The following is a 144179-nucleotide window of genomic DNA, read 5'->3' on the forward strand; positions in this document are numbered from 1 at the left end:
AATATGACCCATAGACTATCACATACCACTTAGTATTATAAAAGAGAATAGAACGGTGCGATGAAGGCAAATTTTTATTGTCAGATATGTTTATTGTTATCATAATCATTTATCCCATCGAGGAAAAGAATAAAGCCAATTTTCCAGGTGTAAAAGAGCCAAGAAAATATTGACAAGTGTGAAGATGCCTCCAAACCTCATTGGGAGGGCTATTAGGATTTGTCCAGGCTTTGGAAAAATTTCAGACTCAATCTAAGTCCATTGAATCTTCTGGTAAAGACCAAATTCAGTGTTGAATGGCTTTTGCTATTTTTAGAATCCACCAGACATCTTCCATCCCAATTTTGGGAATGAAAATAAATGTTTGGGTGTTTTCATCAACTTCCTGCTTCTAAGGAAGAAGAACCTATAAAAAGTCTCATGTAAAATGTTCCAGAAGCTTTTGGGACATCAAAGAATTCAGAAGGAACAAGGGAATTAGTTCATGGTAAAGGAATCTGAAGGACACTAGATAATTCCATTTAATAAACACACAGAATGACTTTCTCAAAGACAATTCCAGGGATTTAATCAATTGGGGGTTTAATGACCCCAGAGCTGTGTCTAAGTTGGATATGTAAACACACTGTGAGAAGACTGGATGCTTACGGAAAGATGGGAAATTCTCACGTGAAACTGCACAGCTTGGTCTCACTGCTATTTTAAATTAATTTTAACAGCTAGGAAGCATGAGGAAAAGAGGTTATTTTCAAACGAGAAGGAGGTATCTCTGTGATTTGATTCTTGGGTCCCAGGCCAGCTTTCTCAGGTGACAGATTTGCCACTGGAGAGCTAGCACCCTGAGATGAATTTTGTTCAAAGAATAGCCATATTTAAACTTAGAATAAGGCCCCTTTAGGCTTTAAAAGAATCACTAGCAAAAGGGGCTGCCTAACATTGGAAGGGCTCAGTCCTGAGTAAGAACTGTCTTGAGTGGCATGTTGCTCCTAACTCAGAGGCCTAGAATGGAGGGGGGTGCCCCCTTTTTGTTGTAGGAGCCAGTTCTCTAGGGAAACACCCAACAGTCATTGCTGGTTAGCATCCCAATCCAAAATGTTCCAAAATCTGAAATGTTCCAAAATGCAAACTTTTTGAGCACTGAAGTGAGCCCCGAGTGGAAATTTCTACACCCAACCTAGTGTGACAACTTACAGTGTTACAGACACAGCAAACAATGTATTCAGGATTCCTAAGGGGGGTGGGGAAAGAGGGCTGTGGTTGTGGCTCAGCGGTAGAGCACTTGCCTAGCAAGTGCAAGGCCCTGGGTTCGATCCTCAGCACCACATAAAAATAAATAAAATAAGGTATTGTGTTCAACTAAAACTGAAAAATAAATATTTAAAAAAATAGACTATCCTAGACCTTCCAACTTTGTTACACAAACTGTTTCTCATGCACAGGATTACTAAAAAATATTGCATTCAATTACATTCAAGTTCTGTGTATATGGTGTAAATGGAACAAGTGAATTTTGTGTTTAAACTTAGGTCCAATCTCTGAGATATCTTTTTAAAAATATTTTTTAAATATATGACAGCAGAATGCATAGCAATTCTTATTACATATATAGAGCACAATTTTTTATATCTCTGGTTTTATACATAGTATATTCAATTTGTGTCTTCATTACTTTGGATAGTAATGATCATCACATTCTACCATCATTAATAACCCCATGTCCCCTCCCTTCCCCTCCCACCCCTCTGCCCTATCTAGTGTTCCTCTATTCCTCCTGTGCTCCCCCTCCCCTACCCCACTATGAGTCAGCCTCCTTATATCAAAGAAAACATTTGGCATTTGGCTTTTTGAGATTGGCTAACTTCACTTAGCGTTACCTTCTCTAACTCCGTCCATTTACCTGCAAATGCCATGATTTTATTCTCTTTTATTGTGGAGTAATATTCCATTGTGTATATATGCCACATTTTTTTTATCCATTTATCTATTGATGGGCATCTAGGTTCCACAGTTTAGCTATTGTGAATTGTGCTGCTATAAACATTGATGTGGCTGTGTCCCTGTAGTATGCTGTTTTTAAGTCCTTTGGGTATAGACTGAGGAGAGGGATAGCTGGGTCAAATGGTGGCTCCATTCCCAATTTTCCAAGAAATCTCCATACTGCTTTCCGTATTGGCTGTACCAATTTGCAGTCCCACCAGCAGTGTATGAGTGTACCTTTTTCCCACACCCTCGCCAACACTTATTGTTGTAAAAAAATGTTCATCATCGCTAGCAATTAGAGAAATGCAAATCAAAACCACTCTTAAGATTTCATCTCACTCCTGAGATATCTTACTATATTTATGCAAATATTCCAAAATCAAAAAACAAAACAAAACAAAAAATCCTAAGACTGAAATATTTCTGGTCCCAAGCATTTGGAATAAAGGATACTCAACCCATGTTTACCTTATATTATAAAAGAGTTGAAAGCAATGGACATTTAGATTTAGCCAAATTTAGCAGTAACATAACAAGTATGACTTTGAATTGTGTTTCTGGGGAACAGATCAGAAAAGAATATTTCTGGGCAGAAGTCTCCTTCTTGAACATTCACTTTAGAGAGGTGAACCCGAAGGCTGGCGTCACAAGGGCATACCAACGGTGGCTTTGGGGTTGTGAAAGAGAAACGCTTTGAAAGGAGGGCAGACGCCAGGACATTTGAGGATAGCTGTTGATTATGGAAGATTCATTTAGCTCCACCTATTAGGTTGAAAAAGTTGTTCACTCCCAGGTTGGGAGGAGAGCTATTTGTGATTTTTTTTTTATTTCGCTTTGCCATATTTTCTGCAATGAAAAATCCCAAACATGCAAAATCACCACTTTTTTCTGCCTATAAATTATTCTCATTGATGCATCCAAATTCCCATTCGATTTGTCATCACCGCTCTTTTGAAACTGCTTCTTAAAATAATGGCAAAAGGAAAATTCCAAGAATTACTCTGGCTGCAGGTTTTGGTCAGACTGATCGATGTTCTCTGTCCACACAGCCACGGAGAGCTCAAAGGATTAGATGTTCCAATCGCGCACAGGTGTGGACAGGTTGCCATGCTTGGTTTGATTGAAAGAGACAGTTGGAATTGTTCTTGGAACTGTTCTGTCCCTGTTTGGAGACAGTCCTTTTGTACGACTCCCCTCATTCTTACACTAAAACACCACAAATACAATCTTATCTCCTTTATTGGATTGTGGAGGAAGAGAAGGAGGGATTTTGTCTTCCTGTTTCAATGCTAGTAGAGAAGGAGCAAATGAATAGGGACCCCAGGACATGGCATCCATGAGAGGGACTTCCTTGAGACCTGGATAGGAAAGGAGAGGAGTGTTTTTACCGATGTACTAAATAGATACACATATTCAAAAATATATTTTAAATACCATCTTTACTCCAATTCATGTCTCATGGGAGACCATGCAGATGCCACATAGGGTGCCTCTTAACTCAACTGTAGGTAAACATTTGGAGATTATCTAACTTTCAGATCATAGGCATGTACCGTTTTGCACACTTTCTCTGACTTCAAAACCTACACTTAATATTGTTACCAAAAACATAGGCCTCTTGGGTCAGTATCCATGTCTGGAAGAGGATAGGAATATTTTACTATCACTGCAAGTTGATGGGCTGGCTTCACTTTTGAGAGCTACAATAAGGGTCTAATTACCAAACGAGACCTCCCACTTAGCCCTTGCTTACATCTCAGGACAATGACAGCACACGGTGCTGTTATAGATTACGGGAGGGCAGGGGGTGGGTGCCCCCCAGGCCTGGGGCAATCGGTTGTTGGTATCACCGATTCAGGCTGAAAGGAGGCTAAAAGCTACACAATATCAGAATAATCCTGATCTCTCCTTTTGGATATTTATACATTGTGATAATGTTATTATTGTCTCAGTGGTTCCAGTTTCAAATCTTCCACCAGGAAGACTTGTTCAGGAATGAGGGTTCCTGTCCTGTCCAGAGCAACAAGAATCCTCACCAATGCATTCCTAACCCCACACCTCCTGGGCCCCTATGGACTGAGACATGTCACCTCTCTTTGATGGAATGCACTCTTGTATCCATTTCCAAGTCCTTGAAAGTAAAGCGTATATGAGGGGGACCACTGGGGTTTCCTCAGAGACTGGGTCCATTTGAATTCCATCTCATGCCTCTGTTCAAATCTGGGTTTTGCCTATTTGGAGTCTTGCATCCTGCAAGGAAATCATGACTTTGATAAGCTGCTGGGGTCATCCAAGGGCTGGAACAGATAAGCTCTGTTGTAATCAAGACAGTTTTGGAGAATCCAACCATGTGTTTCAGCCTGGCACCCTTGGGGTGGCTCTATGTTGGCAGGATCACCATGTTCAAGCCCTCAGCTTTGCAAGGTCAGATACTTGGTTTTATTGGATCCCCCAGAGAATCAGCTGTTGATTCTTAGTAGTTAAACTCAGAGAAGACTGATGGACAAACCTACCTCCTAATGTTAGTGAGGGTTCAACGAGAGAGTGGATATACAGCTTATTTACCTCTGCCTGGCACATATGGTAAGTGCCCTGTAAATGCTGACTTTTATTTGACACAGTGACTTGTCAAACAGCATTTGCAGCACAGAATAAATACTAATAACTCTTTACTCTTAATGGCACCTTCCTCTACATTCTGGTATCCATACAGAGCACGGTCTACCAGGCAGTCACCATGTGATAAAATAGGTCACTTCAACAAACTGTTGAAGAATGAAATTTAAGGATGCAATCCTAAGGATGCAGTTGTCCCACACTGTGGAGGCACTCTGGTCACTTTGTCAGCTCTAGATGTGCTCTTGTCTGCTGACTATGTTTGGACCATGTTTATGAGGATGCTTGAAGTGCTTGGCTGCAGCAGATGGCCAATAGTAGGCATTTTATGTTGATTCTTGTCACCTTTCCCCTGTGATATTGACTGAGTAGGTGAGTTTCCCGCTTGTGTGACATCAACCAGCTGTGGTGGCAGAAGCCCAGTATGTACTAGTAAATGCTCACTACCTGGATTCTAGAAATCGTCATGGTGCTGGGTTCACATGTGGGACCAGAGATCTTGGTGGTATTCGCTCTCGTACTCATGAGTCTGGAGAAACTCTCCACTCCCAATTTCTGTAGCGCATCAAACTTCAGCACCTTCCTTTGCCTTCTGTCTGCTGAGATAACAAACAAGCCCTTGGGAAACTGAGCCCTGATAAACTGAGATATGAGACTGGTTATCCTTCAGGAGAATATGCAGTAAAGGGCAGGTTGGGAGCACAAAGCTCTGTCCGGGAAGACAACACCTGCCTACAAGGCTGGGGTGGGGATCAGGATGCCAGGGTAGCTGGGGGCCAGCAGGAAAGTTCATCATACCCCTCGGTTGACTGAAGGGAAATGGGCCCGTTAGAAAGAGGTAGAAATTAGGGAGGTAGCTGAAGTGGACACTGTTCTTTACCAGGGCCCCAGGGTAGATTCTGTCTATGGAAGAGGTTTAATCATGCTCCCTGTCCTGGAATAAGACAGCTGCAATGCATTTGGAAGGAAACACCAAACAAGACTAGCACGGCTTCACTCCACCCCTCCTTGCTTTCTTTTGGGGAAATCAGAGCTGAGTGTCTGCAAATGGTTAGCCTCTGTGGGTGGGAGGAATTTATCCTGCTCTCCTGAGCCACATGGCAATTTTTCATCTAGCTGTCTGCAGTAACCGGATAGATGGATGGGTTATAACTCTTCCACATCGTCTCGAGAGACACTCAAGAAATAACAACTTCACTTAGATTCTGACTTGAAAAGAAAGACACAAATTTTCTTAAGTTTGAGCCAGGAAATCCATTTGCCATGTTACCAGGGAAGTCCTTTTATGGTCTGGGTGGAATTGATGTTGCCTTTGGAGAAGGGGGTGTGGAAAGGGATATACTGTTGCCAAAGGTGCCCTATTTCTCTGTCATCAAACCCACAGAGGCCATGTGGGTGTCTGTCCCAGGGAGCCAGGTCTAATCCCCGGTCAGAATGTGCTGGAGGGGCTGGAGATGTACCTCCGTGGTAAAGGGCTTGCCTAGCAATGTGCAGGGCCCTGGGTTCAATTCCCAGTCTCAATCCATAGACAGCTGGCTCCATTCCTTGGGGCTCCAGGTGAGGCAGAACAGCATGGCGGAAGAGTGAGGCAGAGGGAAGCAGCTCACAAGAGATCAGAAAGCACAGAGAGGGGGGGGAGGGGAGAGAGAGAAAGGGGTCTTCATATATAAAAATACATACCCCAAAGCCACACCTCCAATGCCCACCTCCTCCAGCCACACCCTAACACTCAGTTACCACTCGGTTAATCCCTATCAGGGGATTAACTCACTGATTGGGTTAAGACTCTTATATCCCAGTCATTTCTCTTGCACTATCTCACACATGAGGTTTGGGGGGACACCTCACATCCAAACCATAACAGGCAGTTACAAGCATGACCCGTGGGCGAGGATGATGTGGAAGGGTCCGGCTATACTCTGGATGAGGGTGGTATCAGCCTGGGTGGGGCTCTGGTTACCTAAGACCCTTGGGACTCAAGTGTTGTCCTCCGATCACTCAAAAAGAAGCCCACGGAAGTGCAGCCCTTGATCTTCACCCACAGGCAAAGTCCCTTCCATCAGTCAACTCTAATGCGGTTTCTAAGCAGTTGTTTCTCAGCTCAAACCCTCCCCACCTGACACACACGGCCAGGGTGCTGAGGCCGGAAGTCTGCTCTGTGCTGCAGTCCCCCTTATCCAAGGCTTCTTCCCTTTCCATGGCTTTAGTTACCTGAGGTCAACTGGGGTTCAAAAATCCAGTCTAGGGCAATAAGAAATTTTGAGTGAGAGGAGTGCAAACACTGTCACATAACTTTTATTCCAGCATATTGTAACTGTTCCAGCTTATTATAATCTCTTTCTGTGCCCCTAACTTATAAACTAAACTTTATCATAGAGGTATGGATGTCTCCAACGCAGGTGTTCACAGGGGGTCTTGTGACGTCACCCCCTGGAGGGGATCTACTGTATTTTCCCCTTTACCAGCGGGTTCCCTGCTGGCTGTGTCTATAGTGGGAGCTCCAGGGAGACTGGAGGGGAAGTGGGACTGGCCCTTTCCCACATGGTTGGCTGGGCTGTCATTGTCCTCACAGCAGTGATTCTTCACCTTGGCAACAACAGTTGACTTCAGTAGCTGGAAGTTCCTGCTTCCAGTTTCTGCACAATGGCTGACCTCAGAGATGCCCGTCTCAGCGGGGCGCCCCTCCAGCTCCAAATCCCAGTGGCTGCAGCCTCCTCCTGCTCCCCCAGCCCCAGGGTGGCAGCTGCTCCTCAGTTACTCTTTTTTCTGAATTACTTCATGCTTTCCCCTCCCATTTGCAGTGTTCCGAAACCCAATTATAAATGATTTCTGTTAATATAACTAATAGAAGTGGGTCTTTTAAAGAATTAAGATCTGGTCTAGGTTCTGGGCTGGATGCTGTGGTTCCTAAACAACGTGTTCTTTCTCTTTGAGGAAATTCACATGGAATGATTAGCAAACATTGTATAGAACTCTAGCTTGCAAATCATTCTTTTTTTAAAATAAATTTAGTTGTAGACACACACACACAATAGCTTTATTTTATTTATTTATTTTTATGTAGTGCTGAGGATCAAATCCAGTGCCTCGCATGTGCTTGGCAAAGGCAAATGCTCTACCACTGAGTACAACCCCAGCCTCACAAATCAATCTTTTTTCTTTTATTTAAAGAGGGGGGGGAGAGAGAGAGAGAGAGAATTTTTTAACGTTTATTTTTTAGTTTTCAGTGAATACATCTTTATTTTTGCTGAGGATCGAACCCAGTGCCCCGTGCATGCCAGGTGAGCGCGTTACCCCTTGAGCCACATCCCCAGCCCCACAAATCATTCTTTTACATAAAATTTCACTTAATCTTTACATCAACCGTATAATGTATTATTTCCACTTACCGATGAAGGAATGCAGCTAATTCATGCTAACTAACTTTTGCAAAATTGCAGAACTAACTAGTAAGTAGAGACTTCCCTGGACTTGACCCCACACTTTTCCTAGTTAGCAGAAATAATCAGTGGTTAGGTTAATTGGAATCTGATGTCTCTTTCATGTTTCACTTTGAATTATTCTTCACCATTTAAAGTGAAAGACACTTTGAGGTACCTCAGACAGTTCACTGATTGTTCTGTCTGGCAGCATAAGAGAGATGGGGAAAGGAGACAATTTGCAAGTCATCAACAGATAGTTTATTGTTTTAGTCAGCTTTTCCCCCATCTGTTACTAGAAGACCTGACAGGAACAATTGTAGAGGGGAAAAGTTTACTTGAGGGCTCACAGTTTCAGAGGTCTCAGTCCATCCACAGCAGGCTCCATTCCTTGGGGCTCGAGGTGAGGCAGAACATGGTGGTGGAAGAGTGTGGCAGAGGAAAGCAGCTCACATGATGATTAGAAAGCAGAGAGACTCCACTCTCCAGAGACAAAATATATATCCAAAGGCACACCCCCAGGGACCCACTTTCTCCAGCCACAACCTACCTGCCTTTGGTCACCACTCAAGTAATCCCATCAGGGGATCAATTCACTGATATGTTAAGACTCTCATAATCCAATCATTTCTCCTCTGAACCTTCTTGCATCATCTCACACATGAGCTTCTGGGGGGACACCTCACATCCAAACTATAACATTTACATATAAGATTCTCTTATTTTTCAGTTTCAGTTTGGGTTCTTAAGCACCTCGGGTCCAGGAGCCAAAGAACCAGTGCATCTGCGCCCACTCTCTCACTGCTGGGGTCTCCCAGTAGATTGGAAGTTGGAGGATGTGGGACGGTACAGAAATCTGTCCCCATAGCCTCAGAAGAGGCAGCAAGAAGAGGCGGGGCTGGGCCCAAGGAGTGAGCATTACAGACACATCTCCTCCTCTCCCTGCTGCAGCCCATAGCTGCAGAGTCTGAGTAGAGGGCTAGGAGGGCCTCCCCTTCTTCCAGACCTGGAACGTAATCTTATGACATCTTAAAATGAGGTTAGGTAGTGCTGTAGTTGGATCTGCAAAGGTGTTCTGCAAAGGTCCATGTGTTAAAGTCTTGGTTGCCAGCCTGGCACTGGTGGAAGGTGATGGAACCTTTAAGAATGGGGGTCTACAGCTATTGCCCTTCTCAGACTATTCCCTGAAGACCTCAAAAGAGCGTACTACAGGGATACTGCCACATCGATGTTCATAGCAGCACAATTCACAATAGCTAGACTGTGGAACCAACCCCGATGCCCCTCAATAGATGAATGGATTAAAAAAATGTGGCATTTATATACAATAGAGTACTACGCAGCACTAAGAAATGACAAAATCATGGAATTTGCAGGGAAATGGATGGCATTAGAGCAGATTATGCTAAGTGAAGCTAGCCAATCCCTAAAAAACAAATGCCAAATGTCTTCTTTGATATAATGAGAGCAACTAAGAACAGAGCAGGGAGGAAGAGCAGGAGGAAAAGATTAACATTAAGCAGAGTCATGAAGTGGGAGGGAAAGGGAGAGAAAAGGGAAATTGCATGGAAATGGAAGGAGACCCTCATTGTTATACAAAATTACATATAAGAGTTTGTGAGGGGAATGGGAAAAAATAAGGAGAGAAATGAATTACAGTAGATGGGGTAGAGAGAGAAGATGGGAGGGGAGGGGAGGGGGGATAGTAGAGGATAGGAAAGGTAGCAGAATACAACAGTTACTATTATGGTATTATGTAAAAATGTGGATGTGTAACCGATGTGATTCTGCAATCTATGTAATGTTTTGAATAACCAAAAAAAAAAAAAAAAGAATGGGGGTCTAGTTGGAGTAAATTAGGCCACTGGGGGACGTTCCCTCAAAGGGGATGTTGTAACCCTGGCTGCTTTTATTCTCTTTTTTTCTTCCTGATGACTCTGAGCAGTTTCCCCAGCCATATGTTCCTGCCATGGGCCCAGAGGCCATGGGGCCAAGCAACCATGCGCTGAAGCCTCTATAGCTCTAAGCCAAAATAAATTTTTTTTCTCCTTGTAAGTTGATCATCTCTGGTATTTTGTTACAGTGATGGAAAACTGACTAGCACAGGCACCTAGTTGCATTTAATGAGTGCATGTGCTGAAGCCATTACATTATTAAATGTGAACAAAATGTATTGGTAATAACCCTGTCTTAGGGATTCTCCTCCTTCCCTGCTTCTCTTTCTCCTTTTCCCAATTCCCCATCACTAACCTTTTGAGGCAACCTTTGTTTTAAGTTCATGTCAGTTTGATAGGAGTTTCTTTGTGGAGCCTCTATTGGCGATATGGTTGCTATTTCAAGTCATTAAAAATAAGCTGTATGTGAGCGGTGGATAATATTTTGAGATATTGAGGTCCCCCCCCCCAGGCTTTCTGTCTCCATTAATCTCCCACCACTAGGGATATAGAGATAGGTCTCCAAATACACTGTCCTCAGGAGAGTATTGACAAAAGGGACAAATTCTTGGCTCTGAGTTCTAAAAAAGGGTCTTTCAATGTGCAGCAAGGAGAAAAGTCCCGAAAGGGAAGGCTGTCCATTGTAAGTCCTGGGTTTTCAAAGAGATGAGAAGGATTTTATATTCTAAAAATCTGGCCTTGGTGATAGCCAGGGGTGTGTCTGAGCTGGATACAGTGAACTTCTTCCAAACTCCCTGATCAGTGACATCACACTGGGGGTTTGCCATCGAAACCACTGGAATCGTTTACACGGTGAACACTGGCCAAGGAGAAGCAGTTTTTAAACATTTACTAATACATCACAGCTTTTGTCTATAAATTGATTCAAAACAATAAATAATGATGTAAGAGCCATTTCTACCCTTGTGTAGAGAAATAGTCTCTATTAGAAGAGCACAGGAGAGTTGCTGGACCAGATGCTTTCTGGGCTGAACTCATGGGGACCCCAGATTAGGCTGAAGACATGGGGACAGAGGGGCTTGTGTGCCCCTTTCCACCTGCAGCCCTGTGAGAAGATGCAGCTAGCTCTACCGGAGCGCTTTGTGTGAAATGAGCAGAAAGAACAGCAGGGCGGATAGGGGCTTAGAGATGCCTGGGAGATTTGGCTTCCCCACCACCCCTTGCTCAAGGCCTGTCTCTCTCCACCCAGTGAAGCCAATGAGTTTGCAGACTTCCTGGGCACCACCAAGACTGGCAGAGACTGACTCAGGCACCCGGAGTGCACAGGCCAGTGGGACTGCTGACCTCTAGTCAGGAATGCAGGGCAAGTGCTACCTGTGAAGACCCCTGGGACCAGCATATTACAGAACAGGACAACAGACAGGAAGCCAACGAGTGTAGAACAGGATTCTCTTAAGACCTGGGCCCCCTGCAACTTAGCCAGCTTCTGGGAGAAGATTGACATTTCCCATTGCTGGGTAGAAAGGGCAGCTCAAGAGAGAAGGTCAATTAAAGGAAGATTAATTTTTTTCCCCAGGAAACGTTTTTTTTTTTTGGGGGGGGGGCAGTATTAGGAATTGAACCCACTTCTTCACACATGCTATGCAAGTGCACTACCACTGAGCTCTACCCCAGGAAATGTAACACTGCAAAATTAAATAGTAAAACCACTTATGAACTCTCCTGTGAGTGTGATTTTGTTGTTTTTCTTTTGTTGTTGTTGTTGTTTATCTATTCACAGTGGCACACATGGGAGAACAGAGCAGAGAAGAAATACTTCCTAATTTAACTCCTTGACAATCGAGTGGCAGAGAAGAGCCTGTGAAGGCTGGGGACCGCAGCAGTGCTATAATTTTCCATCTATTGTCTCAATGATGAGATTTATTCACTCACTGATGAACCAAATATTGTTTTCAACAAGCCAGCTATCTCACCCAACAGTGACAACTTGCTTCCAAGAACAATATTCATCGTATGAAATTAATGCTCCTCATTAAAACATGATTGATTTCTGTGGTTTTTATATTCCAATGCATTTGTTTTTATGTTTATGTGAGGGTTATAAACATTCAGGCTTTATGTCTACTTTATGTTTGGACTCTTTAAGTACATAATAAAAATAATTTAAAGCAACACTCAAGGTTCATGAAAATGAATTTTTCTTTAAGAAGGGTTTAATAGCCATCTCTTTTCTTTAAAAAGGTACATGAATTAATTAATGTTTGATGACTAGCTATTGAGGTTTGTAAAAAAGACATTTTCTTAATCAGCCCTCTAGAAATTTGCAGTTTTTATTGTCTCGTTTTATTATAGGGCTTGATGGCTTTCCCTCACGACTTCCTTGCTCTGCTTTTCTCATTAATGAAAACCCGTGTATTGGGTGAGCATTACAAGGATATAACTTAAGATGCATCCTGGGTGGCTCAGGGTAGAGCACTTGCAACGTGCCCTGTGTTTGGTCTGCAGCCTTGGAAAAATGATCCTGTGAAACTTTCCCCTCTCCTCTGGTTGTTGAGATCCTTAAGCGGTGGCACTTAATATCAAAGAAACCAAAAGAATGGCCCCGAAAGGCTGAGCCTGCAACAGATTTCCTTTGAGTCCTCTGGTCCCATTTTAAAATTATGCTCTTCTGAGCCAGAAAAAGGAAGAGAAGAAGAACTGGATTACCCATATTTTATTTATTCATTCATCCATTGATGGACATTGGAGAAAACCAATGGAAAATGGTAAGGGAAAAATTGTGCGCTGCCAGATTTTGTGGCACATACCTGTCATCCCAGTGATTAGGGAGGTTGAGTCAGGAGGATTCCAAGTTGGAGACCAGCCTCAGCAACTTAGTGAGACCCTGTCTCAAAGCAAAATTAAAAAAGTTTGGAATGTATCTCAGTGGTAGAGCAACCCTGGGTTCAATCCCCAGTACCAAACACACACACACACACACACACACACACACACACACACACTGAAAAAGAAAAAAAAAATGCGGATTGAGCCTATAGCTCTTACATTATGAAAAACATAAGAAATTTGGGAAATATTCTTCCAGTATTTAAAAATTACTATCCAATGTATCAAAAAATTGCTTATATCATTGACGGAGAGTGACATTTCAGCATGTCTTTGTCATTTCTATCTTCCTTATTAAGTGAAAATACCAAGCCAACATTCATGTGAGGGCTACCCTTGTATATACCTTGCATCCATTATTGGCTGCAGATGCAAAAGAATTTCACAAGAATCCATAAAATCATTCCCTGAAAATCTATTGGTTGTGTGGAATTTAAAATAAAGAATGCTGTATATATTTTCTATGACATGTCAACTATGTAGCTCACTTCCTTTTTATTAGTAAAATTTATAACAGACTTGTAAACAGATATTTTAATTCATCTATGTTTTGTTCTTATGGTGGAGTCAGTTGTTGAACGGGGACCCGCATGCCCTGGGCAGCCTGATCACCGTCCATACTTACCCATGAGGACACCCACAAGTCTTCTTTAGCAAAGGCCTCAGGGTCAGTGAAAAGCACAGCGTGTTTTCCTGCCTTTTAAAAAATTGTTGTAAAATACACTTAACATAAAATTTACCATTTTAAGTAGACATTAGATGTTGTACATAGCACAATGACATTAGATATTCACATTTTTGTGCAGCCCTTATCACCATCCATCTCCAAACTTTTTCATCTGTATCCATTAAATGATAATCCCCTACCCCCTATTTTGCAGCCTTTCCCTTTGCCCCTGGTAACCTCTGTTCTTTTTTTTTTTTTTGTCTCATGAATTTGCCTATTCTAGGTACCTCATATAAGTGGAATTATAGGAATCATGTGTGTGTGTATGTGTGTGTGTGTGTGTGTGTGTGTGTGAGTGTGCCTGGCCTATTTCTCTTAGCATAATGCCTTTGAGGTTTATCCATGTTGTTGCATGCAAGAATTCCCACACTTTTAAAGACTGAATAGGGGCTGGGGCTGTGGCTCAAGCGGTAGCGCGCTTGCCTGGCATGCGTGCGGCCCAGGTTTCGATCCTCAGCACCACACACAAACGAAGATGTTGTGTATGCCGAAAACTGAAAAATAAATGTTGAAATTCTCTCTCTCTCTCTCTCTCTCTCTCTCTCCCGTAAAAATAAAATAAAATATACCTTTAAAAAATTTTTAAAAAGACTGAATAAAATATACCCATATTTTATTTATTCATTCATCCATTGATGGACATTTGGGTTTCTTCCACCTCTGGCTTTGGTGAATAATGCTCTTATGAATGAATGAGTGCAAATATTTGTTCTTTCCTTCCTTCTTACCAATACTTTTAACTGCAGATCTCCTATAGGACCTATGAGAGCTGGATAGGACAAAATGGAGCCCTGGGACAAGTCTAACTTTTGTTCTCTCTCATGTTCCCTGTCTGTGTTAGCTCCTTATTCTCAAATGAGAGGATGTGTGCTATGGGAACAGTACACAGAGATGCCGAGTTCAGCTGCAGATATATGATACTGCTGATGCTTTTGCCAATGGCGAGGGTGAAGTGCAGTGTGAACTACTACCACCCTGCAACCACAACAGTCCCCAGGAACTGGGTGACAGATGCCCCGGGGAGGTGTCTGGTGAGCAAGCGGTCTTTGATATTGTGAGATGTTGACCTTAAGGGATGAGGGAAACAGCCAAGGAATTAGCCCCTCTCGGGGTCAGGAAATGCCACTGACCCTGAGCAACTAGTTACGTGGATCTGGATCTAAATAAACTTTTTTTTTTTTTTAAAAAAATGCTGGAAATAATTTATCCTGATGTGCGCCTCATTGCCGAAAATGTTGATCAGCCTTTCCCGGATGGAATGAATTATTTGCCACTAAAAATTCACTTAAAAAATAACATGCCAATCATCATGTTTCATTGTCAGCTTATCTTCTTCTCAAAAGAGCTGAAAATAAAATGGAACATGGAAAAAAGTTTCCTTTTTTTTCCCCCTGAGGGAGAAAAATAGACGTTTTTGACTCCTCTAAGCAAATGTTTAGTAGGGCAAGGTCACTATGACAAATGTTTTTAGGTGACATCAAAGCTTGGAATGGAATCAAAAACACTGAGATGAAGAGCACTTCCAGATATATTTTAAAAATCTTTTGTAAGGCTTAGAAAAGCTCCTTAAGTTGTAGCCTGCTGGCCCTTGTTGATATGCTAAGAACCTTGATAAGGTGTGGGCAGAGCACTGGAAGGTTAGGATTGCTGACCAGGGTTGAGTACTTACACAGCAGCCACCTCTATACCCTCTCCCTCTGAATTCCCATCCACCAAGACCCCCAGTTAGAGGTATTTGCACTTCTTCTCCTTAACTCTTGCCCACAACTCCTGGTTATGGGACTTGTCTGGAAGATCCCAAATCTGAGCACATGCTGGGCACAGTTACTACAGGGGAAGTCAATAATAATCCCAGAACTACTCTCTCAGTTGTGCCCACGTGACTGTCACTGTAGAACAGGGATAGTGCTCTGGACTGAAACTAGTTGCTTCAATCTATGTCTTCACCTGAAGTAGCTCCTATCCCAGCCAACACCCTTGCTAACACCCCAGCTAACACCTCCAGGAGCCCAGCTCAATTCACAATAGCTAAACTATGGAACCAACCTAGATGCCCTTCAGCAGATGAATGGATAAAGAAAATGTGGTACATATACACAATGGAATATTACTCAGCCTTAAAGAAGAATGAGCTGCTGTAAACACTGATGTGGCTGTGTCACTGTAGTATGCTGATTTTAAGTCCTTTGGGTAAAAACCAAAGAGTGGGATAATTGGGTCAAATGGTGGATCCATTACAAGTTTTCTGAGGTATCTCCATGTTGCTTTCCAAGTGGTTGTCTCAATTTGCAGTCCCACCAGCAATGTATGAGTGTACCTTTCCCCTACATCCTTGCCAACACTTATTATTGCTTGTGTTCTTGATAATTGCCATTCGGACTGGAGTGAGATGAAATCTTAGTTTTGATTTTTCATTTCTCTAATTGCTAGAGATGTTGAACATTTTTCATATGTTTGTTGATTGATTGTATTTCTTCTTCTGTGAAGTGTCTGGTCAGTTCCTTAGCCCATTTATTGATTGGGTTATTTGGTTTTTTGATATTAAGTTTTTTGACTTCTTTTTATATTCTGGAGATTAGTGCTCCATCTGAGGTGTGTGTGATAAAGATTTTTTCCCATTTTGTAGGCTTTCTCATAACATTATTGATTGTTTCCTTTGCTGAGAAGAAGCTTTTTAGTTTGAATTTATACCACTATTGATTCTTGATTTTACTTCTTGTGCTTTAGGAGTCTTGTTCAGGAAGTCAGGTCCTAAGCCAACATGATGAAGATTTGGGCCTATTTTTTTCTTCTATAAGGCACAGGGTCTCTGTTCTAGTGTCTAAGTCTTTGATCCACTTTGAGTTGACTTTTGTGCAGGGTGAGAGATAGAGGTTTAGTTTCATTTTGCTACATATGGATTTCCAGTTTTCTTAGCACTATTTTGGTGAAGAGGCTATCTTTTCTCCAATGTATGTTTTTGGCACCTTTATCTAGTATGAGATAACTGTATTTTTGTGGGTTTGTCTCTGTCATCTACTTTTTAAAAAAATATTTATTTTTTAGTTGTAGTTGGAAACAATACCTTTATTTCACTTATTTATTCTTATGTGATGCTGAGGATCCAACCCAGGGTTTCGCACATGGGAGGCGAGTGCTCTACGGCTGAGCCACAACCCCAGCCACTCTGTCATCTATTTTGCACCATTGGTCTACGTGTCTTTTGGAACCAATACCATGCTGTTTTTGTTACTATTGCTCTGTAGTATAGTTTAAGGTTTGGTATTACGATGCCTCCAGGTTCACTCTTCTTGCTGAAGATTGTTTTGGCTATTATGAGTCTTTTATTTTTCCAAATAAGTTTCATGATTGATTTTTCTTGTTCTATGAAGAATGTCATTGGGGTTTTAATAGGAATTGCATTAAACCTGTATAACGGTTTTGGTAGTATGGCCATTTTGGCGATATTAATTTTGCCTATCCAAGAGCATGAGAGCCCTTTCCATCTTCTAAGATCCTCTTCAATTTCTTTCTCTTGTGCTCTGTAGTTTTCATGACAGAGTTCTTTCACCTCTTTTGTTAGATTGATTCCCAATTATTTTATTTATTTTTTTTTTTGAGGCTATTGTAAATGGGGTGGTTTTCCTAATTTCTTTTGTATGGATTCATCGCTTATGTATAGAAATGCATTTGGTTTATGGGTATTTATTTTATATCCTGCTACTTTGCTGAAATCACTGGGTATTGATGATCAATCCAATCTCTAGCTTCTCTCCTAAGAATTGGGGTTGAGGTAGGAAATAGGACTGAAGGTCCAACTTCCAATTATGCTTTGTTCTTTCTAGTTAGCAGCCCCCATCCTGAAACTACCTAAATACCAGCTATCTCATTAGTATACAGAAAATATTATCACTTTGGAAATCCTATGGTCTTAGAAGCTCTAGTGTCGGGAACTAGAGACTAAGGGTAAATATTATGACTAAATAAACAACCCTTCTTTTCCTCCTAACACCAAGGAAATAACAAGGATTTTAAGAGCTTTGTGTGAGGAACTGAAGATGAAGATATGCCTTCTAGTACCACAATATCACAGGTAGAAATTCTAAGGATTTATGGAATTAACTTTATTTTTTTCTGACCCTGTTTTAAAAACCAGCACTCACCAGGTGTATATAAACAACCCTTAGTACCTCTGAAAGTGCTGTGGGATAAAGGCTGACTTCCACTTAAAATAAAATTTGCTAGAATACAGATGGACTTCCTATTGGCAAAAGTGAATGAATTTCCACTTAAGTATAAACCAATACACAAAGATGAGGAAAGTTTTAAAGGTCAGTTAAAATGTGGAATCTGAAACCACAGCAATGATTTTTTGGGTACCCCATTTTATTAAAAATCATATATCTCTCTTGCAACTTGAATCTTTTACCCATGCATGATTATTTGACATCTTGCTTTGGTCATCTGGAAAATATTGGTTTACTGAGGTATTCAGATCTCCTAAATATTGACATATTTATTATATAATAAAACATCACCTTCATTAAAACCATCAATAAGCTCATCAGAAAAGTATTGGGGAGCTGTCAAGTTCATAGTATCAGATACAAGTTTGTGAAAGTTCCAATTTTTACTTGAAAGCTTGAATTTTATCATTGTCAACTAATATTGTGAGCTGTTTTCTTTCAAGTAACAGGCATATCTCATTCATTTTTGAGAAAAATGTATGCCAAATAACCAGGTGTAAGTAATAATATGTAAATCCTTTCAAAATGGCATTCTATGCAGAGTGACTAGTTTAGCTTACAATTTAACTCAAGGGCTTTTGATCAAGACAACCATTCCTAAACTACTAAAAAGATGCTGAAAGTTTCAATAATTTTTTGCAGGTTCAGCAAGGACTGTTTTTTTCTTTTAAATTTATTATTTTATTTTTACAGGAAAGTTGCAGATATAATATAGAGAATCCTCATATGCCTGACACCTAGTTTCTTCTAATGTTAAGATCTTATGTACTGTAGGACCTTCAGCAAAATCAAGATCTTAGCATTGCAAAACACTATTAGCAAAACTATAAATAGTAAATTCTCTCCAACTTTCTATTTATGATTTTTTTTCCCTAATCCAGGATCCACCTAGGATCCCATGTTGCATGGAACTGCTACATCTTCTTAGCACCCTTTAATCCATGACAATTTCAGCAAGGATGTTTTTCAGTAAAAATGGCTTTATCCCCTTACCAACACATGGTAATGAAAAATACAATGACTACTATCTTTTTTTTTTTTTTTTGAGAGAGAGAGAGAAAATCTTTTTTTTTTTTTTTTTTTTTGTAGATGGACACAACACAATGCCTTTATTTTTATGTGGTGCTGAGAATCGAACCTGGGTCCTGCCCGTGCTAAGTGAGCACTTTACCGCTGAGCCACAATCCCAGCCTGACTACTATCTTTTTAAGGCACACATTTTACCTACCATTACTGCTATAACTACCAGTGAAAATTCCAGCACAATGTAAAAAGTAATAATGTTTTAGTATAAGATGATCTCAGGGACTTCAGAATGAGCTCAGGGACACTCATGGAGCTAGGAGCATATCATACCAACTCCTGTGAGGTAGAGCTACTCAGATTTTGTTTTTCAGCATCAGACCTGCTACAGCAACACTAGAATCTGACTACCTTTATTCAAATCTTCCCAAATAGCCGGGCACGGTGGCGCACACTTGTAATCCCAGGAGGATGGGAGGCTGAGGCAGCAGGATCGCAAGTTCAAAGCTAGCCTCAGCAAGAGCAAGGCACTAAGCAACTCAGTGCGACCCTGTCTCTAAATAAAATACAAAATAGGGCTGGGGGTGTGGCTCAGTGGTCGAGTGCCCCTGAGTTCAATCTCTGGTACCCTCCAAACCAAACAAAACTAACAATCAAAAAAACTCCCCATAGATGAGTAGTTTTCATCCAGATGGAACAACCAAACTAGGAGCTGACAAGAAGAGCCATGGCACCTTCCAAGAAACTTCTCTTCAGTGCCTTCTTATCCGCATGCCTGGCCAGGACTTCATGATGCCAGGGCCCCACAAGAGGGTCCCCTGTTGTACAGAACAGCTTCACAAAACTCAGAAGAGCCATCCTGTCACCATCATGGCCTGTGCTCACTCACAGGTACAACTACAGGAACCCAAAGAAGAAACTTTGGTGTGCTCCGTAAGTGCTCTCTGTGCCTGTCCTTGGCGATGCCTGGTGTCTGTTCTACAAGGAGTGATTTTTGCCTCAAATACTTCTGTCTTTTCTGCAGTATTTCACTATCCAGAAAACCCTTTCCTGAGACTTTTCAGTAGATTACCTGAGAAATGAATCACTGCCAACGTAAGGATCACCGCTAAAATGCTCAGCAAGTTAGATGGGAGTGTTCATGCTTCAAACAGGAGATCTTGGAGGTAGAATACTTTAACAGAAAGAAGTGATTCTGTACCAACAAGCATTCAGGTGAGGGTCAGAAGCAAATAGGGGTGATTCTGGAGCCCCTGAAATTACATCAAGGGCCTCCTTGGCCCAGTCAGTCAGAGGAACTGAATAATTAAATGACTGAAGGAGGGAGAGAAAACACATTAAGTGGTTTGTTTATCTTATCTTTTAAATTTTTAAAAAAAATTTATATATGACAGTGGAATGCATTACAATTCTTATTACACATATAGAGCACAATTTTTCATATCTCTTGTTGTATACAAAGCATATTCACACCAATTTGTGTCTTCATACATGTACTTGGATAATAATGATCATCACATTCCACCATCATTAATAACCCCATGCCCCCTCCCTTCCCCTCCAACCCCTCTGCCCTATGGAGAGCTCATCTATTCCTCCCATGCTCCCTCTCCCTACCCCACTATGAATCATACAGCACTAATCTTTAGGGTATATTAAGAACTCAAAAAGTTAAAACACCAAAAAAATCAAATAACCCAATCAATAAATGGGCCAAGGACCTGAAGAGACACTTCTCAGAAGATCATATACAATCAATCAACAAATATATAAAAAAATGTTCATCATTGCTAGAAATTAGAGAAATGCAAATCAAAACCACTCTAAGATTTCATCTCGCTCCAATCAGAATGGCAGCTATTATGCATACAAACAACAATAAGTGTTGCTAAGGATGTGGGGGAAAAGGCACACTCATACACTGCTGGTGGGACTGAAAATTGGTGCAGCCAATATGGAAAGCAGTATGGAGATTCCTTGGAAAATTGGGAAGAGAACCACCAGCTATCCCTCTCCTCAGTCTATAACCCAAAGGACTTAAAAACAGCATACTACAGGGACACAGCCATGTCAATATTTACAGCAGCACAATTCACAATAGCTAAACTGTGGAACCAACCTAGATGCCCTTCAGTAGAGGAATGGAGAAAAAAAAATGGCATAGATACACAATGTAATATTACTCAGCAATAAAAGAGAATAAAATCATGGCATTTGCAGGTAAATGGGTGAAGTTAGAGAAGATAATGCTAAGTGAAGTGAAGAGAGCCAATCCCAAATAACCAAATGCCGAATGTTTTTCTTTGATATAGGGATTATCTCCTCTTGAGATGAAAGTTGTATTTTTTTAATATTAGTTTCTAATGAATGAAAAATATACAATATTTTTTCAAAGGCAAAGAACAGAGGTTCATTTGGGAAAGTAGATACATATTCAAGGCATAATGGAGGCACTCTCAAGACAGACAGCTTTGGGGTAAAGCAAGGGAGCATGTGGGCTATCTTCTGGAGAGAGACCGCCACAATACACAAATTTTACATTGTCCAACTACAAACAGAACCACGACCTGTCTCAGTTTACATAGATGATTTTGTGTTGATCATTTCCGTTGTTCCCCCTTGTTTGCAGGTGTTTGGACAAGTAGGCCATGTTTTTTAATATTTAGGGTGCAAGTGCCCTCCCCACTCTCCTGCTTTCCTGATTAAGGAGGCTTTCCCCTGGTTTTGATGCAGAGTCAGACGGCGGGGTGCAACAGGGAACATCTCTGGATATTTAAATTCAGCAGCTCTGTCAGTTAACCTGGCTCCTTCTCCACACCACGTGGAACAAATGAGGTGCACAGGAAGGTACACTGGGGGACAGCTAGTGCTGCTGAGTGGACACCTTGTACCTGAAATGCATACCTCTTTTATAGTAGAGATATCAGTGCTCTGGGCACTGCATCTGCAGAAGGCCAAACTGGCTTTTCTTTCAAGCCCTGAATTATGAAACAGTGTTGAGCACGTTTTGGAAAATTCCTCTGTTTTTTCCTAGATGTGCTCACTTGGTCTTTCACTTGTCATCTGGTCCCAGGAAAACTTTTCAACATCTGCCTCTCATCCTTGCTGACTTCGTTCTGAGCAAATAAGAGTGGCCAACTGAAATTTAGGAAATAAAATCCAATCTTCAAAAATGACAGCGTTTTAAATGACTGTCATTAAAAGGAGTGACCGTGTTCTGTATCCCTCCTCCAGGGTTTTAACCTTTAGAAAGCAGGGAGGAGCCAGGGGCTTAGAATGATGGGTTTTGGAGTTCACATGGTACAACTTCAGGGCTCCCCACTTACCAGTGGACGTAGTCCCTGATGGGTTGCGTCTGTCCTACTGGACTGTCCTGCGAAGGCCAGTTATTGTACCACCCCCCACAACCTGCAACATCCCTCCTGTTCTTCTGCCTCCAGACTTTTGGTCATGTGACTCTTTTTCCTGTCTGAAATCACCCTCTTGTGCCTTGCTCCCCCAGAATACCTAAATCTTACTGTTTTTCAAGGTCCAGCTCTGAGTCTGACTTCTCTGAGAGGTGTTCTTTCTGATTCATCATCACCTCTGCAATACAGATAATGCTGACGAGGACTACCTGTTGCTGAATAGCCTCTGTGTACCAGACACTGTAGTAAGCCCCTATATCATCTCATTTAATCTCCATAATAACCTTGTTACTTGTGGGTATGAAAAGCTCAGAGAATATGAATGCACTACTCATATCATACCCTGAAGTGACAGAACTGGAACTCTAGCCTGGTTTGTCTGGCTCTAAAGAGCAGGCTGCTAACTGCTTTTGAGTCTGCCCTCCTGAAAGGTGCTAATTATCTAAGTGTAGGAAGCCGATGAAGCTAGATGGGACCTCAAGATCATATCATCCCATCTCTCATTTTACAGATGAGAAACTTAAAGCCCCAAAAGGAAAAATACTTGACCTGGGTAAAATGGTGAACTTGTTTCTCTTTTGGAGTAGTTTAATAGATTGTTTTACAATGCAAGATGCAAGATAGATGTTAAGAATATTTCCCACTGGCAACAGTTTATTTTTGTGACTCAACTTAATTTTGATGTTGAATTACCAGATTATTGAAAATAATTTTATTACTAAATTTGGTATAACACTGTGGCTGTCATTTATAATTCCAAATTTCAAATTTACCTGTTAATCTAAACCTCCAGGCTCAAACTTGAAAAAAAAAAAAAGAGAAACAGAACTAGATTATTTCTGGCAAAAATTTTGAATTTTTTTTTTTTTTTTTTTGGTAGTGGGGATTGAGCCCAGGGGTGCTTAACCACTGAGCCACATCCCCAGCCCTTTGTTTTTTTGAGACAGGATCTAAATTGCTCAGAGCCTAGCTAAGTCGATGAGGCTAGCTTTGAACTTAGTATCTTTCTGCCTCAGTTTCCCCAGCAGCTGGGATTATAGGTGTGTGCCATAGCACCTGGCAAATTTTGAATCTTTGATACTGTGACTCTGTCAAGCAAATGCATGATCAGCTGGACATTTTTATAAAGCTTGTTCTGTGATTTTTCTTGAGCTTAATGCTAACTTCTTATAAAATCTATTAGTAAAATATCTGATAATATGTACATTTAAAATACATTTCCATTGTTCTTCATTTTTTTCCTTAAAATTCCATGTTTTTGTTTGGAACCATTTTCCTTTAATCTTAAGAATTTAGGATAGTATTTTAGGGCAAGACTGCTGGTGATGAATTGTCTCAGCTTTTCTTTGAACATGTCTTTATTAAAATTTTGAAAGCTACCTAGAGTATAAAATTGTAGGATGTCAGTTATTTTCTTTCAGCAATTTAAAGATGTGATTCCATCATCACCTGGGTTTCAGTTTAAGAAATCGGCCATCTGGTTAATTATTTGAAGGTAATGCGTTTTTTCCCCCTCTTCTGGCTGTTTTTTAAGATTTGCTCTTTATGATTTTCAGCACCTTACTCCTATGTGTCTAGGAATGGTCTGTTTGCATTTCTGCTGCTGGGGTTTTGAAGAAATTCTTGAATTTGTGGGTTGTTGTCTTTTGTTGTTTCAAGTCTCAACGTTGTTTTTCACTATTGCTTCTGCCCATCCTCTCCCTCCCATTATTCATATTAGAAGTTTCCAGGGTGTTCCATGTATTTCCTATGCTCATTTCTCTTTTTCAATCTCTTTAGTTTGCATGTTTTCTTTTGACCTGCATCCCAGCTTACCTATCTTCTATTGTATGTAATCAACTGTTAAAGTTATCAATTGAGAACCTAAGTTTGGATTCTGTTTCACTTTTAGCATTTCCTTTTTATTTATTTATTTTTTTATTAGTTGCTCATGACAATACAATGATCTTGACATATCATACATTTGATTTAAATGGGGTATGAATTCTCATTTTTCCACATGTACAGGTTGCAGGATAGCTTTTCCTTTTAATTTTAAAAAGATTTCAATTCTCTAGTGCAATTCTCCATTTTAAAGTCTATCCTCATATTTTTATTTTCTTGAGTATATTAATCAGTTAAAGTTCTTCTCTACTAACTCCAATGTCTAGATCACGTGTACAACCTGCTATCTGATCTGCCCCCCAACTGCTGGTTACATGATTATCTTCTGGTGCGTCTAACACTTTTTTATCAAATGCTGGACATCGTGAGGTTTCAGACAGGTTTATATTCCTCCAGAGATGACTCACTTTCTTCTGCTAAGCAGAGGGGGCTGATTGTTTTTTTTTTTTTAAATATTTATTTATTTATTTTTTAGTTTTTGGCAGACACAACATCTTTGTATGTGGTGCTGAGGATCGAACCTGGGCCGCACATATGCCAGGTGAGCGTGCTACCGCTTGAGCCACATCCCCAGCCCTGGCTGATTGTTTTAATCCAGTTATGGGCAGAGGCTGGGTTGCAGTGTTGGTAAGGTATGTATGTAGTCTGTTTAGCCCCGTTGCTGAGTCATAGCCCTCTATATCTTTCAACAAGTCTGGTGTGTTTCCCAGCGCATCTCCCCATGGTAAGTCCTGAACTTTATTATTGGTCTCCTCAGCACAGTGAAAGCAATTTTTGTAGAACTTTATTGTGATAAAAATGAACATAACACCATTTACTAATTTTTTTTCACAATACCTTTACTTACTTATTTTTTATGTGGTGCTGAGGATCAAATCCAGTGTCTCACAAGTGCTAGGCAAGCCTCTAGCACTGAGCTACAACCCCAGCCCCCATTTACCTTTTAAAAAGTTTTTTTTTTTTTTTTTTTTTTTATCAAGGTTTCTTAGCCTCCTTTCCTGTATAACTTCAAAATCCGACAAACATTTTGAGGGTAAAATTGTGAATAAGGCTTCCTAGGTCTCTAGTTTTGTCACTCAAGCATGAGTTGACCAGTTCTTTTGGGTCTTCTGTCTCCTAGTGGCCAACCTCAGTTCTCAGCGTCCTGTCCCCAAGGAAAAATAAAATTCAGCTCACCTCTTGGAAGCTTCTTCTCTCTCCCTAAACTTAGGACTGCAAGCCATTGTTGCTTGGCAGCTCTCTAGTTCATTTAAAGAGATGATTTTTGTAATTTATCTGTATTTGCTAGTTGTTCTTGATGGAATATTCATTTGCAACAATCTATCCTACGGGACACCTGAATATCCTGACTTAAATCCAGAGGCTTTCTCTAGCTTACCTACCATTTTATTTCAAGAATTATTGATTTAGGTTGTGAAAACACTTGCCTGGATCAGTGGAAATACATCTCCCTCAAATTCTAAGTCCATTTTCCACTTTTTTCTGTCAAATATCTTATCAAGATACATCGATGGCCTAAATTTCATCTTTTATCTGTTCTGTCAACATTTGGAGGAATGTTGACAGTGAAAAAGGTCCAAATATATGAGTAAACAAATGGTTAGAGGGAAAATAAACAGGTTTAAGAAAAAGCAAATCTTTAAGTGGATAATAGAAACACTTGAATGAAAAGAATAACATGTTGGGTAAATACATATTCACTAAGTAATTGCTATTAAATCCTTTACTATTGCTTCCCCCCCACCTTAACTTCACTTTAGAGTTATAGATTAATTCATTCCTATTTTTTCAAGTTTTGCAATTATAAGTGACATGATGAACAAGGATCTCTCCTCACTTCCAGTGGGGGAATATAGTCCATTGATTCTTACTTTGTAATGTATCTTGTAACCACTGAGTTGATTGTAGTCTCATTTAGAAATTGTGTTATATTCATCTTTGTATTATTAGCTGCTAGTTCTGGTATGAAACACATAATCATGAAGTGGCTATAGTTTCATTTCATGCATCCTAATTTTATTTCTTCTTTTCCATCCCATTGCCACCATCTTGGCTCTGGTGCTTTCTGTACTTGGAATACAATAGATTACTAAATTTTTCTCTTGCATACCCATCCTCCTTGCTCCACCTGCCAAATACATTTTATATATCTCTCTGATGATTTTATCTAAACTAATTCATTATTACCTAGCTTAAAAATTTTTCTGTCAGAGGATGCTTGAAGCTTTTAATGATTGCTAGTTTTCCCTGTAGTTATAGAAATATTTAATTTGCTTCACACTAATAATTTGGGAACTTGTTAAAAATACAAAAACTCTGGATTACACCTAGATCAAAATTCCCAAAGGGGATTGAGAATCTTTACCTATCAAGCATCCAGGTAATTTTTACTATATTGAATATAGATTCTAACTCCAGCCCTTTGAGACCACGGCAGTCACTAAATTTTTGTCCTTCTATTTATTTATTATAAATTGAGAGGCTAAGTTAAATTATCACTAAGGCTCCTTCTGACAGCATTGTAGCATTTCCAAACTTGGTTTAATTTCCTGATTTATATTGTCCCTCCCCTCACCCCCCACTTCTCTAGGTTAACTTATCCAAATGATGTTTGGGTTCTAATCATCTTTAAGATTTCATTGGCACTCAGCTTAAGCTTCTTTGACCTCTTAGGCATTTTTATATGTGACATCTGCTCTCCCACTGGGTAATAGGATCTCACCAGTCTCCCTGTATTCCTAAATGCCCAGCATAAGGTGGATATACAATGTTTATTGATTTTTATTTTCTGCTCAAGACCATGAACTCTTGCTTTTGTCATTTGCTTTATTCCAATAAAAGCTATGCTGAAAATGTTTTTAGCCCAATGAGCTTTCTTTATTGAACTGAAGATATCCAACTCATATTCTATTTACCCTATAAATTTTCTTTTGTGATTGCTCATCCTCTAGTTTCCCACTGATTATTTCTCCAAAAGTAGCTCTCTTCTGGCCTCTGCTGGTGTGAAAGCAGACAAATAATTCATGAATTCTTTGCTTGACTGTGTGCTAGAGAACCCAAAGTGTAAATTCACTACCCAACCATTCTAACATCATCAAGTTCAAGAGAAAGACTCTGAGATGTCTCTGAAACTGCTACATATGTTGAAAATAGACAAATTAATGGTAGAATTTGAGACACAATTCAAATGTTTATTTTTGAATGAAAGTTTTCAAAATTAAATTCATGCTTATTATGTTAATGTGCCAGAGACAATGGAGTAAGACCCTTAGAGTGTTTCATTAATTTTGGTAAATAAATGAGTTTGTGCTATTTAAGTAACACTTCTTTTTTTGGAACAAAATTGTGACTTAAAGACAATCTTCAATTTTGTCGTCTTTCAAAGTTATTATTTTAGAGCATCTGAGAATACCCTGCCTTCATCTTAAAATACACACCTCAGAAGCAGTTTACTTTGAGTTACTAATATACTGGGTGTAGTAGCAGCAGACTTTTCAGATGGACTGTGGGAAAATATTTCACTGCATGAAAGGTTTTTAGGGTGTGTATGTGTTTCATTTGGCTTTTCTCTCAAGGTAACATATTATGTCTTCTACATACATTTGGATACCCACGATAAACATCTTCAATCTATCTCCTTCGGCAACCTTAGATTTCAAATGATTTAATCTAAGTACCTGTTAATCAAAGGCATGAAGTTTAAATCAGAGCTTTTCAACATCAAAAAGCTTACAACCTGGGCTGGGGTTGTGGCTCAGCGGTAGAGTGCTCTCCTCGCACGTGCGAGACCCTGGTTTTGATCCTCAGCACCACATAAAAATAAATAAGTGAAATAAAGGTATTGTGTCCAACTACAACTAAAAAATAAAATTTTTTTAAAAGAGTTTACAACCTGAAATTATATATAAGTATATATCATCAGCAAAAATATGTATTTGAATGAATATACAAATACTTTAAAATGTACAAAGCTTCTTTATATACACTATTTTTAAAAGAAAAGTTTGAGAGTGCACTATGTCATAAACTGCCACTTGTATTTAAATGTACCCTTCTGATTCAAGTGGTCTAAAAAATGTCTGTTTTGGACTGGGCGAATAGCTTGGTGGATACAGTGCTTGCCTAACCTGTGTAAGAGCATGGGTTTTTGATCTCTGAAACTTAATTAAAAAAAAAAAAAAGAGCCTATTTCATTACTCCATTTAAGGGTAGAAGTGGTCAACAACAGATAAAAAGAGAGAACTCAGTTCCAAACACACAGGGTGACTGAAGATAAAGTGAAAAATACTAGTTACAAATGGGTTAGAGGTTTGAAGTTACAATCAGGTAGACAATCTATTCCTCTCTCTGCTTAGGCTGCCTTCTAAAAAGCAAAATCTACTGTAGGTATAAGTGGAAACCTACATTCTGTGGTGCCCTGTTCAAATCTAGGCATCTCTCCAACTCCTGGCATGGGCACTATGCTATTGGGGATGTGAGCTCTGACTCTGGAAGTAGGCAATTAGGATCTAATTCTAACTTTCCAGTTATCAGAGGTAACCATGTGACAATTCTGGCCATTGAGATTTTTAGGAACCCTGAGAAGTAAAGACTGTTTATAAGGTTATTTAGGCTCAGTGAAGCATTCCATTCAGTGTCTCTTCTTATTTCTGCTTACATAAGACTGCCAACATATGGATTAAAGGAACATGCAAAACAGACTCTGGTTAAAAAAATCCCATGAAAAGGTGACCCACATGTGATCAGTTACCTTAATGACTGAGTTACTACCACTGGGAGGATCAGAAAGTTTCTAAATTGGTGTCTATTCGGAGGCCAAATGGAAAGTTCATAACATTAGTCAAACCAGAGAAATAAAATAAATGAACCTGAACACATGGGCAGAAAAGAACTCAATAAAATCAGCTTGAAAAATGCACCAGAAACAAAACAAAATAAACCATGATTAAAAGAAAATTTGTGAAGGCTAGAATATTATGAGCAGATTAAAGGATCATGTTAATTTATAGTTTTCTGGTATCTGTGAAATACACTGAAAAGAATTTATTAAAGAGTAATATGTCATTTCTATTCAAAAGAAGCTAAAGAGTTAAATGGGGGGCTGGGATTGTGGCTCAGTGCCAGAGCACTTGCCTAGCGTGTTTGAGGCACTGGGTTTGATTCTCAGCACTGTATGTATCAATACATAAAAAAATAAAGGTCCATTGACAACTAAAAAAAATAAAAAAAAAAAAAGTTAAGTGGGTTACTAAAATTTAGCCTTTTTAAAAAATGTCAGTGGTATGAACTACCAAAGAGCAAATGATTAACAGAATGAAAATTTGCAATGATTAACATGAAGTCATGCTGAATGTAAATATAAGGATGATGGAGTAAAAAGAAAACATCTGTGAGGAACAAATCATGGACAACAATCATCATATTTTCAAAACTATAATTACCAAATAAAGTAAATAACAACTCTTAAGTTACAGTGCAAAATGCACCTTATTATTTTAAAGATGCAAAAGCAAGAAATATAAACACATCCACCTTTTAAATAGAAAAATGATTTATAAATCAATTTACAAAAGATCAAAAAATCAATGTTTAATACCAACTTAACTATAAATAACTAATAGGGGAAAAACTGTTCTCTGTCCTTCTGTTTTCGCTTCAAAATCTATGTCTTCTGCTCCTTGCCTTTTGGAGAAAACATTGCGTTGTAAGGTTGCCGTCTTTTTGGACGAGGACAAAGATCAAGATCTTCCTTAATGTAACCTTAAAAACAAATTATAAATTTAGAAGAGTATATTTGCAAAATTTATTTCTGTACACATCCAGTAACTATTTGTCTTTATATAATGCCTTTTAAGTTTGTGTGGTTCTTGTGATTTTTTTTTTTTTAGCTGTGCAACACAATGACTGTATTACTTAGCACCAGTCTGCTCATTTATAGTAACAGTAAAAGCTGCTAACATTTATCAAAGCTTTGATATGTTAACTCAGACAACCCTCACACTCCTGTGAAGCAGCTTCCACTATACCTATTTTATTCATGAGGTAATGGAGATCCAGGGAGGTTGAATCAATTGATCAAGTTCACAAAGCTAGGAAGTGGAAGAGCTGGAACCTTGCCTAACCTCTAATTCCAGAACCAAAGTTCTTAGGTATGTTCCTATTCTGCCTCCCAGAGGTTGTAAATGGGAACAAAACATGAACTCTATTATGGTAAATTCTAGGTTCTTATTAAAAAGATTTTTTTGAATTAGTTGTTTATTAGATGACATGCATTTATACTCTTCAGACCATTAAGATTCTCCCACGGTGTTTCCACTCATGTAATTTTCAGGGAAGGACTGTGCTCTGCCACACTTCTGGACCTTACCAGGGGTACAAACACAGGTTCTAGCCTGACTGTATGATCCAATGTAGCGACCGGGCAGAGAGAGATTATATCAAGGAGACTTATTCCAATTTGTTAATGAGGAAAAGTGAAAATATGATTAATAGCTGCCCAAGACTTTGCATCTTTTGGAAAAACTATCTCACAGTAAAATATATAAAAACCTTCCTAAAAGTGAGTAAGTTTCTTCCATTTTGCTAGTCATACATCTAGACCTACAACTCCTAACTGAGGCTAGCATAAGATAGCAAGGTTGAACTGAAATTCTAGATGATAATCTTTATTATCTAATGCTTATTCAATGCTACTCTATCTTCTTGTGGGTAAAACTTTTAGATATTTGGCGTAAGACCTGAGAGCTACTAAATGTCATAAATTTGAATTTCAAGTTATATATACTCTGAACTTACTATATTTTCAGTCGCATCTCAGAAAACATATTACAATTTTCATAAAACTCATAGTAAGACTTTCATAAAACCACAAGACTTGGCCTATAACCAGGGTGTCTTCAGATCATGGTGAAAACAGCAAAATATACTAAGAATTCAGATTAATCCCTGCTTAGCTAATATATTCTGTCCTATTGGCTTTTTTTCTAAACAGTTTCTTCATTGAGGTGCACTGGGAACATAGCAAACTGCACAAATTTAACATGAACATTTATCCATCCCTTATGTTTTAGAATGATTGTGAACTAAAAAGTTTCATAAGGCATAAAAGTGCATTCTTTTATTAAAAGAATATATAATTAAATGTCTGTACAAATCAGATTTATACAGACAAAAAAGTACCTAAGCATGCAGTAAACACAGGGAGTAAAATCTTGAATTAAAGAGGTCCTACCACAAAGACTAGCTATTAGATGCTCTTATAAGTTCCCCTAGAATATTTTCACAGTGATGGGTTTGTGCAATGGATGCTGCTTAACTGAATGACTCTTTTAAAGGCAAGGACTCTAGATCATTTTATTTTATTTGGAACAATGGTCACAATGTGAAGTTCCAAAATGGAACAACGATTACAAGTGATTATGAATGATTATATTGCCCAAGTACAGTCATGTGCGGCTTAATGATGGGTGCATGCCCTGAGAAATATGTCATTAGACAACTGTATTGTGAGGACTCCACAGAGTGTATGAACACAAACTAAGATGGGAACATCATTGCTGGGCAATATAATCCTATGGAACCACTGTTGTATATGTGACCCATTGTTGACTGAAAGGTCATTATGTACTACATGGCTGTACTGAGAATGATTAGATTGATAGTCCCAGCCTGAGCACAGAAATGGGAGTATGCCGACCCAGAGACAGTATAACATGAGGACTTCAGAGCACTACAACTAAATTTGAGAGAAAATTAATATAAACCAAGAAAGTTCAAGCATGAATTTTTTAAACACTGCACTTCTAGTGAGTGATAATGCTGACAAGATAGCAGCAAAAATCATTACTCATGATCTTTTACTGGCAGTTTTAAAGATGTGTACATTCTTAAATTAAATGTAAGTGCCATATTTGAAGGAGCCAGCAGCATGTCCATAATCTAACAAGCATCTTTTTTTTTTTTTTTTTTTTAAACTCAGATACTCAGATACAGTTTTTAAACACCTGGCATTCTGGATTAAGTGAGGTTTCAAAATATAAACTTTGTAACAGATTCTTTTATTAAAAAGTCTCTCATTCAAGTAATCATAAATTATGTCTGATCTCAATTAAACTATCAGAGGAGTTGAAGGCAAGTCTTTAATCTTTATGAATTTATTATTATGTTACAGAACTAGTACTTAATTTGTAGCAGAAAGAGGTTTATGTCCAGACTTAGGTATATACAATATTAAAACAACTAATTCCAAAAGTTTTACAATCTATACTCTCACCTCTTTCCATACAAGTCTGTGTGGAAGGAAAACCAACTTCCCAGAAATTCTCTGGTGTGTTGGGTGGAATGTAGCGAAATCGGTGTCTTGAGCAGGCAGCTAACTTCTTCTCTCGTTCTTCTGCTGGCATATCTGCATAATACTAATAACAAAAATTGGAAAGTGTTTTCAATTAGGAATTAAAAAAAAGAGTGTCATGCTAATTTATCATAAACTAGAAGCCAAACATGTCACTGTTTGAAATATTAAGTATTCTAAGGAAACTTAATACTCACTGATAATAATATCAGTAATTAAAATTTGTAGTATTAATTATTTACAGCAATTAGTGCTGGTAATGGTCTGTAAAATGTTCGCTTCACAAGTCAGAAAAGGAGCTTGCATTGCAATATAAATTAATATACTACCTATTTCATCAATAACAACTTGCAATAAAAAACAAAAAAATGTATCTGGCTCAATAATCCAACTCATTCTCATGAAAACGGCCTCTTATTGTCCTTATACAAAATTTTTATGGACTTGAGGTACTACATTGACTTGTTTACAGGTGTCCTACCCTGTATTTTCCTTTAATGCAAAAAAAAAAAAAAAAGCCATTTGAACTTTACCATGTGCTTCACGGCATGTTAATTTGTGTACAAACTCTTCATTCTGCCAGACCAGTAAAAATTAGGTCTACAGTTTTCTCAACTGTTATTTAGATACAACATGTGTTTAAAAGAAATTTATTTTTATCTCTATAGAGATTTTTTTTTTTAAATAACAAATCTTCAACTTATGTGAAGCAATTCTGTTTCAAAAACTTTTAAGTTATAGCAGTCACAGGAAAAACAGGGAATAGTCAGAAACAATCAAAGAATGATCATGAGTACTGCTTTTTGATTTGTTTTTAACACTGTCATGGCTTTATTAAAAAACACAGTTGCACAGAAGTATTAACCTCAAAGTTTAAGGAGAGATTCTTAAAGAACTTAACACACTATATACACACTAGAATTCAAAGAAAATAGGACCTCAAACTTCTACAAAATATAACCCCCCCTTACTTATTTGCATGAAAATACCACCCACAAAGCTAAATAAGTTCTTAAAAGTTATTTTAGAGGTTCACTATGTGTTGTTTTCAAACCAAAGAACTCTAATTTTGATTGGATAATAAGATGATTGATAAGAAAGTCAATACATAGATTTCATTTTAAAAATACGTATTTTGTAATCTGGCATAGTATTGTAATAACAATTCTTAGAGACTAAAGCAGGGCATATCAATTGTTAACAATTAGGAGAAAAATGTTAATCTTTTGTACTTTCTGATCCCCCTACTAAATTTATTCCAAGTGTTTTATTTCAGTCAGTTGTGCAACTTTTTAGTTTCTCCACAAATAACCTTTAAAATGCCAAGTCATACATTTTAAACTAAAAAAAAAAAAAAAAAGACAAAACAAAAACAAGCAGCAGCAGTACTACATTCAGTAACTTAAATGTGTCCCAGTAGAGAAGAATAGCTTCAATTAGTTTACTGACACTTTTAAAAACCTGCATTACAAATATTTAAAACAAAGAAAAAATTTTTAGATAGTCAAGCTAAACAAAGAAATAACCTTGAAAATGGAGCCTCCATGACAAAAACAGAGATGTACTTGTCTATTCATTATATTTTATTCAGTAACCATGTAACTAAGCACACACTCGTACTTATTCCAAATATTCTTCTATTTTAATGGACAGTCACTTGAAAATAAGTCTGAATTTTAATATTTAATCCCAAATATTTTTCCAACTGCCTACAATATTCCAATTAAATGCCACATCTGGTAATGTTTTAAAACTATAGGAACAACTAAAGGTTCTACTCAGAAAAATTATAAATACTGCATAGGGTTGGTACCCAAATAATTTGGGATGCAAACTTAAAAATTAACTTAAATGTCTCATTAATTATCAACAGGCAATGACACTGAAGCAAATTCAAAAATCCTCCCCTGCTTCTTTACTTTCTTCATCCTACTTATATGGTCTTGTGTGTTGTCAGTCAAGAAAGATTTACAATAAGCAGAGCTTGCTGCCTAAAATTGAATCAATAACATTATTTGTATCTCAGAAAATTCTCAGTTTCTTCTACTCTGTTTAAAACCCAGAGAGATCTGAAAAAGTGGTTGAGGTATAAAACTAAAGGTTTTCTGGGTATCCAGAAGTTCCCAGCTTTCTTTTGGGATAGAGAGAGAGGAGTCAACAAGAAGGGAAGATGATCATAAAGAAATTGATGAGAGGAGAAAAAAATGCATACCTAAAACAAAAGAAAGTAAACAACCACTGGCATGTCATGATCTGCAACCTACAGAAAGGGCTCAGCTGCGTGTCTCACTTAGTATAGGCAATTTTTCCTTCAAAAATAAAATCCTATCAATCACCACAAAATCCATGAGTTATATTACTGACTAGAACCTCCCCCAAATCCATAAACTATCTTGCTGAATAGAACCTTTATTATTCTGCTTCTACTTTCCAACTTAATTCATGTGACAAAAAAAACCCACCCAAATATCCTTAGCTATTTAAAAAAAAAGTCAATGCCTTCAAAATAAAGATCCCTGGATCATCTCTAAAAAAAAAAATCAAAAAACAAACAAATAAAAAACCCCAACTTATTCAAGACACTGTCATTTCATATTACAGATGACTGTAATTTCAGTTAATTTATAAATAACTTTAAAATCTTATGTATGAAATGCACCAAACTTCACTTGTAAAAGCAATCATGTTTTCAGACTAAAAATTACTAATACAATGAACCTGAACTAGAAAAATTAAGCTTCTAAATATAATTGCTAGAGAATATCTTAATGGGGGGAGTGTTAATGAAATTTTTTCTCTACATACAACATGATAATTAACAGACTAGTAAATCTTAACTGGAATGATAAGACAAAAATAGTAAAACCACACTTTTCTATAAGATGTCACAGTATCTTCTTTAGGGATAGCTATCGTACATGAAAAAACAAAGATGTGATCACTCTACTGCAAACCCAGGAATGCTGAGGAATCTGGTCTTAGAATGACCTAGTTATCTTCTTCCTTTCCATCATCTTCAGCATCTCATTTCCTCTTCTCCCCCCCTGGAGATTTTCTTCTTCCTTTTCCTCCTCCTCTTCCCCTTCTTCCACATAATCATCTTCTTCATCCTGAATTTCTCCTCTGTCAAGTAAGAAAAGCCCACTTCTTCTTCTTCTTCCTCTCCCAATTCTGATCCTGCTTCATCATCTTCATCCTTCTCTTCCTCATATCCTTCAGATGGACCAGCTTCCTCTTCCTCCTCATCTCCATTCTCCTCCTCCTCTTCAGAGTCAGGTGCTTCATTATCCTCCTGATTAAATCCATCTAAGAATGTGATTTGTTGCAGCAATTCAAAAATACTTTTTTCTGTAATCTTCCAGATTTGTGATCTCACAGTTAAACAAGTCAAGACTTTTCAAATTTTTAAGATTTTGCAAAGCTTGTACCGTACTGAGATCTTTGATTTTGTTTCCACTCAGATTGAGGTAGGTAATATTTGGACATTTTTCTGCCAGAACTTCCAAGCCTCTGAAAATTATATTGTCACTAAGTTCCAACTTTCGAAGTTTGTTTAAGCTGGGAAGTTGGGCCAATAAACTTAATTCCACAATATCCATACTCAGAAACTCTAGTTCTTTAAAAGTGTCATTTAGGTCTTTAATTTCCCCATTGACACACAGGCAATTATCAAGAACTAACTCTGTCACCTCCCCCGGGGCTGGGTTCCTTAACTCCATGTTAATCCTCTTCTTCATCTCCATGTCCTCCTCCTGCTCTTCTGCTCCTCCTTTCCCCTTTCCTGCTTTTCCCACTACCCCCAACCCTAAAATTTTAAAAGATTTGAAAATGAATGAAAAGAAATGCAAATTTAAATGCCCACTACCACCAGACAGATGTGGGGGAGAAAGAAAAGAACAGCAAATGAAGAAGTCCAAGGAGTTGGAACTCTAACTCGGCTGCCCCCACCTCCTTGTCCACACACCTGCATGCGTCTACACACGCATGCACGCACACACATATATATATACACACACGAGCAGTTCTTTCCCCTTCAATGGCTGCTCAGAGCATCTCTAGAGTTTTTTAAAATAAAGATTGACACTTAAATGCTGTAGGATTCATGAATTCCCCCTTTATATTGTATTTTCAATTAGGATTAAAGGCACACTATTTTTTGCAACTATGATCATAAAGAATTTGAACTTCACACAGACCTGGATGAAACTTGTATGTTAAACTATACAGGTCTTCAAGCTCTAGACCTCAAGAAAACAAAGCAGTAGTTTACAGCTTAACAAAACACAGGTGGTAGTTATACACTCTAGTCAAATACTTGAGGAGACGAAAATCTACGTGATAATTTACCAAAGGTATCTACTGAAAGTGACAGACTTAGGGGTAGAAGTTAAGTTGAAAGTTCTTTTTTTTTTTTTTTTTTTTTACACATTTTAATTTTACACAGATTAAAGGCTTTAAGAAAGTCTCTGTAACACTTTTTTTAAAAATAATTATTTATTTATTTTTAGTTGGACAGCATACCTTTATTTGTTTATTTTTATGTGGTGCTGAGGATTGAACCCAGTGTCTCACACGTGCAAGGCAAGCACTCTGCCACTGAGCTACAGCCCCAGCCATGGAACACTTTTTTTTTGAGCATGTTTTTCATCATTCTCATTGCTGTACAGCTTTTATTACCTGAGTCTAGGCTCTGGGATGAGATGACCTTACATAATTAAAGCTTATTCAAAATAGTGATTTCACTATCTTGAACTATGATCATAAAGAATTTGAACTTCATGCAAACATGGATAAAATTTGTATGTCAAACTATAGGGTTGGGGATGTGGCTCATCATGAAACCAAAACGTATCTGAGAAACAACAGTATGCTTGTGCAGCTGTATCACAATAATCCCAAGAGAGTAGTAGAATCCAGAGAGAGGAGATGGCATGTTAGTTTGCTGTCCCTTGATAAGGACTTCAGATTCTATTTCTCAGTGAGCTGAGAAGACACTGAAGGGTTTTGGGCAAAGGGGTTACATGAATTAACTTTTATTCTAAAATAATTACTAGGGGAGAAAAGACTATTTGCTGTTGTGTTTGAAGAATGTTGTAAAGAGATTAGACTTCTGAAAAAAAATGGAGATGGGTGTATATGGGAACTCTGTACTTTGTGCTCATTTCTGTTGTGAATCTAAAACTGCTCTAACAAGCAAATCTTATTAAAACAATAAATAAATAGAGGAGAGTAGTTGGTCCAGGACATTGGCTGTAGAGCTAATGAGAGCATGAACATGGGATATATTTTCAAAGTAGAATCAATGGAAGGAGACTCAGTGGTGACGTTTGAGAACTGCATGTATATTACATATTCTACATGGAATAGGCAATGGGATAAATTTAGTAACTATAAGTATATGGATAGTATTTTAAGTACACGAGACAGGATGTGTCACTTCTGGTCATGATGGAATAATGAAATGATTCACCCTCGTATCTTAACTTAAAAAAATTATATAAAATGTATGAAACAATGGTTTTCAGAGACTGGACAACAGCATAGAAAATGACTATCAGAAGAAAAGCAAATTGACATTGTTTCTAGCAATGATTTCTAATTAGTATGATTAGTTTTAGATCATATATGTTTTCTAATTAGTAGGATTAGTTCTAGATCATAAAGAATTCTGCTTATAACTAAAAGTTGGGAGATTTACTTAGGGAGAATATGTTCTTTAGTTAAATTATCAATTAAAGTTGTTATGAAAACTCATGATATAGGTGGTTTTGCTTACATTTCCAAACTGCTTTTCAAAATAGTGATTTCACTATTTTGAACTATGATCATAAAGAATTTGAACTTCATGCAAACATGGATAAAATTTTTGTGTCAAAACTATTTTTGTGTTGGGGTTGTGGCTCAGTGGAACAGCACTTGCCTGGCATGGGTGAGGCACTAGGTTTGTTTCCCACCTAAATTAAACAAAGGTTCATCAACAACTAAATATGTTAAAAAAAAGAAAAACAAAAACAAAATAAAACTATAATATTCCCACTATGATTGCATATTTTCATCAAGTGCTTACCTGCATGGCAATATATTTATACTTTCACATGTAATTTTAATGTGCTTGATCATAAATTTTTTAACTTGTTTTGGTTTGGATCACGTTTTTTATTTTTTGAGATAGGGTCTACTAAGTTGAGGGAGTGGATCACAAACTCCTAAATTCAAGTGATCCTCTTGATTGGTACTAAAAGGTGTGTGGTACAGCTCCTGGCTGTGGTTTTGATCTTAAATGAACCCCAAAAGCTCATGTGAAAGCTTGGTCCCCATATGACATTGATACTAGGAGGTGGTGGAACTTTTAGGAAGGTAGGAGCAAGCTGGGGGATGAAGGTCACTGGGGATGCATGCTCTTTAAGGATGTAATAGGCCCCTAGTCCTTTCCTCTCTCTCTTTGCTTCCTGCCTTGTTATAGCTCAAAACAAAAGGGCCAAGTGACCATGGATTAAAACTATGAGCCAAAATAAACCTTTTCTCCTCCTAAGTTGTTTACCTCAGGCAATTTGTCTCACTGATGAAGAGTTGACACATAGTCATTAAAAAGGAAATTTAAATGGGGAAGTAAATTGCTGGAGGCAGTCATCTGACAGCTACTACATAGTGAGAAAAGAAATAGAAAACAGTATATTTTAATAAAACTACAATCTGCTTGGGAATATTATTTAATTAACATTAACTACTTAAACATCCTTCTAAGAATGAAGCAAAGCTTATTCATCACATTTTGTACAGCTAAAAAAGCTTATACTGGTAAGTATAACTAATCTTCTGCAAGTGCTGGTGAAAGGAATAATGTTATAGTAAAAATTTCCTATTGAAATATCAAAAATTTCCCTGAATAGTACATGTATATGAACCTTTCAAAATAAATACAGAAAAAAAAATGGTACCAATGTTTTAAACTGGTCATAAGAACTAAGGCTTACGCCTCGAATTTGTTTAAGAGAAATTGAGATTCAAGGTCCGGTTCGCCTGCTTCTCGCAGCCAAACTGCTGTGACTCAGCACTAACGATCCCGCTGAAACAACTGCTCGGCCCTTTTGAACTTACGGAGGTAAAAGCCAACCAAGCATTCATAGGCAGTGGCCACAGGATTGAAACGGGGCTTGGGAGAGACAGTCAGGACCCACCCATTGCATTGGTCACCTGGCAAAGGGAACGAACTGTCACCATTTGCATGGGATACCACCATGGCAGAGAACTGACGCCACCAAAATGTGGCGGAGGAGATAACTTCATTGAAACCAGCTGCGACAGCATCAAATAAATTTATACGAGGAAACAGTAACTCAGCAGTCAAACAGAACAAGAAGTAACAAGAGCAGCATGAAAAAGCAAGGAAGAAAAGGAGTACAAACAATGTAGGACAGCCTAAATATTCAGGAGGACCTAGAGTCATCAGAAAAATGGTCAAATAAAGAACTCAAGGAATACCTTAGACAAATGGAATGGAACGTTAAAGAGGATACGAGACAGCAAATTCAAACAGTGAAAGAACTCATTGAAAATGAATTACATAAACAGATAAAAGAAGAAGTTAAGCATCTTTATCAGGAGATAGAGATTATTAAAAAAATCAAACAATAATTCTAGAAATGAAGGAAACTATAAACCAAATTAAAAACTCAAATGAGAGTATCACTAACAGAGTGGAGCAAGTAGAAGCCAGATCGTCAGATAATGAAGACAAAATATATCATCTTGAAAAGAGTCTAGCCAACTCAGAAAGGCTGGTAAAAAAATCACGAGAAAAACATCCAAGAGATATGGGATAACATAAAAAAACCAAACTTACGAGTCATAGGGATAGAGGAAGATATAGAGATTCAAACCAAGGGAATGAGTAACCTGCTGAATGAAATAATTACAGAAAACTTTCCAGAAATAAAAAAGGAAACAGATATACAAATTGTAGATGCATACAGGACACCAAGCACACAAAATCACAGTAGAAAAATGCCAAGACACATTGTTATGAAGATATCCAATATACAGAACAAAGAGAAAATATTAAAAGCTACAAGAGAAAGGAGGCAAATTACATTCAGGGGTAAACCAATAATGTTAACAACGGATTTTTCATCACAGACGCTGAAATCGAGAAGATCCTGGAACAATGTATTTCAAACACTGAAAGACAATGGATGCCAACCAAGAATTCTGTATCCAGCAAAAATAAGCTTCAGGTACGACAACGAAATAAAAATCTTTCATGATAAACAAAAGCTAAAAGAATTTGCAGCCAGAAAACCAGCATTGCAAAGTGTCTTGAGCAAAACACTACACGAGGAAGAAATGAAAAACAATAACCAAAACCATCAGTGGGAAGTGCCTCGGTAAAGACAGAGAGCGGGGGGAAAGCTAATCATGGAGAAACAAACTAAATTAAAAAAAAAAAAGATAAATAATCAAATATGGCTGGAAGTACAAAATATATATCAATAGTAACTCTAAACGTTAATGGCTTAAACTCTCCAATAAAGCGACATAGGCTGGTAACATGGATTAAAAAAAACAAATCCAACAATATGCTGCCTCCAGGAGACACATGTGACACACAAGCTGAAGGTGAAAGGTTGAGAAAAAATATACCACGCACACGGTCCTTGTAAGCAAGCAGGGGTGGCCATCCTCATATCGAATAAAATGGACTTCAAGACTAAGTTAATAAAAAGGGATAAGGAAGGACATTATATACTGTTAAAAGGAACCATTCACCAACAAGACATAACAATTATCAATATTTATGCACGAAATAATGGTGCTGCGACGTTCATAAAACAAATTCTCCTCAAGTTCAAGAATCAAATAGACCACAAGACAATAATTATGGGTGACTTCAACACACCTCTCTCACCATTGGACAGATCCTCCAAACAAAAGTTGAATAAAGAAACTATAGAACTCAATATCACAATCAATAACCTAGACTTAACTGACATATATAGAATATATCAACCATCATCAAGTGGATATGCTGAGAGCCATTAGCCAAGTAGATATGACAATTTCCTTGCCAGCGTACCCCATGTTGCTTAGAGGAAGGACTCGTGGTAAAATGGACTTGCCTTGGACATTTTGCAGTGACATTGCATGTAAGGTGACCTTGCTCAAGGACCAGGGCGGATCCGGGTTTAGGGCGGATCCGGGTTTAGGGCTCTCCTTGGGTTTAGGGCAGTTCCAGGTTTAAGGTGTACCCTGCTGGGAATAGGGCGTATCCTGCTGCCTCAGGCATGCCCGCTCCTGGAGTTTCCATTGAGTTCTTGCGGGATTCAGAGAGTTTTTGGGATCCAGAATGTGGAACTTGGCAGAGAACGTGGATTTCCCCACAACATGATTGTAGAGTGTCGGTGTGAGTTTGGATCTGATGGACCTTTTAGAATATCAAATAAAGGTCCCAACTCTCCTGTTGGTATGCCTACATAAGGCCTTATCCAATTTATGTCTTCCAATAACTTTTGAAAGTCATTAAGTGATTTGAGTTGATCTACTCGTATTTGAATTTTTGGTGGATGGACCATGGTTGAGGATAATAGAACTCCTAAATAATTAATTGGAAAATTTAATTGTATTTTATCTATTGCTATCTCTAGATTATAATTTTTTAATAAGTTTGTAAGTGTGGCATAACATTCCAGCAATATGTTTTTATCTTTATGTGCTAATAATACATCATCCATATAGTGAAATAATTGTATTTCAGGATTTTGATTTCTAAGTGGCTGGATTGCTTTGTTAACATATACTTGACACATAGTTGGACTGTTAGCCATCCCTTGAGGGAGTACTTTCCATTCATATCTCTGATCAGGACCTTCATGATTTAATGCAGGGATAGTAAATGCAAAACGTGGACTATCCTCGGGATGAACTGGAATTGAAAAAAAAAAATCTTTAATATCTATAGCTAAAACATGCCAGGTTTTTGGCAAAGCAGACAATTGAGGAATCCCTGATTGAGCAGGTCCCATAATAACCATCTCATTATTAATGGCTCTTAAATCTTGCAATAATCTCCATTTAACAGATTTCTTTTTGATGACAAAAATTGGAGTATTATGGGGAGATACGGAAGGTTGTATATGTCCTTCCGCTAATTGTTGTTTGACCAGATCATGGGCTGCTTGTATATTTTCTTTAGTCAGGGGCCACTGAGGAACCCACACTGGTCTTTCTGATTTCCAAGTAATTTTTATTGTCTCAGTGGCCCTTTCTGAAAATCCAACCCATGTCTGTCTGTTCCTTGATCTATTTGAATTGGTGCTGCTATACCTTGTCCTTGATCTCCTAATCTTTTTTCTTTCCTAAAACCTTGTCTAGCCCTAGTACTGGGCGCATTTGGATTGATGTTATTTGTTAACGTCAAACCTAATTGATCTAGGACATCTCATCCCCATAAATTTATAGGAAGATGATCTAATACATACGGCTGTATAGTTCCTTCACATCCTTCAAGATCCTTCCAGTCTAATATCATTGCACTTCTATGGGGATTAGTTGCCACTCCTAGGCCTCGAAGCATTTGAGTGGCTTGTTGTAATGGCCAATGTTTTGGCCATTCTTGACGAGATATGATGCTAAGGTCAGCACCTGTGTCCAGTAGCCCATTAAACTCATGTCCTTGAATATTTAGTTTTAGCATTGGACGAGAATCTAAATTTAAAGACAGCATAGCCCAATCTACACCTGTGGAGCCTAATCCCCTGGAACCTCTTTCTACACTATGACTAGAGAATTTATTATGTAGGCTGGGTATTATTAACAACTGTGCTATTCTATCTCCAGGTGAAATTACTGATATACCTCTTGGAGAACTAGCTATAATTTTTATTTCACCTACATAATCGGGATCAATTACCCCAGGACTTATCATAAGTCCTTTTAATGTAGATGAACTACGTCCCAATAATAAGCCTACTGTTCCTTGGGGAAGAGGTCCTTTTACTCCTGGGGGAATGATTTGAACTCCCATCTCTGGCGTTAGTACTGCTCTGGCAGAGGCGCAGATGTCCAACCCTGCGCTCCCTCGGGTTTGTCTGATGAGGGATTTAATGGACAATGTGTCCTGGGCACTACCCTGATGGTGTTGCTGGGTTCCTCCACTGCCCCGTATATTTGTGGTTGTGGGCCCCAGAGCATTGGACCCCCCCAGTCCGTTTTTTGGCAATGGAGCCTGATGCCTTTCTCCACGATACCGTGGGTAAATACCTGGTCCTTATCTGTTTTTCGATAAGGGAGTAGCCTCTATGGTGGTTTGAGAACGGTATTCATTAGCCCAATGTCTCCCTCTACGGCATCGTGGGCAAATACCCGGTATTCTAGTCCTTTGATACCTAGTTTTGTTAAACCCCCCTCCTATGGGGCAACTCCTTTTAAAATGTCCTGTTTGTTCCCAATTATAGCATGTTTTTGGCCTGGCATCTAAAGCCTGTTGTACTACAGCTGCCAAGACTTGCCCTTGTTCATTAATGTCTCTACATAATTTAATATATGTGTTTAAATCTTCAAGTCTCCATGGTCTAATGACCTCTCTGCAGCAATGATTTGCTTGGTCATAAGCCAGTTGTTTTATTAACGGCATTGCCTGTTCTGTATCCCCAAAAATTCTGGAAGCTGTTTGAATAAGCCTATCTACAAATTCAGTGTAAGGTTCATTAGTTCTCTGCATCACCTTAGAGAGCTGACCTTGTAAATCTCCATGTCCTTGTAAAGTCTTCCATGCCCTAACTGCGTCTGCAGCAATTTGTGCATATATACCAGGATCATATTCAGTTTGTTGCCGTTGACCCTCATAAGGTCCCTTTCCTAACAACATATCTAGATTTCTTTGAGGGTAACTGGCTGCTGCATTTCGCCTAGCTGTCTCCGTGCAAAATTCTTCATTGGCAACCTTCCATAACAAATATTGTCCTCCATTTAGCACAGATTTACACATGCTAGCCCAATCTGCTGGCGTCATGTCCAAGTTAGTAATGGACTCGACCATGCTTACCGTGAAGGGAGCTTGGGGACCATAGGTTGTTACAGCCTCCTTTAACTGCTTCACTGTTTTAAAATCTAAAGCACAGTGAATTCGCTGCCCTCCTACCTGTTCAAGTACAGGGCATGATAATCTTTGAGGTCCTGTCTCAGGATCCCATTTATCAACTACGGGGTTTGAGGGCCACTCAGCTGTCTCCATCGATGGGGCTGTTGGTTGAACTACGCCCTCTGGTGATAAAACGGAGTTAGTAACAGCCTCCTGTTGTGGTCTTTTTCCTAATAACCCCTTTTCCTTTAAATTTTCTTCCTCTGTCTGACTAGCTCGAGAGACCTTCTCTTTTGCTTGATCTAAAATGTCTTTCTCCATGGTCTGAACCTCTAACAATTTACTTAACACATTTTCGGGTTGTTTTTTACTACTTTCTAATCTACTATAAAGATAACGCAACCCAAAAAGATAACACAAAACAAAAACGAAACTGAATGAAACAAAAACGGAACAAAAAATCGTTGTATCAATTTTCTCTTCCTCAGGGCTGACAAACTTCAAACCTTTAGCCAACCATTTTTCCCAGTTTGCCTGAGAAATTTCTAGGGATAGGCAGCTTGAAACAAAAACAAAATAAATCAAAACAAGAATGCACTGTTTTTTGAAATGGTCACCCATTCTTTCGCTCTTCCTCAGGGGCGAACAATTTCACTTACCTTCTCTTCAGATGTTCCGCATACAGGCCACCAAATGCCGCAGTCTGGCTGGGCAAAAAATCACGAGCCACTCACAGTCTTGTAGATTCAAGCAGCAATTCTTTATTCCCGAACTCACACTCTACAATCACGTTCTGGGGAAATCCACGTTCTCTGCCAAGTTCCATGTTCTGGATCCTAAAAACTCTCTGAATCCCCCAAGAACTCAACGGGAACTCCTGGAGCAGGCATGCCTGAGGCAGCAGGATACGCCCTATTCCCAGCAGGGTACACCATAAACCTGGAACCGCCCTAAACCCAAGGAGAGCCCTAAACCCGGATCCGCCCTGGTCCTTGAGCAAGGTCACCTTACATGCAATGTCACTGTAAAATGTCCAAGGCAAGTCCATTTTACCACGAGTCCTTCCTCTAAGCAACATGGGGTACACTGGAAAGGAAATTGTCATACCTACTTGGCTAATGGCTCTCAGCATGGATATACTTTTTTCTCAGCAGCACATGGATCCTTCTCAAAAATAGACCATATATTATGCCATATGCGATAGGGCAACCCTCAGTAAATATAAAGGGGTGGAGATAATACCATGCATTTTATCTGATCATAATGGAATGAAACTGGAAATCAATGATAAAAGAAGAAAGGAAAAATCCTACATCACATGGAAAATGAACAATATGTTACTGAATGATCAATGGGTTACAGAAGACATAAAGGAGAAAATCAAAAAATTCTTAGAGATAAATGAAAATACAGACACAACATATCAGAATCTATGGGACACAATGAAAGCAGTTTTAAGAGGGAAATTCATCGCCTGGAGGTCATTCCTCAAAAAAAGGAAAAACCAACAAATAAATGAGCTCACACTTCACCTCAAAGCCCTAGAAAAGGAAGAGCAAAACAACAGCAAATGTAGCAGAAAGCAAGAAATAATTAAAATCAGAGCGGAAATCAACGAAATTGAAACAAAAGAAACTATTGAGAAAATTGACAAAACTAAAAGTTGGTTCTTAGAAAAAATAAACAAGATTGACAGACCCTTAGCCATGCTAACGAAGGGAAGAAGAGAGAGAACTCAAATTACTAACATATGGGATGAAAAAGGCAATATCACAACAGATGCTACAGAAATACAGAAGACAACTAGAAATTATTTTGAAAACCTATATTACAATAAAATAGAAGATAGTGAAGACATCGATAAATTTCTTAAGTCATATGATCTGCCCAGACTGAGTCAGGAGGATACACACAATTTGAACAGAACAATATCAATGGATGAAATAGAAGAAGAAATTAAAAGACTACCAACCAAGAAAAGCCCAGGACCGCATGGGTATACAGCGGAGTTTTACAAAACCTTTAAAGAAGAATTAATACCCATACTTTTCAAGTTATTTCAGGAAATAGAAAAAGAGGGAGCTCTTCCAAATTCATTCTATGAGGCCAACATCACCCTGATTCTGAAACCAGACAAAGACACCTCAAAGAAAGAAAACTATAGACCAATATCTCTGATGAACCTAGATGCAAAAATCCTCAATAAAATTCTGGTGAATCGGATACAAAGGCACATCAAAAAAATTGTGCACCATGATCAAGTAGGATTCATCCCTGGGATGCAAGGATGGTTCAATATACGGAAATCAATAAATGTTGTTCACCACATCAATAGACTTAAAGATAAGAACCATATGATCAACTCTATAGATGCAGAAAAAGCATTCAACAAAGTACAGCATCCCTTTATGTTCAAAACATTAGAAAAACTAGGGATAACAGGAACTTACCTTGACATTGTAAAAGATATCTATGCTAAGCCTCAGGCTAGCATCATTCTGAATGGAGAAAAATTGAAGGCATTCCCTCTAAAATCTGGAACAAGACAGGGATGCCCTCTATCACCACTTCTATTCAATATAGTTCTCTAAACACTGGCCAGAGCAATTAGACAGATGAAAGAAACTAAAGGCATAAAAATAGGAAAAGAAGAACTTAAATTATCACTATTTGAGGATGACATGATTCTATACCTAAAAGACCCAAAAGGGTCTACAAAAAAACTACTGGAACTAATAAATGAATTCAGCAAAGTGGCAGGATATAAAATCAACATGCATAAATCAAAGGCATTTCTGTATATCAGCGACAAAACTTCTGAAACAGAAAAACACTCCATTCACAATATCCTCAAAAAAAAAAAAAAAAAAAAAATACTTGGGAATCAACCTAACAAAAGAGGTGAAAGATTTATACAATGAAAACTACAGAACCCTAAAAAGAGAAGTAGAAGAAGATCTTAGAAGATGGAAAAATATACCCTGTTCATGGATAGGCAGAACGAACATCATCAAAATGGTGATATTACCAAAAGTTCTCTATAGGTTTAAGGCAATGCAAATCAAAATCCCAATGGCATTTCTTGTAGAAATAGATAAAGCAATCATGAAATTCATATGGAAAAATAAAAGACCCAGAATAGCAAAAGCAATTCTAAGCAGGAAGTATGAATCAGGTGGTATAGCGATACCAGATTTCAAACTACATTACAGAGCAATAGTAACAAAAACAGCATGGTACTGGTACCAAAACAGGCGGGTGGACCAATGGTACAGAATAGAGGACACAGAGACTAATCCACAAAGTCACAACTAACTTATATTTGATAAAGGGGCTAAAAGCATTCAATGGAGGAAGGATAGCATCTTCAACAAATGGTGTTGGGAAAACTGGAAATACATACACAACAAAATGAAACTGAATCCCCTCCTCTCGCCATGCACAAAAGTTAACTCAAAGTGGATCAAGGAGCCTGATATCAAATCAGAGACTCTGCATCTGATAGAAGAAAAAGTTGGCTCCGATCTACATATTGTGGGGTCGGGCTCCAAATTCCTTAACAGGACACCCATAGCACAAGAGTTAATAACAAGACTCAACAAATGGGACTTACTTAAACTGAAAAGTTTCTTCTCAGCAAGAGAAACAATAAGAGAGGTAAATAGGGAGCCCACATATGGGAACAAATTTTTACTCCCCACACTTCAGATAGAGCCCTAATATCCAGAGTATACAAAGAACTCAAAAAATTAGACAATAAGATAACAAATAACCCAATCAACAAATGGGCCAAGGACCTGAACAGACACTTCTCAGAGGAGGACATACAATTAATCAACAAGTACATGAAAAAATGCTCACCATCTCTAGCAGTCAGAGAAATGCAAATCAAAACCACCCTAAGATACCATCTCACTCCAGTAAGACTGGCAGCCATTAGGAAGTCAAACAACAACAAGTGCTGGCAAGGATGTGGGGAAAAGGGTACTCTTGTACATTGCCGGTGGGACTGCAAATTGGTGCGGCCAATTTGGAAAGCAGTATGGAGATTCCTGGGAAAGCTTGGAATGGAACCACCATTTGACCCAGCTATTGCCCTTCTGGGACTTTTCCCTGAAGACCTTAAAAGAGTGTACTACAGGGATACTGCCATATCGATGTTCATAGCAGCACAATTCACAATAGCTAGACTGTGGAACCAACCCAGATGCCCTTCAATAGATGAATGGATAAAAAAAATGTGGCATTTATACACCATGGAGTATTACGCAGCACTAAAAAATGACAAAATCATGGAATTTGCAGGGAAATGGATGGCACTAGAGCAGATTATGCTTAGTGAAGCTAGCCAATCCCTAAAAAACAAATGCCAAATGTCTTCTTTGATATAATGAGAGCAACTAAGAACAGAGCAGGGAGGAAGAGCAGGAAGAAAAGATTAACGTTAAACAGAGACATGAGGTGGGAGGGAAAGGGAGAGAAAACGGAAATTGCATGGAAATGGAGGGAGACCCTCATTGTTATACAAAATTACATATAAGAGGTTGTGAGGGGAATGGGAAAATAAACAAGGAGAGAAATGAATTACAGTAGATGGGGTAGAGAGAGAAGATGGGAGGGGAGGGGAGGGGATAGTAGAGGATAGGAAAGGTAGCAGAATACAACAGTTACTAATAGGGCATTATGTAAAAATGTGGATGTGTAACCGATGTGATTCTGCAACCTGTATTTGGGGTAAAAATGGGAGTTCATAACCCACTTGAATCTAATGTATGAAATATGATTTGTCAAGAGCTTTGTAATGTTTTGAACAACCAATAAAAAAAATAAAATAAAATAAATTAAAAAAAAAGAAATTGAGGGCTTTCATTTTCATTCATTCTCTCAGGTCATAGCTCACATATATATATTTATTTCTTCTATTATTCCTGGCTCAAACATGGTTTCTGGATATAAATATAATTTGTATCTGTGATTTTTAAATCATGCATTTAAAACCTATAAAAGAGTGGTTATATTAGTACTTACAATTTCACATTCTTTACATGTGTGTCCAAGCAACTTTCTTCTCTCTTCTTTCTTCCGAACTACCTCAATATGAGGGAAATTTTGTAAGCTAGTCTCTCTGGGGGAACAAAATAAACTGAATTTAATATTAACTCATTTGCTACTGCAAAAATCTTTGGCTTAAGATTTAAATTAACAAAGGTTTAAGTACAGAGGAGAAATAATCCCCAAACACTAATTCATTATATTTGAGATGCGCATTCAGTATATTAGAAAAACAATGACATATATGCCTATTATATATGAAGTCCATTTGTGGATATTTCTTTGTAAGTGAAGGAGAACTATTACTTCTTATTTGTCTCTGATAGAAAATAGTAAGCTAAAGCTAGAAGGTAAAATATAACTAATTAAAAAGCTAATAACTATATTGTTAAACTCAAATTTCAGGGCTAACCTATTTCTCCCTGAAGAACAGATTTATCCATTTGTACGCCATTTGCAATTGTGTACAAAAGAAATATAACCTTTTGCTGCCTCTACTTATCCTGAGTTCTTCAAAATATTGGGCACAATTAAAATTTGTACTTCTCTTTAATGGCCAGGATCCTATTGTGAACCACTAAAAACTTAGGAAGGGTCCAAGCCAGTGAGGTTTAGGTATAGGTATAGGTATGCAGAAAAATTAACACTTAAAAGACAGTAAATGAAGAGTTGGTAATTGCACATATATTAAATTTTAGCTGCTGTTTTTATAAGTAAATGAAGTTACAGGTCCTTTTTGTTTTTGTTTGGCAGTACTAAGGATTGACCCCAGGGGTGTTCTACACCATCTCTTTTTATATTTTATTTTTAGAGTGTCTAAGTTGCCGTGGATGATCTTGAACTTGCAATCCTCCTGTCTCAGTCTCCCCAGTTGCTGGGATGACAGAGTGTGACACGCACCTGGTGTGACGCGCACCTGGCTTCCTGTTGTGTTTTAACCTAAAAACTCTCAACTCTGAAGCAATCCGACAATTTAAAAAGAAAGATCAAGAAAGGATGATTAAAAAATATTGCCACAAATATATATATTTTTTCAAAGAGTTTCACGAAATTGTAAACTTATACAGAACATATCTTGGCTCTATCCTTTCATTTGAATATTAGCTATTCTATTTTTGAAGTAATTGCAATGTACTAGGGAATTTACTATTAAACTGCCATCAGGAGCAAGACCTTACATAAAGCATCATTTAGAAGGCTACTAAGTTTTTTGTCTCTGACACAACACAATGCATTTTCCCGGGTTTGCTAGAATTCTCAGTGGGGAAAGTAACCAAGTTAAATTGATACCTTTATCATCTTTTCTTTATGTATATCTTATGTATCTGGCTATTTAGTAGCTTCAGAATAAATAAAAATACATTTTTTTTTAAATTAGTGCACCTCTAAAATGACAATCATTACTCTATAGTTCTACTTTCAGATATCTATCCCAAAGATACATAAGCAAAAATACAAAAAGGGGGAGTGCAAAGCTATTCATAGCAGCAATTATGTGTGCTAGCATGACTGTAAACATTCAAAGTGTCCATTGCTAGGGACAAAACATAAAGTTACTGCACAGCAAAACAAAAACAAAAACAAAACAAAAACTGTAACTACCTTCTTTTTAACAATGAGTGATAGCCGGGCATGGTGACACATACCTGTAATCCCAGCACCTAGGGAGGCTGGAGGCAGGAGGATTGTGAGTTCAAAGCCAACCTCAGTAATTTAGCGAGGTGCTAAGCAACTCAGTGGATGACACTATCTCTAAACAAAATACAAAAAGGTCTGGGGATATGGCTCAGTGGTCAAGTGCTCCCAAGTTCAATCCCCAGTATCAAAAAACAAACAAAAAAAGTGTGGTGCTAGTAAAAATTCCTATATTTGTAAAGTTTGTCATTTTTATTCTTGAGTCCTTTTTGGTTATGATAATTAAGTAAATGATTGTATTTTAATTAAAATGACAATTTAAGAGCTTAGAGATATTCCAACAAAGAGCTCTGTTGTACTTCTAATCTCCTTGCTTGTAGTAGTAAAGACTCACTTACCTCTGGTCATCTTTAAAATATGGCTCCACAAATGCTCTCTGCTTGACCTTATCTTGTTTATCAACATGTGCTATAAACAAAACAAGCATGTAACAAAATGAGTGTAGAATTTAATGAGAAACAATTAGCTTGTTCAGAAAGAAATATGACATGTATCAAAGCTTCCCTTTTTACTGAGTTTCATACTCTAGACCCCTGGGTAACTCATTTAAATTTTCTATCACTACTTTTTCTTTTTCATTCACATAATGAAAATGGTGCTGATTGAACCACATCTCAGTTACTAAACACCTACATCTCAGAAGGTATTTTAAAAGAACTACTCAGATATTCATTATTATCATCTAGCAAGAAAGAATACAGAAGGTTGCTTTTAGTACATCTCGCTTACTTGTCCTGTTTATTTTTCATAATGTGTCTTTAAAGTAGGTTGTAACTATAAAATAGAGCATTTGATCAGAAAATGGGGACAAAATTTAAGAACTAGAACTCAGAACATGGGATCTGAATTTCAAGATGTCTAGACTCAAATTAGTACAACTGTTATCTAATCTGAATCAGAATTTACTCAGCATTGTGTTAAGTTCTGGACACAGAGGTACAACAAGAAAGACCTCATCTCTTGTCCTTATGGAGTCTACATTACAGTGAGAGAAACAGAACTTAAGAAAGAAAGTGGACAGTTAACATTAAGCAGGTGAATGAACAGTTAAGGCTTACCTGAGAAAGAACACAGAGGTAGTAACTGATAAATGAAAAGTCAGCCATGAAAAGAGGTGGGGGTGGGGATGTTACAGGTAATGGTCTGGAAATAGGGAAAAGTATGGTATGTTATGGTACTATGAGAAGGCTAGTATGGTTGAGATTTAGTGAAGAAAGGGAAGGACTGGGAAAAATGAGGCTGGAGAGGTGGGCAGATATCAGAACACGATGGGCCTCAAAGTCTAAGAGAAGGAGTTTCAATTTCCCACAGTGATTTTTCTCTCATTAAATAACTCAGTTATGCCTGTTTTAAAACTACATTATTATATGGTATGTTTGTTTATCATTTGTATTTTTCTAAAGCTCAACAAAATGGAGATTTATCCATGTTGTTGGCTCTAGTAGTTTCTTTCCTACTAGATAAGTAATATTCCATTCATGTGTTGATAATTGGGTTGTTTCCAGTTTTGAGCTATTTTAAATAGTATGGTTAAAAACATTTTAAACACATTATTTTGTATATTTTATATTTTCTTGGGTAATCCATCTAGGATTCAAATTGCTGGGTGATGGATAGATATATAAAATGAACAAACCTCTATGAAGCTATTAAAAAAAATTGCTTTCCAAACCATTTTCAAAAGTAGTCTTAACAATTTTATATTTCTATCCTCTGTATGTGGAAGTTTCAGCTGCTCTTCAACCTTTCCAATATTAGGTATTACTAGTCTTTTTAATAATCTCAGTGGGTGTGAAGCGGTATTTGTTCCCTGATGTCTGATAATGCTGAACATCTCTTCCTGTGCTTAATGGCTATTCAAATATCTTCTAATCACTGATGAATTTTAAAGTAAAAAGAATACAATCCAGTCTACATTTAAAGTAAATCCTTCTTGATATTCTGTAGAGGAGAAACAACTGATACAAAAGACAAGTTAGAAGGTCTATGATAAAATAGGCGAGACAGCAGTGGTTTGCTGCCTAGGGGGAGAGAAGTGAAGTGACATAAAATATATTTTAGAGCTAGTAGTACTACTATATTAGACAAGGTGAGGTTAAATATGAGATGCCTCCACTTCTATCTTTAGCAATGAGGTAGAGAGGTACTATGGTTAATGAGATCTGGAGAAGCAAATGAAGATCAAATTCGGGTAGAAAAATAAAGATTTCTAATTTGACTATATTAAGTTAAAGATGCTTATCAGATGTCAAATAGTCAGCTGGATTCAATAAGGATTTCAGAAGAGAGAGGACTTGGACAAGTATAATGAAGATACAGAAACATGTGCACTTGGCTTCCAGAACAGTACATCTGTCCTTCCCTCTTACCACACAATCTAAAGCTTTTTCTCACTTTCCTTTGTTGGTTCTTTGTTTCTCTGAGAAAACAAAACATGTTGCCATGTTGTAGAGGTCAGAACCCTAAATGTTTCTTTTTTATATTTGTTTTTTAATACCAAAGTGATTTCACTTGTATTTCATGGCTTTAAACTCCATCTACTTGCTGAAGACCTTCTGCCCTCAGATTGTTTATTCTGGATTTCTTGTCCATACTCTAAATACATGCCAACTGCCTTCTAGATACTTTCACTTGCATGCCTAATTAAGTATTCAGCTATTACCTCAAAAAATGGTCTTTCTTATGAAGGAAGACCAAATAGGACTTTGTAATATAGGGTTGAGAAAATTAAATAAATGGACAATAATGCATTATCAAGCCTTGGTTAATTAGCTTTATGAGTTGCTTACTGATCTCAGTTTAACGGAGAAGCCATAATTTAAAGAGAAAACAGCCTTACTATTTGGTTTCTTTGTGGCAGCAGACAATTCCTCCTCTTCATCTTCCATCTGGGAGAAATTATCTGTCAAACAAGATTTGTATTCTTCATGTGTTGTCTGATCAAACATATCTTCCAAGCTATCATTCATTTTATTTTCTCCATCTACGTAAAAAAAAAAAAAAAAGCACTGGCTTAGAACAAAACTAGCTTTCTGCTTTCCATGTAGACCAAGGAGAAACCTATAATAACTGCCACAAAATAATGTAATGAGGTCTTTAGGGACTCTTGTTACATGTGGATTACAGGCTTTACTTTGAAGAGTGTTCTTTTTATGAAGAGATGTATGAAGAACTTATAGATTCAAGTGTATAAGATGGTTCTAAGAATGTTACCTGTAAACTTTATTTAAAGTGAATATAAATGGGTTAAAAACTGTAATGTATATAATGACATGCTTAAAAACAATTCTTTAAAACATAACTATTAAAATATAGGTTCTAAGCAGAGTTGTGAAGTGTTCTTTAAGTGAACAGACATAAATAAGTGATGTTTGTGAACATGTGTTAAAAATGTGATCCTAAAAATAATAGTTACAAGCAGTGATATTAAGGGTTAACTCAGTGACTGTAAGTGGTTAACAAACTATAATGTATACATTGAGATATTTAAAGGCACTTCTTAAATCATGATTCTTATGGTGAGGCTTAAATTATACTTGGTGCATGAGGCAAAAATAAACTCTCATGTCCTGGTAGTTAACTGAGTATTTACAATGCTTTTTAACATCCTTTACTCATATGAAGAAAATGCTAGTTTTTGTTACTGACATAACCAGCTTATAAACATCAAAGTCTCTTCCCCGTATCCGTTCATATACAATTCATATAAACCAAAAGGAGTCTTACCAAAGAAGCTGTGAGGAATAAAAAATACAACAAAATAAATGACAAAAAGCACCAAGTTTAAACAAAAATTGTATAAACAGTGGACATTAAAACCTATCGAATTCTTACTTGTTTTTCTAATGAAGTAGGAAAAACAGTATTTTCTTGTATCATCATTAGCACTTGATAGTTTAAATTTATAGAAATAATAATCCAATGCCCAATTTGATATATAGAAGTGTTAAGTTCATCTTTTGAGTTCTAACTACATTTCCCATTACATAATTACATTTTATTTATTTATTTAGGTACCCTGTATTGAACTCAGGGGCACTTAACCACTAAGCCACATCCTAGCCCTATTTTGTATTTTATTTAGAGACAGGGTCTCACTGTGTTGCTTAGTTCCTCACTTTTGCTGAGGTTTGTTTTGAACTCTGGATCCTCCTATCTCTTCATCTTGGAGCTGCTGGGATTACAGGTATGCACCACAGCACCTTGCTCATAATTACATTTTAAAATACATTAGAATTTAAGAAAAACCAGAAACAGATTTAGTTGGCTAACAAATGTGACAAAACAAATCAGGCATGGTGATGCACACCTGTGATCGCTTTCAGAGGCTGAGGCAGAAAGATCTGAAGTTTGAGGCCACCCTTAGCAACTTAGAGCCTCAGTGAAAAAATGCCCATGCTCAATCCCTAGTACCAAAACCCCAAAACAAAACAAAACAAAACAAAAGCAAAAACAAAACTGACAGAATACTGGTCAGATGAGATTACTCTACTACCTCTCCGAATCATACTGTGCTATCACTCTCACCTTGCCTTTTCTCCTTGACTTACCATCATCTATCATACCATGTATTTCATCTACCATACTATATATCTGCTTGTTTCTTTCCCATTAGAATATAAGTTCCATGAGATAGGTATTTTTTTCTTTTTTTTTTTTTTATTTTCAGTTCCTAAAATACTTCCTGGTATGGAATTTTTGCTTGTTATTATTGAGTGATTAAATATTTATTTTAATGCTAAGGGGTGTATCTATTAATTAAAATATTATTTCCATGGGTCAGGTGCTATAATAATACACATCCCTAAAGCATTCTGTATATGCTGTTAGTAAATCACAATGTTAAATTGCTGACTTATTTTGTTGTTGTTGTTGGTCTGACTTCTGACTGCAAAATACTTAAGAAAGCATAACTTTACTGATCTATCACAGCACCTAGTAAATCTAACACAGAACAGAGATATAGAAAACATTTTTCTGAATTAAAATATTAGCAGTAATTTAAGAAGTTATTTCAATAATAACAATTCTAAGTGTTAAAAAGGTTTTACATATTATGGGCAGATTCCCCCCCACCAAAATAGGGTTTCAATAATGTCTCCTATTTCACATACTATTCTTACAACAAGCCATCTGCTTAATCATATCTAAAGACTGAAGATTAAAAAAAAAAAGTGATGATGATCCCATATATAATTCAAATTTTAAAAAATAACAATAAATTCTATGTTTTAAAAAAATAAAGAACAAAGATTCAAGGCAAGGAATACTGAAATATCACTCACTGCATTTGGGGCAGCAAATAAAAAGTCGATTTAAGAGAAGCTAAGCAAGACTAGCTTTTTTTTTTTAAAAGGCCCTAAGAAGGTAGACTATAGAAAGTCCAGCAGAAGGAATGTATCACCTGACTGAATGTCTAACAGGTGATCACTGAAAAATGCCTCCACTTTTAGTATCATATCCCCAGGTGTCAAGCTCTTAACTCTTCAATACATAAGGATGATAAATGACAACTGTCAGCAGTCTGTGTGTTCTCACATCATATGCTAAAGTAGTGCTAACCAGAACCATTCCATTGTTCTTTCTCTCCTCTTGTGGAAAATCATACTTCTTGGGGAAGGATTAACAGTTTCTTACTACAAAGGTAGGTAGACCCTGATTTGACTAAATCCGTTGTCTATAAAAGCTAATATGCTAGATTAACTCAGCATATATACTCTTTCTCTTGCCATTTAGCGATTCTACACTAATGTTTTACTAGATTTTTCCTTTTTTATTAAATTGATGGAGAAAATCATAAAACACAGTACTCTTAGGATCCTCTTTGAACTTTTTATGAAAAACTATCTAATGATCAGATTTTCTTTTCTTAAAAGATCAAACAATAAATATTTTAGTCTTGTGGAGCCAAATGGGCTCTGCACCAAGTACTTAATTCTTTCCTTGAATAGAGTAAGCAATCACAAGCAACACACAAATGAGGCTGTACTCCAACTAAATTTCATGTACAAAACTGGCAGTTGAATTTTTTCTGAAACAAAATTATTTTAATTAAAGATTTTTTCCCCTAAATTACTGAAGCTAAGTTTTTACTAAAGAGAAACATAAAATTAAAAGAGCAGGAAAAAACCCTAGTTTATGATAAAGAGGGCACAGCACTAAACCAGTACAATGATATGACTAAACTTCATTCCACATTTTATTACAATTAAAAAAAAAAACTTACTTGGATTTTTTTCTCCTTTTTGTTCTTGCTTCTTCATTTTTAAAAGCACGGTTTCACTGACCAATGTACAGTCCATGTCTACTGTCTCTCCTCCTAATCTTGACTGACTGCCATCCTGAATAAATATTTTAAAAATCCAGGATTTTAATGATTATTCCTTTATGGTTTTATATTTACTTTTTATCAAAAAATTTTGGCAAAACATATGTCATATAAATGTTTACTATTCCTGAGAACTGTTATATTTATTTTTATTCTTTAGGAACAGAGATCTAGATTTTATTGCCTGTAAAATATTTTAGCTTCAATATATAACCATCTTCTCTCGAACACAGGAAAAGAGGGCTGCTGCTATGGGAAAGGAGGCTTATTTACCAGTAAACTCTTTGGAGTTTTTCCTGTCTTCTTCCCCAGTCAGCCTCACTATAATAAACATCATTGTATGCCAAGAATGACAATTTCAATAATCAAATTTGATTTATTAATGTGTACATATTATCTTAGCAACTGTTAAAATTTTTGTTATTACTATACTACCAAGTGAAAAAATTCTCAATCTATGCAGAACCTAAATATAAGGCAAAACAATTTAAAAAAAAGTAGTCAATGGGAAAAACAAACTTTTTCTTATTGGTATGTTACTCTAAAGCTAGTCAAGACATATAATGAATTCTTTGATAAAAATAAATTATTTTAGTTGGGTATGGTGGCACATGCCAGTAATCCCAGCAACCTGAGAGGCTGAGGCAGGATGATCTCAAAGCCAGCCTCAGCAACTTAGCAAGACACTATCTCAAAATAAAAAATAAAAAGGGTTCTGGATTTAATTCCTGGTACAGGGAATGGGGGGCATTTAAAATATTTAACTTATATATTTAAAATATATAACTAAGAGGAAGAGGGGAGGGAAAAGGGAAATACATGGGAAAGATCTGACCAAATTGCATTATTTTACTGTGAGCATATATGAATATGTAACAGCAAATCCCATCATTATGTACAGCTCTAATATACCAATAAAAATATGCAAAAAGATATAAGTAGAATTTTGCATTATTTTTTAAAAGTATATTAATGATTTTCAGAAAAGGCCTTTAAAGTCAGAAAGTATTATTACCCTTTCAAAAATAATATAAAGTTGGAAGAATAAACATCTTTATTTGTTTTCTGAATAAATAAATAAAGGTTTTAAGAATTAGCTATCTCAGGTCACAGGAGAGGAGGTTTATAACTCATTAGAATATGAACCAAATGGGCTTTGGTTTTATTTTTTAACTTACCTTTGTATCTATTACAGTAACATCCATTTTATACTGAGAAAGGTCTGCTCCTGGATCTATACTCCACTGGATATTTTCAAAGGATGCATCTTAGATATGGAGAAAAGATATGCTATTAGTGAGAACATGGAGAAACTGGAACCCATAATATTGATGGGAATGTGAAATGGTTTAGCTGCTTTGGAAAATAGGCAGTCCCTGCAAACTGGTGCAGCCAATATAAAAAGCAGTATGGAGATTCCTTGAAAAACTTGGAATGGAACCACCATTTGACCCAACTATCATTCTTCTCTATACCCAAAGAACTTAAAAACAGCATATTACTGGGACACAGCCACATCAATGTTTATAGCAGCACAATTCACAATAGCTAAACTGTGGAACCAATCTAGATGCCCTTCAATAGATGAATGGATTTAAAAAATGTGGCATAGATACACAATGGAATATTACTCAGCAATAAAAGAGAATAAAATCATGGCATTTGCAGGTAAATGGATGGAGTTAGAGAAGATAATGCTAAGTGAAGTTAGCCAATCCCCAAAAAACAAATGGCGAATGTTTTCTCTGATATAGGAGGCTGACTCATAGTGGGGTAGGGAGAGGGAGCATGGGAGGAATAGATGAACTCTAGATAGGGCAGAGAGGTGGGAGGGGAAGGGAGAAGGCAGGGGGTTACGAATGATGGAGGAATGTGATGGACATCATTATCCAAAGTACATGCATGAAGACACGAATTGGTGTGAACATACTTTATATACAGAGATATGAAAAATTGTGTTCCAAAAGTGTAATAAGAATTGTAATGCATTCCACTATCATGTATTTAAAAAATAAAAGCAATTAAAAAAAGAAAGAAAATAGGCAGTCCCTCAAAAGTTTAAATATGGATTTGGTATATAGTTCAATAATTTCATTCCTAGTAATAACCCAAGGAAAAAATAAAAACATCTACACTAAATCTTGTACATAAATGTTCACAGTATATTATATTCATAATAGCAAAAAAGAAACAAATTTCTATAAATTGATACATAAATAAAACACAGTATACAATGAAGTATTATTCAGAAATAAAAAGAAAACACTGGTAAATACTATGATATGGATGAAAATTGAAAATAGTATGCCATGTGAAAAAAGTCAGACACAAAAGATTATATACTGACTGGTTTCACTTATAGGAAACCTCTAGAACAGTTAAATCTATGGAGACTAAAAGTATATCAGTGGTGCCTACGATTGGGAGCAGAAAGAGAGATGGTGATTTATGTGTCCTAAACCTAGGTGACAGTGATAGACGTACAACTCTGAGAATATGCTAAAACCAATGAAGTGAACATTTTCATGGGTGATTTTTATGGTATGTGATATATATTTCAATAATCTTTTAAAAAGTAGGAGCCATGTTAATGTTATCTGTATTATTCCAAGTTTAGTATTTGCTTAGCAAGCAAATCAATAAAAATTTTTTAAAAGTTAAAATGATAACATTGTCTGGAGAGGTTTTCAACATATTGTATGTAGACACAAGACATGACAACTACATAACTGCAGCTGCAGAGTGTGAAGTAGTTTCCAAGTAGAATAAGAGAACTTAACTAGGTCCATTATAAATTCCCCACAGCTAAAATAATAAATGTAAAAGAAAAGTTTTCATACAGAGTATGAAACTCTTGCTGGAAGAGCAAGTAAAGAATGTGCTTCAGGAGAAAATAAAAGTAAGTCCAGAATGAAGGAAGAAGTTGTCACTGAAGGATAATAGTTAATAAAAAAATACTGCATGTGAACTACAGAAATGTTTGCTACCTCAATAACAAATCCTCAGACCCTCAAGAGGACTCCTTTAACAAGTAGAATTATGGAAAGATTTATCTATATATTAGGGCAAATAACATTTTCAAACAGGAAGTCTTCAAACCTATATAAATGTAAACATTCACATATTTACATGTAAATGCAAAGAAAAAGGACAGATTATCAGGGTAAGGAACAAGGTTTGGATGATAAAAATTCTAATTTATATTTTTTAGAATTCTGTATAGTTTAGATTCTTAAAGCTTTTATAAAGGAAATAAGAAATAACTATGTAAAATAATCCACAAGATCACTTAGAAAAGCAGATATTTAACTCGCGATTCATTTTTTTCAAAAAGCACAACAGCAGAAAAATCAAAGGTAAAATTAAACCAATGAGAATCATCCTGTAAGCAAAAACATGCAAGAAGAAAAAAGACTATTTTTCTTAAAACAATTTAATTTATTCAAATAATTCAAATGATATTCTTGCCATTTAAAAAAGACTAGACATCCTATTTATAACATCCATACCTTGGTTGTTTTGCAGAGACTTTGTCTTAGCAATTCTACAGGGATTTAACTGAAGGACTGATGCAAGTTCACATGCTCCTTGGACTGGCTGGGTTTTAATTTTTATTGGCTCATGAGAACCAGCACCCTAAACAGAAATAACCATTAACATCTAAATGAAATCAAACAACCATTTTTATAAAAATCCTTACACATTTAATACAAACCTTCATGTCATCAAAAAGATTTTCTGTCTCCAAACTTTCACGTGGACACAGAGGGATTTTGAATACAAGATTTTCTTCTTTTATCTGTAATGGTGTTTTGTTGTCTGGTGAGGATTTATTCAAGGACTGGAGGATGCACTCCTGTAAACAGGGCTCCTCTGAAGAATCTTTGGGTAATATTCGGCTCCCATCCAAGGCCTTATGGCCTGAGGAAGAGCCTTTCGGAATGGGCTTAAAAGCCTCATAGAGAGTCACTTGCTTAAATCTGTTTTTAAAGGTCTCCTTTGCTTGGCTTTTCTCTTGACGCTGAATAGCTGAAAACCGATCAGAGAGATCCAGAGGTTTATCCATCATATTGTCTCCATGCACTGAAAACTGACTATCCATTGGAAATGGAAAAGCATTTTCTTTATCAAAAGAGGCTTGTGGGCAGCTTACTTCATGCTCATTTTCTTCCTCAGTTTTCTTCCTTTTGGATGTTCTGCCTTCCAAAGATTTCAAGGGCACCAAATGTTTATCAGTAATATCTTTAGTGTGATCAGTGTCATCCATTTTACCTATGGATTCACTTATATTTTTATTTATAAGTATCTGTCTATTAGAAGATGACTGGCAAATGACCTTGTTTACTTCAGACCCAAGATTATGTGTAAAAAGGGCACTATCTTCAGATTTTGATCTAGGTTTCTCTGATCTAGAAATAGAAGTGTTACTAAAAGGGACTGTTTTCAGATGATTTTTTTTCCCAGTGTCTAAAAGAGAAGGGGATAAACCTGTATTCAAACACAAACTACTTTTCACGTTAGAAGTAGCTCCAAATACAGGAGATGACACCCGAGTAGTTAATTCTTCTTGAGGAGTCTTTGAAGTAGAATCTGAAAATCTAAATAAATAAAGAATGATAAAACTTGATTCTTATTAAAAAAAAAATAGGGTAAAAAATGAAAAGACAGGCATAAGAGAACACCTTTGCTAATACAGAAGAGATAGTAAAATATTTTCTACATATCAGAAGCAGATAATGATTAACCAAAATTTAAGACACAGTACCACTGTTGCTTTATTTCCATTTGGCAGACAAAAGTAGAGGAAAATGATACAGAAAACATGTTTCAATACCCTAATATTCTTGCCCATAAGTTTTTTTAAGTAATTTAAGTAACTTCATTATATAAAATATTTAACAAATTAAAAAAAGAATTTTTATTTTTGTAGTGCTGGAGATTGAACCCAATGACTCCTGCTTGCTAAGCAAAAGCACTCTGCTGATAAGCTACACCTCTAGCTCCCAAATCCTTATACTATAGAATTAGACATATATTAAGACCCACCCTTTCTCTAGCAAAGCAGATATAGTTGTAGAAAGGTCATTAGATTTAGTTTTGAAAATGTAAGATAGACATCTTGGGTTTAGTACTTAATAATTAAGTGACCTTAAATAAGACATTTAATGAACAATCTCTTGGAGCTACATTTTTGTCATCTGCCCCACATTCCCCCCCCAAAAGGGGTGGGTGAGTATATAATAAAACTTTCCTTAATGACTTACTTTGTTAACGGACTAAATATAATAAGTCTATCTAAAAACTGAACAAAAAAATTGCTATGGTCATTACAGTTATTGTTAGAATGGATATAAAAATGAGATGCAACACAATCTTGGAAAGTTCATCCAAACTTACAGATACATTCTGTATAGCATTCAGTGCTTGGAAATATAAACACAGAAGGGATAACTGAGTCTTTTAAAAGGGTAGAATAACAAGGTTGGGAGCTCTTAAACACTATTTGATGATGTACAAAAAGGATCTAAAAGTAATATCCACCTCTCTGTTGTAATGCACAAAAGCTCTCAACAGGTCATTAAGTGGAGAGACATTTTAAAAAATGAAAATAGAGGCAGAATAACAAACTAAATGCTGATGGAGAGAGAGGGTTTAATTAACTGGTTTAATTATAAAGGAACTTCACCAAAGTGCCCCAAGTTACCTTAAACTATCTTCATTATTTCTTGCAGATTCCTCAAAAGGCTGTTTCTTATGATCTCCTTCCAAACAGTGGTAGAGCTCATCACCAAGAGGGCTCAGGGGAGCTTGAGATTCCTTCAATGGTAAAATAAGCAGCATACTCACACAATGGAATATTACACATCCTTAATGAGGGATAGAGTACTGAGTAAATGCTATGATTTGGATGAACCTCAAAACTATGCTATAGGAAAGAAGCCAGATTCAAAAGACATATAGTATATAATTTCATATTTACACAAAAATATCCAGAATAGGTAAATCCATAGGGACAGAGAGTAAATTGGTGACTGCCACAGGGTATAAGGTGGGGTAATTGAAGACTGAATGTTTCAGAGGTATGGGGTTTTCTTCTGGAGGAAAAAATGGTTTGGAACTAGACAGAGGTGGCAGTTGTATAATATAGTGTATATTTATAATATAAATGTCCCTGAATTATATCCTGTAACATGATTAATTTTATATTATGTGAATTTCATCACAATAAAAATGAAGCATATTAAGTTTAAAGAGAAAGAGCATTAAGATGTTAAAATTTTATAAAAGTACATTGTATTACTGGTATATAAAACTCCAATTCCAAAAAAACACACTAAGATGGGAAGAGAATACAGATGAATTTAAAAGGATCCTTTAGAGAACAGTGCTTCTTATTCTTTAACATGCATACAAGTCGACTAGGGATCTTATTAAAATGCAAGGTCAGTAGGTCTAAGGTTCTGTATCTCTAACAAACTTCAAAAGTGATGCAGATGTTGTTGGGCTGTATGTCATATTCTGAGCAAGTTTTTTTTTTTTTTAAATTTTCATACGAGGGATTGAACCCAGAGAGACTTAACCACCAAGCCACATCGCCCACACTTTTATATATTTTATTAGTGACAGGGTCTTGCAGAGTTGCTTAGGCTGGGTTTGAACTCATGATCCTCCTGCCTCAGCATCATGAGTCACATGATTACAGGCATACACCACCACAGCTGCAGCAAATTGTTCGATGTCAGCTCCCTTAACATATTTGGTGTCTAAGCTACTGACTTGCTAGATTTATGGATAGGAGGAAATTAAAAACCATTAAGACACATTTAATTTTCAAAGAGTTTTAAAAAATCCACTATCATTTGAGAATACATCTAAAAAAGAGCAAAAACTCGAATGTAATGAAAAATCAATTCAATTTTCAGAAATTCAACAGTAAGACAACTTTATGAGTATGTACACATTTACTAACTAAAGCAGAGAAAATTAATTTAAAGTTGTGTCAAAACAGAACTTCTTATGACTGAAGAATTCAAGTTTTCTATTTTCTAGGGATCAATTAAGAAAAGAAAAAAGATGTAAACCTGCCTGATGTAAGGAAGTATTCAAATAATGAAAACAACAGGGGCCAATCCCTGACCAATCCCTAAGAATTGGATTGGCAGTTCTTTTTTTCTTTTTTTTTTTTTTAAAGAGAGAGTGAGAGAGGGGGAGAGAGAGAGAGAGAGAATTTTAATATTTATTTTTTTAGTTATCGGTGGACACAACATCTTTGTTTGTATGTGGTGCTGAGAATCGAACCCGGGCTGCACGCATGCCAGGCGAGCGTGCTACCGCTTGAGCCACATCCCCAGCCCGGATTGGCGGTTCTTAGTAGTCCTGAGAATTCAATCTTTTTCCAAACCAAGACGCAGTTTAAAAGATGCCAAAAAGACCCAACAAATTCTGAAACCAACCTAAAGGTTTAGGTCTTCTCTTGGATACAGTGAGGGTGGGAAGAAAGCATAAAAGAGGGGACTAGAGAGAGGACTGACAAAATAAGTCCTTTAAGCCATTATCATTCCCCTATAATTTTGATTTGACCCATATCCTAAGAATTCTGAAGACTCAGGACTCTCTGGGGGAGATAATATAAAAGGACCTTTCTAACATTAGTTTTGTTCTAGGCCTTTATTCAATAATCTTTGGATAAAGTAATTTTCCTCTGGCTCATTTCTTTAAGAGTAGATCTAAACAGACATATCAAATAACACATATTATTAACAAACTAAACCATTACTTACAGATTCTTCTTGAACACTAAGTCCAAGTGTTTCAGCAACAACTGTAGCCAAATTAAAAGATGATTTATCAGTGGAATAACTGCCTATTCCACGTGTTTCTAAATAAGAGAAAAACAAACCAATTACTCAGTTTCAGAAATTACATGTAAAAAATTATAAAAAAGTAGGAAAAAATCTCAAAGAACCTATTTATAAGATGGCACTGGAGCCAGACACACCTATAATCCCAGGAGGCTGAGGAAGGAGGACTGCAAGTTTGAGGCTACCCTCCATAACTAAGTGAGGCTCTATGCAACTTAATGAGACCCTGACTCAAAATAAAAACTAAAAAGAGCTGGGGATGTGGTTCAGTGGTAAAGCACCTCTGGGTTCAATCCTCAGTACTTGGAGGTGCAGGGGGGAAACAGTGGACAAATTTTAAAATACTGTTCAAGAAAGCTCAAAGGTATCTACTATAAATAACAATAAGTTGCTGGCATTTTGCATCCACACTTGCTAAACCTTTCCAGTTTTCCATTTTTCCTAAATGTACTAAATGGAGTACATAGATTGCTTTTATTGACATTGTAAAAAAAAAAATCATAAAATGGATTTGTAATTAAACCATGTTTATAGTATGTTTTGTGAATATAGTGGAGGTTGTAAGCACTGCATGTTTTTCAAGTTTTAAGCTAATGCATATTTATATAGGACTCATCTACATTCAATCATTTTATAAAGTTTTGTATATTTAGAGTTTCTGTACATAGTAAGTATTTATGGAGTACCTATTATGTGCTGGGTATGTTTAAGCACTAGATAAAAAGAAAAAGCTCTTGTTCTCAAGAATCATATGGACTACAGTTGAAAGGTAAAAAGAGAACTGCAGGAGATGTGGTAAACATAATAAAGGTACACATAAACGGTGACTCAAACATAGGACTCATGTATCATCCTTGGGGAAATCAAGGCAAACTACATAAAGTAATGTCTACTGACCATTAGGAGAAAGAGGAGTGTGGCAGGTTAACTAGATGTGGGTCAGAAAGTAGGATTCTAGGTATGCTTGAGGTCCCAGATATTTGAAACAAAATTGCTTGTTCAGGGAACTACATGTGGTTTAATTGCTAGAAGTGAATCACACAAGATGAAAGTAGTAGGATAGGAGCCTACCTAGGATAGTTAGGGATCAGATTATGCTAAGTAGTTTAGAATTTCTCCTATAAACAATGAAGAGACATCCAAGAATTTTAAAGGGAGGACAGAAGCAATACCAGGGTTAAAAATATAATGAACAAGAAGTAATCACTAATAGGCAGAAAGACTCATTAGATTACTAAAACAGTCTTGGTGTGAGATACTGATGGTCTAAAACAGTACCATGGTGGTACAGAAGACTATGTAAAACAGATATGCAGGAGCCGGAATCAGTAAGACTTAGAAGCTACATAGAACATAAGATGAAGAAGCAGGAATATAAAATGACTTAGAACTCTTCAACTTAGGTAACTCAAAAGAAATGTGTATAGTATTGTTCACTGAGGTTGTAAATAAAAGGATGAAAAGTAGGTATGATAGGAAAGCTTCCATTTTGGACATGCTGAAGATGAAAGATATTCAGAGAGAGATGCTCAGCAGCAGGGGTATATAGTGGTTTGGAATCCAGAAGAAGAATATTGGACAGAGACATAAATTTGGGATTTATTAGCATATAGGTTAGTAGTAGAATATTGATTGTATTATTAGAGAGCCTTCTAGAAAGATTAAAAAAAAAAAAAAAGACATGAGCAGGTCTAGGACTACCTTTATTGGGAAATAGAAAACACAACTTTTGCCTCTCTCCAGTTGGCCTAAAGGATCTCACTTTTGGTCCTATCTTATGGGCAGCTCCTTCTCTGGCTACTTTGTTCGCTCCTTCTCATTTTCATAATCTCTAAATCAAAACAGCTGCAATACTGCCTGAAAGGAGTGAAAAATGGCTTTCACGGGACAAAAAAGTCTTATATTTTTTATGTATAAAGTACAAATGAAATGTAAAGAGTACATAAATGGAATATATAGCATTTTTGCAATATTAAAATTGTGTGGAGGTGAGGTGGGGGTGTAGCTCAGTGGTACAGCATTTTCTAGCATGCATAAGACCCTGGGTTCAAACCCCACAACCCCTACCCCCCCAAAAAAAAAGTCATAGGGGGAGTGATTTGGGGAATTAAAAAGGCTCACTGGACAGGTGGAATGGATATGTGAAGAGTTAAAAATCATTTATTTACATAATGGAATTCCTCTAGGCTCAGTACTCACCTTCTCTCCTCTATCTATATTGACTTGCTTGGAAATCTCATCAAGTCTCATGGTTTTAAAAATTATGCTGAAAACTTCCATACATACCTTCACCCTAAATTTCCCTAAATGCAAATTTACATCCACTCCCCATCCAAAATCTTTATCTGAATATCTATTCTATATTTCAAACAGAATATTACAAAAAACCAAAATCCTGAATTTTAACCTTTCCTATCCCTTACCCTGCAAACCTGCTGCTCTCAGTCACTTCTACCCCAGTAGCAACTCTATTCCTCCTGTTGTTCAAAGGATTTTCCCCTGTTCTTTCAACTATACAGGTTTCCTTAAAGTTTCTCAAGCAAACCAAATGGTACTTTCTTTGCCTGGGATGTTGTTCTCTCAGGTATCCACATGCCTCCCTCAGTCTCCCCTGAAGTGTCACTTAATGAGTGAGGCTTTCTAATATCCCTTTTACCTGCTTCATTTCTCTTCAGCACACTTGACTACGCCTGACATGTATTTATTCTTTTTCTTTCCCAACTAAATTATAAATTCCACAAGGACAAGGGCTTGTTTTGTTCAGTGCTTGACATATAGTAGATACTTATACATTTTTTTAATAAATGAGTAATCCATAATAAAGCCTTCCTTATATCATTAGCAATTTATACTAATATGGATAAGAATATTAATATAAATTAATACTAGGATAACATTATTTTCTAATATGAAAAGACTTCTAGGCAACTAATAACATAAACATAAATTGTATAAAAATATTCTTGAAATAGTCTAATTCTAACTTTTGGTGACTCTTGTCTACCAGTAATCACAAATTTTAAACTTATAAAGTAATCTCAGTATCTTACTAGTCACTGGAGCTTGACTTTGATCACAAGTGTCAGCTACTAGAATTTCACTTTCATTAGGCTTATGTGGAGGGTGAGTTGAAGTCTTGGAGATTTTTCTTAATTCTAAGGGGGGAAAAATAGGAACAATTATGTAACAAACAAAATTATTATCAAAATATTACTCTGATAAGCTAATATTACCCTGTAGTTAAATGTATACAAACACTATTTTATTGACATAATTCTCATATTTTAAGAAAAAGTAAGTTTCTTTAGTTTTATTAAGAACAAAGGAAAGGCAGTGGTGGGAACAAGGACTTGAAGAGACAAGTTTCTTCTGACCTAAGATGCCTAAGGCATAACATTTTAATGTTTCTTTTTTTCCTGTATCTGTTACAAATCAGCAGATTAACTTAAAATGTATATTACATTTTACACTACTTTAATTTTCTAGAGGGAAACCCTGGAACATATCAGAAATATTTCAACTGATTTACTTCAAAGAAAACCAAAAGGATAAAAGTAAAGAAAAACATAGTCTAAATGTAACTTGAAAATCATTTTAAAAAGCACTGTGTATCTAAGATAAACAAGCAAACATGATCAGAACAAGACTAATTAGTCATTAAATCACTTAAAACTTATTTTTTAAAAATTTTGCATGGCTCAAAAGCTACTATATTGGGGCTGGGGTTGTGGCTCAGGGGTAGAGCACTCGCCTAGCACATGCAATGCCCTGGGTTCAATCCTCAGCACCACATAAAAATAAATAAATAAAATAAAGGTATCCTGTCTTTAAAAAAAAAAAAAGCTACTATATCTTTAAAACCAAAATTTCAGATTCCAAAGAAAAAATGATCAGAATAAGGATACAGCAAAAAATTTTAAATAGTTATATGTTGCTCTCATACAATGAAGAAATAAACTAGAAACAATAATGTGAGATACAAAAGATGTTCTAGTAAAGAAATTTTTGTGGTTTGGTTTCTGGATATTCATATAGAAGAACCTAAACATGATCTAAATTATATAGATGATTATCTGTCTGTAATGATTCATGTTCTAATAGCAGACAAAAAGGCCAATGACTACTCCTTCTAAAATATAATATCTAGATCCTGTTTTAATTTAGCTGCTAATTGTAGGTAGAATTTTTAACAGTTCTTTGGCTTTCCACTAGATGGTGATGCAAACACATATAAAATACAGAAAAGCTGTCAATTTTCCAATTTCAAAGAATAAATATCTACTTATTCTTTCAAAAGCATAGCTACCATCAATAATGTATTTGCACTATACAAATATCTCCAGAACTTCATATATTACCTTCCTCCAATGCTTTCCTTGTTACCAGCAGTTTAGGTAAAAACTTAAAATCTTTACCATTTTTTTAAAATTAAATGGTAATCATTGTATCATGTCATATGACAAATTTAATGGCTATATAAAAAGGTAGTTTCAAAGAATTTTACAGAAATGGTAAACTGGGCTGGAATTAAAATCTGTCACTGATAATTCACAAAACATATACATTATAAAGTCATTTAATTACCCCCAACTGCTACAGATTACAACAAAAATAACGAGTTAAAAATAGCTCCAAATGGTAGCAGTACCTGTGGGCAATTCTTGGAAAGTATGGAAGTTTAGAGCAAGGAAGACCTGTATGTTAATTGTGACTTATCTACTTATATAACAATTGACTTTGAGTGTATTTTTAACTTCTCTAACATCTCTTTCTCATCAATAAAAGGAGTTAACAGCTATCCCATAAGCTATTGTGATAATTAACATATAGTAATAATGTATGCAAATCAATCAGCATATTAATATATTCAAAACAGGAGATGGAAATTAATATTCTTTTCCTCTTTCCTTCCATCCCAGATATGTGCACATTCAAATATTTTTAAAATAAAAAGAAACTTTCCTATATTTATAAAATGCTGAGTATTTACATATTCAGACAAGGAACACATCTACTCATAATACATGCAGAAAATGCCCCGTCACTTTATTAGTGGAAGTTAAACTCAACAAGTGTACCATGGGTTACTGAACAATGACTATCTTCCTTCATTAGACTGAATAATGTAAAAACAACAGACAAATACTCTTTTTTTTTTTTTACAAAACCAGGTAACTAAGAAACAACTCTAACCTTTACCATCTGTACAAACAGAATACTCCTGTTTATTCTGTGCTTTTTCCATGTATCGGACATGGAGATTCTCCTTTCTTCGTAGCCGGTTAATGCCAGAAAATGAGAAGGCTGTTATTGGTGAACCTGGAATAACATTTTCCTCAGATGCAAGTTCAGCTGCTTTATGTTGTTGATCCTTCCTAGAGGAAGATGACAATTGAAAGAAAACAAATTCAACAAATATTTATTAAAACGTCTATAATATAGTATGGAGCTATAGAAGAACACAAGTGGAAGACAAAAGAGATGTGTGTAATGCCTTGCATCTAATATTCCAAATCCAAGGATTCAAGAAGCATGCAAATAACTATAATACCAAGTGGGGAATATTATCGTGAGAAGTGGAACAGAAAGTGTAGTCATTGGCACCTGAGATGAAATTAGAAGTATTTCAAAAGGCAAAGAAGTTCAGTAGAGGATCCATGCTGTTTTGAGTAAAGGCACACAGTACTGTATATGTGTTGGATAAGAGCAAGCAAGAATTATAGGAAAGGAAACTGTGAGTAAATGTGCATGTAATTGAGAAAGCAAGAGGAAAAGAACTAAGGTTTTAGAGTATAAAAGTAATATGACAAGTTTATAGCAGTATACCAGAATGACTGGTATAGAAGGAAGCAAGGCACTCAATTAGACAGTAAATTTAACAGTCCAAGCAAGGGCTTCTGTGGTTTGAATCAGAATACTGGAAATACATATAGAAAGGAAAGAACCAATTTTAAACACTGTGGTGGTAGAATCAACACTACTTGGCAAACTACAGATGGGATAACAATACTGACACTGATAACTGCCAACCTTTGTTGTGTACTTAAATCACCAGAAACTACTCTAAGTGCTGCATGCCATCACTTTAATTATCACAATTGTGTCTCATGAGATATTATTATTACTCATTTTACCATGGGAATGAAGAAAAAGAAGTTAAGTCACTTAAGTCAAATAGTAAGTAACAGAGACAAGATTTAAATTTTGGCAGACTCTAGAGGCCCTTATTGTCAAGTATTCAAGTGTTGTTATTCACTATCAAATAGTTAACCTTTTTAAAGTATTCTACACCAGAAGTCTAATGACCAATTACGGTAGGCTGCAAAATTTGAGTTTCTATCTCAGTTTCTGATTTACATCAGTCACAACAGTCCTATTAAAGTTTAAGGCAGGGCTGGGGTTGTGGCTCAGTGGTAGAGTGCTTACATGGCATGGGTAAGGCACTGGGTTGGATTCTCAGCAGCACATAAAAATAAATAAATAAAGGTATCATGTTCATCTATAACTAAAAAAAATTTAAAAAAATTTAAGTCATGTCAATTAAGTCAGATTAAAACCGTGCCACATGTCCCATTTCACTAAAAACACAAACCAAAGCCTTTGATTAATCCCTAAGACCCTATAGGATCTGTTTATCTAGCCCATATTAACTCCTACTACATAATCTTCCTTGAGTTTCCTCAAACACACTAAGTATAATCCTACTTTGGGCTCTTTGTTCTAGCTGTTCTTTGCTCTACTCTTCTCCAAGTATACACATGGCTAATTATCTCATCTTTCTATCTTTGCTGGAATTTTAATAATTAAAAGTGCACCTCTCTTCCCACACAACCTTTTCCTATTTCTTGTTTTTCTGCTTTATTTACCTTATCTATAGTAAATATGCTTTCTAACAAAGTATGTAATTTAATATGTCTCTGCTCACTTGTTAGAATATAAGCTTTAAGAGGGTGAGGCTCTCTGGTTTATTGATGAATTACAAATACCTACAATGGTAGTCAAGTAGTATGTACTGCACAAAGATTTGTTGAAGACTTTCCCAGATGCTACTCAAGAAATAAATTTATGCTGATGTGTATGTTCTTGTCAACTCAATTCAGGACCAATGGTACTTAAAAGACTGAGTTTGCATTGAATTGTGGTTTCTGAGTAAAATTAAGTCAACTGACTTTCCAATGTCAGACCACTACTGACCTTACTGGCCATTCTTATCAGTTTGTCAGTCATTTAATCTTTGCATGACCAAAGTAGCCTGTTGTATTAATTTGTGATATTGTTGCAAACAAAACACATGAGAGTTTGGAAGACAAAGATTAATGTTTTCTAACAAAGATTTATATTTTAATTCCCTGGAAAATATAAATATTACTTGTGGTCTATAATCCTATATATAGTCTACGCTAAAAAACAATTTTTAGAGATAATATCTAATTTAAAAAATTTTACTTTTAATTGATAAATAATGACTATAAAGTATTTTTTTTTGGGGGGGGGGCAGGGCTAGGGATTGAACCCAGGGCCTTGTGTATGTGAGGCAAGCACTCTACCAACTGAGCTATATCTCCAGCCCCCATGACTATAAGTATTCATGGAGTATAATGTGATGTTTTGTAATGCTTACATCGTGAAATGATTAAATCAAGCTAATCAAATTTATCACTTCACAGATTTATGTAACGATATTTAAATTGTACTTTTCTAGGAATTTCAAAATATACAATATTTTATTATTTATTACAGTCATCTTATAATACATTAATAATTAATTTTTAATCTCTTCCTGCAATTCTATCCTTATTCTGGAAAAACAGAGTACACTAGTCATATGAGAAAGCATTACAAATTAATGGAGTGTGAAATCTGTCTGGCCTACCTTTAACTAATCACGTCATAGTGTACTTTCCTATTAGTCATAAAAATTCAACCTGAAACACAAATGAGTCATGAGAAGAAACTGATTTCCTGGCAATGTCAATCTACAAGTAGCTGGGACCACAAAAGGAGAAAACAAACAAACAAACACCTAAAAGACAAAAACCGAAACTAGCTCCAACTAGAAGTGCCCAAACTAAATAAATAAATGCTGGTTTTATCCTCCTTTGTCATAGTAAAGGGGAGAAAAAAAGAAAAAAACCCAAAAACTTCTATGTCTTAACTAAATATTATTCTTTAAAATATTAAGTCTCTGATTTTCTGAGAAAAGTTAGGAGTTTCTGTCATAGCTTTTGGATAAACTAATTATGCACAGTTGTTATCATTCTTTCACTTTATTTCTGAGGGCTTGAGAATAATGTTTTCGGTTGTTTTATTTGTAGGCCTCCTCTTAAATTCTATCAAATCTGTTTTAGTTGTTCTTTTCCCCAAAGATCTATAAAGGATCCAAGGTTTCTCTTCATGGGGAGTCCCGCAATTTTTAACATTCAATTTTTCTTTCTCCACTCTGAAGAACTTATAATTCCAGTTAAAACATAATTTAAATATAAGGAAGCAAGGTTAAAACTATCACCTTCATTTAAATGTTCTAATTTTCCAAAAGGGAAGAGGATTCCCTGAAACTAGTGAGCCTTATACAGATCCCTGAGAACCTTATAATTTTATATCTTATGAATAATTAAAGTAAAATTAATTTTTAGAAGTAGTGCTATTAGATCAGTTGTCTATGGAATGTTTTATCATATAATTAAGGTCTCAAGAATGTATCAGACAATGATTTCCTTGATATTCTTTCAATGCAAACAAAAAGAAGAAATATAAACACAGTATCAATAAAGACAGATTCCTAACTGACACAAATTATTATTTGCAGTACTGAGGATTGGATCCAGGGACTCTTAACCATTGAGCCACATCCCCAGCACTTGTTATTTTTTATTTTATTTTAAGACAAAGCCTCACTAAATTGATGAGGATAGTCTCCAACTTGAAATCCTCTTGCCTCAGCCTACCAAGTTGCTGGAATTACGGATGTGTACCACTATGCCTGGCTATACAAATTATTATTATTGAAGAAAATCCTCATAGCTTCATGTTCAGGTGTTTTGTTCAACATCAATGACCTTGATGAAAGGCATTAATGGAATATTCACAAATTTGTGGAATATACAAGCTTAGCATAAAAACTAACCTTAGAACAGCAGCAAAAGTCAGCAAATGAAAGACCCCCTCTCACATACTCCAAGGCTAGAATTATGGGCCAAATCTAATAAAATACAACAGAGCAGGACTAAATGCTAGGTATCAGTCTTATTGAATCGATTAAGAAGAGAGATAATCTGGGCTTTGTCATCTACAAGTCAACACTCTGTAGGTAACCTTCTGAAGCAGTTTTAACAACACTGTAGAAAGGGTATATAAAGCCTGAAGGTAGACGTGGGTTCACTTACTAATTAAGCTGAATGTTATTTAATCTTCCTGAACCTTGGCTTCCTTGTCTATAAAATGGGTATTTTCCTGTTTTCTTTTTAAATGAAGGTATAAAAAGCAAATAATATACACAAAGATATAACCCAGTGCCCAGAAAATTAGTAGGTATTTAATAAATAGTGCTAGTACTTAAAAATGAAGGAGCAGATTAAATGACATGAGGTGTCTTTTACAAATTATTAAGTCCTGTGTTTAAAACTAAAACAGCAAATTCACAAGTAGAGGACAATAAGATACTAACTTAAAGGTATGAGTTAACTGAAAACTCCATAAGCAACCATGAGCAATATGTTATGTTTGGGTAATATCAATATAGGTTAAAAAAAAGTGTGTGGTGGGTATATTGGCCAATACTGGTGTATTGGTCAGATTTATATATCTATATCATCAAATTCTTAAATAAGATACTGATAACTAAAACATTAAAAAAAAATAGCAGTTTGAAAAGTCCTGAAATAGTGCCACATGAAGAACAGTTAATGAAGAGCAGATATTTACTTTAGAGAAGACAAGACTCGGAAGAACCACGATCAGTGTCTTCATGTATCAAAAGTGTAGTAAAGTAGAAGAGAGTAAAATCAGAATCAATAAATATAATTTATAAATAAGGTGATTCTACGCAAGCATGGAAAAACAATCATCTTGCTAGAATTAAACAGACTCAGGAAATGGTGAACTTGTACTAAAGGTATTTCAACAATGGTTACCTGTTAAAGAAGTTATAACAGGAATTTTATTATAGAGATGAGGGTTAAATGAAATGAATTCTACAGTCCTTTGAAATCTTGTGTAGATTCCTTAACTTTCACTAATGCATCACATTTATTTTCCAATACAAAGAATCATGACCTCAATACATAGCTTAATTATTTGTTTCCTGTGACTGGAAAAGCTCACTCTTTGTCTTTATTTTTCAACTTTATAACAGCAAATTTTTATTGAATAATTTCTTACTGTAGTGTCACTTAACTGTGTCACTCTACCATATAGATGACATAGAAGACACTGAAACCAGCTCAGGAAGGGCTGGGGATGTAGCTTAGTTGTAAAGCATTTGCCTACACATGTGAGGTCCTGGGTTTGATCCCCACCACTAGAGCTTGGGAAGGAAGTCAAGCAGGTTAGAATTACTGCACTTAATAAGAAGTCAATATTTTTTTCTAAAGTTCAGTGAAATTTCAAGCACTAGTAGCATAACATTATAGTGGTTTAGATAGTCAGAGGAAGTGAGGTTGTCTTTACAAGATTATCCTTACTATTTTAAAAAAACTGCTAACCATAAGGAAATCTGAGGCAAGTCAGTGGTAAAATTGGCTCAGGAGAATCACAACTATCTTAAATTTCATGAAAGATCTGAAAGATACATTACTTCCTACACTGTTCTGCTAAGCATATTAAATAAAATATATGTGCTTTGAACTTGTCTATATAATTAGTTTTTATTGTAGCCTTTACTGAAGTCTACTTCTTTTGTAAAAAATCAATTCACTTCAACAGGAAAATTTGTGCATTTAAGAACAATAAAAATAAATTATAAATAATTAAAATTCATATTTCTATCAAGCAAATGACAATCCAGTTTCAATACAATTTATACACTTTGGTTTTGGAGGCATTTCTGTATTAACCTTTATATACGTAGTATCTTATCTCTGCTATCATAAATATCAAGGTTGAGAAGTTCAAAATACCACAAGCTACATGTACTAAATCACTTCACATAGATTAATGTAGGTCACCAATCACTTATCTGAAATCCTTGGAACCAGACAGGATTCAGAATTTAGATTTTTTAAAATAAAATATAACACAGAACATATATAGGTTATTATACGACACTTCCAGTGCAATTTGAGGCACTGTCCAGTAATCAATACACTGGTATTTTCATAGCAAAACATACAAATACTCACAAAGTGAGATAAATAAAAACTACAAATAGCATTCTAGTACTTGAGATAAACTTAAGTCGTGAATAACATTCAAAAAAAAAAAAAAAGACCCTTTTGGGTTTTGGAATCATTGAAAAACTGTGGGTCTGTCCTAGTCTTTTTTCATCACAGAGCATCAGTAAAATTAGAAAGTGTTGACATTTTCATACACACATTTCATAGCTTTAGTCTGATTCCATAGCCTTCCTTCATCATCTATCATCCCCCTCAAAATTCCCTTTGGCTACCAGTGTTCAGTGGACTAATATGAAAGAAACAGCAAAATTCTATTGGACATCTAATACCTAAAAGCATACTGATAAGAATGTTATTTCCTCCTGTGAAACATGTTTATATACAGATAATAACTATTCCAAGTTAAAAAAAAATATCTTACATCTTCATAGTTTGGGGTATCGAAGTGTTTGTGTTTATTTGAAAGTAATAGAATCTTTAAGAACCCTATAGTACCATCGGTACTATCCCAGATTCTAAGTTTTAAAAAATACTGTAAGAGTTTGGTGCTATGGTGTCCCATTAGTTCTAGCAATTTGGGGGGAATGAGGCAGGAGGATGGCTTGAGACCAGAAGTTCAAGGAGAGCATGGGCACCACAGAGAAACCCTGACTCACCCTCCCCCCCAAAAGTAAGTAAAATAAATAAAAATACTACATAATCTTCATATAAATGGGAACTAAGAATTAGCCCTATCTCTACCCTGAATTAGTTAGATCACATCAGGGGAAAAAAAAAAATTTAAGACAAGGTAGCACAGAAATGAAAAAAAAGGTGTTTAAATCAGAAGACATGGGTATAAGTGATGGTCTTATTACATAGTAGTTAAGAAATCACAGGCAAGTTATTTGACATTGCATTTTAGTTTCCCCATTTGTAAAGTAAGGATAATAAAACTATTCTGCAGAATCAGAAAAAAGATTAGAAATAATAAACATAAAATACAGAAGAGCAACTGGAATATGAGAGATAAATTATTTTTATTTTTAAAGAGAAATGGGTGAAAATAAAAGAAGACAGAAGTTCTAACAGGCCAAAGAACTCAGTAAGAGGAAATACTTACTCAGTCTGCTTTATGAAGCTCTGAGATACAGTTGGAAGAGGGTAACAAAATATTTGATATTTATAAATTATAAAATGTTTTAATTAAAATGTTGATACTTGTTCACTGTACACTCACACACTAACCAAAGAAACACATTTTTTATACATATCCCCCAAACATAAAAATGTAGCGATATCTTTATTTTTTAAATTGTAGAGGACCAAGTTTTAAGAATGAAATCTGCAACTCTTAAGATACTTTCACAGTTTCTAGAGCTAAGTAAAATAAAGAAAATTGGAGGAAAATATTTTCTGTTAAAATTTAGGAAAAATACTTACTCAATCTTTTGCTGCAGTTGTTCAGAAAGCTTTTTATTTTCTTCCTGAAGAGAATTCTTTTCATTCACTTAAAAACAATGTGAAAAAAGCATATAATACAGTTATATTAATATTCATGTCAGGATTTTTATTATTATTTTTTAGTTGTAGTTGGACACAATTCCTTTATTTTATGTATTTTTTATATGGTGCTGAGGATTGAACCCAGGGCCTCGCATGTGCTAGGCAAGCACTCTACCGCTGAGCCACAGGCTTTTAAAATAAGATCCACAATTATGAAGAAATGAGAATTTCTAATTTTAAATCATATTATTCTAGTTTGATGCTACTGTGCAAAAGTAATTTGTTACCAGGTAGATATTACTACCTTTCATATTGTGCCATTTCCATGTGATTAATAAATTTATGTAACACTTGTTACAAAAGAGAATACTTTGTACATGTACTAGAGATAGAGTCTAATACAATAAAGATAAGAAAAAAATCCATGTGGTCACTCAGTCCTACTAATTTCAAATACCAATTTAGGAAGAGTCACTTATCTTAAAATAAATTTGATCATAAAAACAACAAAAACTGCCAGAATGGTGATATATGCCTACAAGTCCAGCTACTTGGTAGGTTAAGGAAGGAGTATCACAAGTTCAAGGCCAGCCTGAACAATGTCTTGAGACCCTGGCTCAAAACATAAATATAAAGGACTGGAGGTGTAGCTCACTGGTACAGTGCTTGCCTAGTACATTCAGGTCTGGAGTTTGATTCTTAGTACAAAATAAAATTAAAAAAAAATCCTCCAAAAGAACTTCTCAAGTATGCATCTCAGAAAGGATATCACACCAGACAAAGGTGCCAAAAACATACAATGGAGAAAAGCTGGCCCCTTCAACAAATGGTGCTGAGAAAACTAGCAATCTATATTTAACAAAATGAAATTAGACGTCTATCTCTCACCCTGCACAAAATTCAAAGTTGGTCAAGGCCCTATGCATTAAACCAGAGACCCCAAGCCTTCTAGAAGAAAAAGTAGACCCAAATCTTTATCACGTTGGCATAGGATTGAACTCCTCAACAAGACTCCTAAGGTACCAGAAACAAAATCAAGAATCAATAAATGAAATGGTATCAAACTAATAAGCTTCTTCACAGCAAAGGAAACAATCAAGAACGTGAACAGAGAGCCTACAGAATGGAAGAAAATCTTTGCTACCTACAGATAGAGGATTAATCTCCAGTATATAGAGATATAGAGAGAACTAAAAAACTTAACACTCCCCCTCAAAAAAAAACCCAACCAAATAACCCAATCAATAAATGGGGAAGGAACTGAACAGACACGTCACAGAAGAAATATGAATGGTTGACAAATATATGAAAAAATGTTCAACATCTCTAGCAATAAGAGAAATGCAAATTAAAACTACATTGAGATTCTATCTCACTCAAATCAGAATGGCAATTACCAAGAATACAAGTAACAATAAATGTTGGTGAGGATGCTGGTGGGACTGCAAATTAGTGCAATTGCTCTGGAAGCCAGAATGAAGATTCCTCAGAAAACCTGGAATGGAACCACCATTTGACTCAGTTATCTTACCCCTTGGCATATACCCAAAGGACTAAAATCAGCATACTATAGTGACACTGACACATCAATGTTTATAGTAGTTCAATTCACAATAGCTAAGCTACAGAACCGACCCAGTTGTCCTTCAAGAGATGAATGGATAAAGAAAATATGGTATATATACACAATGGAATATTATTCAGCTATAAAGAAGAATGAAATTATGGCATTTGTGGGTAAATGGATGGAAATGGAGGCTGTCATGCTAAGTAAAATAAGTCAATCCCAAAAAACCAAAGGCCGAATGTTCTCTCTGACATGTGGATGCTTATTCACAATGGGCAGGAGGGGTGGGAGTATGTGGAGTTGAGGTTCACCAGATTGAATAGGGTGAGTAGAGGGAAGGGAAGTGGGGATGGGAATAGGAAAGGCAGTAGAATGAATCAAACATAACTTTCCTATGTTCATATATGAATACATGACCCGTGTAAATCTACATCCTGTACAACCACAAGAATGGGAAGTTATATTCCATGTATGTATAATATATCAAAATACATTCCACTGTGTATATAACTAAAAAGAAAACAATAAAAACCTGGGTTGCAACCTTTTAATCAAGAAATTAGACAAATGAAGGAAAAAAGGAGGAAAATATTAAAAATAAGAAAAAAATGTATGGATACAATTCATTTGATTACAATCAATTTACTAATAGGTTTTTAACAAGAATACATTATACTTTAAATTATAATAAATAAAAGAAACTCACTGAGTTCTGTAATAAGTTTAAGATTCTGCTGTCGGATATTTTCAAATTCTTGCTGCTTTTTCCGCATATGTTCTTCAGTTACTGCACATCGATCACATAACCCTGCTCTTAACCTATGAAGCAAAAACAAAATATTTTTCATCTACTGAAAGTTATTTCCCTGTATAGGTTAAATTACCCTATTTGAGATGTTTGGGACCCTTTAGATTTGCTTCTTGTTTTAGTTTCTTGGTTTGGGGAGTATTTGCAGACTTTAACAGTTACAGGTCCCTAATCTGAAAAACTAACATTTGAAATGTCTCCCAAATTGAACCCTTTTGGTATGCTGACATGACATTGAAAAAGTTTGGGGTTTCAGAGCATTCTGAATTCTTGGATTATATTATTTGCATTTCAAGATTGTTTTATTTTGTGAAGAGTTAAAGAAATTATTTGGCAAATATAGTGAAAATCAACTATTTTAATGAAGTATTAGACTTTTAACATATCCTTACAAATGCTAAAAATCTGCTACAGCATGATTTTCTACAACTGTATTTCTGAGTGAAATTTTGCAAAATTGCTAATTTTAAGCCCTACCCAAGAGAACTTTTAATTGAAGAAACCAACCTTGTTTTTATTACAGTCAAAATATGAACCATATCAAGCACTAACAGGCCAAATTATAGCTTAAGCAACTTTGCATGTTTTTCTCACTACAGTATATGGCACACAGGCAGTGCTCAACAATATTTTTTTTGTTGTTGAATAAATATTAAAGGTCAAGGAATATAAAGGAAAAATAGTCACCTTCGAATATCCCTTTCAACATTCAAAGAAACCAGTATCTGCAAAAATCCATAATATACAAAAAAGATTATAAAATAGCTTTTACTAATTATTTGAGTGCTAAAGAGGGAAATACATATATCACATAGGTGTGGAGGGTATAGAAAAAATTGTATTTCTAAAGTTAATAATAATTATCCTGTAGGTAACAATGGGATTTTCTTCTTAGTGTTTTTCTATAGAGTTCTAATTTTTTCAATTTCATTATTTATATAATAAAAAGTGGTTAAAAAGAAGCACACACCCTACATTAGAAATTCAGAATATATACTTAGCATAATTTCAACTCAATAACCTAAGTCAATAGCATAATAAGTATTCAGCTATCTATGGAAGTCACCACATGGTGGTGTATATCATAAATTTTAAAAAGTTAATATACAACTAAAACAAAGAAAAAACTTGGACATTTTATATAAAAGTAAAGCTCATATCAACATTGAATGTAAAAAAATAAGACATTATAGGATGCATTAATAGAATTACAACTTTTAAAACAAGAGAAAAAAGAGGCAGACAGCTTACTTAATGGGAGTAATTCTGAAGGTAGGGATTTGAATATCAGGACCACCCTGTGTGAACATCAAACTAAAGATGAAAGAGAGCCAGGTTTGGTGGCCTGTAATCCCAGTAGTTAGGGCTGAGGCAGGAGGATCACAAATTCAAAGCCAGCCTCAGCAAGAGACATTAAGCAACTCAGTGAGACCCTGTCTCTAAATAAAATACAAAAAAGGCCTGGGAATGTGGCTCAGTGGTTGAGTGCCTTGGAGTTCAATCCACGATATCCCTCCGGCACCAGAAAAATAGAGAATACCTATATCTACTTTTGTTCCTCCCCAGAGTCTCACAAAAATACAGAGTGCTTTTTTCAGGTTTCTTTTTTCTATTTCTCCTGAGTATGTGTTTCCATATAATTTGTTATTTAAAATATAAAGATATAATAAATGTATTTTTCTGGGTGGTAAAAAAATATACATATATGTTTTGTATTTCCTTTTTATGGCAATCGTGTTTTCACTTCATACGTGTGTGTTTGTGCAGAGAAACTAAACTGAGAACACTGACTTCTAAGCAAATGGTAAGAAAAGTCTAGAGTTGTACTGTCTCATAAGGTAGTCATAGCCACATATTGCTATTTCAATCACAGTAAGTCATATTCATCTTATAAATTGAGTCCTTACACTCAAGTGCTCAACAGTCACATGTATCTAGTTGCTATCATACTGGCAAAAGCAAATATAGAACATTTCCATTATTACAGAAAATAGGATGGCACTGATTTATACTCAGTGTGGTTTACATTGTAAAATTCCCAAAAGGTGTAAAAATTGGTACCCAGACTGATTGATTTAAAGCATGTTTTAAGAAATTATCACACCAACACATTCTTTCCCATAATCTGATAGATTATTTCCTCTCCATGCCGGTAGCAGAATGGAGGTTGAATCTTTAGAGTCTAAAACAGTTTCTGGCCTGAGAGACATGACGTACACTTAAAGACAGGAGTACAGTAATGAATACAGAAATAGCCAAATTCTCACACTCCTACTTAGGCCTTTGTCATCTACTTGACATCTAAAATACTGGTAACAATGTGTAACAGCCATGTTATACATTCTAGGAAGTAGAGTAAGGAGTCTTTGCTAGATAATCTGACGACGCAAACAATACTTAAAAGATATTGACAACAGTAGGGTATCATCAATGAAACAGACTGGCCAGATGACCCATCACTCTATGGACTTAGAGCTTTCAATTAACTTGTATCCTCTTCTCTTTAATATCAACAAACAGTATCAAGAGACATCTGAGGACAAAAACAATCAGAACATTAAGAAAAAGGAAATTTAGAAAAGACACAAGCTATGCCAAGAAACAGAAAACCACCACCATCATGTCCACTAAACTATAAAGAATACTCTACAAAGATTAAAAAAAAAAAAATCTCAAAACAATGAAATGAAAACAGGATTGCCACAAAAAAGAAATACTCTGAAAACAAAATATATCTTTTTTTACCTCCCAGAAAAATACATTTATTACATCTTTATATTTTAAATAACAGGTATGATTACAAAATTATATGGAAACACATACTCGTGACAACAGGGGAAATAGCAAAAAGAACACCTGAAAAAACCACTCTGCAATTGATCTCTTCAAATCATTTCTGAGATCTCTTTGCATCTATCTCTCTGCATATATTTTGTGAATTACTCAAATGCCAAGTTGCTGAGTGACAACCAGTATTATAAACAAGTTAGTTGTGTGCTTTTTAAAAAAGACATTAGGATTTAAGAATATTAGAAAAAGCAAACTCTATAAATAGAATGTAGGAGATTATCCTAGAAGGTCAAATAAATAGGAATTCCAGAAAAAGCAAAAGGGTTGGGGCAGAAATTAAAGAATATTGACTTGTTTTCAGAAGGAAAACAAATTAAAAAGAAAAAAGATTTTATACAAGGGTTAGAAATTTGAAAAGTATAGGATTGAATACCAACATTAGAAGAAGTAGCAATTCAGAATTCTGAAAGAAAATTAACCTAAATTAACTTCATATTTTTCAACTATCAATTCAGCAAAAAATTTAAGACACAAAAAAAATCTCAAATAATTTGCCTGTCATTAATATTTTTAATATAAGTTATGGCATTATTAATGTATATGTGTAGTAAAGAATCTCAATCTTTTAGAGATATATTTTGATATATTTACATAAAAGGATCTAATGTCTGGATTATGCTTCAAAATAATGACTAATAAGGGATTAGTGGGAATATAGATGAACTAAGAATGATTACAGCTGGACATGGTTGTGCACACGTATAATCCCAGTGACTCTGGAGGCCGAAGCAGGAGGACTGCAAGTTTGAGGCCAGCCTCATCAACTTAGTAAGGCTCTATCTCAAAATAAAAAAGGGCTAAAAATGTGGCTCAGTGGTAGATTGCCCCTGGGTTCAAAACCTAATCCCACTGAAGAAAAATAAAAACAAAAAGAAAAGAATAACCCCAGTTAATAACTGTTGAAGCTGGATGATGATACAGTGGAGCTGGCTATCTTATTATGTCCTATGTTTAATTTTCTAAAATAACCTTTTAATTTTCCACACATCTGCCTCAGAAATCTATTGGAGGAGGTTCTCCTTCAAAATACAGAAAAATAAATCAGGAAAGAGGAAGTTATAGGACTCCTGATCTGAAGCCATAAAGAAGTAAGAGAAACCTCTGATGACTACAATGTGCCAAGTAAAGAAGAGTCCATGTTGGAACAGATCAGAGGGTCCAGGGAAGATTTGTTCAGAAAGGTAAAATGACAAACATCTGATCCATCTGCACAACCTGATAAATTTAGATAACTGATGGAACACTGCAGTTGAATTAGTGGTTGGTAGGCAAAAACCTAAGCATGTGAAAAAAAGATTCATTATAAACATGGACAGTAAAAATGTTTATGGGAAGGAAAAATTAATCACAATTTACAATACTTCTGAACTTCATTTACACAGTCATAATAAAAGTGAATAGTGTTCTAACCAAAATCATTATAAACTATATTAGGAAGTGAGAAATGGAAATGTTATCCAGAGTAGAGAAAAAAGAAAAAAAATCTAAGTAAGAAAAAATTTTAAATGACAATACAAGTCTTTTTAAAAAGAGATCTTGAGGTAAAGAGCAAAATAAAACATAGAGTTCAAAATGATTGCTTTTGAAGAAAGGGAAAAACAGTTGTGTTTTCTTTTCTCTTAACCTTGAAAAAACTATTTAAATCTTTAAACTATGAGCTTATATGACTTTAAACAAATAAAAATGATTGAAGGAAATAAAGACAGTAGAAAAAATAACTGGGGGCACCTGGGCAGCTGTCTTCAAATATCAGAAAAATCAATCATGTAAAAAGAGATTTAGGGATCTAAGGGGCAAAAACTAGGACCAAGTGGAGAAATTACATGGACAGATTTCCATCTAGTATATAGAAAACTTTCCGACTATTTAAGATGGAATGTGCAACCTAAGCAGGTAGTGATTTCATTTGTCACTGAACATGTTTAAGCATAGAAAAGACGATCACCCAAAAATTGGGAAGGTAATTAAAACACATGTTGAACCCATCAGGATAATGGTCCCCAAATCTGACTATATCTCAAAACCATCAGGATAGCTTTAAAAGGGAGGGAAGAAAAATATTTATAAATTTCACCTAGGACCAAATAAATTAGAATCAGCAGGGATGGGTCCTAGAAATCTGCTCAGAAGCTCCTCTCCACACATACTTCAAAGCCTTTATAATAAGGCACCCTCTTTCTCCTTCCTATGCTCTTTCAATATCTTATTCCTAAATTGAGCGGTTTTGTCAACTTACACTCTACTCCACATACGCACAACACTTTCTACCAGCTAAACCAGAAGCTTATATAACTTTAATAAACAAAAAATTATTAGCTTTGTTAGAATTTTTCCCGTTTACCAAGAAATCTTTATAATTTTTGAAAATTATGTCCCTGATAACAACACAATTCATGTTAATCATCAATGACCATATTTGTAATAATCACATATATGATTATTTTATATAAAGTAATAAGTAGCTCAACAATTCATCTTTTAGAACAGACATACCCATAATATTTACATTCTAGAATATATCTTATGAATCAACTTTATTTTTCTCTTACACTTATGACATTTTCCCTTAATTATATGTATGTGATTATATTATTCATTAATTTCATTTCAAAATAGTAAAAAAGACATTATAAAATGTTTTATAAAGGGGAGTTGCAATTTGAGGATTGAGAATTACTAGTCTAAAAACAGGACTATGTCCTACTTTACAGCCATCTGTTAGTGGATGTGAGAGCTGATAAGTTTTACTTTGAATTGGAGCATATTAAATCTCATCAAAATTCAGGAAACCAAAGTTCTTAACTGGAAGACCACATGAGGTTTATTTAATTTTTGGTTTTTCTTTTGCAGTGCATGGGATTAAATACAGGGCCTCATGTATGCTCTACCACTGAGTTAGAGCCCCAGCTTACCACATGAGTTATTTTTTCAAAAGTTTCTCAGAAAATTCTGATGGTCACACATGTACAGCAACTGACAAATTAAACAAGACTTTAAAACATATTTTAACCTTGATATTCTATTATTAGTAAAGTGAAGAACCAAGAGAAAAGTTAGAGGAAAATTTGGAAGAAGGATGAAGTTGGATGTTTATCATTTTTCCTTTGGACCCTTATCTTTTACCATATTTAAAATTTAATTTAAAACAGATCAGACCTAAATGTAAAAGTTACATCTAAAAAATCTACTAGAAGAAGACAGAGGGAAAACTTTTATGACAATGAATCTGGCAGTGGTTTTTTTTTTTGGTGTGTGTGTGTGTATGTGTGTGTGTATGACACCAGCACAACCAACAGAAGAAAAATAATTATTTACTAAATGAAGATACATCTTAAAGCGTGCCTAGAAGGAAATATCAGATTTGTAAGACAGAAAACACCATATGTACAAAGAAATTCACCACTGTCAAATTAATACTATGCAACGAATCATATGCCTACCTAAGAATGTAAAAGTGGATGGAAAGAAAAGGAAGAGAATATTTAGGATAAGAAACAGCAAGGAAGCATGGAATGCACATGAAATTAATGACAACAGGTAAAACAGAATAAAAAAGAATCCAGTTCTAAAAAAGTCCTGCAGAATGTAAATGGAAGGAGACCCTCAGGGGTATACAAAATTACATACAAGAGGAAGTGAGGGGAAAGGAGGAAAAATATAAGGGGGAGAAATGAATTACAGTAGAGGGGGTAGAGAGAGAAGAGGGGAGGGGAGGGGGGAGGGGGGATAGTAGAGGATAGGAAAGGCAGCAGAATACAACAGACACCAGAATGGCAATATGTAAATCAATTGTTGTGCAAATGATGTGATTCTGCAATCTGTATATGGGGTAAAAATGGGAGCGCATATCCCACTTGAATCAAAGTGTGAAATATGATATATCAAGAACTATGTAATGTTTTGAACAACCTACAATAAAAATTAATTAAAAAAAAAAAGAATAAAAAAAAAAAAAAAAAGTCCTGCAGAATTAAAAAAAAAATCCCAACAATTTTAGTAATTCAAAATTTTAACTGAACAAAGGGAAATAATTTAGAAAAGACTTCAACAGGAAAGGTGGAGGTATGACCCACTGACATTTCTTTCCAGAAAGGGCCCAGGAAAGGAAAATCCACTCAGGAAGGGAGTGCAAGGTACAAAGGATAATGGAAATGGAAGTTCAAACAAAACTATACAGTGAAAAACTCTTTTTAACAACTGAAAAAGGAGGGGTTCAAGGGCTAAGATGATGAACACTATTTTGGGGAAGAAATGAAGAGCCAACTGCATCAGCCAGTTAGAGCAAAATATAAAGACAACTATTTTTTTTTCGGATTATTAACTTTGTGTCCTAAACTTGTTAAGACCAACTACATAGGAAGGACAACTAGAAATTAATATTATCAATCTCTTACATAAAATTATCTATTTCCTATTGTGAGGAATAAAATCAATGGGTCCACCTTCGTGCACTGAAGTCCTTCAACTATTTGCACAGGTGAACACACTACACAACTTAAGGTCAGATCTGGCTGATGCACAAGCTCAACAGGGATACTATGGCTCTAAGATTCCATATCACCCTAGCCAAAGCTTCCTTAAAAAGCAGTCGAAGACCTGTCCTCTAACGTCTCTTCCTTACTGTGATAGGGACAGATGCTTGGAGGTCTGACAGCTTTCCCAACCTCTTCCAATTCCCACCTCATTTACAGGTGTTCCTCTCAAAAAATTAATGTCTTTTAAAGTCATCTTGGCATTTGCTTCTCAAAGAACTAAGATTAGCTGGATGTAGTGGTGCATGCCCATAATCCCAGTAGCTCAAGAGACTAACGCAGGAAGAGCACAAGTTCAAAGTCAGCCCCAGCAACTTAGAGAGACCCTAAGCAACTTAGGGAGACTCTGTCTCAAAAGAAAAAAATAAAAAAAGGGCTAGAGATGTAGCTCAGTGGTGGGTGGGGGGAAGAGAGAGGGAAAACTCAGAATAATAGACTAATATATTTAGTTATGATGCCCATCTTAAATTTGTCTTTACACAGGAATCAAGGAACAGCAAGTGTTCCTATCTGTTGGCATAGAAGTGTTCCTTCTTGTTATGGGAAAGAAAAAAACTTGTGTAATTAATAATTTATTATTTAGTACTGGATTGGGGAAGGGTTAAAGGGAGGTAAACCTTAATTAGAATGAGCAAGGACTCAGGTGAGTCCTCTTCTATTCTTTTCCTATACTTAAGATGTCCTTAGGAGACCCACTGAGCTCCATATTTACATATACAACCACCTACCTGACCTCTCCATTTGTATAGAGTAGGTGCTATTGGTACTCACATCCTTTTGTCATACCTGCCTCTTAACCCTCCAATGGCTTCCATCACAATTAAAAATAAAGAACTATAAACTTAAAATTTTTTTATTAGAAATATTTTAAAATATGGGGTTTGATCAATAGTACCATTAAAAAGAACACAAACAAACAAAACTCCTAAAATCAAAGAAGTCTATGTGGGGAGGTTAAGTAATTGATTATATTATCCCAGTAATATTTAGAAAGAATTCTTAACATTGCCTGTAAGTGAAGAAATAAGTAAGGAAGAAAAGAAAATGGTCGGGGTGGGGGAATAAAGAAGGCAAGAATAGAATTGTGAAACAGTTTCCACCTAATTAGAAGTAAAAATGGAATTAAAGCTTCAAATGAATTAGAACACCACTACCCTTAAGTTCGCCTTACATCAAACACTAAAGAAAGATACCATTTAAAGGTTAAGCTGAGATGGTTGTTACAATTAATGAAAAACAAGCCTGTAAGAATATATCCCTAAAGCCATAAAGGACTTATTCAAAGATGACAGAAGACTAGGAAAAGATCACTTTCGATCCAGAACTGATTACAAATTTAAATCAATGCACTCTCTCTTTTAAGGGGAAAATCACATCTTAAGTACCAGACTCACCGATCTTCTAAAACTTTAATGGTTTCATGAAGGACTTTCTGTTGCTCTCTCAGCTGCTGATTTTTGGTAAAGAATTCTTCCAGTCTTTGTGCATCTCTAAAAGTCAAGAAATAAGTAAGCTTTTCAAAGAAAGACACTCTAAAAAGATAATTGTGACTTTAGAAGTCCACAGTTTAGCCTCACAAATACATATTTAAATTTCTTGTATCAAAAAAAGTTGAGGTCAAATACACACATGTAACTTAGTTTTCTCCATTTCAATCCCCAGTACTATCCCCTTCTTCGCCTGACCTCCTTTCTCTACTCTATTGGTCTTTCTTCTTTTATTATGTATTTACTTAGAATAGGCAATATTTTTGTGGAAGGAAGAATCATATGATTTGGAATCATCTATATATGTATTTACTTATGTATTTTAATTCTAGCTTTACACTGTGTCCTTAATTTAGATTCAGTAGCAAATAACTCAGTCCTTATTATTTCTGAGGTGTTGCTCTGGAGGCTGGGGACAGCACTACTGTTATTATATCATGGGCCTTACATTTAATTGTCAAAGGCTGGGAGTGAACCATAACAGTTGCAGACTAAGTGCATGAAGAAAACAACATTTAATGATGTAATTGAGTGACCACAGGAATTAGAAATGAAGAGATATTGATGAGTAGTCAGGAGTGACCTTTCTGAGACAGTCCTATTTAAATGAGACCTGAATAACAAAAGAGAACCAGTTATCTGAGGAAACAGAGACAAAAGGAGATAGAATAAATAAATTATCAAAAGTCTAAGGTAAAAATGAGTATGAAATATTTGAGGAACAGAAAGTCTACTGTTATTGTAGGTTAATGAGTAAAGGAGATGAGTGACAGGATATAAGATTGAAAAGTTGGACAGCAACTAGAATACATAGGGAACTTGGGCAACTAAAAAAAATTTTAAAAATACAGAACTTACTGGTTTATATTATTTTGTCAACATTTGTTAATGTAAGTAACAGCTCTACTCATACTGTCTCTATTCCAATTATGGGAGATTTTCTATTTGTGATAAGAAATAAAAAGTATGAAACAGTGCTGCACAATTTTTCTCTCTGTAATTCTTTAAATTTCTTAATTAAAAGAGTAATTTAAAAGAAAACAAGGGTTTATTTGTAGATGAGTTGTTTATTTCATAGCAGCTGGAAAGGGAATTTTTCTTTGTAAGTGCCATATGGCTGGATGGCTGAATTATGATAGCTGTCATATTTCATTATTTATTTCTTCAGAGAAAAATAAAGAAGCTATTGTTTTTCTTGAAATAATGGCTGATAAATAAGATTGTTGGATTCACTAATTGACCATGAAGAGAGTCATTACAGTTGATAAACAATAAATATAAGATAGGTAAATCCAAGTTCCTGATCCCACTATGTAAAGACCTAACTCACTCTGGGGAGGATGAAATAAAGCAACCCTTTAATTCTCTGATCACTGAGGGAAATTAGCAACTCACCCGTGCTTCCAAATTGTATAACCCCAAGCCACCTGAGGCATATAGGTATAGAGTAACAACAATATGCATTAAAAGGATCAAATGACTCTTTGCATAGTGAAGACATTATATCAGATACTGAATAACCAATTGTATTTCCATTGTTTAATTTTCAGAGATGTCATTGGTGATTTTTGAAAAAGTAATATTCAACATTCACTTACAAATTTAAGAAGTTTATTCATGTGGCTGTTTGGTTATAGGTGTGGATAATACATTTTGTATAAAAGTCTACTATAAAAAGTACACTTAAAATAAGCAGACTAGATTATTTCTAAGAATTTCTAAACATTCAATCTACAGGGAAATGATTCTGACTCAAGCTAATATCTTTGTAATATATTAATACAATTTATATTTTAAAATTATTTATCTAATAAAGTTTATAGAAATTTATTATTTAAAATAGTTATGTTTTAGAAAATAAAATGACTAGGCCTACGTGAAGGATCTGTTTTAATAAAGCTAATCTTCAAAAACATTTTGTAAATGTAGCTTGAAATATATAAATATCAAACAGTAATTTCTGGGTTTTAGTATTGCTTCTTAGAAGTAATCAACATTTTGACTCTAAAGGAAGTCATTCCAATCAATAGCTGTTAATCCATCATTTACAAGATTATTAACTTCAACAAAGATCCAAGATTAATATAAAGAAATCATTGTTTAATAATCAACTCTGAAACATTAAACCTTTGGTATGAGAAAAGGTCAGCACAAACAAGAATTCCTATACAGTGTTGCCATACATACAAAGAGAAGACTTGTATAATAACTCCAACACACTGTGATTCAGCTATTTTATTTGGTATATATTAAAGCATCATACCAAGTCACTGATACATCTTTTGATTAATGGTATTTATTAAAACTATCAACCAGATGGCCTATGTCAAAAATGAAGAACTCAGATGTCATTGTGTCTAGGCTTTTTCAATGAATCAAGTCTAGGAAATATGTGTATATTTTTATTTATATTAACAACTATCTATTTATTTATCTACATATTAAAAACCATGAGTTCACACTGGTAACTCCAATTCCTACCAAGCAATATACGGTTTACTCAAGTCCTCCCCCTTTCTGTATGTGCTAGCTCCTTCCTCCTGACAATGAGAATCCTAGCACTCATTATCAGCAATTTACTTATTTATTTGCTCCATTCTGGAATACAAATAAAGCCATGTCAAAATCTTCACTAGACTAATCCAATCATGTTAGTTCGATTCCTTTGCCTCTACTGTTCACCAGGCAAGTTAAAAGAACTCTGCTGGGGTCTGTTCTTGTAAACTTATATAATTAGTTAAAAAAAAAAGATACAAAGATGTTTTGCAGGTGATGATTAGAATGATGATGGACATCTTGCTGTTTTATCAAGAATAAAAGGGAAAACTGAACACTAACACTGTCACAGAAGACATGAAGACATGCAGAATATTGAATATTTTGAGTCATTAACTAAGCAATGCTAGAATGCCCTTTTTTTAGTGGCTTTCTAGGTGAAAGAATACATTTTCCTTCCTGTAAATGTCACTTATGATTGGTTTTGTTTTTTGCAGGAAAAAAATTATTTATCTAATAAGATATACATCCTACATTACTACTCCAAAAAGACTTATTAATTTTCTGTGTAAGTAGAGAAAGAGGTCAATTTTGGGAACTAAACCCAGCACCATCACAGAAAAAATGGGTTATCCTACAGTTAAGGTTTAAAGCAACATCTTTAAGTAGAAATATGTATACTTTCAAAAGTACAAAACATTTAAAAGTTTCACTAATTAAGAATAAAAAATTATTACTTTTAAAACAAAACATTTAAATTTAATGATTTTATGTTTCAGAAGTATAAAGACTTTCTATGTGTGAAGAAAAAATTTCTAATTTTCATGCAGGACAGAAAACAATTGGATGTATGCTGATAGGTGACTAGTAACTCTAGTTTTCAGTTAAAGCCTTGGAAGTGTTAGAAACATGAAGTAACTGAAGCCCACAGGTATATACTTTAAGAAAAATGTGAAATCATGTCATGATAATATTGATGTTTGTTATACTACTGATATTGTACCATGCCATCTGTTTTGCTTTCCTGAATGTGAAAACACTAAAAAACCACAAGTAAAAATCTGCTAACACAGAAAATCAGACGTGATTCAGAGCTTAATATTAGAACAATTCATGATATCCTAGGGTAATTCCAAACTACTTAAAAGGGGTCTCACAATACCCATTTTTTGAGTTTAGAAATCCCAGAATTAATCTGTTCCCCATCCTGTAGTATTTTGAATTCTAGGTGATAACACAGCTGGGAAAATATTGTTGACAGATTAAAATGAATTTACAGATTAGATCAGTTCTCATCCTAATACTCCTATAAAAAAACTAATTTAATATTAGAACGTATGTATACATAGTAAAACTACACCTAAAATCAGTTATTCTCTTTATTTTAAAACTTAAAAAGGGAAATCATTGTCAGTTGATCTAAGTAAAGCAAATCTTTTAAATAAGATTGAGGATAAACAGGATTAAATACTTTACAAATAAGACATCAGCATTACATACTGATACTTACAAAATTCGTTCCTTTTTCAGTTTAGTTACTTTTACTTGTAAACCTGAAAAATAATAAAGAAAAAAAGCCTTAGTATTTTATTTATACATATTGTTATTTTTAAGGTAATTATCAAAGTTCCTTTATAAATCAAATGCTACACTATTAAGACCCTTCAGTCTGGCCTCTGAGTAATGAACCAGGTCCCATTTGTTTGTAAAGATTGAGTACATTCACTTTACTTGTGCCCTGGGGTCACAAAAGTATATTTGTAACATTACTGCTTTTAGTCTATTATATGACAGCCACATAGTATGAAATTTTCCCCACCTAAAGTGAGTTATTTCCTTTCTAATAGCAGGGGCAAACATATAATTAGAAGTTCACTATAAATGAAGGGCTATGTTCTGACATAGCCTATGTATTTGCTAACAGCAATAATGCTTATGTAGGCTCGTCTTTTGGGATTAAACTAGATTGCAGCAGGAAGTCCTAGAAGGGGAACAAAACTGTTTATAGAAATATACTTAACAAAGGGCAGAGTATAACAAATATCTTGAGATATTTGTATTTTTAGTTTTAATTAAGTCTGACATGAAAGAGAAGACCACTGTATTATTTGTAACAGCCAAACATAATGTCTTTCAATAAGTAATGTCAAGAAAACCAACAAAAAAACTGTAGTGCATCCTCATACTACAGTGAACAATAAAAAGGAGTAAACTACTGACATTTGGAAAAATTTGGCCAGATCTCAAGAAAATTATGCTGATTTAAACCAGCCAATTTCAAAGGTAATGTTTTATGTTTCCAATTACATAACATTTTTGAAATGACAAAATTATAGATATGAAGAAGAGATTACGGATGGCCAAAAGTCAGAGGGCTGGGGTTGGAGCAAGGTGGCTGGGGATTTTAAAAAGTAGTATGATGAATCCCTGGTGGTAACAAGAGAAGCTACATGCTACTGAATATCACAGAACTAAATACACACACATACACTACTGAGTTCATGTAAAATTGGTTGAATCTGAGTAAGGCTGGTAGACTGCAACAATATTAATTTCTTGGTTGTGAAAATGTACTATAATAATACAAGGTGCTATCACTGGGGAAAAATGAGTAAAAAGTTCATGGATTTCTTTGTACTATTTCTTAAAACTACAGGTAAATCTGTAATTGGCTTAATTTTTTTTAAAAGGAAAAACTATTACTTGCCTTAGATTTATAGAAAACAGTTAAAATACAAACCATTACAATAAAGGGAAAATTTATCTTTAAAAAAGGTTTAGAGAAAAAACTGATGTGGTCTTTTGGTTTTTTAAATAAATCCTTTCCATCTGTCAAATTCCTATCCTAAAAAAGCTTCTTTTTCTTAGGTAATGATGACAAACTTATGAGACCTGAAAAGTACTCAGTAAAACATCAAATTGTCCTTGCAGAATTAAGAACTTGTGCATCAGCAGTTTTTCTTCTCTTACTCCCTTCCCAAATATGGGAAAATTCACTTATTCACAGATTTTCTAGTTTTAAATTCAGGCTGACTTTTAAAACTCAGGTCTGCTTTTAGAAGTGAAATGTGTAGCCAAAGATGAAATGGATTCTTGCCATAACCATCTTAAGAAAAGAAACAATGAGATAGAAAATCCATATAAACTTCAAAAGAAAATTCTTGGGAAATATGGAAAGACTACTCTTTTATCTTGTAAGCATTCAACACCTGTGAAGCATTTGTTCTGTCACGCAGATCAGTCCTGAAACAGGTTTATGTGTGTGCCAGTGTGTGCGTTTAAATTTTAGCATTTGCTATTCGTCAAGTCAATTAGGCATCTACAATTAGAACCCCTATAAAGTGTGCTTTAATCCTGCTCCACACCCATCGGAAGGAATGAGGCTATACAACAATACGGCTCCTGTATGAACAGGTAGTCTGTTCAACAAAGTATTTGGGACTGTAACACTGGCAACCTGAGACACCTATTGAGGAAACTGCTCAAAAGACCAAGCACCAACTACAATTAACCCTACATCTATTCTTATATGAATTTTGGAGGAAATGAAATAATTAAGGTCATGTACATGTAGTTATCAGCAAACAAGTTTAAGAAATGAGACAAGAGCTCAATTTGCTACACACAAACAAAAATCACTGTTATATTGTTTTAGTACTCTACCTAGAACAAACCATATATGGTTCATGCACTTTCACTTTGAGTTTCTTTTGGTTTTGAATTATAAATGATAAAACTATTATCACCTTTCTGTACAAATAGTAGTTTTATATATAGATCAAATAATTTAACTTCTACCAAAAATACTATTACTAACATTTTTATAATTGTCTAATTATTTCAATTCCAAAATAGAATCTCCTTATCTTTATGAAATCTGCCATATTTAAGGTGTGCTAATATTGCTTAATATTTAATTATCAAAAAGTGGGTAAAATAATATTTGTGGGTTTCACTGAATTTACAGATGTGAATGCAAATTAAAAAATAAGAGATGTGAGAGTAACAGAGTATTCTGAACAAATAGGACACACTGATGTTATAAAGCCAACTTACATACAATTAATTTCATTATTAATTTATGTAATCTTCTTTTGGAATTCTGATGAAACATGAAATAAATGAAGCAATTCAAAAATGAACTAAAAAATATGTACCCTGTCACATTACAACTGCCATACCATTAAAGGGGTTCTAATGCTGCCCCCTAAAACCTGCCTCATTTTCTGTGAAAGTGATTACCATACATTATCCAGATGTTGATGGCAGAACCAGGTTTGGATGAGACAGCTAATTAAAATGGTGGTGTTTTTAAAAAATACTCTAAATTCTATTTTATTGCCTGTGCTTTTAACAGTAAACCTGATACTGAAGAGACTTGAAAGGGAAAAAAAAATCTATACCCCAAAATACAACTGAGACTTTTAAAGAATTCTGAAATTTCTATTAAATCCTATTAAAAAAAGATAAATCCTATTAAAAAATGTTAATTCTGAATTCAAAGCATAAAAAGACTGTATGTTAACAACATTTGTCATAAAAGGAACACAAGATACTAGAATGAACAATCATGAAAGGATACCATTATCCTAAAGATAAAAGACATAAAAAAGTTAGTTACAACTGTCTCTAGAATTTTTATCCCCAGATGATTTGGTTTGTATAATGCTGTTCACAGAATATGGGGGATTTTGTATATTTTTCCCATGGTTTTAAAAGAAATGCATGTAGCTTACATGATTAGTACACATACTGTCTTGTATATGGCATATTTTTGCTACCATTTATTATGTTTTGGATAAATGAGGCACCACCCCAAAACTCTACATGTAGCAGGGTATTCAGATGCATGTAAGTTCCTATAGGTAGATTTCCTTGGCTATATAAATAAAAATTATGTATCTCAGGTACTACCATTCATAACATTTCTCCTTTGTCTTTACTGACATGAAGCTTTCAAAGTAATGAGTCAATTCTGATCCCTATATATATACTTCAAAACCTGCAATGTCCAGACAAGTCTATGTTTGATGTCTTGCAAATAGCCTCTTATACTGGTTTTTCCAAGTGGATCCCCCACCTTCTTTAAAAAAAGCTAAGTACCTTCAGGCATGTCTTTGATGTTATCACATAGTCAGAGGATCTAATTTTATATGAAACTATGTGGAACACATTGACAACGGATTAGTACAAAAAAAAAATTTTAAAAAGTTCTTCATATTGCAAATTTGCAGTGGTCCAAACCAAAGTAGTTTTAAATGACATAATCATTTTTTTAAAAAATAGCAATTATTCATTTAATACCTTCAAGAATCCCTAAGTGATTTGAAACTGGGGAAAGTGACCTTATCAATGTATTATACCAAAGATTATCTTCTCTTATGCGTTCAAACATATATTCAATAACTACCATTCATAAAACATGGATATTAACCCTAAACACCAACAACTGCTTGTATTCTTCTCATGGTATTTAAGAGTACACAAACTAACTTTCCTGGAAATATGATGACTATTGAGCACAGCCACAAGGAGTATACAAATTAAAAGAATCATCAATTATTTAACATTTGTGAGTTAGACTATGTAATATTTGTCAGATTCTATAATTTGATGATTGTGGCTTAATGTACTTATTATAAAGTATATTCTATATTCCTGATGTTTCCTCATCATAAAATAGCAGTCTCTTAAAGACTGTACAACACTAAAGTACATGAGGAAAAATCCAACAAATATTTTGTTCCCATTAAATTTAAAGCTGAAAAATAAAATGGGTTTAGTTTTAAACAGGAATGTTAGTCAGCTTTTCATTATTATAACAAAATGCCTTAAATACTCAACTTTTAAAGAGAAAAGGTTGATTCGGGCTCACAATTTTGAATGTTCAATTCCAAAATCAAGTGGACTCATTGCTTTGTACCTCTAGTGAGCATGCATCAATGGCAGGGAGCGTATGGCCAGAGCAAAAGTAAAGCAGGAAGGGGCCAGGGTTCCACAATCCCCTTCAAGACTATGTCCTCAATGGCCTAAGGATAGTAAGACCCACCTCCTAAAGGTTCCACCACATCAGAATAGTATCGCCTTGGGGACTGAACCTTTAACACATGGACCTTTGGGGAACACATATCCAAACTACAGCAATGGGTATGTGTAAAAAAGAGATAATTATGTTTAATATAAAAAAGCACAGTTTAGATAATGAAACCATATGAAAAATAAGCCAGATACAAAACAGTATATACAATGACCTCAACAATATAAAAATCTATTGCATTTTAGGAAAAGAGGGGGTTAGTAGTACAGGTTGGTGGTATGTGCAAGGACCTGGGTTTAATCCTAACACTGCAAAGAACGAAAAATCTAAGAAAGAAAAAAAACAAAAAGTACAAATGTTATATTTGTAGAGTGGTGATTTATTTTCCCTTTCCCAACTCTGTAGAATAGTACCTAAAATTTTTTAAAAACTAAAGTAAATGAGTAGTAAAATATTCCCAAGTTTAGACACAAAGTTTAATAATTTTTGTGTCTTTTTGTCGTCGTTGTTTTGGTAAGGGGAAATGAACCCAGGGGCACTTAACCATTGAGCCACATCCCCAGCCCTTTTTATTTTTGGAGACAGGGTTTTGATAAGTTGCTTAGGGCCTCATTAAATCACTGAGGCTGAAAAAAAAAAAAAATCACTGAGGCTGGCTTTGAATTTTATAATCCTCCTGCCTCAGCCTCCAGAGCTGCTGGGATTACAGGCAATGTGCCACCATGTCCTGCTTGTCATGAGTTTTTTTTTTTTTTTTTTTAATTGGTTGTTCAAAACATTACAAAGTTGTCATTAGTTTTTAAATACTAAAGTTCAAGAATATGTTCCATTGATCCAGCTACAGACTATGCAATTCACTTAGATACCACTTCCTGACTCTTACTATGTGCCAAAGCATCTTTACACACAAGGATGTAAAGAATCTGATAGGAACTCTGCATAATAAAAATTTCATGATCTTCTTAATACCAGTTATAAAACTTCAAAAATTAATTATATGAAGGATAAATAATTTAGCATTATGTTTGATAATGGCAGAATGTTAATTCCTCTCTATCAAATGTTTAATAAAAACTTAAGTACGTCTGCTCCAATTTAAATTGTATTTGCTTCATTTCCAGATCACAACAAACAAAAAATTTTATAATATGTAGAAGAAACTAAAAAGTTTAAACATGAAGCTGTTCTTATGAGAAAATCTACATTTTTGTTTTTTTAATTTTGACTTGCGATCTTACTGTTCTGAGGCCAGTCTCAAACTTGCAATCCTCCTGCCTCAGCCTCCTGAGCTGCTGGGATTCAGGCATGCACCATGCACCTGGATGTGATAATAGTATTATAAACCAAAAGGACAATATTGCTATTCAACGGAAGTTAGAGAATTTATTTCTTCTTAGTTCTAAAAGTAACACATGCAGTTTATTACATCACTGTTATCAAGATATGCCTTATTTCTGCTATTTCACTGTATGTTTATATTGTATATTTTCCTAAAGAAAATGAATACAACTGCTCCCAAATCCCTGTCTTTTTCACTGTTGTATCTTCAGTAACTGCTACCAAGCCTAGCAATATATAATTCAGTAATTATCCACTAAATGAATAACAAGACAGTACAAAAATTCAGAATCCTTCCTCAATGATTTACACTAGACTTTCTGGGTACAGGAGGGATGAGGGGGAATAATGTAGTCAAGTGAAGGGTGGCATTAATGTTAAATACTCATATTTCTCCCTGGACATATACCACAAGCATAGTTTATTTTAAAATTAGATCTAATAACCAACTGGGATTCTAAACCTTTAAATATTAATGTCAACTAATCTGCCTTACACATAAACAGCTCTTAGAGATTCATAGGAAAAAAGGGTAAAACCAAAAAAAATAATTAATAAAGTATGTAAACATGTCATAGAAAAATGAATACAAGTCACCCTTAAACTAAGATGTTTAATTTCACTCATAAGGGATATACAAACTAAGACTACACTGAAGAAAATAGATATATTAATCAAATATAAATGTGAAAATGTTTAGATACATATTACAAATAAATACAGACAGACATCTGAGATAACTGAGGAAATGCAAACACTATCATCTAATCTATGTTATATGATACTAAAGAATTTGTTTTGGGAGCCAGGAGTGTAGCTCAGCAGGAGATCATGTGCTTAGCAGAGCATGTGCTTAACAGTGCAACGCCAACACCCACTATGACCAAAAAACAAAACAAAAAACCCAAATTGTTTTCTTAATGTGATAATGGCATCTTGTGTTTAAGAATCTACAAGACATACATACTGAAGTATTTATAGATGAAATTATGATAGGGACTTCAAAATAATTGAGTGGAAAAGGAATAGAGAAGGATGTAGAATACATGTAAAACAAGATAAATTGTTTTAATGGCCATGTATTGATAATAGTTGTTGAGTGATGAGTACCTTGTTTTCTTGACTTTTGTATACATGTAAAATTTCCTCAAATAAAAAACAATCTTAAACCTTTCGTAAAAAAAAAAAAAAGAATATACTTCAGAAAACTTTGGAAGAAAACACTCAGAAACTAAGAAGTAGTTATTTGTGTTTGAGTTTTGACATTTTTAGAAAAAGCTAAAACTTCAAAAAATTTAATGGAAAAATACCAATAATAACCTCATTCCATCAATATCTGGTTTTCTAAATGAACAATTTTGTAGCCTGAAGGCATCAGCAATGTTATATGCTAGAAGAGGGTTATAACAGGAACATGGATCAGCATAATCAATGAAAAAGCATAAAAGAGCACTAAAATATACAAATGAAATAAATAAGAGGTAGATAAACTCTAACTCGTCATAAATTAAAACGTATATAAATGAAGGCTTTTAGTAAAATTGCAGAATACAAAATCACCATGAAAAAATCAGTTATATGCTGGACACGGTGGTACACTCTTATGATCCAACAACCCAGGAGGTTGAGCCAGGAGGATCCTGAGTCTGAAGCTAGCCTGGAGAACTTTGAAAGGCCCTGCCTCAAAATAAAATAAAAAGGCTGGGGGTGTAGCTCAGTGTTAGTGTCCTTAGGTTCAATACCTATTAGCCCCCCCACACCCCCCCCCAAAAAGTCAATTATGTTTCTATTAACTAACAATGAACAATCTGAAAAGTGAATTAAAGAATTTTATTTATTATAGCATCAAAAAGAATAAAATACTTAGGAATAACTTAGCAGTAAGCTTCACCAAGGAGACAAAGGACTTATATATGGAAAACTACAAAATTTTGCTGAAAGAAATTATAGAAGACACTAATAAATGAAATGACATCCTATGTTCATGAAGTGAAAAAGAATACTATTAAGACACCAACATTCTTCAAAGTGATCTACAGATTCAATGTCATTCCTATCAAAATCCCAATGTTGTTTCTTGTAGAAGAAAAATCTGTACTAAAATTCACAAATAATCTTAGGGGATCTGAATAGCCACAACAATTTTGAAAAAGAACAAAACTGAAGATCTTAACACTTCTTGATCTCAAAACTTGCTACAAAGCTACAATAATCAAAACACTGTGGTATATCCATAAAGAAAGACCAGTAGAATACAATGGAGAAGCCAGAAATAAATCCTGTATAGGGTCAAATGATTTCAAGGATGCAAGATCATTCAAAGGGAAAAGAACAGTCTTTTCAACAAATGGTGTTAAGAAGACTTGATATCCACATGCAAGATTGTATAGCTGGGCATTTATACCATATGCAAAATTTAACTTAAATGGATCAAATGCTTACATGTAATAGTTAAAACTATAAAACTCTATGAAGAAAATATGAGTTGAAAGCTTTATAACATGGATTTGTTAATTATTTCTTGGATATGAAAGAGAAAACAGAAAGGACCACAATGAAATACCACTTCACACCCATTAGGGTGGCCACCCAAAAGAACTGAGAGCATGGTCTCAAAGAGATACTTGTTGTTTATATTACTCACAACAGTTCAAAGATGGAAGTAATTCAAATGGCTATTGCCAGATGAATACATAAGCAAAAGGTATATACATACAATGGGATAATATTTGCCTTAAAAAGAAAATTCTAACACATACTCAACATGAATGAACCTACAAATCATTATGTTATGTGAAATAACTGGTCTTGAAAGGACAATGATTATATGGTTCCACTTATATAAGGTATCTAGAGTAATCAAATTCATAGATAATACAATAGAATGTTGGTTGCCAGGGGCTTGGGGGAGAGAAAAATGGGAAGTTGTTGCTTAATGGGAACAGTTAGTTTTCCAAAATGGAAAGAGTTCTGGCAACAGTTGGTGCTGATGGTTTCACAAAGACAGGAATGTACTTGATGCTACTGAAATGTACACTTTAGAATGGTTAAATGACAAATAGGATGTTATGTTAAATTTTACCACATTTTTAAAAAGTAAGTACCCTCCTTGTTGCTACCAAAGGAGAGATAGAAACTAAGAATTTTATGTTTTCTCCTAGAAATCCTACAGTCTTTTTTTTTTTTTTTTTTAAACAAACACAAAGGGAATAATAAAAAGTAATCAGGGGCTGGGGTTGTGGCTCAGTAGTACAGTGCTTGCCTAGCATGTGTGAGGCACTGGGTTCAATCCTCAGTACCACATATAAATAAAGGTCTATCAACAACTAATAAATATATTTTTTTAAAAAAGTAATCAGTAAGTGAAAGTTCTGTTAAAAGATTTTTGGAGCATTCCATCATCCATAGCTAGGATAATACACAGCAGGCACTGAAAAACACATTATGGATGCTGATTCCGAATGACAGCAACAACTAACATATATTGTTTACCATGTGCAACATTCCTCCAAATACTCTACATCCATTAAGTTATTTGATATAATGAAGCATATATTATTAGTATGTTTATTTTATCCATGAGGAATATGAGGCATTATAAAGTTAAATAAATTGAACAAAGTCACTATCTCTATTCAAATTAGATGACAGAAATGACTTTTAAACACTAGTAGTCTAGATGCAGAATTCATGGACTCAGACACTATATCTCATGCCTCTTTCTTAATCTGTCAAATACACTCACAATCAATAGAGGTAGGCACTCAAGATGGAAGTTTTAGAGTTAATCCTAAAGGCACGATGTCAAACACTACAGCATAGCACACAGAGCTAATCTATCTTTCTAAGTATCATATCCTATTCATTTCTTCAAACTTCCACCCCTTTCCTCTTTGAGCTGTATCAAACTACCTTTTATTCCTTGACTAATATCAAGTTCTTATCTCCAAACTTTTGCATATGCTATTCACTGTATTAAGAAAATTCCCTCTCCTCTACCATCTTTATTGCCTCATTAGTTAAACTTACCCAATTGTGAAGTCTTTCTGACAGTAACCCCCACCACACATGCACACACTCCTGGTTCTTTATGTTCTCAGATGACATGGTACACTATATTAAATTCTAAATTAGAAATTTCCTTAAAACTAGGAATATCTATGATTTGTGCTTATTCATAAAGTTTGGCATATAGTAAGCATCCAATATGGTGGGCACAGTGATGCATACCTGTAATCTCAGAAATTCAAGAGGCTGAGGACACAGGAATATAGTAAGTTCAAGGCCAGCCTTAGTAATTTAGGGAGACTTTATCTCAAAATTAAAAAATTTAAAATAACTAGGGATGTAATGTAGCTCAGTGGTAAAGTATTCCTGAGGACAACCCCCTCACCAAATGATTTAAAAAAACAGTAAACACCCAATATGCCCTTCTAGATTAAGTGTCTCCACATATATTGGGGCTTCCAAAGTTGTTTTTAGGACTTACATTTCAGAATCCATTAATTAATAACGAGGCTATCATCATGCAATTCTATCAGAAGCTAAATTTGCCATGTGAAAGTTCAAACATAGACCCACAGACTGTAATTCAGATTTAGGTGGGTCACATTTTACATTAAGTACTGCAGTACTAAACCCACGGTTGCAATATGTAACCAAGAAACAATTTTAGGTGGGCACAGTGGTATACACCTGTAAATCCAGCTACTGGAGAGGCTGAGGCAGGAGGATTACAAGTTTGAGGCCAGACTGGACAACTTAGTGAGACCATGCCATAAAATACATAAATAAATAAATAATAAGAGAGAGAAAGAAAGAAAAATAAAAGGTCTGGGGATAAAGCTCAATGGTAAAGTGCCCCTGGGTTCAATTCCCCAGTACTAAAAAAAAAAAAAAAAAAGGAAATAACTGCGATACTACGAAGCATTTCTCATACACAAGATCAGTGTACTAAACATAAATATTCCAGAATTAAAGTATATCAAAGTTTGATATCAAATCTTGAGCTTAGCATTAATAGAAGTTTCCTTTTATATAATCATCCTAGCTACAATTGCTCAATCCTATATAGTCACTGTATTTCATATATAAGCCTTTTTTTTTAGTTCTTATTTTATTGTACGGTAATTGGTTTTTTAAAATTTATTATTTAAAAAATTTTTTCTAGTTGTAGATGGACACAATATCTTTATTTTATTTATTTATTTTTATGTGTTGCTGAGGATTGAACCCAGTGCCTCACACATGCTAGGCATGTGCTATCACTGAGCTACCACCGCAGCGCCCCCCTGTAATTATTTGTTTAAATGACTACCTCTACTGGACTGCAGGTAAAGTAAACTACCACTATCTCAGTGCTTAGCAGCAAAAAAAAATTTCCAAAGGTTGTCAAAAGACTTAAGCCCAATAATACTTTTTGTATCTGTAAATAATCCTGCAAATAATTTTACAGTAGAGAATTAAGTTCAGAGGTTACATAACTTGGCTGAGATCCCACAGCAAGTAGGCAAATGAAATTCAAATTCAAATCTAGGTCTTCAGTAAATAAATTCTAATTCTTTTTCACCACCCATTTCATGTTACCATAAACAACTACAAGCTGTTTAAGAACTATGTCCTATAGTAGAAGCTGTAGAATTTTAACAATTCACACATAAGAATGAATCTCAAAAAAATTAAAATAGTAAATGTTGCTGAAAGATGGAATATTTGAACTTAAAGAAGATCATTTCTCAGAGGTGGGGTTGTGGCTCAGTAGTAGAGTGCTTGCCTCACTATGTGAGGCACTGGGTTTGATTCTCAGCACTCCATATAAATAAATAAATAAAATAAAGGTTCATCAACAACTAAAAAAAAAAAAATTAAAAAAAGGTAATTTCTTCTCTCTATAAATACATAAAACTATCATACAAAGTTACTATTATAGTCTCAATAAAATGTTGCTGTATTTAAGATGTCACCTTGTACTTCTTTATCATGATATTCTTTTAGTTTTGTCCAAAGTTCCTTAAAGTCATTAGATATATCTGCAGAATTCGGGCTTCCACAACTGCTTCCAGAGATGTTCATCTTGCTTAACAGGTTCCACACTTCTATTTGCTTAATGTTTTCTGACCTTTTTTGTTACATTATATAGGTGTGAAGTTGTCTTTAGACAGCTGAAATACCTGAAACGACAGATTGCAACATAAATAAACTTTGTTGTTCACCTTTATGTAATTTGAAGTAGGATGAAACACAAGCCCAGTTGTTTTAAAAGTTTTCCTTATTTACCCACAATCAATCATTTTGAGAATTTGGGAACAATCAATCATTTTGAGAATTTGGGAAGGGTTGGTGGGGTGTGAGGAAATAAGATAAACCTCTTGATTTTAGTTATTTGGCCTTTACATAGGGGAAATATCTTATTGCACCTACAGAGAAGTAATTACTTATGTTCTGTTAAATTAAAAGGACTGATACTGACAGGTCTGTACTCATTCAGTCAGTATTGATTTACCATTATAAAAGAATTTATTGCTTTCTTAACTTTTGAATTGATGTGGAGTACAAAACTATACCAAGAAACCATTAAAAAAGTAAAATGATGCCAGGCACTTTGGTGCACACCTTCAATCCAATCAACTCTGGAGACTGAGGCAGGAAGATCTCAAGTTCAAGGCCCAACTCAGCAAAGAGGGAAGACACTGTCTCAAAAAAAAAAGAAAGAAAGAAAAAAGGAAAGAAACAAAGAAAGAAGAAAAAGAAAAAAGAAAGAGGGCTGAGATGTTGCTAGTGGTAAAGCACCTCTGGGTTCAATCTCAATACCAAGGGAGGGGGAAAAAAGTAAAATGATAAATGAATTTACTAAATTCAAATCTGGCTCCTTAGTGAATGCTATACCTTTGCTAACAAGTGCCCAAACTGATTTAAGTGTCCCTGGCTAACAATTTATTGAGGTATCTAATGAAGAAGCTAAAATAAAATCTCTAAAGGAAACAAGAATATTGTGAAACTACTTGGTAACCTATAAACACTACAGAAATAAATATATAGTTTTATCAAGCTTTTAAAAACTGATATTGGACTTTTAAAAAACAATTAGCAAAAACTAGCCAGACCCCAGTGGCGCACATGTATAATCCCAGTAGCTTGAGAGGCTGAGACAGGAGGATGGAGAGTTCAAAGCCAGCCTCAGCAAACGTGAGGCACTACATAACTCAGTAAGACCCTGTCTCTAAATAAAACATAAAATAGGGCTGGGGATATGGCCCAGTGCCCACAATTCAATTAAAAAATTAGCAAAAACTGAACATATACTGTATTTCAGATATTAGGGAGTTATAAATTTTCTTGGGTTTGATAATGATACAGTTACTAAAAACGCATTATCTGCCAAAGAAATATATACTGAAGTGTGAATAGATTAAGCAATATATTCTTTGTGATTGGCATGAAAATATTCCTACTAATACAAATAATGGGTGCTGGGTGGAAAGATGAAATAAAAAATGCTAAACTTTCACAATTATTGATGCTGAACGATGGGTATGTATATGAGAGGGTTCATAATTGTACTGTCTCTGTGTATACTCATTTCCATGTTAAAGTTTTTAAAAACGGGATTAGGTGAACTACATTAATACAGCTATTTCCAAAGAAGCTGGTATTCTACTACCTTTTAACCAAAAAAGATAAATTACGAGGCTTACATTATTGCCAATAAAACCCACCAATTATTATGTGTATAAAAGCAAAAGGCTATTTTAGTTTACATTTATTATACTTAATCTTCAGAACAACTCTATAAAACAGCCACAATTGTAAATTTCATTTTAGAGTTGAGGAAACAGGTGTAACAGTCTAGTCGTGAGCCCAAAAAATACCTAGGTAGCAGGAAAAACAACAACAACAAAAAAAGTAAAAATAAACTAACTGTTCCAATTAAGTGAACAGTTTAAAGGTTTAATTGAAACTTTTAAATTGCACAGTATTAGTTTAAAACCAATGAATTTACGCGTCCTTAAGAAACAAACTAAAACAATCAAATGCTTTAAACACACACACTCTCTTTATCAAAAGCAAACTTGCAAATCGTGGCTCAGGAAACCCTTTCCTCCTCCCTGCCCACTCAGCACTCTGGCTGACATCTCCCTTGTAGCACTGAACCGTTACCGCTGCACAGTGAGCCTTGATATCTCAGAACGTACATCTTGCCACCCGAATTGCACTACGGGCTCCAAGACTAGTGATAATTCATTCCTGTGTATTCCCCAGCACTGTAAACCAGCACACTGAAGGCATCCAATAAGATATTTACTGTCGCAACTCAGTCCTTTCACACCGGTGAGGCAAGAGGAACTGCCCAAGGCACTTGCAGGAGTGCAGCGGTTCTCACTCCCTTCCCGGTCTCCACCAGCCTCTCCTCAGTACCGCGCACAATCCGCGCGCGCTTCTGGTGAAAATGCGCCCAAGGCCGGCGCGGGAATCGCGCACGGAGCGGTCGGCGCATGCGCGCGGGCATGCCGGGCGCTGGGAGGCGCGTTCTCAGCCCGCGCGGGAGAACAAGAACCACACAGAATGCTAGCTGGGGGCATCTCCACAGAGCTCAGACTCAGCCCAGCCTACGTCCTCACAACCCGAGTGCCTGTGGCATTCTCCAAACCCCAAGAGCCACACCCCTACAACGAGCGCGCAACTCCAGGCCGGAAATAGCCCCTAGGACTCGGCGCTCAGGGTGGGGGAAAGAAGATTCCTCGTACTCACAGCTTCCAGGACAGCCTCGAAATTCTCGAGAGCCCCAGGACAGGAGCAGATGCCCTCTGGGGTTGTAAAGGGACAGCAGCTCCCTGTTCCCCGTCGCCCCCTTCTTTCACCAGACTGGCAGACCCTGGTCCAGGGCTGGGGGAAGGCCGGAGGGCGGCCGGCCCGGCTTGGAAGCGGCCGGCCCCGCCCAGCCCGGGAGCCCAGCGACGTCACGCGACGTCACGTGACGTCACGCGGGAGTTCCCGCGGCGGCACGCCCTTTCCTCCTCACTCGCTCAGTCGCGGAGTTTGAAGGAGGGGTTTAGCTGGAGGGTAGAGGGTTGCCTGCGAACCGAAGGGACCGGCCCAAAGAGCTTGGCGTCCGCGACAGCGTTTTGGAGGTGCCCTGAGGAAAACTAAAACTGTTTTGTCTGGAGAGCCCCAGCCGTTGGTGTCTGTGAACGCTGTCTTCTCTGTGCATGTGACAAAAGCGTATTTCAAGGAAAGCGAGTAGGAGGAGAGTACCAAACCCAGAGTTCAGAATCAGCTGGTGTGGGAGTGGACGCAGATCAGTCTAACGCAGTTTTCAGCCCGATAGTCATTATCTACGGGACTGGTTAGTAACGTCCTATTTCAAAATGCTTTTTATTCTGCTGAAGTTAAATGGGAAGTTTCTGGCAAACCTGAAATGAGAGGGAATCAGAAGCGACAGCATTCATTATTCGTTGGGGCAACACGTTGCTAGATAATTTTTTTAAAAAATCAAAATTTCCTGTCGCTGTTGTCTGATATTCAAACGGATAGTATATTTTTCTATTTATCTTGATTTATTTTTTTTATTTTGGAGTACTGGAAGTTGAACTCAGGGTCTCCTTACTACTGAGCTACATCCCCAGCCCCTCACCCCTTTTGAGGCAGGGTCTCTCTGATTTGCTGAGGCTGACCTTGAACTTGCTATCTTCCTGCCTCAGACTCCCTGGTCGCTGGCATTGCAGTACCACACTCAGCTATCTTAATTTCTGCATGTAGCATTTTTTTGACTATTTAGTTCTACAAATCAAGTTGAAAATAAACTATAAATCACTTTATCTTTGGAATACGTTTCTGTTATATTTTCAAGACCTGGGAAAAAGACAGAGGACAATAACTTTTAAGGTGTAATTCTTCGAAAATTATAAATACAAAGCCTAAAGGCAATTTTCCCATTCATCCGAGATTTGAAGAATGAAATCATAATTTACTCTTTGATATTGGACATATAAAAGCTGGTATCTTTAAAGAAGACGCTGAACCTTCCTTGCCCTATTGTAAAAACTTTTTCATTTTCCACCTTTATAAGACTTAATTCATAATGTTTTTTAAAAATGAGCCAGCTGCAGTGGCTTTAAGCCCAGCAGCTCAGGAGTCTTAGGCAGGAAGACTGCAAGTTCAAAGCCAGCCTCAGCAACTTACACCCCAAGCAACTCAGCGAGACCTTGTCTCTAAATAAAATATTAAAAAGGACTGGGGATGTGGCTCAGTGGTTAAGTGTTCTTGGGTTCAATCCCCAGTACCACCTCCCCCCAAAAAATATTGAAAAATTGACTATGCCATTTTTAGCACAACATAATTGGCAGAGTTAAAACTTGTATAAATGTTTATAATAGAAATTGGAGTTTTAATATGTGGAAAAAAACTGTAATCAGGTTGTCACATCAAACAGCATATCCAAAGGACATAATATTTGTCAGCACAGACTGTGGATGTCTATAATCCCAATGAATCTGGAGGCTGAGGCAAAAGAATCGAAAGTTCCAGGCCAGCCTTAGCAACTTAGCCAGGCCCTAAACAACTTAGACCCTTTTCAAAATAATAGGGCCCGGGATGTGGCTCAGTGGTAATGGGCCCCTGGGTTTAATCCTTGTTATCAAAAACAAAACAAAAATAGTATTTGTGGTCCAAAGAAAAATTATCTGAACAGAATGACCTAACCTGTTCTTAAGACCTTTGCCTATGACTCACTAATCCATTTATGCAAATAGAATCCAAAGATTTCATCCTTGACACTATTCTCCCTTAACCCTTGTACCCAATCCTTTACCAAATCCTTTCAAACATTTAAATCCATCCCTTTTATCACTACCTCCATAATCCTAGCTTCCATTAACTTACCTGATCTACTACTATTCTACTTTCCATATCTACCCAATCTACTAACCAACCTAAACCAGTCTCTTCTCTGGAAAATTGTTGAGTATCAATTCTCTATTCATGTATATATTTAATTTTTATTGTATACATGTATTGCTGAAAAATCGTATATAGTCTAATGAGGAGAGTACAGGCTCTGAAGCCAGACTGCTTGGGTTTGAATCCTGCTAATATCCTCAGTGTCACTGGACTGATTGCTTAACCTCTCTCATTTTTCCTGTCTGTAAAATGAAAATAATAAAAGTACCAATCTCATAGGGAATGAAGATTAAGTGATATAACATGTAAAGTGCTTAGTACACTGTTCGGATATATAATTAGTATATGTTCAATAAAAACTAGCCATTAGTAGGGGCTGGGAATGTAGCTCAGTGGCAGAGTGTTGCCTAGCATGTGTGGAGGCACCACATAAAAAAATAAACAAAGGCATGATGTCCATCTACAACTACAAAAAAAAAATTAAAACTAATTTTTACTAGTATTTCTCAGCTAATAGACTGAGTAAAACCCCTTTCTAAAGACATAGTTTAAAGGATGAGGAAAAAAAGAATTTCAAACTTTATACCTTCTCCTGCCACCTTGAAGTGTACCTATTTTGAGGGCATTTTTCTATACTTTAGCTACTATGCTGTTCTTGAAAAGTAAATCTAATAATGTCACTATGCTGCTTAAACACTTTGAGTGGCTTCCTGTTACTTTTTGAAGAAAATCCCTTTGAACTGCTTTTACTACCTCTTCAGCTTCATTTCCATATTCTGTTCTTGTGCCTCACAGGTCTTCACATACTGTTGTCTCTGCCTGGAGTTCAACAAACCTACTCCTCCCCTTTGCCTAGCTATGAATTTATTAATCTTTTGTTTCAATAGTTTCTTCTGTTAGTTTCTCTTATAACAACATGTACTTCCATATCTTACACTTCTTAAAATGTTTTAGTTATTTAATTTTGTCTCTCCACTAGACATTTAAGTAACAACCATGTCTGTTTTGTCGATTGGTGGGGTACTGGGGATTTAACCCAGGGGCATTTTACCACTGAGGTACATCCTCTACCTCCCCCCCACCCCCCACTTTTTTTTTTTTTTTTTTTTTTGAGACAGAGTCTCACCAAGTTGCTTAGGATTTTGCTAAGTTGTTGAGGCTGGCCTCTAACTTGTGATCTTTCTGACTCAGGCCCTGAAGTTACTGGGATTACACGTGTGTGTTACCATGCCTAGCAATAACCATGTTTGTTCATCTTTTTATCTCCAGAAAAAGAACCCAGTGACTGCCACAGAAACAGTACTCTAGATAAATAAATAACTTGGGCATCTCTTCATGACTTATTATTTTTTATGTAAGTGGAAACCTTTGAATATATTAATAAATCTTAGATTTTTCTTTATGAGATTTTATAATGGTCACTTTAACCATGGAAAGGGTGGGCATACTCATGGTTATGAGTAGGAGATAAGCAGATTTCAGACTTATCATAATAGAATAAATTTGAAGTTCCAAAGTTATATGCTGAGAACACATCTTTGTATCAGAGAAGCAGTTACTTTGAACTCTTCATTAGATTTGGTTTTCATATTTTATGGCTTAAAACAGTACTTGCCAACCTATTTAATTTTGGTATAATTAATACAGTCAATCCCCAATTTGCAATGGTTCAGTCTGTGATTTTTTGTTTTTATAATGGTATGAAATTGATAAGTATTCAGTGGAAACTGTACTTCCAAAATTGAATTTTGATCTTTTCCTAAGCTAGTGATATGCAATATGATCCTCTCTTATGAAACAGGGCAGTGGCAGCAAACCACAGCTACCCATGAGACATGCAGTCACAAGGGGACAAAACCAACACTCTAGGATGCTGTGTGGCTAAGGATGTTCAGTAAATTATGTGTGTTAAATGCACTTTTGACTTATGATATTTTTAATTCATGATGGGCTTATTGTAAGTTCAAGGAGCACCTATGCTTGTACTACATGTTATGATAACAGAATAAGGTTGTTTGCATCCAGAGGCAACAAAGTTGGCACTCCAACCACCTCATGCCCAACCTCCAGGATTGCAAATTTATTCTCAGCACACCTGTGATTCATTAGAGGACAGTTGTTAGGATGCTCAATTTAAAAGTTATGTGGTGAAGTGTTAAAATGGTAATCTACTTTATATATATATATTTTTTGTTTTCACAGAAAATTGTGTGGTAGCAATAAAATGCTATGATTCTTAAAATTAGAAATCTGGAATTCATGTAGATTTTAAAATCATCTAGCTTTAGCTATTTCAAGAATGAAATTGTTGATTCTACAGTCTATGTTTAACGCCTACAGCTGGGTAGCCAAGTATGATGAAGGGGAAATCACCAGGTTAGACTTTTAGATAACACTAAAATTACATGTTTTCAAACCTCATTCAGGACGTTAGTTAATCCCTAAAATAGCCTTTGTTTAGCTCCTTCTATTTCCTTTGCTGTCTTCCATCTTTCACTATTTTCTTCAAGTCTTTCTATGTGGTATTTTCACTTCTAACCAAAACCTAGTACAGATTAAACCAAACAATTGAACTCAGGCAGTGAGATCTTCCTAAACTTTGTTTTCCCTTTCTCAACCCTGTGAATTAGGCAGGACCACATTGCAGATAAAAATATACCCCACATCGAATTGCTTCTCATCACCTCCTTTGCATCCACCTTGGTCTAATCCACCAGCAAACTTTTATAAATCAATAGTCTCCATTTTAAAAAAGTTAAACAATTATCTTTCTTTTTTCACTCTTTTCCCTTTCAGAATATTATCCTATGATGGTCAGACTGGTCCTTTAAAATGTGCCAGAACATCACATTTCCCTGCTCAAAACATTCCAGGGTCTTCCCATAACATTACAATAAGATCTAAAGCCCTTTCCAAGGAGTCAGGACAAGTCAGTCACTATAGTCTACTGATGTTATTTCCTAAATATATTTTGAGTAAGTTCTTTCCTTTTCATCCCCATTCTTATTGCCCTACTTTAGGTCCTATTTTTTGCCTAGAAGACAGCCTTTCTGCTTCCAATCTTGTTCGCATTAATTGAGTCTCCACACAGCTGAGATCTAAACCATTATTTCTGATCTTATCACTCTGCTTAAAACCCTTCAGTAACTCTCTATTGCCTAAAGGTTAAAATTCAATTCCTTTAAAGTATCACAGAAGCCTTTCTTAGTTCTGCATACTCTCTATGCATAACTTGCTCTTTCCCTTTATCAACAGAAAAGCCCCTTTATTCTCTCCTCCTTATTTCTATTTCTTTGTGTTGGTTCATCCAATCCTTTTTTTTTCTTTCACATTTCAACTTATTCTTTAAGACAGCTCAAGTTGTACCACTTCCAGTAGAGTAACCTAATATCGCTCTACGCCTCCTTCCTATCTACTCACACAAATGGCCCTCCTCATTCATCTATATCCCTCAATACATGTATTCTATCAGTGCACTTAATGCCATTATGTTGTCATTATTTTCATAAGACTTTTATCTTCTCCAAGCAGACTATGGGCTCCTTGATGCCAGAGACTGTACTTTTTTTTTCTTCTCAGTTTTCTCAGTTCTTAAGCATCCCATATAGCTACAGATATAATTTTGTTTTCTAGTGAGCACATTTTAAAATGAGGAACAAAACAGGTGAAATTAGCAATATATTTATTTTGCTCAATTTACCTAAAATATTATTCTTATTAAAAATTAATAAGACTTTTTACATTCATTTTTGACTTACTAAGTCTTTGAAGTTCAATGTATATTTTGCCTTTATGGCACATCTCAATTTGGATTAGCTATATTTCAGTGCTCAAAGACACATGTGGCTAGTGGATACTGTATTGGACAGCACTGGCCTATGCTGAATATTGAGTGAAAAAAAATGAGGTTATGTGATATATCTAAAGAACCATGATGGAACTGGGAATAAGACATGGTATCATATTCTCAGTCTAATGCTATTAGATGCCCACTTGTGTTGGGCATTTCCCATCTCTCTTCACTTCCCTTATCGTTGCCTCCTTCCTTTCCCTAGCATTGAGTGCTTATATCTTATTGCTCAAAACTTAAGTGATTAAACCCATAATGATTATTTACATAATACTTTCCAGCACATCTAACATGAACATACAATATTGGTAAATTGGGGTGAGCTGTTATACCTTTAGTCAGAACTATTTTAAGTATAGGTCAAAAGGTTAGTTTGAGAGACAAAAGAAAATTCTGTTAACTGTCAATATTTATGTCAACTTAAAAGAGCACCTGATTTAATTTTTTAAAAATTGCTTATACGAATTAGTAAGTAGTATTTGTGGGTGATAGTATACATCTATCAGGGATCTTGCTTCAAGTGTCAAAATGTTTGGTTATGATTTAAAAGTACCAAGATTCCAGTTAGGTTGAACAAGTTTTATAATTGTTTTAAAAGATATATTTGACATTCATAGAGGGTGTCAGTATCAGTTTTTATTTTGGCATTGTCTTAGGTGTTCATTTAAATATCTGTTAATCATAGACATTAAAGATTATACATTACTTTTCAACTAGAAAGAATAGTCTCATGTCTGTCTGGTAAGTTTCCAAATTAGATAAAGAAGCTTTATTTAAGAAACTATGTAGGTATTAACTACACTGGACTGAATTTCCTTCTTCATTTCCCTCTATAGGCTATTAAAGTAGTTCCATTTGTTTTTAAACATCTTTCATTTCACGTTAGTAATGGGCAAACTTTCACTGGATATATAAATTGTTCAATTTAGCATATTTCACTGTGCTTGATGAAGGTCCCTGTATTGGTTGCCTAGGTTTAAGTGATAATGGACTGATTAATAATGTTATTAATATATTACTTGAAGAATAATTTATCATTAATGGACAAAGACATCTAGTTCTTTCAGGTCATCTATTTATAATGCAGAGAATGTTTCAAATATTTCAAATCTATGCATACTCTATAGGTTTTTGAAGCCCAGAGACTTTTTTAACTGGTTAGTTAGCCTTTACACCTTCTAACACTTGTACTTATAAGAACTTAACTACTGAAGAGATAAAAACTTATGAGCCAGTGAATGTTTGCCTAGCATGTGCAGGACCCTGGGTTCTGTACCCAGCCCTGAAAAAGAAAGAAAGAAAAGAGGAAAAGAACTTATGAACGATCACATGCTATGGATATAGCTTCATGGTGAAGTGCCTTCCTAATATGCATAAAGCCCTGGATTTGATCCCAGTACTAGAAAGGAAGAAATAAAGGAAGGAAGAAAAAGAAGATCACTAAGACTGTATAGTAGAAACATTTATTTTGGGAATCTTGAAAAATATGAATTTTTACCTTTTTATACAGTAAAAATGTACTATACTACACTGCCCTGTGTACATATATATAATGCTACCATGATGGAAGTTGTGAGAATATTTATCTACCATCATATAAATGGAAAACATTATGAAGGGTTAACTGTAGAAACAAGTCACCAACACGTGGAGTCTACTTATTAAAGCATGCCTTAGTAAGTTCACAAGAGCCAACACATTTAATATCCATTGCTTTGTCCGCTTTAAAAATGGCAATTTTTCCTTCTGTGAATTTATGAATTTGTCCACTTCTTGGAAATAATTGTGATCCTTAGTGTACCTATGCATCACAAATCACAGATGTATCTTCAACACGCTGTTTTACTTTGCCTTTTTTTTTCCATCTTTCCCTATTCTAATTATGCTTGAGAAAAATAGACTTTGTTTAAAAGATTGGCTTTTTGCTTTTCCTAATCCATATGTTAATGTAAAGTTAAGAAAACTTTAATAGTTTATTACTTTTCCAAAGATAAATGCAAAAATTCAAAATATTTTGTGTTCAGTTAGATAGCTATGAGTTCTCTTATTCCTCCTTAAAGCTCAGTAGGGTAACTATAGTTTACAACAATTTATTATATAGTTTATAAAGAAGTACAAGGCAGGTTAGAGGTGTGGCTCAGAGGTAGAGTGTATGCTTTGCATACTTGAGGACCTGGGTTCCATCTTCAGGATTCCCCTCAACAAAAAAGAACTAGGAGAGAGGAGTTTGAAGGTCCCCAGCACAAAGGGTAAATGTTCAATAAGATAAAAATGCTGATTATTCTGATTTGATTATTATTGGCTAATCCTTTCAAATAATCATCTCCTCTAATAATAATACAAATTTTGCATTTTAGCACTTGCCTGTAATCCCAGCAATTTGGGAGGTAAGACAAGAGAATCACCAGTTCAAGGCCAGCCTCAGCAATTTAGCAAGGCCCTAAGGAGCCTAGTGAGACCCTGTCTCAAAAAATAAAAAGTGATGGGAATGCCGTTCAGTGATAAAACGCCCCTGGGCTCAACCCCTAGTACTAAAAAAAAGAAAAAAAAATTGTACCTCCTCTAAAGAAGACAGTACGTTTTAGCCATTACTTTTTCAGTTTTGCTTCTTATAACCAGAAGTATTAAAAATTTATAGTGAAATTATGTTGTAATTTACTTCACATTAATTGTGACTGTTTTTATGGGCTACATAGTATACTAAGACTGAAACAGACCTTCCCACATCTAGTAGACTTTTTATGTAAGGTGACCATATGACCAGGTTTACCAGCAATAGTTCTGGTTAATGCCTGTTTTACTAGTTTAATTATTAAATAGGGGTCCCTTTTACTTTAAAAAAATGTCCTGGTTTGGGTGATAAATCATATGGTCAGAAGAAATTGAGATATAAACTAATAAAAAGGGAAGATTTAAATACTTTTTTGTAGTCAGCACTTTTTCCTTTTCATCTATGTACAGATCTATCTAAACTCTCTTTAGCTTATTAAAAAATTATACTCTTTGATTTACTAAAGTACTCTAAAATTCCTGTGAGTTGAGAAGTGGTTTGTTTAATACTGATAAGAAATTAATTCAAGAGCATTAACAATGATAAAATACAGAGTACTTTCCCCATTTATCTTATTTTTCAACCTAAAAAAAATTGTCAAAAAGATACAATAGTACAGTTTTCATCTTTCCACAGAGATTGTAAAATTAGGTAGCTTGACTAGCATTATATGTATATATCATATATATATGTATTTGTTTCACATATATGAAAAGTATGTCTATATACATATATTAATATATTTTATCATGTATATAATATATGTACATACATATATCTGTATACCATGCTGTTTTTAAATAATAGAATCTATATAAAGCTTATTTTATTTTTTAATTTAGAAAATAGTTTAGAAAAAATAATTAGTTTGTGCATTTTGACAGAAAATTATTCTTATTTGAAGGTTAATTTGCAGCTCCAGTATACTTTTCTATTTACTTCAGAAAGTTTCACACTGTAAAAGGTTATGAAAAGGACTTGTAAATGTGACAGAATTTAATTAGTCTCACAACTGAGAAGAAGAAAATAAAGCAGGCTTTCTTAATAAGAGTTGGAGTGAAGCACCTATTATGAATAATTCCAGTTCATTTTTTAGACTTTTTTGCACTAATAATTTATTTCTAAGTAATTTTGGTACACATGATGTTTTACTTACTGTACACTAGTATGTATATTTGAGAAATCGTTATAAACTAATTTCTAATGGAAATAGCAAAAATGTTTATACAAGCTTTCCCAGCCCTGAGTTGTGGATTCTTTCATGTTCCAAGTTTAAAATTGAATAGATTGAAGGGTGAATTATGTTGCAATATCAGAAAGTACCAAAGTAAGGAGTGTTCCAAAAAAAATGTGATTGTATTCTATAATAAATGTAGCCTTAGGACACTAGGGAAAGAGCTGGGAGATAGGGCTATGCCTTAAAAATTCTGGCCCTATCTCTAATTATCTGCATGTTTCCTAGACAAGTCTTATTTCCCCAACTGAAAGATGAAAATATTTATTTTACCCAAAGGGGTTGTTGTAAGGATGAAATAATATATGTGAAATTTCTTAAAGAAGACTTAAGTTTGAAGCAGCTTGCCTTTTGGGAGCAGAGTGACAGAGGCTTTCCAGGCAGGAGTGTGCAAAGTTCTGCTGAGGGAAGGGGCAGGCAATCATTGTGAGCTCTAGAAACTGCAAATATATAATAATGTATTTATATAGGTTGATATTGGGAAAGTGGCATTGAGTTCTAATTTTTAAAATTCTAATCATATTGAGTAAATAATGTAACTTCTCTTTGATTTGGTTGTTTATCAAAAAATGAAGATAATATATACATTGGGTATTTCACAAAATAATTGAAAAGATTGGATGAGGTGTATATATGTACCCTGACAATGTAAGAATCTTGTGTAATAGATTTAAGGCTAATAGGAGACATGTCTCCAATCACTAACTTGTAATTATAGTGAAATGTTGAATTGGTATGCAAATGGTGAGAGATTCATAATAAAAGAAGGAACTAACTAAGTGCTTGTACATGATTTACATGATCAAATTTAGGTAAAGCAGGTAGTGTTAAATGGTAGTTTTTATTATTAAATTCTTTTTAGATGTACATGACAGTAGAGTGAACATACATAGAGTACAACTTAACTCTAATTAGGATCTCATTCTTGTATATGTTATGGAGTTTCACTGGTGATATAATCATATATGAACAGAGGAAAGTTATGTTCCATTCATTCTACTCTTTCCTGTTCCCAATACCCTCTTCCCTCATTCCCCTTTGAATATGATGGTTTTAAATATTTCCATTCTATTCCAAAGGATTTAAAAATCATCTAGCCCAAAAGCAAAGTTGTATAAACAGGAGAAACTAATTCATTCATTTATTTCAGAGATTAGTGCTTGTAAGAAATCTTTAATACAATAGCGATATATCGTCTTTCCAGCTTCAAATTCAAGAAAGGGGATGTTGGAATAAATGTTGATATTATGATCTGAGCTAATATAGTAAAGACCTGAGTATATTTTGTTTCTCTTTTTGAAAATATTATCTGTTATGATTGGGCTTTGTTCAGCCACATGTGTTCCCACTTTTTCCCATTTCCTATGTAATCTTCATTTCAATTTTTCTTTATTCATTAGCTACTTTATTCATTAGCTACTTTATTTATCTTTATTCATTAGCTACTTTATTGGTTTGATAAAATACTCAGCTTTCTCCCAGAATTCAAGTTAAGTGAAAAAATGATAGTCTTTGTTAGATTTCCTTTTTACTTGCATCTATTTCTCCTTCACTTTCTCTAAAGTAGGCTTAGGCATTATACAGATATGGTATTTACTTAATTAAAGCACATGACTTGATGTTTAGTTATTCCATTTTTAATCTGCTTGACTAGAGCCTTCGTATAATGCATTCTTCAAAGTCAAGCTCCAGGATCACATTTTAGATTTTAATGAATTACTTCTTGTAACCAGACCCTTTTGGAGACAGTCCAAGACAAACTTGTACTATTCAAAATTCTGTGTTTCACTAAAATGAGAAATGTCTCTTGAGGGTCTAATGTAGTCCATTTTTTTTACTATAATTTTATCATTGTAAACTTAAAGACTTTGGGTCAATGCTGGGCATAAAAGTATTCATATAGTACATACTAATTAATTGTTCATTTTGTTGCTGTTTGTCCCTTTAAAAATTGGCAACCAAATTCAGGAAATGAATTGTAGTTTATTAGATAATACCTTTCTCACAGAAGATAAAGTTTCAGTGCATCTCGGGTTTTGTGGGAATGGATCAAATCCATCAGACAAAAGTAGGGTAAAGTTCCTTATTTTCCACTTGACATTGCTATACTCATTTCTCAGAAAATCCATTTTAGTTCTCTTGAATATAAAAATTATATTGGTAAGCCTAAAGAAAAAGCAGTTTGACTCTATATTTGTCCCATAATAATGTTATATTGCATACTTCTTAGGCCCCATGAGTCTCAGCCATTGCAGTGGCAACCAGTTTCATGCAGGCGAAACCCGACAGCCCTTCACCTGACTTTCTGGCCCAGGACCTTTTCTGAAGCTAGTAAAAACAAGTGCATAACTTGAAAGTGTAAGAAAGGGCAACCCTTAACTGAAGGAAGTCAGAATTGATAGAGAATTGCTTCTCTCGTGGGTCCTATGGCAGGCAATTCTGAAGTTGTTTCACAACTCCTCATACTGAGCTTGAGCACTGATTTACTCAGAGTAGGCAATGAATTCAAGAATGCAGCCTTGGGGCTAAGGGTAGTAGCTCAGTGGTGGAGTGTTTACCTGGTATGGGCAAGGACCTGGGTTCAATTTCCCAGACTGTAAACAAAGCAAAAATCCCCACCCTTAATTGGCTTTCCTTCCTTCACTGTTTTCTTATCCTAACTCCCAACTCCTATTCCTAGTATGATTTCCCAAATAAAAACTTGTATGTAAGCCAAAGGACTTGGGTTCTATTTTCAATGGAGAACCTAAACTAAGAGATAAAGAGTTGTTATTAGTGGAAAATTAAATTTGGGAAATTTTCATGCATGGATGGGACAGTCAGATTAATGGTGTGCCAGTGTTTGTAAGGGTAGTATTGCTGATCCAAGATTGGTTGAACATGCATTTGAGGTTATTTTTCTGATAGTGTTAATAGGCTGGATTTGAAGAAACCCATTTGTCAATAGTATGTAACTTCCAAATTATAATTTTTAATTATTTTATGGCTGTCTTTAATACAATAAGCTATAATGTTCTCTTATTTCCCATCTCTTATTTTTGATTCATAGCAAGTTTAGTTATTAGTCCTGAGTTATCCAAATTAACTATTTATATAGAAATATTTTTAAAAAGTGAAAATTTTGTTACTCCCTTGCCTTCTTTTCAATTGTTTATGGTAATATCTTCTAAATGTATAAAAGTAAATGCAAATTAAGTACTGATCTAATGACTAGTTACATAGGCTAAATTGCTTATATGTCTAATAGAATAATTTTTATAATAATATATAATTAATTGCCTATATTAGTAAAGTGGTCCTTTTGTCTTTCAGTATAGTATCTCCACACAAAATCTATAACTTAAGATAAAAACAAAATTGATTTAGCATGGATATAAATTTAAATTATAGCATCAGTAGTGAGTATACATAAATAGCAATTAAATATCTTTCAGGAAATTAAAGTTGATTGTAAGAACTAAATATGATCAGTTTGTGTTACAAATAGATCCTATTAGTTGGTTCTAAAATTAACTCCTAATCTGTTTCCTGCTCTTCATTCATTGGAAGTTGTATCAATTGACCCAATTTTAGACAAGCTCTAAGAATGTTTGTCACAGTGTTCTGAACTCCCTTATGACCAATACATTTCATAAATAGCTCACATATGATCTTTTCTCATTGGTTCTGTCCCCTAACCAATTAGATAGTCTGAGACTAATATCTTTGGAAACAATCAAATCTTATTCTATATTACTTTTATACCCAATACATTTTGAACTCACTCTCCTCATCATTATTTACTATCAAGAAAATACAGTATAATTTACTATTAAGCTGTAATAAATTTAATTCAGAAGGAATCTTCTAGAGTCCTGAAGAAATAATTCAGTTGGTAATACAGCACAATCCTTAGAGCATCTAGAAATCCTTGGCCAACTGATTTGATGTCATATAAGATAACAGATACAAACAGTCTTTGAGAAACTGAGATAAAGACACACATAGGGCATTTGAATTATCTCTGTTAACTTCATTCCACTAATATACTAGAATAAAGATTATAGAAATCTAAATTTTAAAAAAGTACTTAAACCTTTTAGTCATATTGATATATTGCCCTTAGTATAAGGCTTCTTTAAAGTGAATGTTTAATTGGATTGGATTATGTGAATTTCTGATTTTTAAAATTTAAAATGGTTAAAATATTCTTCAGGTCCTGGGGTTGTGGCTCAGTGGTAGAGTGCTTGCCTAGCATGCATGAGGCACTGACTTCGATCCTCAGCACCACATAAATGTAAAATAAAGATATTGTGTCCACCTAAAACTAAAAAATAAATATTAAAAAATCCTCTAGTATTAAATCTTAATGCCTCCCAAGATTGTTGATTTAATTTTTATCTTTCTGACAAAAATGCATATATTCTAAGGTAAGCATTGACTTCTCTTATTGAAGATATTCTTAATGAGGTAAGAAGGATATTGACATTTGCTGAGCACCTACTGTGTTCTAAAAACTGCCAGGTGTTTTAAGATAATATAATTCAACAATTCACCCCTTCTTTCCTTCCTTCCCTCTCTCTCTCTTTCCTTCCTTCCTTCCTTCCTTTTTTCTTTCTTTTTTTCATGCTGTGGATTAAACCCAGGGTCTTACACATGCTAGGCACATACTCTACAACTGAGCTATGTCCCCAGGCCTAATATAACAACTCTTAATGAATGATTTTAGTTTCCTTAATTCACATATAGAGAAAAGAGATTTTAGATAGTTAAATGATTCCCAAGTGCAAACTGGTTGGAAGCATAACCAATGTTCAGACCCATGTCACTTTGGTTCAAATGCCCACATCCTTTTCAATATGCTCTCCATCATTTGTATTATAAAAGTAAGAAACAAACAAACAAACAAAAAAGGGATGATTCTTCAGAGTCCACTTGGACTGAACTAAAGTTAGAAAATTTAGAAGTATTGCAAAATTAGGATTTATGTGTAAAAAGATAAAGAGATTAGGAAAATTAATATTTAGTACCAGGAATCAGAACTTAAAATTTTGAGCCTTTTACTCTCAAACTTTCTGTAGTCCCAAGTACCAACAATTCCTCAGGTTAAAAATGTGTAAAGTATTTTCTGAGCACTTGTATGCAAAGCACTTTTTAAGAGGATATTCTTAAATATAGGTTTTGTCATCTCTACGGTGAGTTTTGAATCTCACGATTCTGGTCTGTATAACCTATTGAAATTTTCTTATTGGTTCATGCTAAATTTTAGGAATTCTAACTTCTTATGCAAATCCTAAATTCTTACTTACATAAAAATGACTAAAACAATATAAAAATGTAAAGTTTAATACATATCAAGAAAACAAAAAGTAGGCTGGGGTTGTAGCTCACTGGTACAGCTTTTACACATGCATACATGACGTGTTGGGTTCAACCCTAAGCACCACATAAAAATAAGTAAATAAAACAAAAGTATTGTGTTCATGTACAACTAAAAAAATTATTTTTAAAAAAGGAAAGCAAAAAGTTGAGATGGTTTAAAGCAATGCCACGTCAGAGGCCCTGTTATCAATTGGAAAAAACTTGTAGGATGGTATTAAGAGATTAGGGTTTGAAGAGATAATCACCTTTCTTACCAATGGCCACGCCATAAATTCAACCACTGTGCCAAAAATGTTTGTTGGCAATAATGATAAATATTGAAGTATTAAAGCAAATAATTTCTTAGTCACCAAAAATTCACTAACATAACTATCCAAGTTTATCTTTTTACAATAGAAAACATTTAGATTTCATGTGGTATTCAGGAGAGTACATGCAAGGTAGTGAAAGAACTACTAGTCTGGGCTGGTGTTCAGGAAACCTGGATGTTCTGGCCCGAGCTCTACCCTTAGATTATACAGTAGTGACTTAGCTACATTTTCTTGGCTTCATTCCTCAACTCAAAATGAAGAGTTGGATTCATGAGTTATTAAGGATACTTTGAACTCAAAAAATGTCATGATTGTAAGTGCTTCTAGTAGGATGAAGATTTTTAATAAAGGAGAAGTTGTTAGAAAGCTAGCATTGTTGACAAGAAGAATTGTGTGGCTAGTTACAGAAAGAAAAAGAATGCATTTTAATTTGGTTAGTAAATTCATATAGCTTTAATTTTAATCAAAACAGTGTATTAATATTTTAAAGGAATCCATTTAAAGAAAATACATGTCATTCAATTAAGTCATTTAATAGATCTTAGTATATTTGAAAATGAAAATCCCATTAAATGAAAACTATAGAATCCCCTTCAAAAATATAGAGTTAGGCTTAAAATTTTACTCATGGATTTTATATGAAATGTATCTTGATCCTATAAGATTTCCTCAAAACTATAAATGTAAAAGGTTCAATTAACTATTTATCTTTACACAGTTAAGTCCTGTATTTTAAACACAGTATGCTTTAAAATTTTTAATTACTTGTATACAATATATGCAGTAGAAACATCAACAATGTACTCTATTGATACATACGTAGCTCTTACCTGAAAATTGATTGAAAAGAGAAAAATCCAATCAATTGTAAATTTGACCCATGTTTCCAAAAACTTGTCATAATACAATTTATGCTGAAGAAAATTAATTTTGGTTTGCTGAATCAGCACATTCCATTTGCAGATACATTACATAGCTTTTAGAAGTTTAGTTGAATTACCAGAAGTTTAATGCAGAACTCCCTGGAAGTAGGATTAAGAAGTATCCAAAGATTTTCCTTGCAAAAAATGAAATCTCATCTGAACATTTATTTTCATTTTTAAATTAACATCCTAAAGAAACATAAAAGCTTTGAATAAGAACATAATGACAAAGTGGGTATACTAGGAACAATGAAAAGGATGCATCAGCCTTGCTCAGTTCAAGGCTAAGTTCTATTAAGAAGATCTACAGATAATGCTTGACAGAAAATATTCAGTGTAAATCTGTTTAAAATTTTTAAATTCCCAGATAAATTTGTATGTCAGCAGTTATGTTAAATTAAATGCCCCCAAAGACATGTACATTCGATTCATCCTAATATTGATAACTAAGGGGAAATTTTATTATGTAAAAATGAATCTAAAGGGATTGGTAACTTTCATTTTAAATGACTCATACTATTAAAATAAATTAATTAGATCCACAAAAGAAAGAGATAAAACAAATACTTTAAAATATAAATGGAAGGAAGACCCAAGTATTCTTTAGCCTAAAAAGTTTTTCAGACCTAATAGGCATGACAAAACCTGTCTTCATTCCTTTCTATTCAGCTCAGCAAGTGCTTTTGAGCTCCAATAGTTAATCAGTTACCAGATTCCACAATCTTTGTTTTTCACACTCCTCAATTCTTGCTATGAATTGTTCCTCTAATATACTTAGGATTACCAAGCAGGGCAATACTTTTTTCTTTTATCTTAAAAAGGCAGTTATTCTTTTATACACAACTCAATATACTATGTAAAATTGCACTATATAGCAACAGCCTGTAAAACATAATAGTATGTTATCAAAGAAATATATGGCTTAAAATGAATCATTAGTATTTGAAATATTTAGCAAAATTATTCAATCCAACTTTTTAAATGACAATAGCCATAACCAAGTTACAAAAAGTACAGCAAAAGTATATTGTATACCAAATAACTATCCAAACAAATCCATGAACATATGTGCAAGTTTTATAAACAATATTCAATCAGATTTACAGAAAAGGTAGAATGCAAATATTATCATGTTAAAAATCAGTATCTTCTTAAACATCATTTAACCTTCCAAAACTGCATAAAAATTGAGAAATATGAAAGATATATTAACTTACCCTTCAATTTATTTAGAAAACCTCTGCTCTTGGTCAAAAGCAGAAGGTGTTTCACTCCTCACTTTCCCTAAGGCTATGAACATAAATGTTAAATCAGTGGACGCCACCTCTCTGGACCACACTAAGTTTGCTAGACACTCCAGTTATGTGGAAGAGTTCTGCTGCATCTAAGCTATATACTGTGTGCAATGGATAACCTAATATGCCTTTCATTTAACTGGCTGGGCAGGTTTCTACCTTCTGTGGAACATGGAATCAAACCAGAATATGTTGGCATAACAGGCCAGTCAAACCGGTTCTTCTGTAGATCCAGAACCTGTCTGACCAGTCTGCATCAAAGGCTAGCCCAACATGCTGCAGCTGCTCAGCTCTGCTAAGCTTGTACTGGATGAGTTATCCCCACCTCTCGTCAACTCCCAACAAACTACTCGGAATGTTGTAGCCTCCAGCAAAATAATTCAGAGTTCTGATGGGAGGGGTAGATCTGTGTCAGGTATAGCAAGAGTCCATTGTTGTAAGTCTCTCCTGGTAGATACATATAAATAAGTGGTCTATTGTCCTGAAAGGTAGGTAATCCTTCTTAAAATGTGTTCTAGGACTTTGTGCTGTGGAACTCTCTAGAAATAGATTATCTACAATGGAGAAGAATACCATAATTCCTGAACTTTTTCCACTAGTCCATTTAGCTTTGTTTTCCTAACTTAGCCTTGAGGGGAGAGATTAATATTCCCCACAAGGTTGCCCAGAGAAGCATTGCCCAAGGAAGCATTTCTAGGGGGAGAGAAATAAAGTGTAGTTTGACCAAACATTTGCCTGGGTGTGTTATCATCCTTGTTCTCAAATGATCCTCACACCATTCCAGTATAAATTAGAAAAGCTACTTCTATAAAACAGGGACAATTTAGAAAGGTTTCACTTTGGATATTCAACAGTTCAACACAAATTATTGATATCTATTGTGTCTCAAGAATAATGTATTACATTGACAATGGTGAAAAAGAAAAATTTAGTAAGAGTTGAGAGTTATATCAGTTTCCAATTAAGATGTCTAGTAAGTTTTTGGAAGGGAGAAGTAAGCAACACAAGATTACATTTTGATAGAAATTGATTTATATTAAAAGAGATCAAGTGAAGTTTGTTCTTATTCTTTTGTAATAGTTGCATATTTAGAAACAGTCTTTCCTAAGTACCTACACAGTGAATCTGAAACTTTCTCTGTAAGAATCATCTGAGGTGATAAGAACACAGATTGCTGAGCCTTAGCCTCTAGAGATTCTGATTGAATAGATCTGAAATATTGCCTAAGCACTTCCAGTGATTCGAATGCAGTTGTCATGGGGACCAAAGATCCAGACTCCATGCTCAGGTTCTTTCTATTTCTGTTCCTGATAATAGAACACATATGCACTAAAAGTATGACTGTAAGTATGGGGAAACTTCACAAAGGAGATGGTTTAGAGATTTCTTTTCTGACTATGACCAAAGATTGCTATCTGCAGGATAACAAAAGGATGAAGGTACAATACAAAGACTGCCTTTGATTTAGTACAGTAATAAATGTAAGTATCTGAGGACACCATTACTCAAAACTTGATTAATATTATTTTTCAGAGCAAGTGTCAGCACATTTTTTTATAAATTTTTTAGAGTATGTGGGCCAGGTTTTCTTCATTTCAACTATGCAGTTGTAACATTGTAGCATAAAAGCAGACTTAGACAATAGTCAGGAAATGGGCATGGCAGTATTCTAATAAAACTTTATAAAAACAGGTGGCAGGCTAGATTTGATCAGTGGGCCATAGTTTGATGAACCTTGTGAAAATTTTAACAAGATTGCATATTTGGTTGGGAAAAGGGACTTTGGAGTCAGAAAGACATGGGTTCTATTCCAGTTCTGTTCCATACTAGCTTTGTCAGTTGAATCAAGCATTGGTTTTATTTATATAATGGGGATTAAAACAATATCACTTACCCCCTCAGTTATAAGATTCAAATAACACAGTTTATATGAGCATCTGTCTGAAAAGCTAGTACACAGTAAGGACTCTATAAAATGTCAGCTAAAAATAAACATGTTCAAACATGGTAGTTGAGTATAGGTGTTTATTTTCATTATTTCTTGAAATCCTACTAAAATGGCAGAAAAGAACAAAAGCAGCATAAATCTTGAGGACCAAAAGAATAAGAGAGGTAGATAAAGAGTTGTCCATGAAGTTTTAGAAGAAGGATTGAGGATAAGTGGTGAATAGAGAAAGAGAAAGTCTGACTACTTACTTTAATAAAAGCAAGTCTATCTCTGCTGCTAGAAAACTTTAAAAATTGAACAAGGACCTCTAATAGTCTTGGGGTATAAAGTGGTCTTAAAATGGGAGGGTTGGTTGAAAAAAGTCTGTATAGGAGCAGTTTGCTTTGCAGGTCCCTTCCCCAAACCAGAAACCTGGAGAATGTACTTTCTTCAGCCTTGGCTGGAGAGAGGTAGGATTTGTTGATTCATGGTAGGGGAGATTGTCCCACATTGGTACTAGATTTGGAAATACCAGACAGAGCTGATGGTGAGTGCTAAGTACCATACTGAAAATTTTAAAATTGCATTATTTTCCTATTGTTTCTGTAACAAATTACCTCCAATTTTGTGGCTTAAGAAAATACAAATATAGCATCTGCCGGGGTTCAGCCCTAGCGGGGTCCAGGGAGTCCTGAAGGATGAGTGGCGTCAGTGAAAAGATGAGACAGGAGTCGTTCTGTTCGAGCAATCTCCAGAGAGAGAGCTAAAGCAGCTTTCTCTGGGTCCCCTTTTATTACAATTTTTCTCATTATTATAGATTCACAATACGTCATTAATTATATAATTTAAAACTTTGCCAAGACATGACATTTCCTTAACCATGATTGAGGGTACATTAATTTACATTTTTCCAGGATGTGACCTTCAGTTATATAATTATTAAAAGTACAGAATCATTAATAAAATATGTCACTAATTTACATTCTTCAGATTTTCCCAAGATTTACTATTTTTCCCAAGATATGTTATTTTCTTATTAACTAATGCCAAACTACGTAACCAGACTCTAAGTCTCCTAACCAATCATTAACCTAAAGTACACTTGTACTTTATTTCTAATTTATAATTCCCATCTAAAAAAGTCCCTTTAAATCTTATATTTAAAATATCCTAAAGTTTATGAATCATCCTTAAAACATATCAGAAACCTATACAACTAAAGACTTAAGAATTTCTAAACTTAAGAATCTAAATAAAATAATATTTCTAACATTATTCTAAAATTGTGTCTTATAAAGCTATTTTAATTAATTCCTAAATTTATTCTCATAAAACTGGTTGAGCTGCTTTCTCAAAGAGTTTCTTTGTTTCTCAGTCAAGGTACACTAGTTCTCAAAGAGTTTGTTTCTCAGTCAAGGTGCACTAGTTCTCATGACCTATCAGAGGATGATTGTTGTCCGTAATTAGGTTTGTCCACAATGTACTAAGATAGAAGAATAGCCTTTTACTTTGTCCTAGATATGCTGAGGGGTAGTAGAACAGTCTCCAAGGCATGAACTACCTGTTATGTTCTAGCCATCTGAAATTTAATTTGTTTGGCATTTGACATACTCATGCCTCCTGTGAGAAACATAAGCATGAAAATGCAAAGTCCCAATTACATAAAAAAGGGTCTCATGGTTTCGGTTACCCACCAACCAGGTGGCTTTGCCAGCATTCATCCTCACTGTGACCCTGTCAAGACAGTGGGAGAGCGGCTTTGCCAACACTTTTTCTCACTGTGACCCTGTCAAGACAGTGAGTGGGGGATCGCCTTCACCAAGCATCTTACAATTCTGGAGATCAGAAGTCCAAAATGGGACTCAATGGGCTAAACTCAAAGCCTTATTTCTTTATGGAGGCCATTTCTAGCTTCTAGTAGATACCTACATTTCATCTTCAAAGCCAGCAATGACTATGGTTAAGTCTTTTTAATATTCACCATTCTGACCATGACTCTACTGTTCTCCTCTTCCATATTTAAGTGAACTTGACAAACCAAGATAATCTCTGTATTTTAAGTACAATTTATTAGTTACCTTAATTCCATCTACGGTGGGCTGGGGATGTAGCTCAGTGGTAGAGTGCTTGCCTACCATGTGTGAGGTCCTGGGTTTAATCCCCAGTGCGGCAGAAACAAAAAGAATTAATTCCATCTGCTATCTAAATTCTCTGCCACATAAAATAACATAATCACAAGTTCCCAGGATGAGGATATGTGGATATTTTGAGAGGCCATTATTCTGCCTATAATGGAGTCTAGGTTAAAGTCTATTGGTTGGTGAGATACTCAGGTTTATTCTTCTGCTTGACTTCTGAATGCTAATAATTAGGTTTGTTTTCTTCACTCATGAAAACTGGAGAATTTCTCTGTAGAAACTCTTTGGACCCTGATTACCCTAATGCAGTTGTTATCAGCTGGGGCTGATTTTATGTATTAGGGAATCTCCTAAGAGATTTTTTATTGTAACAACTAGGGAGATATGTAGAAGTTGCTACTGGCATCTGGTGAGTAAGGTCCAGGGATGCTGCTAAATGTGTTACAAAATACAAAAGATAGCTCACTTCCCACTCCAATAAATAATTATTCATTCTGAAATGTCAGTGGTGCCAAGGTTGAGAAATCCTATTCTCATGTTAAATCTCCCAGTCAGTATCACTCTAACATAAATCAATAAGTCCCAGCTAGGCTTACAGAGTTCTAAACCAGTGTCTTCTTGGCATGGGGGAGGAAGGTACTAGGGATTGAACGCAAGAGTGCTTTACCACTGGGCTGTATCCCCTTTTAATTTTTTATCTTGAAACAGAGTCTCATTAAGTTGTTTAGGGCTTCACTAAGTTGCTGAGGCTACCCTTGTAATCTTTCTACCTCAGCCTCCCAAGTTGCTGAGATTATAGGCATGTACCACCATACCTGGCACAAACAGATAAAAAGAACTTAGAGAAAACAGTAAATGCAGAGAACGGAATAATATTTTAAAGTTCATAATATTACTATCTTCAAAGAAATTAGAGTGGTTGCTGATTGCACAGAATGAGAATGGAAAGGCAATGTAAAAGTGGAACTTTTGGAATCTAAAAAGGAGATACTAGACAATAAAAATATAATAGCAAAAATAAAGTCAGCAGAAGGAGTTGGAGGATAAAGTTGAGAAAATCCCATAAAGAGAACTAGAAAGGTAAAAAGAGGAAACAAGCCACTCTGACGGTGTATTTCTGTAGTTATAGCTACTCAGAAACTGAAGCAGGTGGGGCACTTCAACCTAGGAGTTAAGAGGTCAGCCTGGGCAATATCAAGAGACCCTGTCCAAAGAGATAAAAAATAAAAATGGGGGAGGCATAGAAGATAATATATTTTTTTAAAACCAGAGAATAAATTGCAGAAATCCAATAACTGACAAAAGCAGTTTCAGGAAAGAACACATAAATGGAAAATTATCAAATAGTTTTGATTTTTTTTCACCAGAAACAAAGAACCCAAGTTTCTGATTGAAAAGGAAGACAAGTACCCACCAAATAAATGAAGAGAGGCTATCAACCAGACGTACAAATCATGAAATTCAGAATACCATGGATTAATAAAAAATCCAAATATTTCCAGAGGAAAAAAAGGAGAAAACACACACAAACAGAAACACATACACACATACAGAACATCAGTCACATAGAAAGTAGCAGGATTCAATAAAACAAATGACACTAATTAATAGCAACACATGAAACTAGAAATCAATGGATTAATCTCCAAAATTCTGTGAGAATTTTATTTACAAAACAAGAATTCTGTATTTATTCAACCTTGCAATCAAAAGTGAAAGTAGAATAAATATAGTTTTGGATACATAAGGCCCTTCAAACTGTTATCTTAAGAAATTACTAGAAGATGTGCTTTAAGATAAAGGCTAAATTAAGAAAGCTAAAAACATGGAATCCAGGATAATCTCTGCTCCTTTTCTTTACTTGAAGTTCCACATGGTCACAGTTCTAGTTCCAAGATCTCCATAGTGTTACTAATTATGAGTACATTACTGAAGAATCTGATTTATACACACAGAAGAGAAGACTGGATATAGAAGTATGATTGGCTATTGAGCATCTAACTAATTGGATGTTGTTGTGTCAAGTATTCATGATACAAATCTGGTGAGTAGGCTTCAGAGCTGTGATGCTATATATGGGAAAGTTCTCAGGTAAAGTGACAGTGGGAAGAGAAAGCAATGAAATGTGTTACATACATATAACATTTTATTACATGTGTAGATGCCCCTGTATTCCATATCTATCCAACTGTATTTTTAGATCTCAGACATTGTTTAAAAATCTTCGAGCACTTACAGGTCAGAAGCACTTTGTCTCCAACAACTAATGATGGTTATAACAAAAACAGCTATTATTTATTTATCAATGCCAGGCCTCATCCTAAACACTTTTCACATATCTCATCTAATTTTTACAATGTCCCTAATGGAGAACTAGTTATTACTGTATTCTCTACTTTACAAATTAGGGAATGAAATCCATAGAAATCAAGTGATTTATTGAAAGCAAAATAATTGTTTAGTGGTCGACCTATTTTAAGAGACATGCGCACTCTGATTCCTAAACCCAGAGTGTTAATCTTTATGTTAAAATAGAAGGACTACCAATGGGAAAGGATAGATTCTATCAGCATTTGTAATTAGAGATTGCTATGATTTGAATATGGTTTCAGTGTATCTCTCAAGCGTCATATGTTGTGAGCTTGGTCCTCAGTGTGGCATTATTAAGAGGTGGGGGCCGATAAAAGTCTATAGGTCACTGGGTACCTGCCGATGGAAGGAATAAACTAGCTCTTGTGGGACCACAGTCTCTCTCTGGCTTCCTGTCTTGCCCTATGATGATACCTTTCTGTACATGCTTTCACCATTGTGACAGCATCTGCATTGATGCCGTTATCAGAGCCCAGTCAGGTATCATACCCTTGAACTGTGATTTAAATAATCCTCTATACTGTTTATATAGTACCCAGCCTGAAGTATCTCATTTTAGTAACAGAAAACTAATACAGAGACCAAGGTCTACTTTTGATTTTTGTTCTTTCCTCAAGCAAACTCTTTCCTTAAAGGTTGATTTCATTTACATGTTACTTTCATTAAACAACCTCATAATAATCTATGAGGGTATTTTAATTCCAAATAAATAGCTTATTACCCAAATGATTCTTAATAGGTAGAGCTTGAGACATATAAGTGATCTTTTGTTGTATTTACTTCCCTGTTTCTCATCTAGAAATGGAAGTTCCATCAACATGTGACTATCCAATATCCATTCCTTTCTCACATATATACCCACATACCTTTAAGTCTCACTTTTCAAAAGAGTCATTTCCAGAGGAACACATATGGTTTGGCATAATTAATTTTTCAATTAATTTCAATTAATTTTTAAATTACTGAAAAATATTAAACATATGTTATACCATTAATTCTATTGCTTTTACAATTACTTTGAGTAATTATAATAAATATTATTGGATTTTATTTTAAAAGATTTTTGAAAATGCAAGAGTTCACTTTTTATTTTTAACCTATATGTTCCCAAGGAAAGTTCTTTTTCTGATTTTACTTGATAGTTTTATACAGCAATCTTAAACTTGCCATAATGATAAGAAAAAATAGTCTACTCTGAACCAGAATTATATTTCTACTTTATAAGGCAAGCCAAACAACACCAGGTTAGCTATTTTCCACAATGTAGTTAAGCTGACTTATCCTGAGAGATTTGGAAATATTTTCTAATTGATTCAAGGTTAATAGAAAATGAGGTTAATGTTCACAGATCATAAAATGAGGAAGGCAATCAAACTGGTACAAGTACAAACTTGCACCAACAGAAGAAGTATGCACAAACATATCTGCCAGTTTTCATGAGTAAAGTTTTGCAATATACTACCCAATAGCTAGTAAAACCTGATCACTATAAAATTAAGAGCACATTTTACCTGAATAAGATCAAATCAAGAAACCTTATTCTGAGATTTTCTCAATTACTCTTAGGTTATATAAATGTGGGTTAGTTTTTTATTCAACATCCTAACCCTCAGTTGCTTCACTTATTAAGTGGAGAGAATTTGATTGGTTATATTCTAAATATTTATTCAGTTCAAAATGTGTTCTTTGGGGCAAGTGAATAACTTTTTCAAAATGTAGGAGCAAAAGCAAATAAACTAGTGAAGAAAACATTTTACAAAAGAGCAATATTTTAAATGTGAGACAATTTGGGGTTGGGTTCTCCAGAAGTTGATGCTGAGACATGCAGGTACAAGTGATTTGGTAAAAATGTGCTCCTCTATGAAACCAGCAGGATATTTGGGGAGGCAGGACCAGAAAGGAGAATAAGAATAACAAGGATATGATTTTACTATCAGCTCAGTCCTAAGGAGCTCCAGGTTTTAAATTACAATGAAAAAGTTTATTGTACTTGGAGGCAAGGACCTGGGGCTTCCACAATCTTCCAACCAGTCACTGGCTAACTTGCCAACTAAAAGAGATTAAAACTTCCAGGCATTTTTTACTTTCAGCATCTATGTATGATGTAGCATAACTCAAGAGTAGTTCTTTGAAGAAGGTTGAGGTGCTGTAAGGTAAAGCTCTAAGGAATAGAGCCAAGATAGAGTTACAAGAATCAGATTTATCCTACCACCTGAAATAACAAAAACAAAATGTATAAAATAATATTTTCCAAGTCATTATACATTGGTCAGTAAAGAACAGTTATCCCTAAGAGAGGGTAAACAAACAACCCCTATAAATACCCCAGCTTTACTACCTGGAGTATTTCCAAGCTGGGTTGACACGAGTAGAGTTCAGTGATCTTACAGAGATTATATTTTGGAAGGAATTGCAAGACTCAATCATATGATGCCCTCAATAAACAAATTTTAGATATATGAACCAAGTAGGTTAAAAATAAAAGCATTAAAAAGATGTCTACACTAACACTAACCAGAAGGTACTGATAATGGTTATTCTAATATCAGGCAAAATAGAGTTTATATCTGAGTTATATCACTACTGAGTAAATCAGTGAATCTGAGTATATAAGAGTAAAAAGGGTCATTTTCAAAATGATAAAGGAGTCAATTCATTAATGGGATCTAATAATACATCTATGCATCTAATAATATAAATTAAAAATATATAAAGTGAAAGCTGATAGTAAGAAGATTAGGAAAAATCCATAACTATACCACTTTATCATAGCTAGAGATTCCAACACCCTACTCTTTTAACAATTAATACTTACTTTATCAGTAGGAAGAAAATCAGTAAGATCATGGAAGGCTTAACACCATCAACTTACTGGATATAATTGACATTTGTAGATCATTCCATTTAAAAAAAAATAACACACATTCGTTTTGGGTATACATAGAACATTTATCAAGTTAGACTTGTATTTTCATACATAAAACATGTCTTAAGTTTAAACACATTTAAGTCATATAAAATATATTTTCTGACCACAATAGAATTATTTTACAAACCAATAACAGAATTATGTGAGAAACCCCCAAATATTTGAAAACTAAATAACTCATGCATCAATGATGAAATCAAACAGAAAAGTATTTTTCTCTAAGAGATAGTGAAAATACAACATTAAAATATGTGAGTGTTGCTAAAGCAGTATTTAGAGAAATTTATAATACTAAATGTCCATTTTAGAAAAAAAAGATGTCAAATCACCCCCCAGCATAAGAAACTAGGGGGAAAAAGAAGAAAATAAAAATCAGAATAGAAATCAATGAACTTGCAGCCAGAAAAAACAATAGACAAAAATTACTGCAACCAAAAATTTCTTTTGACCAAATTAGTAAAACTTATAAATTTATAACATCCAGCCAGACTAATCAAAAATTAAATAAATAAAGGGTGGGGAGAAAACATAAATTACCAAATTATTAGGCATGAGGAAAGTGATATCACTACAGATGGAACAGATGGTAAAAGTATAATATAGAACTATCATGAACAACTTTATGCCAATACAGTCAAATTTTTAGATGAAATGCAGTAAGTTCAAAGAAACAAACTATAAAAGCTTATTGAAAAAGATATAGCTTTTTGCTAATAAAAAATTTTTTATTTGTAATTAAAAACCTAACCATAAAGAATGTGAAGCCAGGAGATTCACTGAGGATGGTTTTAGTGGTGAATTCTTACAAACACCCTAAGAAGAAATCACATCAGTTTTATGTAAACTTTTCTATAAAATCTAAGAGGGGAAATACTTCCCAACTCATTTTACAAGGTCAGCATTATTTTGGCACCAAAACCATATGAAAATATTACAAGGAAAGAAAACAACAGATTTATGTTCTTCATGAAATAGTTGTAAAATTCTAAGCAAAATTTTAGCAAATTGAACCCAACAACATATAAGAAAGATACTACATCATGACCAGGTAGAGTTTTATTCTTGGAATGTAAGGTTTGTTTAACATTTTAAAATTAACAAATTTATTAGATTTAACAAATTATAAAACCAGGAACCAAATGATCATCTGAAGACATGGAAAAAAATCTGGACAAAATCTAACATCTATTCCTGATCAAAATTATTTGTTTTGGGGTATCTAAGGTGGCACACACCTTTAATTCCAGTTACTTGGGAGACTGGATTACAAGTCTGAAGTCAGCCTGGGCAACTTAATGGGATCTGTTCTCAAAAACAACAACAACAAAAAAGGACTGGGAGTGTAGCTCAGTGGTACAACATCCCTGGGTTCAGTACAGGAAAAAAAAAAAAATTGTAAACTAGGAGTGAAAGAGAACTTTCTCATGGTAAATGACATCTATGAAAAACCTATAGCTGAAATAATGGTTAATGGCTGAAAGATTTTCTCCTAAGTTCATAAACAAGGCAAAGAATGCCTATCAGAGCCATTTTAATTCAGTAGAGATTTTAACGAGTACAATAAGGCAAGATAAACAATAAAAATCATACAGATTGTAAAGGAAGAAGTAAAACTATCTCTATTTGCAGAAAATGTGAATGTCTATCTAGAAAATACTGTGGAATCTACAAAAAAATTCTAAAAATGATAAGTGAGTTTGGTTTGTGGATATAAGGTCAATATATAAAAACCATAACCAAAAATAATTGCAATGAATAATTTAACATTAATATTTACATAAAACAATACTATTTTTATATCAAACAATATCAAACATAATATGACAAAGTTTAAAAAATGTACTTGGAAACCAAAAGTTTTTACAGTTTTTATAACAAAAAATTATAACATAGTGCTGACAAAGCGGGGAATGGTCACACTCCTCTGTAATTCTAGCTACTTGGGAGGCTAAGCCAGGAGGATTATAAGTTTGAGACCAGTCCAGGCTACATAGTGAGACCCTGTCTCAGGGGAGAATTAAAAAAAAAAAGAGGAAAAAAAAAAAGAACAAACAAAATAAATAAGATTGCTGATGGGAATTATAGAATGACCAATTAAATAGAGAGATATACAGGGTTTATGGATTGGAAGACTCAATATTAAGATGTCATTTCTCCCCAAATAAATCTATAGATTTAATGCAGTTCTAATAACAATATAGCATTTAAAAAATAATATTCTAAAATTTATCTTGGAATGCCAAGAAACTAGAATAACCAGAACAACTTTGAAAAACAAAAGTAAAGTTGGAAAATTTGTAATATTTGTAAATATTTAACAACCAGCTCTCTGGAAGTATTTTGTGGTATAAATATACCATGTAATGTCAAGTTACTAATATGACATCTCACTGAACACAGAATTGGGAAGAGGTGCACAACACCAGCTCTTATAAATAAGTGCAAGCTAGCTTCAGCATATTGCTTATTACACTACATGATTTTAACATTTAACATAAACCTATGGTAATCAAAATGTTGTAGTAAGGGCACAAAGTTAGACAATAAACATAAAATAAGAAAAATGAAAGAGTTCATAGACACACATATATATGACCAATGGATTTTTGACAAAGGTGCAAAGGTATTTCAATAAATGAGAGTCTTTTTTTAATAATTGTTTTAGAAAAATTGTATATTCATAAATCAAACAAATGTTAAGTAGATCATGAATCTAAATAAAATGTATAAAACATTAAAGTTTCTAAGAGGAAACGGGAAAATGTTTGTGACCTGGAATTATATGAAGTTTCTTAGATATGATACCAAAAAATGTGATCCAAAAAATATTCATAGATTTGACTTGACCAAAGTTGAGAACTTCTGCTCTCTAGAAGACATTTTAAGAAGATTAAAAGATAGGGGCTGGGATTGTGGCTCAGCGGTAGAGTGCTTGCCTAGCACCGGTGGGACTCGGGTTCGATCCTCAGGACCACATAAAAATAAAGACATTGTGTTGAGTCCATCTACACCTAAGAAATAAATATTTTTTAAAAAAAGAAAATGAAAAGATAAGCCACAGAATGTGTAAATATTTAACAACCAGCTCTCTGGTTGCAAATCACATATCAGATGAAGGACTTGTACCAGCAATACATTAAAACCCTTAAAATTTAATAACAAAATAAACATAAAAATAGGCAAAATATTTGAGCAGACATATCAGCAAAGAAGATATATGATGGTAAGTAAGCACATTCAGAGATGCTTGAACTTGCTAATCATTAGGGAAATATAAATCAAAACTACAATGAGGTATCACTGCATGTCCAATAGGATGTATACAATTGAGAAGCCTGACAATACCCAGCTTGGGTCAAGATGTGGAGTAACTAGAATTCTCAGACACTGTTGGGGGTGGAAATATCAAATGGTACAGCCATTCTGGAAAACAGTTTGGCAGTTTTTTAAAAGCCATTCAATCCTAGGTATTAATTCAGGAGAAATAAAAATGTATTTGCTTTCTGATTTCTCATAAAAATAAAACCTAGGTAAAAACCATTAAAATAATGTGGAAACAACATTTTAAAAATTTTGGACGTTGGTTCTTTTCTGTCAATTTGGTATTGATACTGTGATTTTTCAGTTTACTCAAAATAAGGGAATCAAAATATTTTGTTTATGAGGTCATACCCTAGTTTGGATGTTGAATGTCCCTGCCAAATCCCATGAGTTAAAGTCTTGGTCCCCAGGGTGGCGCTGTTGTGGAACAGTAGTAGAACCTTTAAGACCTGGGCTTAATAAGAGACCTGTAAGGCATTGGGAGTGTCCTCTTGAAGGGGCTCGTGGAACCCCACCCCTTTCCTCTTTCTTTTTTGCTTCCTGTCCATAAAATGAGTGATTTTGCTTTACCTCATGCGCTGACCATGATGTGCTTTCTCACCAGAAGTCCAAAGCAATAGGACTAACTGATCATGGACTGGAACTTTCAAAACTGGGCCAAAACAAACCTTTTCTCTTTATAAGTTGATTATTTCAGGTATTTGTTATAGTGACAGAAAACTCAAAACAGTTCAAAGATGTTTAAAGATGTTAGGTAAAATATATAGCATTCTCATGAAAGTAGCATGTAGAACCTGGTGCTATAAGTATCAAATGATGTTTTTTTTTATAAAATACCTTTATTTTATTTATTTATTTTTATGTGGTGCTGAAGATTGAACCCAGGCCCTTGCATGTGCTAGGCGAATACTCTACTACTGAGTCACAACCTCAGCCCCCAGAATCAAGTGATTTTTGTGAATCAAAATATATTATGGACATTGTTTTATATATAAATCAGTAATGTTGTTAAATAAGTTTGTGGGGGCAGGGAACAATATTATTTCTCAAGAATTATGAGCAAATGTAGCACACTATCTATAACTTTTATGGCTTTAGATAAACTCAACTTAATTTTTACAAAATAATCCTTTTAATGGAGAATTTATGATTATAATAATTTTGTTTCAAATTTTTGAACTTCCTAAATCATTTTATCAATTATTTTGAGTTTATTTTTCCTATATGAAATGACAAAATAAGAAAGGCCTAGTTGACTATTTTTCTGTTTTATTTCATCATAAATGGGATGGTATCAAACTGAAAAGATTCTTCACAGCCGGAAACAATCAAGAACATGAACATAGAGCCTACAGAGTGGGAGCAAATCTTTACCACCTGCACCTCAGATAGAGCATTAATCTCCAGGATATACAAAGAACTCGAAAAATTTAACACCAAAACAAATAAACAAAGAATCCAATCAATAAATAGGCAAAGGAAATGAATAGGTACTCACAGAAGAAAAAACATGAATGGTCAAAAAGTATATGAAAAGAAAGAAATTAAAGGGATACACATAGGAAAAGAAGAACTCAAATTGGCACCATTTGCTGCTGATATGATCCTATACCTAGAGGACTCTAAAAGTTCCATCAGAAAACTTCTAGAACTAGTAAATGAATTCAGCAAAGTATCAGGATATAAAATCAACACCCATAAATCAAAGGCATTTCTGTATATCAGTGACAAATCCTCAGAAAGGGAAATGAGGAAAACTACTCCATTTACAATAGCCTCAAAAAAAAAAAATTCTTGGGAATCAACCAAAAAGGTGAAAGATCTACAATGAAAATTACAGAACCCTAAAGAAAGAAGTCAGAGAAGACCTTAGAAGATGGAAAGATTTATCTTGCTCTTGAATAGGCAGAATTAATATTATCAAAATGATCATACTTATAAAAGCACTATACAGATTTAATGCAATTCTGATCAGATCCCAATGACATTTCTCATTGAAATAGAAAAAGCAATCATGAAATTCATCTGGAAAAATAAGAGACCCAGAATAGCTAAAGCAATCCTTAGCAAGATGAGTGAAGCAAGTGGCATCACTATACCAGACCTTAAACTATACTACAGAGCAACAGTAACAAAAACAGCATGGTATTGGTACCAAAACAGACTGGTAGACCAATGGTACAGAATAGAGGACACAGAGACGAACCCTCAAAATTACAATTATATTAGACAAAGGTGCCAAAAACATGCATTGAAGAAAAGATAGCCTCTTCAACAAATGGTGCTGGGCAAACTGGAAATCCATATGCAACAAAACGAAATTAAATCTCTCTCACCATGCATAAAACTCAACTCAAAATGGACCAAGGACTTAGTAATATAACCAGAGACTCTGTGTCTAATAGAAGAAAAAATAGGCCCTAATCTCCATCATGTGGGATTAGGCTCCAACTTCCTTAATAAGACTCCTTTGGCACAAGAATTAAAATTAAAAAATCAATAAATGGGATGGACTCAAACTAAAAAGTTTCTTCTCAGCAAAAGAAACAATCTGTGAGGTGAATAGAGAGCCTACATCTTGGGAGCGAATCTTTACCCCCCCCCCCCATACATCAGATACAGCACTAATCTCTAGAGTATATAAAGAACTCAAAAAGTTAAACACCAAAACAAAACAAAACAAAAAAACCAAATAACCTAATCAATAAATGGGCCAAAGACCTGAATAGACACTTCTCAGAAGAGGATATACAATCAATCAACAAATATATGAAAAAATTTTCATCATCGCTAGCAATTAGAGAAATGCAAATCAAAACCACTCTAAGATTTCATCTCACTCCAGTCAGAATGGCAGCTTTTATGATGACCAACAACAATAAGTGTTGGTGAGGATGTGAGGAAAGAGGTACATTCATACACTGCTGGTGGGACTGCAAATTGGTGTAGCCAATATGGAAAGCAGTATGAAGATTTCTTGGAAAACTGGGAATGGAACCACCATTTGACCCAGCTGTCCTCCCCTCTGTCTATACCCAAAGGATTTAAAAACAGCACACTACAGGGACACAGCCACATCAATGTTTATAGCAGCACAATTCACAATATTTAAATGTCACTTATTAACCACTACCTAATAGTGTGTGAGTATTCTGGGTGTACTAACTTTGGAAAATGAGACAGCATTATTACTTGATGTATTGAGTAATATATTATATTGTAATATCATTGTCTTCCCTGTAATAACAACCAGTGTGATTAACATGTCCAATAACTATCTACCAGGTTTTGCTCTTTATTCATTGTCCTCCTTTATATGTATTTTATATAAACCTTAGTTAAAATTCTTTTAGTTACAAATGAAACTCACTTGAGCTATTTTAAACCAAAAAAGGCAAGGGATTTATTTTGAGGTTATAAAGTAATCCTAAAAGGAATAGAGGGATATAAGTATTTCAAAAGTAGGGAGTCATTCTAGCCAAATGAGGTATTATAATCAGGAAATAGCTTCATTATTCTCATTTTCTCTTCTTGGGGCACCTGGCCTTTATTTCTCAATCTAACTGCAAGTCTATTTCATTTTTCTTTTTTTGCATACACAATGGTAACTAATATACCCCAGCACTTTGAGATTTAGGTAATATTTGTGAGGTATATTTCATGCTCACTGGGACTCTGGGGGCTTCTGCAAAGATTTTTGCAAGTTTCTGAGTTAGAAGTCAATGAGGTAAGTGGGAAGGGGAATGCCAGGCTGAGGCTCTCTAGTCACCACCTCTGGCTCTGGGTCCCTATTTCCATAGGTAGTGGCCTTCATTGAAAGTTTGGGAGTTTATATCATAGTGATATAATCAACATGGACTGTTAGGGATACTTTTAGAACATCTTGAGAAATTTCCTTTGGCCCTTCATCCCAAAAGTTCTTAACTTTAAAGTTCCACTCTAAACTTGTATTTTATTTTCTTCTTGTGCTGCTGGGGATTGAACCCAGGGTTTCTTACATGCCAGGACATATTTACCACTAAACTACATCCCAGTCCATTAACTTTAAACTTTCTTATGAACCTTTTTCTCCTTTTCTTATGAGGGAAAAAATTATTTCATGTGCCACAAGGATTAGTTTTACTATTTCCTTTATTTTTGTGGCTTCTGGTACCTGTGCCTCAGGGTTTACATTCTATCCTAAGCAACTCAAACAGGGACATATCTCTTTCTGGTTGTTTTGGCTTTCCATGGTTGCCATAACAAAGCCCCACAGACTGGATGGTCTAAAAAACAAACAAAAAAAATTTTTCTTACAGTTCTGGAGGCTTAAAGTATGAGATCAAATTATCATTAGGCTTGTTTTGGATATTATGAAAAAGGTCTATTCTAGACCTCTCTCCATGGCATGTGGATAGATTCTTCCTGTGTATTTACATAATTTTTCTATACATGACTGTGTCAAAATTTACTCATCTTCATAAGGACACCAGTCATTTTGATTAGGACTTATGGTATTGATTTCAATTTAATTTAATTATCTCTTTAAAGATCTACTCCAAATACAGTTGCATTCTAAGATACAGAAGGATAGGACTTCAACATGAGAATTTTAGGGAGGGACATAATTTAACCAATAGTACTGGTATTTTTTCTTAAGATAATGTAATTTTTACCTTTGTTATTTTTGCTTCTCATTGTTTATGGTAGGGAGGGGAGTCCTCCTGTAGCAACTTAGTTTAAGCAAACAACCTTAGTTGATCAGAATTGGATCCCAATTGCAAATACCTAGATGAGAGTCAGATAGACAGAGGTTATATATATTTATTCCAGAACACTCAGTTTGGGCCAGGAATCAGGTTAGTTTATATAATAAAGCTGATAGGATACATATTGTTGAGTAGAGAGAGTTTCCATTGAAATGAAAACAAGACCTTGTTAGTCAACTTAAGCATTTTCTACCATTAAAAAACCAGAATAAGTTAAAAATTATTTAGAATTAGAAAGAAGAGCACTATGGTATATTTTCTCATTTTAATGAATAGAACTAACTTTAATAGCAGAATATCCCCTTCAGAATTCATTATTTAGAAAATGTTGTGATTGATCTAGACTTTTTAAAGAGAAAGAACTTGAAATGGTTATATCTGTATTTACTGTTGAAGTAATTGGTGTACTTAAACTTCTAATATGAAGTCACAGAATTACAAAGCAAGATGAACTTGTGGTTAAATATTGTAACTTGCTTTGTTCAAGATTACCCAAGTACTGTATAGGTGTTAATGAATTCTTTGACTTGAGGAGACATGCAGTAGAAATTGCATCACTTTTGGTGCTCTTTGCTGCTGTAAGCAGTGATTTTTTTTTCCACTCATAGTTTTTTCCTTTAAATTGCTACCTGGTGCCAAATTAACAGATATGAATTCATAAATAGATTTATTTGACATATATGCAGTAATAACTAGACTTACCAAGGAAAAGTAACCTCAGCTACCTTTACAAAAGTTAATATTTTATATTTCTTTTACTCAATTGAGACTTGTGTCACTGCAACTTATTTTGTGTGTGTGTGTGTGTGTGTGTGACACATGTTCAAGAGTATCATGAGCAGTATTCTTTCATTAACTGAAAACATGGCTGGAGGTTATATTTTCTAAGTAACAACATTCCATTACTTCTGGCTTGGAGGGTAGGGTTAAACTTTCTATCCATTTTTTTCCCCTTAGCATTAGAATACA

The 144179-nt window shown here is 35.1% G+C and overlaps 1 protein-coding gene, 1 long non-coding RNA gene and 1 pseudogene across 5 annotated transcripts in view; 1 reads left to right on the forward strand and 2 right to left on the reverse strand.

Moving 5' to 3' along the window:
• LOC143382828 (uncharacterized) overlaps nt 1-12039 on the forward strand; it is a 16675-nt gene extending 4636 nt beyond the window's left edge. Inside the window, exons 3-4 of one of the 3 annotated variants that reach the window (XR_013089050.1) lie at nt 7817-7877; nt 11691-12039. This is a non-coding gene — a long non-coding RNA (uncharacterized LOC143382828). Of the gene's footprint in view, nt 1-7816; nt 7878-8745; nt 8926-11690 lie in introns of those variants that run through there. The other 2 variants (XR_013089052.1, XR_013089051.1) reach the window with 2 other exon arrangements.
• A 17557-nt stretch (nt 12040-29596) lies between these two features.
• On the reverse strand, nt 29597-108282 carry Rbbp8 (RB binding protein 8, endonuclease). Of its 2 annotated transcripts, none has more exons than XM_076836556.1 (19): nt 108105-108282; nt 105320-105526; nt 93492-93534; nt 89393-89488; nt 80515-80627; nt 78179-78245; nt 70626-70801; nt 68477-68581; nt 65346-65443; nt 63269-63381; nt 61280-62162; nt 61074-61200; nt 58743-58831; nt 57463-57577; nt 54076-54219; nt 51575-51644; nt 49518-49614; nt 32336-32477; nt 29597-29823 (listed from the first exon to the last, which is right to left on the reverse strand). In XM_076836556.1, the coding sequence occupies exons 2-19, from the start codon at nt 105426-105428 to the stop codon at nt 29726-29728; spliced, it is 2685 nt and encodes an 894-aa protein (XP_076692671.1). In that variant the 5' UTR covers nt 105429-105526; nt 108105-108282; the 3' UTR covers nt 29597-29725. The 2 variants fall into 2 exon arrangements, with proteins under 2 accessions (XP_076692671.1, XP_076692670.1); XM_076836555.1 differs by having other exon boundaries at nt 70620-70801.
• Nucleotides 35402-36174, reverse strand: LOC143382874 (acidic leucine-rich nuclear phosphoprotein 32 family member E pseudogene; annotated as a pseudogene).
• Nucleotides 108283-144179: the final 35897 nt, after the last annotated feature.

Source organism: Callospermophilus lateralis, chromosome 17, assembly GCF_048772815.1.
Source record: "Callospermophilus lateralis isolate mCalLat2 chromosome 17, mCalLat2.hap1, whole genome shotgun sequence".
Lineage (NCBI taxonomy): Eukaryota > Metazoa > Chordata > Mammalia > Rodentia > Sciuridae > Callospermophilus > Callospermophilus lateralis.

What these genes read in the sequence shown, in the direction of transcription:
- Rbbp8 (XM_076836555.1), bottom strand. Translation starts at nt 105,428, where the DNA reads ATGAACATCTCTGGAAGCAGTTGTGGAAGCCCGAATTCTGCAGATATA. An exon ending in ATCTTTTTGATGACATGAAG is followed by an intron (nt 61,201 to 61,279) that starts GTTTGTATTAAA and finishes ATTTCTGTTTAG; the next exon opens with GGTGCTGGTTCTCATGAGCC. An exon ending in AAAAGGAGAAAAAAATCCAA is followed by an intron (nt 54,220 to 57,462) that starts GTAAGTTTTTTT and finishes TTTTTTACGTAG; the next exon opens with ATGGAGAAAATAAAATGAAT.